This window comes from Nothobranchius furzeri, chromosome 8 (genome assembly GCF_043380555.1).
Source record: "Nothobranchius furzeri strain GRZ-AD chromosome 8, NfurGRZ-RIMD1, whole genome shotgun sequence".
Taxonomy (NCBI): domain Eukaryota; kingdom Metazoa; phylum Chordata; class Actinopteri; order Cyprinodontiformes; family Nothobranchiidae; genus Nothobranchius; species Nothobranchius furzeri.
Genome location: NC_091748.1, coordinates 48,340,150 through 48,462,045, shown reverse-complemented (window position 1 = coordinate 48,462,045; position 121,896 = coordinate 48,340,150). Strand labels below are relative to the sequence as shown.

The 121,896-nt window shown below is 41.6% G+C and overlaps 7 protein-coding genes across 10 annotated transcripts; 5 read left to right on the top strand and 2 right to left on the bottom strand.

Moving 5' to 3' along the window:
* The first annotated feature begins 261 nt into the window (after positions 1–261).
* Positions 262–57,285, top strand: pip5k1ca (phosphatidylinositol-4-phosphate 5-kinase, type I, gamma a). Of its 2 annotated transcripts, XM_015971638.3 has the most exons (18): positions 262–524; positions 28,342–28,373; positions 31,040–31,126; positions 31,229–31,359; positions 31,723–31,840; positions 33,817–33,969; positions 38,019–38,318; positions 38,415–38,623; positions 38,848–38,931; positions 39,131–39,179; positions 43,952–44,036; positions 44,503–44,664; positions 44,783–44,921; positions 45,363–45,395; positions 45,600–45,719; positions 48,902–49,151; positions 54,973–55,062; positions 57,092–57,231. In XM_015971638.3, the coding sequence occupies exons 1-18, from the start codon at positions 398–400 to the stop codon at positions 57,092–57,094; spliced, it is 2,172 nt and encodes a 723-aa protein (XP_015827124.1). In that variant the 5' UTR covers positions 262–397; the 3' UTR covers positions 57,095–57,231. The 2 variants fall into 2 exon arrangements, with proteins under 2 accessions (XP_015827124.1, XP_015827125.1); XM_015971639.3 differs by lacking the exon at positions 54,973–55,062 and having other exon boundaries at positions 57,092–57,285.
* Positions 57,286–64,188: 6,903 nt separating this feature from the next.
* On the top strand, positions 64,189–68,554 carry LOC107393351 (ras-related protein Rab-11B). The gene is made up of 5 exons (XM_015971642.3): positions 64,189–64,347; positions 65,574–65,769; positions 65,998–66,191; positions 67,956–68,036; positions 68,121–68,554. The coding sequence occupies exons 1-5, from the start codon at positions 64,308–64,310 to the stop codon at positions 68,264–68,266; spliced, it is 657 nt and encodes a 218-aa protein (XP_015827128.1). The 5' UTR covers positions 64,189–64,307; the 3' UTR covers positions 68,267–68,554.
* Positions 68,555–70,442: 1,888 nt separating this feature from the next.
* On the top strand, positions 70,443–73,673 carry marchf2 (membrane-associated ring finger (C3HC4) 2). Its single transcript, XM_015971640.3, has 5 exons — positions 70,443–70,659; positions 72,142–72,436; positions 72,525–72,720; positions 72,863–73,072; positions 73,155–73,673. The coding sequence occupies exons 2-5, from the start codon at positions 72,255–72,257 to the stop codon at positions 73,308–73,310; spliced, it is 744 nt and encodes a 247-aa protein (XP_015827126.1). The 5' UTR covers positions 70,443–70,659; positions 72,142–72,254; the 3' UTR covers positions 73,311–73,673.
* A 4,957-nt stretch (positions 73,674–78,630) lies between these two features.
* LOC107393354 (ras-related protein Rab-11B) lies at positions 78,631–86,916 on the bottom strand. Its single transcript, XM_015971646.3, has 5 exons — positions 86,763–86,916; positions 85,366–85,561; positions 85,094–85,287; positions 84,925–85,005; positions 78,631–79,314 (listed from the first exon to the last, which is right to left on the bottom strand). The coding sequence occupies exons 1-5, from the start codon at positions 86,800–86,802 to the stop codon at positions 79,169–79,171; spliced, it is 657 nt and encodes a 218-aa protein (XP_015827132.1). The 5' UTR covers positions 86,803–86,916; the 3' UTR covers positions 78,631–79,168.
* Positions 86,917–89,731: 2,815 nt separating this feature from the next.
* Positions 89,732–94,926, top strand: LOC107393353 (signal-transducing adaptor protein 2). The gene is made up of 11 exons (XM_070553904.1): positions 89,732–89,928; positions 91,666–91,737; positions 91,864–91,983; positions 92,078–92,134; positions 92,234–92,388; positions 92,481–92,612; positions 92,736–92,802; positions 93,263–93,365; positions 93,447–93,533; positions 94,468–94,539; positions 94,658–94,926. The coding sequence occupies exons 1-11, from the start codon at positions 89,842–89,844 to the stop codon at positions 94,735–94,737; spliced, it is 1,032 nt and encodes a 343-aa protein (XP_070410005.1). The 5' UTR covers positions 89,732–89,841; the 3' UTR covers positions 94,738–94,926.
* Positions 94,927–97,296: 2,370 nt separating this feature from the next.
* fsd1 (fibronectin type III and SPRY domain containing 1) lies at positions 97,297–106,673 on the bottom strand. 2 transcript variants are annotated; one of them, XM_015971643.3, is made up of 13 exons: positions 106,485–106,673; positions 105,762–105,857; positions 105,546–105,677; positions 104,856–104,957; positions 104,592–104,614; positions 103,983–104,104; positions 100,137–100,346; positions 99,967–100,065; positions 99,683–99,830; positions 99,504–99,586; positions 97,790–98,041; positions 97,609–97,697; positions 97,297–97,541 (listed from the first exon to the last, which is right to left on the bottom strand). In XM_015971643.3, the coding sequence occupies exons 1-13, from the start codon at positions 106,497–106,499 to the stop codon at positions 97,431–97,433; spliced, it is 1,482 nt and encodes a 493-aa protein (XP_015827129.1). In that variant the 5' UTR covers positions 106,500–106,673; the 3' UTR covers positions 97,297–97,430. The 2 variants fall into 2 exon arrangements, with proteins under 2 accessions (XP_015827129.1, XP_015827130.1); XM_015971644.3 differs by lacking the exon at positions 106,485–106,673 and adding an exon at positions 105,982–106,119.
* A 3,541-nt stretch (positions 106,674–110,214) lies between these two features.
* LOC107393355 (uncharacterized) lies at positions 110,215–116,131 on the top strand. 2 transcript variants are annotated; one of them, XM_015971647.3, is made up of 5 exons: positions 110,215–110,336; positions 110,487–110,846; positions 111,198–111,245; positions 113,486–113,611; positions 115,691–116,131. In XM_015971647.3, the coding sequence occupies exons 1-5, from the start codon at positions 110,294–110,296 to the stop codon at positions 115,852–115,854; spliced, it is 741 nt and encodes a 246-aa protein (XP_015827133.3). In that variant the 5' UTR covers positions 110,215–110,293; the 3' UTR covers positions 115,855–116,131. The 2 variants fall into 2 exon arrangements, with proteins under 2 accessions (XP_015827133.3, XP_015827134.3); XM_015971648.3 differs by lacking the exon at positions 111,198–111,245 and having other exon boundaries at positions 110,216–110,336.
* Positions 116,132–121,896: the final 5,765 nt, after the last annotated feature.

Here is a 121,896-nt window from a genome sequence, read left to right as displayed (position 1 = left end):
TGCAGCGAGCACCACTTGGAGGCCGCTGCTGTTGTCTGCCGCCCCCGCGATTTTCAGCCAATCGTAGTAGAGCCCATCTAGCCAATCAGAGGCAAGAAAGGCGGGATCTTCCTTGGTCACCCTAGAATTCCAAAAAACGCCAGCAGCAGCAGCTCTGTCTGTGTGAATGGCAGCAAGGGCAGGAGGAGCGGAGAGCACAGGAGTGTACTCGCTGCTGCCTTCCTTTCTCGAGGAAACACCGCACTGATGAAGGGAAGGGATCTCAGCTAAGAACTACCACACATTCCTTCATTTGACACGTTCAACAGCATCTCTCTCGTTCCTTCTGCTGGGACTTCACCCTCACGGTGGGTCATTCAATCGGGGGGACTTGCCTGTCTTTCCTCCGGAAAGCTGAATGGAAGCCGAGGGAGCTGTCGGGCTGTCGGAGGCCAGGGAAGGTAGCCCGCTGTCCGGGGCCGCAGCATCCGATGATGCGGAGACGGTTGTGGGGGTTGGCTACGGGATGGACGCAGCGGACATGGGTAATTTCTGACGTATTCTTTTAGTCCTCGTATATATACATATGTCGGTTCAGTTTTTTTCTGTTTTAGTTTTTTTGTACTATGACCAGAAAGTCCCTACTCATCTCTACACGAAGGAACTGGTAAGCTATGCTAGTAGCTAGCTGATCCTGAGCAGTTGAAGTTATGGACATACAGTAATTACAATTGTTGTGTAAATATTTGCAGTTTTATACAAAAATACAGCCCACCATAGAAAGAACAGACCTTTTGTATTAATATTAGCAGGCTGAGATAAAGCCAGGGTTGTAGCAGAGACGTCACATCACCTCCACATAAGAACAGCTATACAGGTAAACATTTTTCTGTTTTGGACACATTTTGCTTCCTCTCGTCAGCAGAAAACACTTGCTTCATTCAGTATTTCTTCAAAAAAAAAAAAGATAATCATTTAATGTTTCTGTGCCAGAAAAATCCAATTTAAAGAAAATCGACAACAACAAAAAAGGAAAATCTAAACCAGTTTGTTGGAGGCAGGTAGACATGCTCCCAAAATGTTTTTATGTTTTATTTTTCCAAGTGTATATTTGTTTAAACGAATAAACATGTATGGGAGATTCATAGTACCAGTACCCTTGGGCAAATACATAGAATTAACGAAGAAAAAGTTTATTATATGTGTCTTTATTTTATTTTAACATACCCAGTGATCTATGTTGGTGGGTGATAGAATGCTGACCAGATATACATCTTCTTACTAAAATAGGTGTTTTGTTTGGTTTATACTTTAATCATTATGTGAATTTGACATCAGATTTTTTTCATTAGGGAATGGGGGACGAGACATTAGTTAGGCTGCTTAGTTGCACCTGTTAACTTTTTAGTTATTGACATCGGTCAGTGGGAGTGTCAGGTAACCTTATGAGAGGTGAAGTGTGATGAGGTCTGTTTGCACTCTTTCTTATCCAACAGTAGCTTTGATGACACTAACTTGTTGTAATGTGAGACGGTCACATTATGGCTGAATGTTGTGTAACATAATGAAGTATTTATTTTAAAGTAAAATGCATCAGTTAATTGTTTATTTTGAGAGGAGCTCAGCACATTTACACTGATCAAACAAACTGTCCAGTGATGGGGATTTTGACAGTGCTAAAAAAGTAAAAATGGACTCCAGACGCCTTTCACTGCATGTGTTTTATTTTATTTTTTGCAATCTTGCTGGACCATATCTCAATCACCTTGTTTAATTTCACAAGTGTGTGCTTGCTCAACCATTTCCTCTTCTCATACGCAATGGGAAACAGGCATTGTGGGGAAGAATGGTGTTAAACATGCATTATTAAACAGAGCTTTATTGAGTCTAGTTTAAATATGGAAACAGGTCTTTTGTTTGAGCTGGCTTGGGTAGATCTCTGATGTAAGTCAAGGAACTAAAATGAGTTTGATGCAGCTTTGCTGCAATTGCAAGTAGATCGGTGTGACTGAGTAACCTAGTCTGTGTCTGTACTTTGTGAAAAAACCCCAACAATTATTGCAAATTAGTAATTAATAATAAAGTTTTATTTATAAAACATTTTTCTCTAAAGGGTTTTTGTCACTTAGACACACCCTTTTAAATGTATATCTTCCCACTTCATCATCTGCAATGCATAAATTTAGTGCTGGTAATGCTATTGTAGAAAAAAATGTTCTAGAACCACTTTAAAGCTGCTATGGTGAATCTACAGAACAAGCTAGGATTTGAACAAAAACGCTCACTCCTCCCCTCAGGTATCTTCCCTGAGATGCTTCTGTGGGAACTAGAGATCCACAATGCCAGAGGAAACGAGATAGTGCCAAACACCAGTCGCTATTTTCTATGTCCAAACATCTTTTGTTGTCCATGACTTCAAATTGTGTTTTTCTTTTTGGGACTCAGGTAATTTGTCCTAAAGTTGAAGTGGTAGCAGTCGGCTGTTTCTCCTCTGATATTATTGAGCCATGAACCTTTCACACCAGTGGTGTTCTGTTGCTTAATACGCCAGTGTGTTATGAGTGGAGGACCCAGGGAGGTGCAGAAGTGTGGTGTTATGGCAAGATGGACAACCAGATGATCCAATAGTAGCTTTCAGTCCAAGACCAACCATTAGTGGAGGTCTTTAGACAAATGCGGGAGAACCACTGCATTATTTTATTTTTGTTACTTTTAATCTCCACAATAGGGCTAGGGCAATATGACCTAAAATCCATATCACGATATATTGAGGAGTTAACTTCAATTACAATGAATAGACAATAACTTCATGTATGCGCTTTAACAAAATTTGCCCACTAGATGGCGCTGTCAAGCGTATAAAGCCTGGGGCACACCGGGGAAGTGAAACGGAAGCTAACATATCAAGCTAACGTTATCTTAAACATTTTATTTACCTACCGGAGCTGCTCTGTTTACAACTCGCTCGCAGCGACCGATGACATAACGCTCTTGTACATGCGCAGCTGTCTAGGCAAGTTCTTGTTGTGAAGGACGGGTACCGAAACGAGGCACCGTTTCAAATGAAGTGAATCGGTGCTTGGTCGGTACTGTGGAATTCGGTCGGTACCTTAAAAGTACCGAATTCGGTACCCATCCCTACCAACCTACACACTTTTCTTCATTTGTTTATTACCAAAGTTATTGACATGCGAAAAATTATCAGAATTTTTGACAACGATACATTTTCTACATATCGCCTAGTGCTACTCCGCAACATATTTATATTTGTACTATGTTAGAACGTTGTTAAGAGGCATGAAAAGAAATTGTTAAGCTAATTGTTTTCAAAATTTGCCATAGCAGCTTTAAATCAAATTGTGGTTAACCTTGGTTAACAATATGTTTGCTTCATTCATTGCTATGTGAGCTGTTATAGCAGCTGTCAAATTCATAAAGAAGATTATCACTGGTGATCACCTTGAATGGAGTTGACCCTAAAAACAATGCCAATGAACATGTAGGAAATACTTTCTGAAAAATTCATTAAATTCCATCTAATTCGTCAGATGTTTTGCTGTCTCACTCAGGCAAAAACATTATCGCATCCACTGATCTGTGGCGAGTGGTAATTTTGTGGTACAACTTATTTTTCTATACACTTGAAATCATTGCTTTAGTAGTGATTACATTCCTTTAAACTAAAACACCAGAATAGTAAAAATGCCAGTAAATGAGACTTACAGAGCAAATTGCAGGTAACATTTTTAAATTTTCATGTAAAATGCTGTCTAAAAAATACTATTTGAAACACTTATTGTGGGTCTTCTGTTTAACAATATATAATGGGCCCTTATTTAGAGTAAAAAGTGGTCTTTTTCACTAAAGCTTCTAAAAATGCTTTTTTTAAAAAGTCTTAGCCTCTGACATAAAGAGAGGGAGTTATTAGCTAGTCCTGCCTGAAGCTCAGTGTGGCCAGTAGGTAGTTTTTGGGAAGAGAGGTCGTGTTCTGGAGTCAGTGTCTGTAATCACTAGTTTTGGATTGCATTCGTTTTTCCTAAAAAGGGTAAACTATTGTGTTTGTGAAGGCTGCACAAACCAGCATGTCTGAACATCGAATCCACGGATTTCTAAATAAGAGAATGAATGGCACTATCTTCCATTCCTGATGCATTCTGGACAGCTGAAAAGACCAGAGAAGAAAAGTTTGTGGTGTACACTTCAGACTAGAGGATTACAATCCCAGTGATATGATGATGATAGTTCAACATGCCTCCCATCCTCGAGAGCCCCATGGCAGAGTTTTGAAAAATACCAGCTAGCTCCCAGAGTCCAGATTAGTGTTGGAACAAGGTCAGGGAGGTCCACGCTGAGCTCAAGAAGAAGATGAGGAACTTTTAAAAATCCCTAGCAGGCCAGAGAAGCTGTTTTCTGGGTCGGACCCAGGTCTGAACCGCCTGCCCTGGAAAGGATGACAGACGTCTCTCCCTCTCTTTAAAGTGCTAAGCTATGTTACATGAATGGATATTAACGAGTATAAAGCAGATGGCAAACACTAATTATAGTTTATTGTCAAGAATCAATATTATATTACCTGACAAATACTAGGGCTGGGGGTAAACGATTATTTTTAAAACGATTATTCTGACGATTATTTTATCGACTAATGATTATTTTTCTATTGCAGAATTAACAAAAACCAGAAAATCTCAAATAAATTCCTCAAAAAAATTGATAAATTCTTACTGTAAGAGAATAAACACTACGGGCCTTCCATTTTGTATAACACTGCTTTTATTGTGTTGCGGTTGGTTATGTTCTGGTGATGTGTAGAACTTGGGAGTGCAGGCTGCTGCCTGAGAGGTGGTAGAAGATGGAGTGTCTCCATGCTGCTTTGTTTTGGTCACTTATGTGCGTGAGGCGAGTGGTCTTACGGGTTAAACCAAACTCAAGGTGATATTTTACACTAAACCGAAAACCCACAACACTCTAAATGTAATAAAAGGGAGATCTACACCACAAAAAAAGATGAACTCTAAACCAAAACGTAACAGCTTATCCAAACGCAAGAAGCTGTTAGCGAAGATCCTAACAGTAGCTTTACCAACGTTAAGTTCAAGTTACCAAGTTTAAATAAACCAAAACCACCCAGCAGTAAACAGACCAGCACGGAGGAGAGACTGCTACCACCAAAATAGCTCTCCTAATGTCTGAAAGAAGCTCCTTTAGGAAGAGAGAAATGCTCCCGGTGATGTTCTACATCTGCGGTAGAGACGAAGCAGCGCATCTGACCCCGGAAGTTGTTGTCCGTTGCCGGGAGACGAAGGCGGGCAAAACAGGAAAATAATCTAGTGGTGGACGGACGTTGTTCCGGGTCTTCGGTATTTGGCGGAGATGTTAGTGAAGGCGGAGAAGAGGGCGAACTAGAGGAAACACAGGCAGATTCCTCCTCTATTTACAAACTCCTGGGGATGCAACAAGTGGGCGCGGTGCGTCGACTTCCGGATCTGACGTCGACAAATTTTTAGAATCGAGCCGTCGACGTCGTCGAGGCTTCGCTACAGCCCTAACAAATACTACTTTTAATTGTCTGGTACATGACAGTATCTGTACAATATTGTGATGTTAGCACACGGGTTTAAGCTAGCTAGCATTATTCATTCACCAAGACAAATGAATCTCACCAAAATGACTCCCAAAGCCTAAATAATTTTTGTAAGTGTACATTTTTATTTTGAACGAGTTCCTGTTACGTTTCTGTAAACATTTGTTCAAAGGAGGCTCTAACCTGCAATATGCTCTTTAAAGCTACTGTAGACCCTCTATGAAAAACATGTCAGACAGATTAATCCTGGCCTCACATGCACAGTTACTGTGTTAGCAACTTTGAATCTGCTAATGATGAAGAGTTGTTTTTATAAATGTTGATGAAACATGCTTGCTGTTTTTATATTACCCCAAATAAGACAACATTTACATTAGACCTAGTTCTTAGACCTGTATTCTGTTAAAACATTGATTGTTGCGGCGTGTGATCTCTCATTTGACAAAGGTTTGTAGGCCAAGCTAGTTTGTGTGATAAGCCCTGCAGCATGGAGGGGTAGGTGTGAATTACAGTGTAATCCTCACACGTCTGTCCCTGAAGCGCTAAAGGGAAAGTCCACTAAAAGGGGGATCGATTTGTAATTTATTTATTGGAATGAATGGGAGAGTCAGCCGCAGTGTCACGACTGGTTCTGGTTTCGTTAACGTCAGATCCTACGCGTGTGGAATTGTGAGTTGTGCTAAATGTGTGACGACAAAGCTGTGTGGGAGTCACAGCTGGCTGTTTAAGAGCTCTATGAAGCTTCTCCGTAAGGCGGTTGTAATATGCCCCACGAGTCTTCTTCCAGCATGACAACATTAATCTCATACATCCCACCCTCCCCTCTCACCTTCAGCCTTGGATACTCTCTCCTTTCTGCCTCCTTCTCAGCCCAGATACAATATCGGCTCAGCCTCTTGTTTCTCACTACTCATCAGTCCTCCTCCCCCTGTCTGTTTTCCTCCCTTCTCCTCTTTAGGCATGGCCTGTTAGAGATGCTGACGGCAGCACAAAGAGCAGGTTGCCTGCCTCCTGTGGAATCTACCATCCATATTTCTGCATTTTCCCTTTAGGACTCCCTCTGCAGGCCCCTTTTTTCTAGGCGGTCCTTTATTTTTTATTTATTTTCTGCCAGCTGTGATGTCATAACATTTGACGTAGGCGATTACGCAGTTGTGTTCACGTGCTGATGCGTTTTGTCTGGGGCGATCTATTTTAGACTGCCAACACAGAGAGGCAGGACCAATGGAGCTGTGTCCTTGTGCTTGCCTGTATTTTATAGATTAGCGATGAGGAGGAAAAGGCAGAAAGAAAATGAGACCTAAACCTCTAACTGTATTTCTTCTGTTATGGTGACTTTGCAGTGATAAAAGTCCCCTGTTGTGGCCTAGGCTCAGTTTCACTTATATAGAAGTCTGCAGTGTCATGATGCCCTGACCACCCTTGAAGGGAAATAAAGCACAGGCCTGCTGTTTTCAATTAGGAGAGTTGCGTGCCCACTCTGCAACTGGTTATTATTTTATAAGCAGCACCTGGGGCATGAGCACAGAAAAAAGCATGAAGCCATTAGTCTTATCTGAACCACCCACATGAAATTAGTAGTGACCATTTTCAACCAAGAAGGAACTGAACAATGCCCCAGTTCCCAAGGATACATAAAACTTCTGAGCTTTTAAACCAGCCCATATTATCTGTATTTTAAATTTGGATTACTCTTTCTTTAAAAGGTTACTAAGGACTGTTTGACTTACTCTATAAAAAGATTATAAAATAAAGTTATTATCTTAGTTTAGAGGTGAAACCAACGGTTTGAAAAACAGCCTCAACTGGGACCATTGCCTGTCTTGATAAGAGATTTCTTTCCCTCAAATCCCAAAAATCGTCTTTTTCCAGATGTTCTAAAACAACTTGTTATAAAACCAACAACAAATTGAATATTTATGGTTTGCCAACCTATGAGCCAAAAATACAAGCTGTTTCAAGACTCTCAAGACACCAAATTGCAGTGATCTCCATGTCATGGATCAAATGAAGTACCAGAAACACCAGAACCATGCTGTCCTAGTTTCACACAACTCTTAAGTTGAATCATGGTAGAGGCTTGCTTACACGACAATACAAAGCAGAAGATAAAGATGCTTCAGGGAACATTCACACGTTGGTAGTGATGAGCTACAATGTAGGCACAGCTGCCCTGGGGTGTGCTGACACAGGTGAGGCTGCCAAGCACATGCGCCACCAGTCCCTCCGATCGCCACCAGCAAGCAATGTGGGTTAAGTGTCTTGCCCAAGGACACAACAGCAGCATTCTCTGCTGGGTGTCAGAATCAGAAGGGTTTTATTCCCATTTTTGCGAGAAATCACAACTTAGGAAATTGCTGTAGTACTTGGTGCAAAATGAAAGATAAAAATAAGAGATAAGCAAATATAGGATGTAGTAATATAAACATGATAAAATAATAATATAAAGTGGCAAAACTTAGAGAAATGGCTACTATACAAGACAGCGTAGGTACTGATCAGAGCAGATCAGTTCTGGTGCAAACGCAAGACTGGGTCATGTGACTGAAACCAAGCAACTGGAGTGGGCAGTCCTAGAATGTTCATTCATGAGTCCAACAGCAGGGGCGAAGAAACTGTTCTTTTGGTGAGAGGTTCTGGTCTTAATGTATATGAGCATCATGCCAGATGGGAGCGAGTCAAAAAGACTGTCCAGGGTGACACAGGTCAGCTGTTTTCTAACCTGCACGCCTCAATGTCGTGGAGGTGTACAGGTCCTGTATGGAGGGGAGTTTGCAGCCAATGACCTTCTCAGCAGAGCGTACAACCCGCTGCATGGGGGTGAGTGGGGATGTGTGCTTCCGAAAGTCCAGAACAATCTCCGCTGTCAGGGTCAATCCTACAGCTTTCAGTTTACTGGACAACCCACTCTGGGCTACTACTGCCCCCAAAGGTTATCCGATGTCATAAGTCTCTGTGCATCCTGAAGCTAGTTTTTGAATCCATTGGTGGGATTTGGCCATAGATGCTCATTGGTCTTGTTACTGAGGCACTTAGCACTTACTTTAGTGGCATTTTACTTATTAAACAGGTGTACTTAAGGGAAAAAGAAAGAAAGCTCAACTCTCAGTGCAGCTTTTGCACTTTATAACATCTATCATAATTCATTGTTATGTTAAAATGGAGGGTTTCCCTCCACTAGCTTCTTTTTTCCACAGAATGCAGAAGCACCCAGTGAGGCATCTAATGAAAACTTTAAATCTGAAATAGGACCCAGAATTTCTTCAAGTTTCACTCATCACTGAATCTCATCCTGAATCTTAAATATCAGAACTGCAAGGGTACTTTTCCTTATTTTGCCTAAAAAGTATGTTCCACCTCTCTCTGGAAGACCTTACATATATAAAGAGATGCCCATGTGTTTGCTTTAGATTGTGACTATTTTCACATAGTTTCGTGTTACATGTTTTCTGATGAGCTGGAGGCTGGTAAAAAATTGTTCTGCAGTCAGATTGCAACACGTTCATCTCCAGGAATACATGGACATGTGATTATTGAATTCAATGAAGTCTGGCAGTGGTTTGAGTTGAGGACTAATTTTCTCTCAGGGTTTGAAGTGAATCCACAGTTGCAGGCAGGGTTATCGTCTGCTTTGTATTTTCCAGCAGGCCGATGCTGCTGCTGGTTAATCACAAGTACCATGCATGCTGCAGTCTCACTATGCATGAATGGAAAGAGCAGCTTTCTGAGTGATATACAAATGGTGCACAACTTGCTGAGGAACCAAAAGCAGCCTCATCTCCATCCTTTTTGTATGAAGATGGCTGCCTTCAGAGGTGGTTTTACATGCATTTTGTTAAAGATAAACACATGAAGATGCAGAAAAATACATGTTTTGTTATCATTACATCGTGTGTCCAGCTCATGAAGCTGTGTTTTGTTTGCTCCACATTGTTTCTGCTGTTGTGTAATCAAATGCATAGGTGTGCGTAGTGGTCGAGCAGAGAAAACATCCCTGCAATATAAAAGACATTTCCTTGGGTGTGTGTGGGTGTTTCTGCAGCTGCGACACACACAGAACGAGTGGTGACCTGAACTGTTGTGTAACTGTTTTGCTTTTGTAGTTAGAGCAGATTATCTTCTACTGAGTCACCCCGACTGGACAAGGCGCTGCCCTCAGCAGTAACAGAAGGAGCGAGGCTGATCAACACCCTCTTCATTCCCATCATGCTCCTCTCCTCTAAAGCCAGCAAAAGGACATAAGCTTTCGCTGTATTTTGAGGATCATCTCGGATCACTAAATGTTCTGATCCGAGATCTCAGTAATGGGAATCATACTTACATTGCATACATTTTTAAGCCCTGTTTTTCTGTGTCATTTTTCCTGTGACTGATTTTAATTTTCCCAGAAACCGCAGAGCCGCACGTCAACTTGACGTGTTTCTCCATCAACAGATGAGACAAAAACAACTATTCTAGTGATTGTAGTTAAATCTCTGCACACAAAGTTGTCCTTAATTTATTTATTTTTTTGCTGGTATTTTTATCGTTTATTTCAGGCCACACATCGACCTTCTCTGCAGACAGGCATCAGGTTCACCAGCACACATATAAATGTCCATCAGTAGCGTTTTGTTGTTCTCGTGTGATGGATCCTGTGATGTGATTGGACCTGCTGTTGTTATCACCAGAATTGGTCAGGCTGCAACGTTCCTCTTACATAAATACCGCTCTTTCTCTCAACATCTCCTAAAATCTCCATTTCAAAGACCCCTGAGCTTTCAGGAAAAATTACACTTTCATACCCACCACTTTCATTAGTTCTATCCACAGTGTGAAATGAATACATAACCCCGTGGGCTTCTTTAGGCCTGCTGTGGTATTTTGTGAGTCATCAGCTTTTGTCACTAAATGCAGAGCCCGTCATTTTAGTCCTATCTTGCTCAATTTGAATGTCAAAGTAATTGGTGTGGCAGGAATGCTCATCGTTTCAACTAGTAGAAGCTAACTTTTAGCATTAGCAACTCCACAACATGGCAAAGTCCTTCAGGCTTGTGTTATTTGTTGAGATAAAACATCAGCCTTGCAGAGAAAACGGAGTCAGTGGAAGAGTTGCATTGCTGTTAGCCAATCAGAGGCGAGATGTACAAATATCAGGAAATAATCTGCCATTGTGTGAATCTACATCTCCACTGGCTGAAATCTCCATGCTGAAACAGGCACACTGGAGCTTTTTTCTCCAGAGCATGACTTGCAAGGCATTTAATGCTACTAGAGACCACTGCAAATGTATTACAATATGAGTGAATGAGTTCTTTCGTGCTTTTTTTCTTTCATTCTGATTAGAATAAATTAGAGATGTAAGAAAATATCACTGAAATATTGCAATACGTTGTGTTATGATACTGAATCATTATTTAAAAGCAGTTTATCGATATCGACAGCAGTTTTCACTGTCTTCATTCTGATGGAACAACAAGATCTCCCAACCTAAGTCACACAAATCTACTTCTGGACCATGGGTCCCCAGAAGAACAAAAAAAAAGAATGCAAGTCAATGGGACTAAAAACAGCTGTAAGTTTATCTCGTCTTCTTCCGCCTATCCGGGTCTCGGGGGCAGCATCTCAACTTGGGAGTTCCAGACCGTCCTCTCCCCGGCCACCTCCACTAGCTCCTCCGGTGAGACCCCAAGGCGTTCCTGGGCCAGTTTGGAGATGTACTTTCTCCAACGTGTCCTGGGATGATCAGGGCGCCTCCTGCCAGCAGGACATGCCTGAAACACCTCCCTGGGGAGGCATCCAGGAGGCGTCCTGACAAAATACCCAAACCATCTCAATTGACTCGTCTCGATATGGAGGAGCAGCAGCTCTACTCCAAGTCTCTCCCTAATGTCCAAGCTCCTCACCCTATCCCTAAGGCTGAGCCCAGCCACCCGACAGAGAAAACTTATTTCGGCCGCTTGTATCTGCGATCTTGTTCTTTCGGTCATTACCCAAAGCTCATAACCATAGGTGAGGACTGGTTGGTAAATCGAGAGCTTTGCTTTCTGGCCCAGTTCCTTCTTCACCACAACAGACCGGTTTAGCGTCCGCATCACTGCAGACACTGCCCCAATCTGCCTGTCGGTCTCCCGCTCCCTTCTTCCCTCACTCGTGAACAAGACCCCAAGATATTTAACTCCTCCACTTGAGGCAGGACCTCTCTCCCGACCCGGAGTTGGCAAGCTGTCCTTTTCCGCTCAAAGCTTTAAGTTCAGCAAACTTGAAATCCTCTCTTCAGGAGGAAAGAACCACCATAAATCTGGCCATGTGGTAGGTAGCAGCTACGCTAGGGGAGAGGAGGTTATGTGGTGGTGATGTCATATATGTGACGTACTGATGTCTGATTTGTAGTCCTGCTAATTACGAACTTTTAAAAGCTGATGAATCTCAAAGTACGTGACTGACATGATCAAAACACACATCATTACTTTTTTATTTAAAATGAAGTACAACATATGTGTGATTCAGGGTGTAAAGCTAAGCAGATTAGAAAATAGCTATTTTAGCCCCGTTGCATTCTTTTTTCCTTCTTCCATGGACCCATGAGTCGACCGGAAAAGGAGGAGACTTATGGCATTTGCACACTAGCATCGGCTCCACTCTGCCTGGACCGGGTTGGGAGTGTTCTCATTTAGGTAACCTTGGATTTTTTCTGCGCGCAGCCAGATGTCTTTTCAGCCCTCTTCCAGAGGCAGTCTGCCTGTAGCCGACCTGGTCCAACCCACCCACTGCTAACTGATTGACTGGCTATAAGTCATGCCTACCATTAGGGAAAATCTCCGATTGGCAGATAGAATCACCCTGCAAGGTTTTCTCGCATGCGCAATTCTGGATACTGCGTAGTTAATGACCCTCTGATTGAAGCTGTTTTTCATTGTCTCTCACTCCTGTGAGGAGCACTCACACACACACACCTTTAATAACAGGCTCCAGACTAGGACTGAAACGATTCCTCGAATACCTCGAATAATTCGAGTACAAAAAATCCTCGAGTCAAATTCTCTGCCTCGAGGCTTCGTTTAATTCATGTTTAATTAATTAATGGCTTTGCATTCACCCGGGGTCATGTTTCACCCGAACCGAAATAAGTGACGCACATACACACACTGCACTGAATGCACACGCAAGTAGCGAATGTAACTTAACTTTCTCTTAAACCATGGCAGACAATGTGGACCCCGGTGGAGTGCGAAAAAGACACAAAATGTCAAAGGTGTGGGACCATTTTTCACATCGTAAGGCAGAAAACGTAGTCCAGTTTAAGAACTGTAAAATGGATTTAGCCTACCACAACACCACATCCTCCAAGCTGCAACCTGACCAGGAAACATCCGCATGTAAATGTCTCTTCTGCAAGCGAACTCGGAGCCTCTACAAGATAATGCATTTTAGCCTGTATTTCTATATATTCTGCGGACACTGTGCAACTTTTTCATTTGTAGCACTCAGTTTCAGCTCACACCATACGTCTGGTAGCAACACGTCAGACTTTAAATGTGCTAAAAATAGCACTTTTTACAACGCGTCTGACTTTTTACTGTGTTGTTATTGATGTCCGTTGTCCCTCGGGATTGCTGCAGGAGGACACAGGTATTTATGAGTGGCGGAGGAAAACGAAAGAAAGTAAATAAATGTTTTGTGATCAGTGTAATTTGACATAACCACGGCAAACATGCTTTCTCGACAATCCTTGTTAGTGTGAGAAAAAAAAGTGTTGAAATTAAAACAGACGTGCGTTAATAGGGAAGTAGCTGGCGAGCCATGTTTGCGTATGCACCGTGAGCGGTTCTGGTGCTGTTTAGGCCGCAGCCGCTCGCATTTGTTTACTGTAAAGTTGAAGTGCTGAAGTTTTGAAAACTAATTTTGAATAAAACTTGAAGAATAACTGGCAATTGTGTGCTCATTTCAAGAGGTCTTTCATATTTTATAACATGCTATTTGATATATTGGTTTACAAACGCAAAAGGGTAATTTATTAGAGTACTCGATTAATCGATAAAATATTCAATAGAGTACTCAATTACAAAAATATTCAATAGTTGCAGCCCTACTCCAGACAAAAGGCTGCTGTGCTGATGGGGCGTGTATCTTTCTTGGTCATCTTTTGTTTACACAATTTACCTCATCAATTTTTACTGGCCCTCCTTTTAAGTTTGCTTGAAACCCAAAATACTCCCAAACTGCAGAAGTCATGTTCTTTTTAGACACCAAGTCAGCTAGTGCGCAAGATGCCATTTTTCTCTTGGCGTGCCGTGTCAGCGCTGTGATCACATTCCTAAACTTTATGGAACGTTTCTAAAATTTGGACAAAACATTTTAAACTATTTAGGTAAAACTGGAAATTCAACCACGCATCCGTTTTATACATGGAATGATCTTTTATTTAGCTTTTTTATTTATTTTTGTTTTTTTAGTCCTCTTACGTGCATTTTTTTCATGACGTATTGGAACTGACACTGTTTCTATTTTTTTGACACTGGCTGTTTATGGTAGTATCGTAATACCGTCCAAACCTAATGTCCGCTCTAAATATTTTGTTTAAATACCTAAAAAAATGATCTTTTTGAGCTGCGTTTTGTAGCTTTCAAGTTGGAGATTTGGATACACCAAACAGAGGTTATATGATAACTTGGTTTGTTACTAGTTGATGTATTTTGAGCTGAGATCAACCAAAGTTTCATCGCAACTTTCCAAGTTTCTTGCAGCTTCTGAACTCGTGTTCTCCGTATGTTTACTTGCAGGAGGATAAATGGTAAAGACCTGCTCCGCCAGAGTGCCGTAATTACAAAGAGCATTTAAAGCCTCTTTCAAAAGCTTAGCATTAGGAAGTTGATGACTCCTTAATTATAAGTGTCACCATCTGAGTAGCTGATTGAGGAGGAAAGGTCACTGTTATGGAATACCTTGTAGCATCATGAATGTCATGTTTTTGACCTAAAGGGCATGATCTGCTGCGTCTGCTCGAGCAGAGACATAAAGTCTCTGACAGGCTAATCTACATGAGATAGTGGCCAAGGTCTTTCATGCACTCATCTGAACTGCTTCACCTCTGTTACAACGAAGGTCGAAGAACTATTTTGATAAATACATAATCAACAACTTTGTTAATTACCAATAATGATGTGAGCCCAGTGTTCAATCAATCTGCGAAATGACAATGTTTATTACTTGATATTATAATCCTGTGATCAGTAGTATTTTACAAGTTATTATAATCTTGGACATTTGCACTAGACACTAATGACACGTAATGCTAAAAGCCACACGACACATTTCCTTTTTTCTGACCCAATCAGAACCTTCGTTTCTGGGGCTGGACGTGTGTTGCAAGCCAATTTGCCAGACTAACTCCACTCTTAGTTAGATCTTTTTAAAATCTCAGGTTTGGCCTGCAGTCAGTGTAGTGGACGTGGCATTAATTGCCAATAAACACCCTTTAACTATGTAGAGAGTTGATTAGCAATCACCAAATTACCCCGGGCTTCTAATTCTGACCAATATACGTTTAAGTAGACACAAGGAAGACTTCAATTACACCAGTACACTCTCTCTCTATTCCTTTGGCTCATGTAAGCCTCAGGTCAAAACAGCTGTTCCTTTATGCTGAGGAAACAGGTAGTTTAACTGTAGCAAAAGGATGGTTTTAATAATAGCATTCAAACCTTTGGGATGGGATACCGGTAATCAGCGCCTCACCTTTCTCGTAGATTACTGACAGAGGAGACCCCCAGAGACCGTGGATTCTTTTTAAGTTCCTCGCAGTGAGAAACGAATTTTATTCCTCACACACATGAAAAAATGAAAATCCCGTCACAGCGGGTCACACAGACAAAAATCAGAAACTCTCTTTCCCCAAGAAGCACAGCTCAACCTTCCCCTCAGTCCATGACTGAGTGACTCTCACTCATCCCATCAAGCTCTCTTCACAAACCCAGTAGCTTCCTTTTATTCACTCTGTCCCCCCTCCCCTCTGCATTCTTCAAGAGGTTGCATCTCCATGGCAACACCACATCCTGCTGCTGGAGCTTAACGTCTGGTCACTTGTTTCCTCTTCTCCTTGCAATTACATCATCTTCTTCGGCAGGCATTGCTGGCTGTCTAGAGTCTGCCCCTCTCGTCTCTCCTTGACCTCTGGTGACCTTAGCCCAACGTTGCCCCTCCTTCTACTCCTCTTCTTCCTCTCTTGGCCTTGGGGAGGAACAGTAAATCTTCTCCTTCATGCTAGTTAGTGGGATTATCGATTTTAAGAGTACATGATCTGTTTTTATAACTATTAGCTGGTGCACCTGGACTTTCTCCAGGATAAGCCTCCTTGCCTCCTCCACTTCTCTGGAGGTCAAAAAATTACCACAGAACCGTGAGACCGAAACAGCTCAGAATATTTATGACCTCAGGGTGAGAAGCACAAGTCTTTGTCAGTAATACACACACACAGTTGTTAAACAAAGGAAGCAGCCAGCATGAATTGGTTTCACAATAACTGAGAATTAATCCAGACCTGATCTTATGTAGTTAGCAAGTCTGGGATCAGTCTCAGTTCATCAGCGTGGTTATCTGTGGTGTTTGTATAAACCCTCTTTTGCATGTCAAATTCTGATTCGCCAGTAAATCAAAATATGACAATTATGAAAACTATCCCACGTCACCTCTTCTTTAGTTCAAGCTTTCTAGAGAAGTCTCGGACCGGCCATCCGGACTTCCTCTTCAGCCATAAAGAACCTGAACAAGCTGGATAAAATCTGTTGCAAGTTACAACTGACCGCAACGGTTCCTTCAGAATAAAAGCTGGATCTCACGACCCCTTCAGGGTCTCGGAGACGCCAGTGATAACCTGTCGTGACCTGGAAGCATTCCAAGACTAGTTTGTCAGCACCGCTGCTTTTCTACCGGCTTCGGTACCAAAGAGGGTCCACGAGGACCTCGGCATTCTGGATCTGATCGGAGGCTTCTCCTGGGTACGTAGACCGACAGATGGCGTTTCATGTGTGTTATAAATCTACTAAAGTTTAGAGCGAAACATTCACTCCCGCTCAGAACTAACAGCTTCTCCGGATCCGCTGGTTCTGAATAACATTCCACACACACACACCATCATCATTCATCACGTCTCACTCCACCTTAGTCCATCAGTACACAGAGTGTTTAAGTTCGTCTTGTTTAAATTGTGTAGAAATAACAGGGTGTCCGCGGGGTTTTAAAAAGTATTAAAAAGTGATAAATAAAAATAGTCAAATTTAAGGCCATTAAAAGTGTTAAATTTGGTCTCAGAGGTATTATTTTTTCCAAGTTAGGTATTATTTTTTTCAGACTATCAGGTGTCGTATTCTGAACATCGACATAGAAATATATTCCGAATGAAATGTTTTGAACGATTATAAAAATAAAACAAGCCGATTATTTGCTCCTCCCACTTGAGCTGCCCTGAGTTACAAATGAAGCGCTCCGTTGCCAACTTAGCGACTTTGACGCTATTTCCAACAGCTTTTCAGACCCCCTTCTTGACTTTTTAAATCTTAAAAGTACCTAGCGAACACCTCAGAAACATCTCTGGTAACCCTTAGCTACTTTCTGGATAACTATCGTCGACATTTCCTGCTGCAGGTTAGCTAAACACTCCGCCTGCGCTCCGGACCGTTCTTCAGGACATTAGGAAAGGGAATGATGTAGTGATGTGTCAGTCGCTAATGAAACGGCTCTCGGAGCCGGCTCCCTGTTGGAGTAACCAGAGTGAGTGACACACACCCCACCTGCGGGCTCCTGAGCCACTAAAAACGGCTAAGTGTGCGCGTGCGGCGCGCTAAACACACATGCAGCTTGCCCCGATTGCTGTGAGACCGGGTTGGGGGGTGGGGGTGCAGCTGTGGTTGGGACAATTATTACATTAACTGATGGACTTGTAAATAAATAGTTTATAAATAAGGTAGAAATAAGTTCCTCACGCTGATAACTAATAACTAATCTCTGAGGACACGGTGCTAGTGCACTCTCCTACAGCACCTTGACATGACTCAATAAATGTTATGCAACATTTTGTGAACATCAATTTATTTGCATTTATTTGTTATGAATGCCACTGTATAATTCTTGCTGTCAGTATTTGCAAGATATTGGTATTTGGGTCTGTACGGGTTAGACTTAAATGAGTTAAACAAAGGTCTACAGCCCTTGGGTCATAAACTATGAGCTATAAGTATATTGGTCTTTTTATACTGGGAATCAGGAGTTCTTTTAGTGATCATCTTGTTTCTTGTTTATTTTTGCCCTGATTGTGCCCTGAGCAGTTTTATGACTGAATAAAAATAAATTAAAAAAATCTACATAAATTGAAAAATCGTCTTAAATAATCGAGATCTCAATTTCAGTCACAATAGTCGTGATTATTGTTTTTGCCATAATTGAGCAGCCCTACTTTAGCATATCCGGTCACATTATGATGACGTCATATTCAGTGGTCGTTCTGCATCATTTCAGGCCCCGTGGTCAACTGTCTGAACCGCTGAAAAGAAGTGCCTGGCATATTTTCTAAGTAAAATAAATATGCGCAATACGTTGTCAACATCAGTGAGTCTCTAAGTCTATGCTTTTTGTATGTTATATATGTTAAAATATGTGTAAATAGGTCGCTGATTAACACTTGCAATTTAGTGTTGTGACGGTTTTAAAAAAATTCTGAAGGTAGTAAAAAAAAGTATTAAAAAGTAGTAAATTTTACTTAAGGATTGCTGTATATACCCTGAATAAATTTCTTAACTATTTTAAACCTGACTCTCTCTCTTTCCTTGGAGTTAATTTGAAGTGTCGCTTAATCCCTGCAATAAAAAGTTCCGATCTTCTGGTTAAAATATTCAAAGATCCATCGGATTGATATTTCATATTTCTATGGAATCTCACATTTTATGGTTCATAAGTAAGATGTAAACAACCCATTCTTTACATCCTCATATATTCAGATGCTAACAAAGATGTTTACACCAGACCTTTAGGGTGTCCACTAATGTTTCAAGTCAGTTATGACTAGGGATGGGTACCGAATTCGGTACTTTTTAAGGTACCGACCGAATTCCATAGTACCGACCGCGCACCGATACACGTCGTTTCAAACGGTGCCTCGTTTCGGTACCCGTCCTTCATAACGAGAACTTGCCAAGACAGCTGCGCATGTGCAAGAGCGTTATGTCGTCGGTCGCTGCGAGCGAGTTGTAAACAGAGCAGCATGGTAGAAAGAACGCACGCTAAAGCTTGGGCCCACTTCACTAAATGTGATGGGGAACTGGGTGATGATGAAACCAGCGACAACGATCTAAGTGAGACATCCTCATCTTAATCTGCTCCGGTAGGTAAATAAAATGTTTAAGATAACGTTAGCTTCATATGTTAGCTTACGTTTCGCTAATGGTGCGTTCGCTTTCTCCTCGGAACTCCGAATTTCCGACTAGAACATGAACGCGCTCTAAAGTTTGGCTTCACTTTACTAACTACTAACTTTAATCACTGCGACGGGTGATTGGGTGAAGATGAAACCAGCGACAAAGATCTAAGTGTGAGGCATCATCGTTTTAATCTGCTCCAGCAGTTAAATAAACTGTTTAAGATAACGTTAGCTTGATATGTTAGCTTCCATTGCCACCATTGTTATCATCTAATGGTGCGTTCGCTTTCTCCTCGGAAATTCTAACTTCCCAGTAGGAAAAATCAAATGAAAAAAGACGGCAAAAAGAATGAAGATGCACAGTAAATTTAGTTCACAGTAAAGATGTTTGCTTCAGTTTAATTATCAGCTTATAAAACTACAAGGACGATGTTAAAATACAAACAGTTGTATGTTATTTATCGTGATATTTATCAAATATTGTTATATATTGAGAAAAATATATATTTAATCATAAAAGAGAATTGAAAATAAACACTCAAAATTATCGAAAATTGGTACCGTTAAGTACCGGTATCGATTCCTAGGTACCCGGAATTAGTACCGGATCGATTCAAATGTCAAAGGTACCCATCCCTAGTAATGACTTTGAATCTCTGAGTATTTGTATAAATTAGTAGATTATGTCATTTCATTTTCTCTTTATTCCTTGGGAAGATCATCTGAAATCGAGTTGTTGAAGTTACTCAATGAATCGTTAAAGTCTCAATCAAATTATAAAAGATGTTAAAAGATTCATAAGACAGGCTTAAATGATAGAATTATAGCAGCCACCACTTTTAACATAATGCTCTGCAGTGTGTGAGCTCAGCTGAGGTGAATCACGAATGAACATACTCTAACAAAAAGAAGCTCTTGGAGATTGGTTTGTCTGTCTGAATTTCTGCAGCATCCCAGGCATGAAATAACAAAGTAAGATCCTCCGAGACATCCTTGTGTTGTTGGGGAAAATGCTTCACTTCTCTGGTTGTTTGCTTGTTAAACTCTTAACAGACTTTCTGGCATCTGTAGGTCAGGCGTGTTTTGACACAATAATGAAATGCTTCTTTGTTATGGTTTGAAAAATTAACCCACTGATCAATAGCTGCAGCTTCTTCCCATAGTCTCTGCCAAGAAAGCAAACAGTCATCTCAGGGGTAACCTCTTACTCGACCCACTTCATATTCAGAGTGTCCGTATTGATTGCATTTGCTTTAGGCAGTGCATTTAGTAATAAGTGTGCAACAAGTTAAAGTATAAAAACAAAGAGAGGATGAAAGTGGATGGGTTTAAAGATGAGATATTCTATTTTTGAGTGCAGAGTTAACAGTTTTTGCATGTAAATGCTGCAAAAGAGGGGTCATAGCAGTATCATTCTAAAAATATACATATGTTGACAAAGAACTGTTTTCCAATTTCTTTTTTAAAAATTTTTCCCCAGATCTTGCTATTTCCAGAATTGAAGCTACATTCTTCCAAAGACTCATGATAGATTTTATGTTTCAAATGGCAAATGGTGACTTCTTTAGTGGCAAGGTGATCAAACTTGGTTGTTTTTGTTATATCTTAAATAAAAGAGTAACTTAATTTAGGATTAGACAAATGACTTGACACTTAAAGCTATTTTACAAGTTTTTATAAATAATACCAGTCTTATTGACTCCTGGATACTCAAACCCCTGGAAACACGAACTTAATGTTTTAGGGCTTAATAGGACAGTTTTTATGTATCATTTCATAAGCTTCAACTCCTCCAGAACTCAGCAGCCCGCATAATCACTCAAAGCCGCTCCTTCCATCTTATCACCCTAGCCCAGGGCTATTCAATTCTGGGCCTCGAGCAGCACATTTTGGTTTTGTCCCTGCTTTGACACACCTGGTTTCAATTAGTAGGTGATTAGCAAGCTTCTGCTGAATCTGAGCTGCTGCACAGGTGATTCAACCACTTAATCTAGTGTGTTGGACCCTCGAGGTCCGGAATTGAATAGCCCTGCCCTAGCCCTTCGAGAACTCCACTGGTTGCCTGTTAAGTTCAGGATAATTTTTTAAATCCTTCTCTTTACATTCAGCTTCATTCACAGCATGCTCCTTTATATTTACGTGACAGCATTGCTTCCTTCTCTCGTTTCCTTTGATCTTCCGCATCGGTGCATCTTGCACTGCCCTTCTGCCACCTCGTCACTATGGGAGGTAGTCGAGCTTTTGCCTGTTATGCCCCTAAACTCTGGAACTCATTGCCACCTGACATTCGAAGCATTAAATCTCTTCCACCTTATAAATCCAGGCTAAAAACACCTGTTCAGGGCAGCTCATTCGTTGTAGACTCACTAATGCTTATCACTTGTTTCTACTTATTGTATTTGCTTATTAAGTTTTAATTGTTTTTTAATATTTTGTTTTATTGAATATTTTAACATAAATCAACCTTGGGTGTCCTGAAAGGCACTTTTAAATAAAATCTATTATTATTATTAGTATTAGTATTAGTATTATGACATGTGTAGTCCAAGTTTTCTTGGACTTGCAGTCTTTCAAACTGTACTTGAAATCTTCTTGTAGTTTTATTCATCAAATCATTTGTTCATGCAGTATTTTGAGCTATGAACTAACAGTTGCTATGGGAATACACGCCTGTGTAAGTTCTACCAAATACTTCTCTGTCCCTGTGCTAATGCCCTGTTTCAGCATCATACCAGGGCATGCATAAGGCTTCATCTGTCTGCTGATTCCAGGCACACGTGCGCTATCACCGAAATACGGGTTGACCTCAATTCAGGGCACCATGGTAACAAGGGGGAGGAAAATGTGCATGTGAGTGAATGTGGACATGGGCAGATATGGGATCCCGGAGTTAGATGTTTCTGAGGTGGATTTCAGTGGCACACATGATAAATGACCTGCACTTATATAGCAACTTTCAGAGTCAGAGGACTCTAAAGCGCTTTATACTACAGTGTGTCGTTCATCCATTCACACACTGATGGTGATGAGCTATGATGTAAGCAAATTTATTTATATAGCACTTATCACAGACACAGAATCACAAAGTGCTTCACGTAGATCAAAACATACAACACAAAACATCACATAGATTCATGTTGCCACAGCTGCCCTGGGGCACACTGATGGAGGCGTCACTCTTCTGATAGAGTCTGAATCTGCACTTTGCAAAGCAAGCTAGGGTGACCTTTGGTTTTATGTGTCTTTTTATATGACTGGAAAAGTGTTAACAGTATTTGTACTGTGCTTAACATCTGAAAGCATTTCACATAGTGCTTCACTGTCACCTCACATCAGTTAGACTGTGTGTCCTTTTTGTGAGTTTTCACTCATGACCTTATTTACATGCATGATTGTGGCTTTTGGACAAAGAAACTATGACACAACCCTACTATGTTGCGTGCATGACTATTTAAGGCCCTGTCCACACGTAGCCGGGGATCTGCCAAAACGTAGATATTTTTCTACGTTTTGGCCTGTCATCCACACGAAAACTGAGTTTTTTCATACGAAAACGGATCTTTTTAAAAACTCCGGCCAAAGTGAAGATCTGCGTTCTCTCCGTTTTGGGTGTTTGCGTGTGGACAGACAAAACCGGAGTTTTAAGGTCCGCAACGTCACTTTTCGCGACAAAAAAATGCTGACATCACGTGTGCGACCTGTGTTTACACTAGCTGACAGCATGGATGCCCTCAGAGCTGCGCTCGCTTTATCAACTGTCCAAGCGCTTTTTGCTTGTTTGTTTTTGCAAGCGGAATTACTGCTCCTTGCGGAAGACCACAGACGAAGGACGAGGTTAAGAATGGGGGAAGTACTGCCGCCTACAGGTCTGGCATGTCCTTAACAACGTATTTATCCGGGTACGTGTGGACAGAGTTTTGTTTTAAAACGAGGTGGTGTGGATGCAAGTTTTTGGAGGGGCGGATATTCGTTTTAAAAAAAAAACCCCGGCTACGTGGTGTGGACTAGGCCTAAATCAACAAGGTCAGTTGTGTATATTATGAGTGGTTTAGTGTGATTTTACATGCTGTGACATCTATATTATGTAAGTTGAGTGAATACAGGTTAAACACACGCTGGCATTCATGAATCACTGAGTTCATGCATGAAAGTAATACAAATATGTTTTTTTGTCCAGTTTTCTTGTCAATTGCCTTACCAGACTGTAATGGACCAATTCCCAAATGGTCAGAAACAACACACAGCCGGTCAGCAAGGCAACAGACTCAACAAGCAGCTATTTATTTTGAAGGGCCTATTTGTTGTTCCATTACCTGAACAACTTTAGAGCTTGCAGCCACATATTGTGAAAGTAGGACCCATTTTCTCTCTCATAGCTCCAATTTACTGCCTCCTAATCACAGGCAAACCTGTTATACATAAATGGATGGGGTGGTAAAAAAAATAAAAAATACATTTCTAACTTATAAATGTAATTCTTTCTTTTCTTGACTTAATATAATTTACCTGGATTTTCTTAGTGCTTCTTGGGGAATTTTATTTTACCAGTACAATAGTTCCATTTGGAGCTTCATCCATGGTTTTGATGATTGCAGTAAGTTATTTATGATCATAATTGGACTTCTCAGCGTGACATACTGTACATGTCAGTTAGTCATTTTAATGGAATTTTGTAGCCTGGCAAGCCAGACTAAATAATAAATGTATTATTTAGTCTGACCACGCTCCATTGACGGCTCTCGGTTGTGGGGCGGGTTCTACCGTTGTCTTTCAAATGATCTCCGCATTCTACTGGACAATGAATGTGACATACTCTTGTTTCACTCTGTTGCATCATCCCACCCACCAGGCATATAGAGTGCTCTGATTGGCCCACAAAGCGGATAAAGCTCTGTGATTTGTTCACTAAGCAGATAGAGCACTATGATTGGCCCACCATTATGGACCAATCACAGCTCTTTATGTGTTTGAAACCCCTCTAGAGAGTTGTGATTGGCTAGCCAGAATCCTGGTAGGAGGTGCGGACGTTCCAATGGAGCATGCCTAGACCAAACTTTGCAAAGCAAGAATTTGGTCTAGTTCACTAGGCTAGGAATTTTGGCCTTTTTCAGAAGATTTTTTGTTTCTTTAAATGTGCATTTAAGGTCAGGTTGGCTGAAAAAAAAACATTATTTAATGTATTTAATTTCATATTTTGTCTTCTGCATTAGCTTCTGAAAGAAAATAGACGTTGAAACACTAGGATCTGAAAATCTTGACTGCTCTACATCACACTTTGAATTGGTCTTACCCATATTGACCCCCAACGGGGAAGGCTGTTGTTGTTTTAGCGTCCAGAACTAGCAGAGAACATCTCAGCCAACAGAAGCTAACTGCTAGTATTAGCAACTCGCTCACACAGCTCCTCCAGGCTTATTTGTGGAGTTAAAGCATCTATTTCCCAGAGCAAACCAAGTCAATGGTAAAGTTGCATTTTTTTTATTCTCTCCTAGACAAAATGTCTAAATTTCAGGAAATAAGACTCCAAATCCTCCCATTTGAAGCACAGCTCTGATGTCACGGACTGGTCCTACTGAGTCAGGGGTTTGTGGGATTTTTTTGTGCCCTGAGTATGATCTGTATGCCATTCATTCTTACTAAAGACCACTGCAAATGTATTGACTAAATGAGTAATCCACGCTTTTAAATAAGGATTTTACAGTCACAATCATGGTGGAAGGAAGGTTGCATTGAATCAGATTTCTCCTCAGTCGGCTGAAAGTTGGGCAAATTGTTAAATGTAAACTTAAATTTAGATGGAATGTTTTAGGGGTCCTTGTGTTGTATCCTCATTTTCGTTGAGCTGGTTCTCAGTGCTGGTCGAACTCTTCCAGGGCAGTTGCCTGTCTGTGATCCAGTTTTTAGTGTTCATGGACCGAGTCTTGTGTAGAGGAGGGTGTCTGGTTTAGGAACCCTAAAGTCTCATCACTGTTTTTTGCAGACTTGGTTCTGTTGGCAACGTCAGGCCGTGACCTTCAGCTGAATATGAACCAGACTGAATGAGTCAGCAGATGAAGCTGAGCTGAAAGGCAAAACTCAATTTACTGCCCCGTCTACATTCCAGTCATCACCATGTGAGATTTGGATTGCGACTGAAACAAGATCCTAGATACAAGCATCTGAAGTGAGCCTCTTCCTTTGGTTGGAGATCTTAAAGATAACGTGAGGTTTCTAAAGGAGTCAGCTGAGGTGGCCTGTAGATTTTCCACCGAGGTGACCACCGAGCAGACTCAACTCGATGGGATCCCTCAGGAGGAGCTGGAGCGTGTTTTTAACATGCACAGACATGTGGAGATGTAGTAGTGGAAGAGTACTAAAAAGGACTAACTGAACTCAGCTGTTCACATGCATATAGAAACAGACCGAAGCAAACAGCAGGGTAAAAGGAAGGAGAACCTCTTCTTTAATTAGCAAGCGTTCTTTCATCTGCATGTTTTACTTATTTCCCTCTCTTTTAAATCTTATTCCCCTGATGTCTTAACTTGTAGGGAACTTCACTGGCATGCTTTGGTTAGCCTAACCCATGGTGAGCAAATATGTGTAGCAGAGGGAGTGAGAGGTAGAGAACCGTTGCTTAGTCACATGAGCATCCATGAGAAGCTGGGAGACGGGCGCTCAGACTAGAGAGGCTCAAAATCAGTTCAGCTGTAAAATAGAGTCCAACTGTGAGGGTGTTATTCCACTTATGATACTAGATAACATCACTTAGCTGGTAAAAAAAATCCAGTTTATTCATTGTGTCTGTAAAGAAATCTCAAAATATACTAAAACAGAGAAACATGTCTGCCATGCTTTTTGAGCCTGATGTTCTGCAGAGTAGAGTTTTGCTAAAAGTAATCAGATTATTAGATTTCTCAATAAATCAAATTTTTTTGTTATTTCCCTTTTTGTCGTAACAGTCTGTACAGTTCTCCCTTTGAAGAAGACATCCATCCATCTTCAGCTGTTTATCTGAGGTCGGGTTGCGGCGGCAGCAGCCTGAGCTGGGAGGCCCAGACTTCCCTCTCCCCAGCCACTTGGGCCAGCTCCTCCGGGAAATCCTAAGGCGTTCCCTGGCCAGCCATGAGACATAGTCTCTCCAGGGTCTTCCTTTATGTCGAAAACCTCACCAGGGAGGCGTCCCGGAGGCATCCTAACTAGATGCCCGAGCCACTTCAACTGGCTCCTCTCGATGTGGAGGAGCAGCGGATCTACTCCGAGCCCCTCCCGGATGGCCGAGCTTCTCACCCTATCTCTAAGGCAGAACCCAGACACCCCGCAGAGAAAACTCATTTCAGCCACTTGTTTCTGTGATCTCAGTCTTTCAGTCACCACACAAAGCTTTTGACCATAGGTGAGGGTAGGAACGTAGATCGACCGGTAAATCCAGAGCTTTGCCTTCCGACTCAGTTCTCTCTTCACCACGACAGATCTGTACAATGGTCGCATCACTGCAGACGCAGCACCAATCCCCCTATCGATCTCACGCTCCAGCTTTCCCTCACTCGTGAACAAGACCCCGAGATCTAACGTGGACAGCATTACATTCTGACCATAAGAAGGCTGAAAACCAAATGATGTCCATGTAGTTCTCTTTCTTAACATTCGTTTCGGTGTCTCACTATGGGATACGCCCCTCCGCGGATTCCTCAGAAGCACTTATCTCAATACGCCAATCCTGATTGGCCAGTGACTGTGATGCATGCGTCACCTGCTACTATAAGTAGCAAGCGTCCCAACGCATGCGTTGTTGAAGATAAACACCTCTTCTCGCTTCGCCCAGCAAGAAGGGATGTCGGTGCGGTGCGGTGCGCTTAGCTACTCTCACGTCGCTGCTGTTCATTACACCAGCCCTCTATGTGACAGCACACCTCCCGTTCGCCCGGGGTGGAGGGTGCGAGCGGGGTTCGGGGGCCACAAAGAGGGGGCCCGCTGGCCGTCTATTGACGACCACTGGTCTAGTGTATTTTTTGATCAGCAGAGGACTGCAGAGTGGTGTCAAATATGAAACTGGTCAAGTTTCTACCTCGGCCATTACTGAGATCAATGTTAAAGCTCTAGCTTCAAGTTAGTAAAATATCTATTGTTGCTTTAAAGTTAAGTTTGATTTTATTGTAAAAGGACAAATATAACCTCATCTCAGTGTGGTTTCTGCTCACTTTGGTTCAGTTCACTTTGGGTGCTGGCGGATCGGGGCCACAAAGAAGGGTCCGGCCCGCAGGCGCCTACTCAGTACCATTGCACTAGGTGCTAGAATTTAGGATTGCATTTGGAAAGCTGCTGCTACTTCAGCTAATGTTTCAGGCAAGTGTTTCTACTAATCTTTTAGACTAGACTCTTATTTGTATTTTTGGCACAACTGCACTGAGTTGATTGAAGACCAGCAGCTCTGGCACCTTGTCAGAGGAAAAGCACTTTATGTGTCAGCGGCAACTCAGGACCTGTTGTGTGTTTACTGATAAAAGAAGTTTTTAAAAATGTCTATCTGGTTACCTGCTGTCTCTAAAACGTCACTCATCCCATCACACCAGGGCTGTACTTAGTAGTCAGACCACGTTGCTACAGCTCCATGTGTGCAGCTAAGTGTAATAGAGGTTATAATGAAAAAAGCAGAAACTGATTAAAACCATCACTGTCTGAAACCCTCTCCATCTCTTCTCCCTGTTCCTTTCCACTCTTCCATTTGCTCATTTTTTGCTCTCCCTTTCCTGCCTTCCTCACCCTTCCCTCCATTATGTGTCCATAATTATGTGTCTATTTCAGGCTTTGGTGGTGAAAACAGTCCTGTGATTGCCTCTCCCTGGTGTCTAACATCTTGTTATTAAACTAGAAGTGATCATAACAGAGCAGATGTAACAGAGCATGGCTGCAACAAACATTATTTTACGCATTTATGGAAAATGAGTTGTCTTGTTGGGATTAACCTGAGTAAACAGGTGGCAGCTTGTAACAGTCAAAATAGATGCATCATGTCTTGTTCAAATCATAAGAATTCATTGTGTGATGACTATAGATGTCCAAAACTACTCGAATATTAATGCTGCACAAAACAGGCTCAACCATCCCTGCAGACAGACGTACATCAGTAAGACCTGTGATATATTGTCAGGATGGCAAAAACAAGAACTCACCCACAATGGAGCTTAAAGGAGAACTTGGTGCCCTTGCCGCTGATGTCTCTGTTTCCCGTAGTTGCTCTGACAGGCCTCTGCCTGTGTTTGACACTGTTATTACATAATGTCAGCCTGCTCTGTCCACCTTTTAGTATTCATCTTTGTCCCTCAGAGCACCGACGAGGCAGAGTGACGGAGCATCTTGTCACAGAGCAGCTAACACAGCCGTCTTCATCTGTCACATTTCTCTCTTTCAGATGCACCTGCTAAGAAAGCCTTTATCTCAGAGGTGAGCAGAAATCTGTCATAGTGATTATTTGTCCCCTTATGCCTCTCTTCTAGCTCGCATTTCTGTTTATTTGTTTGTTGTTGTTGTAGTTTGGGCTTTTAAATCTTTGAGGATTTCATTTCTTTTCCAAGCATTAGATTTGTGTATCTCTGCTTTTCTGCAGAGCTCACAAAATCTGTCTCTCCAATTCATCCGTCTCTCCAGATATTGTAAAATACATAAAACCCCTCCTACAGGACATCACAGTTGGTTTAACTGTAGCTGGCGGAAATTCTAATTCTGTTTTAATGCCACCTCAAACTAAACGCTCAACAGAGTTCACTAAAACAACCCCAGACATATTCAGACCAGATGAGATCTAATACATCCAGTTTAGCTCGTGCTATTAAGTCTGATAAAAGGAGCTGTGCAGTCTTCTTGCTTTGAGCAGTTTAGGTGCTTCAAAAAACATCAAAGATGGAAATTTGTTGTTCCATTTTCACTCCATGAAACATAAAAATATGTTTTTAAGGCGAGTGCTTTGTATTTCTGAGACACCAGGGTGTTTTCTGCAGTAAACAGCAGTCAAGGCACTCTCAGTAAAGTCAAACAGAAAGGATTTGTGATGGACAACCACATTAATAATGCGTGAGCCAACAGAAGAACAAGAATAGGTTTTTGCAGTGCACAATGATTATAAAGCTAATCTAATGAAGTTAATGCATTGTAAAGGTTCAAAATAGCATTTACTTGACAGGGACACATGCAAAACTCACCTTTGGCATCCTTTTGTGCTGCTATGTGAGTCTCTACTGGGGCGACGGTGGCACAGGAGTTGAGGGCTCGCCCCATAATTGGAAGGTTGCAGGTTTGAGCCCCGCTCAGTCTGTCGCTGTCGTTGTGTCCTTGGGCAAGACACTTAACCCACGTTGCCTGCTGGTGGTGGTCGGAGGGACCGGTGGCGCCAGTGCTCGCCAGCCTCGCCTCTGTCAGTGCGCCCCAGGGCAGCTGTGGCTACATCGTAGCTCATCCTCACCAGGGTGTGAATGTGTGTGTGAACGGGTGAATGACTGATTGTGTTGTAAAGCGCCTTGGGGGGTTCCATGACTCTAGAACAGGGGTGTCAATTATGTGGCCCGCGGGCCGGATGCGGCCCGCAAGCGGGTTAAATCCGGCCCGCGAGATGGTTGTGTAAACTTTATTTTCATACTTTACAATGTAGAGTGAACATAAACTTATCTTTGTGAGCAAGTTTCCTCTGTAATGAGTATAAATAAAACAAAGCTTCACTCAAGGCTCACACAAGAACTTGAATCACATCCTGAAGTTGGCTGCGACTCAGGATGTGACTTCTGATATTGATGGGCTAATGAAAGCTAAAAGATGTTAAGTAATATGAGTCAAATATACTTTAAGCGTTGCATGAAACCGATCTAGCCATGTGATATGTAAGCTCTTTGAATCACAAAGGAATGTTTTTTTTATTTGTTGATTTTTTTTATGTTTTTCTAATTTTCAAGTACACTTCAGGTGTTGTACTTGTACTACACTGTCCTCAGGCTCCAGCCTTGTTTTATATTGATTGTATTAAAACAAAGAAAACAATCTGAAGTTTTCTATTTAATTTACCGGTCCGGCCCACTTGGGACTAGATTTCCCTCAGTGTGGCCCCTGAGCTGAAATGAGTTTGACACCCCTGCTCTAGAAGGTGCTATATCAAATACAGGCCATATTTAAAACCATCCAAAGATTTAAAAAAAAAACTGACCAATTGTTTTATTTCAGTGTTAATGTGCTTAAAACAAGATGTTTTCAAAAATCCCCGTTTGTGAAACAGAAAAATAATAGAATAAAATCGCCTCTTAAGTGCAAAAGAAAGCTGCTGGCGCTGGCGGAGCAGCAGCTCTACTCTGAGCCCCTCCCAGATATCAGGGCTTCTCAGCATATAGCAGCCTGAGCAGTGGAGGAGTGGATGTGGCCAGATCCAGCTTGTTTTCTTAAAGTGACAGCTCTAAAACAACTCATTCTGAAGGTACTGAAACTGGATTAAACTGCTGAAATAGCTTTTTGTGAAAGCGATTTTGTGCAAAGAACTTCACAAACAGGTTTTGTATCGACCATAGAACTATTATAACTTTAAAAATGTCATATTATAAATATCCTTTAACAGATAGTGATACTTTTGAGTGGGTAAGTTGTTTGTATTGAAAGATACTTGCCATTTTTGGCAAGATATACATAAAGTGTGTAAAATGGTAAATGGCCTGCATTTGATACAGCGCCTTCTAGAGTCCTGGAACCCCCCCCAGGCGCTTTACAACACAATCAGTCATTCACCCGTTCACACACACATTCACACGCTGGTGGAGATGAGCTACGATGTAGCCACAGCTGCCCTGGGGCGCACTGACAGAGGCGAGGCTGCCGAGCACTGGCGCCACCGGTCCCTCCGACCACCAACAGCAGGCAACGTGGGTTAAGTGTCTTGCCCAAGGACACAACGGCAGCGACAAATTGAGCGGGGCTCGAACCTGCAACCTTCCTATTACGGGGCAAGCTTTTCGCTCCTGTGCCACCATCACCCCGGTGGCACAGCACCCAAATCTCTTTCATTTGTATTTTTCATTTAATTTTATGAGCTTCAGCTAACATCTCCTTAAAATCAAAGTGTCTCTCCCTGTTATCAGTTGCCCTCGTCTTCAAGCCAGATTGGTCAGGGGAAGAAGATCGGACACAGAGGAGTGGACGCATCAGGAGAAACTACTTACAAAAAGGTGCTAAAAGATTTATGGGTTACTGTTGTATCATGCCCTTTCAGTTGCTCTTTCAATCCCCTAATGCTGCTCTTCCACCTACTCCTGCTCTCCCCCCTGAAGACCACATCATCAGCCTTGAAAGGTGCCATCCAGCTGGGAATTGGCTACACAGTGGGCAACCTGAGCTCCAAGCCTGAGAGGGATGTACTGATGCAGGACTTCTATGTGGTGGAAAGCATATTTTTCCCCAGGTCAGCCGGACATTTCTACATCTGATTTATTTCTGGGAGCACGATCAGTTGTTCCTATGGAACACAGGCCACCTTAAGCTCCACCATCCTACCTGTCTAGCATGTTTCCTGATCCAACAAACCTGAGCTAAATGATTTCATCTCCTCATCATGTTCAGTTTTACAGAAGCCCTTTAATAATGACTAATTGATTTAAATCTGGTGCAAAGACAGAGTTAACATTTAGACTTTTAACACTTTAAACTTTTAATAAACATTTAGTTTTATTTACCTGATTTCCATAACATGAGTCAGTGAGTTGTGCAAACATTTTGTTTTTATTGATACATTTTCTCTAATTTGATATTTTTTTCTTAAATCCAGTGAGGGGAGCAACCTCACTCCAGCCCATCATTTCCCAGACTTCCGCTTTAAAACATACGCTCCTGTGGCCTTCCGCTACTTCAGAGAACTGTTCGGCATCAGGCCGGACGACTACCTGGTAAGATTTTGGTTATTTTGTGATTAACACTAATACAATTGAGTGTGAAAGGGGGAGAGCTTAATGGGGAAAAGGAAAACAAGAGAAAACCTCGTAAAAGATCCATGAGGCAGAGGAGAAAAATGCCTGCAGAAAGATGAGGATCCAGTATTTTCCCATCAGCGTGTAAAATCTGGAGGTTGAGTGATTCACCGTGCAGTCCCAAGCCGTCTAGCTGCATGCATACATCCCCTGCTTAGTCAGGGTTTGTTCATTCTCCATGCCCACATATTTTTAACGCATCAGTACTCCATGCACGTGGTGGTACCACATCACGCCTGCTTCTTTTCCTCAGTTGTTGTCAGCCAGCCTGTGAGCGCTCATCACCGTATGTGCACATAAGTCGTCTGCAGACGTGTCATCATTTCGTTACAGCATCATTATTGATATTTTTAACTCGTTGCAGAAAGGTGTGGATACGACTCAATTTACTGAGACACAAATGAAACATTAAGTCCATCTGTTCCATTTAGTCTTTTTCTGTTTTATCCATCGACATTAATATATGGACAATGGGTTTCCATAGGTTCCAATAACAAGTTTTTCTGCTAAAATGGGAGGTGGCCATCACCGCCATTTTGACCGTGTCACAGGTTCCGTCAAGCCCAGACAATTCCATAAAAGGGAAGAGAGGTGGAGCTGAGGGTGGGGCTGTAAGGCTGGGATCAACTGACGACACCCGGTCGAACTAGCTACAAGCTAACCCAAAGCTAATGCGGAGGTGGGAGCTAAGCTAACGGAGGTAGCAACCTAGCTACAACCAGAGTTTACTGTGCACAACACCAGAGCTTCTGAGTCAGAGATACGCCGGGCTGACCGCTGGGTAGAACCGGGTGGAACACAGAGGTCTCAGAGAGACCGGCAAGCCGCACATCTCCTGCTAAAGCGTTGTTTTGTTTTTGTTATCTATGTCACTCAAAGTGCTACTTATGTGTCTTGATTTATAGTTGTGTGTAAAATCTTGCTTCCTTCACTGGTATTTTATTGGATCATCGCTTAATCCATATGTGACGAAGTAAATCAGGACTGGAAACCGTGGCCAATAATTTGGATTGAAGATAATTTGACAATTAATTAATTACAGCTATATGGCTGCAACTTTAAACATGCAGGTCGAGATCTAATTTAGATGAACTGAAATGATCTAGTTGTGTTTGGATTGTTTGAGAAAACGAACTTGTTTAAAGATAACTGAACAGGCAGACATGAAGATGTGTCAAACACACTGCTGCAGACACACATTATTGTCTTTCTAGTCTTTACTGATGAGGCTGGGGGGAAAAAACGCTCATCTGCTGTTTACTGTATTTTTTCTGTTGTGTTGCGATATAAACACAAGAGTGCTTGGTCCCAAATTCCCTTATTTATAGAATATTTTCAATTGAATACATTATATAGCATGACAACTTGGAATGAGGAGTTTTCAAAGGTTTTATATATTTATTTGGGCTACAAACAAAAAACAGTATTAAACTGAAACGTGTGTTTTAAGGTGGGGATATGCAGGGGAATACAGTTCAGGGTGGAAGAGGGGTACATAAATATCTGAGTCCTGATTTAAACCACCCAACACCTTTTACAGCCGTGGCTTTGACACAGAGCTCATGGAAGTAATTCAAGTACTCCAGAGGCCTCTACTGGGAGTCAGAAAACAGATAAATCCTAATATGGAAATGTGCTACTCATATTTTTTTATTTGATTTTAATCAACAAATTATAATTGTTGTAACTTGCTGCCTCTTGGCCAGGACTCCCTTGAAAATGAGGTTTTATTCTCAATGGGACCTTCCTGGTTACAAAAAGAATAAATAAAATAATCTTTAATAAATTCTTAGATCCCTTGATTACAGAAAACTGGCCTGTCAGTGTGTGCTCGTGCTTAATTAAACAGACCGGTAGTCTTTCTGTTTTGTTCACATTTATATTTGATTCTGCAGTACTCCCTCTGTAACGAGCCTCTGATCGAGCTGTCCAACCCTGGAGCGAGCGGTTCCGTCTTCTACCTTACAAAAGATGATGAGTTCATCATCAAGACTGTGATGCACAAGGAGGCTGAGTTCTTACAGAAACTGCTGCCCGGATACTACATGGTAAGCAGATAAACACGTCTGAAGCTCACACTTGTGGGTGGGAATTGCTCTTTGACAGCAAATCAAATGTGAACAATCTGAAGAAATGTTGAACATGTCAGTGGTGGTTAAATCCTGGGAAGGATGAACTCCTGCCACATTTAGTGTCTCTGTTTTAGATTTTTTTGACACATTCAGGGTGTTAAACAGTGAAAAACTGCTGCTAATGCTGGTGAAGGTTCTCAGTCGTCCACGTCATGGTAATCCAAAAGGGTTCAAATGAAGGCAACTGGACTTCTTTGGTTTCTTGAAGACATTTCGCTTCTCATCTGAGGAGCTTTGTTAATTCTGGTGCTGCTAATCTGTGCTAAATTACTGATTATTACGCTGCTTGGTTAATTAAAGCACAGTCTTATCAGTGTGAAAGTCACATACGAAGTTCACAATTTTATTTAAATGGTGATCTCTCCCAATGCTCCAGTTTACACAAGATCCCGGGAATCCCTCCACTCAGCGGGACATCGTTTTCATGCAAAGCAGACATAAACAGCTCTGCTCATCTCTGACTGAAACCCCCGGGCTCGTGGTTTCATAAGAGACTGGCTGGTGTTTGTTTAGAGGCCGGATGTGCTGTACTTAAGCCCAACAGAGTGTGACTTTCACCATAGCGGAGCCCACACTCTCTGCAGTCTGTAGGCTCGTTCTGAACCAAGAGGCAGGCAGCAAAAGCTCCACGTACGTCCACACTGCTCCTCACCGTTTCACAGCCTTTTGTCCTTATGTTTATTCATGTGTCGACAGCTGTAGGCGAAGTGACACCACTATGAGAATTGTTTAAACCTGTCTGTGAGGGATGTCGTGCTTCTCAGCTGCTGCATCAGGAATCTAGTGGAGCCACAGTGTGATTGGGTGAAGTACATGAGATGGGACCAATCTTTGGAGAGGGTTGCATGTAATTTATTAAACAGACTCCAAATACACGGGGAAAGGATGCTCCAGCAGGGTGAAGTTTTGTGATTTCACATGCTGTTCAGGAAATGAGCCATTTAAACATGACCCATAGACCTGAACAAGCGCCTCACAAAGACCACATTTACTGAGACCTCTTCGTGATGTCGCTCTAAAGCACTTTTGCAGGTCAAACTGGTGTAAACAAGTGGTTTAATGAAAGTGCAGACATGGAGAGCCCTGAGGCAAAGCTGCTGTTTACAGATTCACAAAAACAACCAAATAAACATGTCTGAGTGTGACGAGCTCATCTGCGTGTGGTGAAAACATGGCGGCACGTGGGCATTCGCTGGTGGGGCTCCATGTCTCTGCACAGCTGACTGGTTGAGGAGACTGGCTCGGGGCAGGATGCAGATCGCAGTGATGTAACCACATCCCTGCTGTCGCTTCTCTCCCTTCAGTGTAATTGCCCTCCGTTTACCTCCCCCCCTCCATCCTCCCTCCTTAGAAGTCGCTCCACTCATCCTGCTGTAACACAGCATTTTTCCTCACCTTCCATTTTCTCTGCACGTTTTATCGAAATGTTCTTTCTGGCTGAGTTTTCTCCCTCTCCTCCTCTGCACGTGTCGCTGATGCTGTTTCCTAACAGAAGGGTCGCGTCTAGCTGAGGGCAGGAGACGCTCTTCCTCCCTGTGCATCCTCTCTTTATCGTCATCCTGCTGTGTCAACCAGTGAAGGTCACTCAGCGTGTGCTGGACCTCCTTAGCCACACTTCTGTTTTCATCCTCCATCTTTCCTCTCTTCTTCTGAAAGTTGTGCATCACCACTTTATGAACCAGGATTCTCTGGCTTGCTCTCTCTCTCTGCTCCGGTTTCTCTAATGGGACGGAGCTGGCCCAGCTCCCAACGTCGGAGCAGGGCTTTCGCTGAGCACCCCGTTCGACTAACCTCATTCAAGTGGATTGACTTCTGAAATATTCAGCACAGATTGAAGATAAGAGAGGGAAGCTCTGTGGAGAAAAGAGGCCAAATCATGTAAAAAGAGAACAAAATCTCTTCAAAGTTTTCATTTAAAGCTCAATTTGAAACACAAACTTTTGTGTCCATCCTTAAAGGATTTTCTACTATTTTTAAATTGTCAGTATTGAATTAACATTTATTTGGAAAAAAGAATTAAACAAAAACAAGTTAAACGTTACTGTTATTTAAAGATGTAGTTGACTGAAAACCCATTTTGTAAATATTTCTGTTTATAATCGGTCACTGAAGTTTTTGTGCAGGCTGAACATGAAAATTGCCTCCTAAACCTGCCGAATTAGTGAAAATCTAGGATGTTAAAATCCTCACAGATCTATGTCACACTGTGAATTAACATTCATGGACTCGCCCATCTTGACTCACAACGGAGAAGGCTGTTGTTGTGTTGATGTTCAGGAATCCGCAGCGGACATCTTGACTAGTTTAGGCTTACAGTTAGCATTAGCAAACCCACCACACAGCTGGAGGTCTTCCAGGCTTTTGTTACTTTTGGAGATACAGCATCCATGTTGTAGAGCCACAGTGCCGTTATCCACGATGTCCAGATATCAGGAAATAAGAAAGAAGCTCAGCTGTGATGTGGGTAACTTTTAGGTCTGAGAAATGGTGCACTGGTATATTTTTTTAACATATAAGAATTACTACTATATAACACTTTCTACTATAAAACATGTACTACTATATAACTTTTACTAACATATAAGAATTGCTACTATATAAGTATTACTACCAAATAGGACATAGTACTATATGACACTTACTACTATAAAACATGTATTACTATATAACTTTTACTAACATATAAGAATTGCTACTATATAAGTATTACTACCAAATAGGACATAGTACTATATGACACTTACTACTATAAAACATGTATTACTATATAACTTTTACTAACATATAAGAATTGCTACTATATAACACTTACTACTATAAAACATGTATTACTCTATAACTTTTACTAACATATAAGAATTGCTACTATATAACACTTACTACTATAAAACATGTATTACTCTATAACTTTTACTAACAATAAGAATTGCTACTATATAACACTTACTACTATAAAACATGTATTACTCTATAACTTTTACTAACATATAAGAATTGCTACTATATAAGTATTACTACCAAATAGGACATACTACTATATGACACTTACTACTGTAAAACATGTATTACTATATAACTTTTACTAACATATAATAATTACTACTATATAACACTTACTACTATAAAACATGTATTACTCTGTAACTTTTACTAACATATAAGAATTGCTACTATATAAGTATTACTACCAAATAGGACATACTACTATATGACACTTACTACTGTAAAACATGTATTACTATATAACTTTTACTAACATATAATAATTACTACTATATAACACTTACTACAATAAAACATGTATTACTCTATAACTTTTACTAACATATAATAATTACTACTATATAACACTTACTACAATAAAACATGTATTACTCTATAACTTTTACTAACATATAATAATTACTACTATATAACACTTACTACAATAAAACATGTATTACTCTATAACTTTTACTAACATATAATAATTACTACTATATAACACTTACTACAATAAAACATGTATTACTCTATAACTTTTACTAACATATAAGAATTGCTACTATATAAGTATTACTACCAAATAGGACATACTACTATATAACACTTACTACTATATAACACGTACTATCATACAATAATTATGACCATAATAGACTTGCTTACTACCCACAGCCATCTACATCTCTTTGATTAACTTTGACGAATATGAAATAATTTTTATTACTATTACTATTATTTTATTTTTTTATTATTGCTTTTGAACAATATGAGTTACAACATTTAAATTTCAAACAGGAACCAATAAAATGTCTTGATTTGAATTATTAGCTGTTGAGTGTGGGATCTGAACAAAGGGTTTCTAAAAGAACAAGCAAGCCTTCGATGGTGAACTGTGATGCAGTTAGTTTAATCTAACTCAACCCACTTTATGGGCTAAATAATGACTTTATGTTTCCCCTCTCCCGTCCCATTCACTCCAGAACCTGAATCAGAACCCTCGCACGTTGCTACCAAAGTTTTTCGGCCTCTACTGTGTCCAGTCGGGTGGGAAGAACATCCGGGTGGTTGTGATGAACAATGTCCTTCCGCGTGTGGTTCGTATGCACCTCAAATATGACCTGAAGGGTTCCACCTACAAGAGGCGAGCATCCAAGAAGGAGAGGGAGAAAGCCAGGCCTACTTTCAAAGATCTGGACTTCATGCAGGACCTGCAGGATGGACTGATGCTGGACCAGGACACCTACAATGCGATGGTGAAGACCCTACAGAGGGACTGCCTGGTGAGCAGGATGGCTGTGGAGGATTCAGTTCCAACAGGTCATAGCGTTTAGGTGTCCTGTCCGCCAACCGCTAAATGCTTAGATGTGTCTGCTCAGGTGCTGGAAAGCTTTAAGATTATGGACTACAGCCTGCTGCTCGGGGTGCACAACATTGACCAGGCAGAGAGGGAGAGGCAGATGGAGGGCTCGCAGAGTGACAGTGATGAGAAGAGGCCCGTCGCCCAGCAGAAGGCCCTGTACTCCACCGCCATGGAGTCCATCCAGGGGGGCGCCGCCTGCGGAGGATCGATCGACACTGACGACACGTGAGTTACTCTCACAAGGCAAGGAGCCGCTGGCTGTGGATTAGATCATGAGAGGAGAGTGATTTATTAAAATGGAAATGGTTTACATGACAAACATTTGTTCTTGCTGCTTCGTGAGACCAGAGAGTCTGTGTCTGTGCTTCAGGACTTAATAAATAATACATAATAAAATAGACTACTTGGACATGGAGTGACAAATTTTATTCTGGCTTTCCTTCTTCCAGGATGGGTGGCATTCCAGCTCTTAACGGAAGAGGAGAACGACTTCTCCTCTACATCGGAATCATTGATATCTTACAGTCTTACCGGTAATCACCAAAAAATCTACAGGGTGTCATTCATCCATGAGACAGTGTAACAGTGATGGAGGGAGGAGGGTGACGATGTTTTCCTACTCAGACATCATCCTTTTGGACACCTGGTTTACAGTGTGATGCTTGTTCAGTGTCTGCTTCTGCATGCCTTACATGAAGCTTGTTTAATATGAGTTCAACTTTGTTTCTGCAGGTTAATCAAGAAACTAGAGCACACGTGGAAGGCTTTGGTTCACGACGGGGTGAGTAAAGGTTTCTTCACACCCTTCAGGTGCAGAGACGTTATGATCCATAGCTGCAAGGATGATTTCTGATCTTTGATCAGTGATCAGTACAATATTTCATTTAGGGTTTTAATTATTTATTTGGTTATTGTTAACCATATGAATACATTAAGTAGCTGCAGCCCTTTTTTCCTTTCATTTAAAGCCTTTTGAAACGTAAAAATCCAGTTGTGTGTCATTAATGGGGCTTAACGATATAGAAAAGAAACCTTATCGATAAAAAATAATATTGATCGATATCAATAATTATTGAACACTATATGAAAAATGTCAAATATATTTTAAGTGCAACCCTGGCTATCTTAGGCCATTACTTTATGATAAAACAAGTTGGTTGCATTACCAGACTTGTTTTTTTATCGATTATCCATTACAAACCATCATTGTTTGTTTTTTGTCAGACTTTTAAGAATGAAAATATTGCCACACTGGTGAAGTACTGTCACTTCTATTTGGGACAGTTTCTTCCACCTCTCCATGCTGCAACATCTTGTTTAAGTCACATTGTTGTCTGTTTAGGTTTGAGAGGGGAGGCTTGGTAACAGAGCGTGACTGGGCCTGTTATTGATTGGTTGGGTGTAAGTAATGACACTAGTATGAAGCTACCCAATAGGCTATACAGTGATCCCTCGTTTATCGCGGTAGATGCGTTCCAGACCTGGCCGCGATAGGTGAAAATCTGCGAAGTAGGGACACCATATTTACAGTATTTATTTAACAGGTACGTATTCAGTATTCAGACTTTTAAAACCCTCCCTTTACATATAGAAAAAAAATTTTACTTGGTTTTTTTATTGTTTTATTACAAAAAGTGCATTTTATAATAATGCATTGAACTTATATAGCGCTTTTCTAGACACCCAAAGATGCTTTTCACACACTGCTAGTGATGGTAAGCTACTTGTAGCCACAGCCGCCCTGGGGAGGTCTGACAGAGGCGAGGCTGCCATTTGGCGCCGTCGGCCCCTCTGACCACCACTAACACAGGCAAGTTGGGTGAAGTGTCTTGCCCAAGGACACAACAGCAGGATACCCCTGGCGGGAGCTGGAATCGAACCCATGACCCTCCGATCATGAGGCAACCCGCTCTACCACCTGAGCTACTGCTGCCCCATCATTTTATGATGAAATTGATGAAAAAAAAACAGGAATTTCTTGATATTTCGCATAGAAAATTACCGCAAATCGGCGAATTTCCCTTGAATAAGGCTCCAAAGAAAACATCTGCGAAGTCGTGAATCTGCGAAGTAGCGAGGGATCACTGTAATGGAAAAATGAAACATTTAAGTTTTTAATTGATCAATTTTTTTTCTATTGAACCACATGTCTATTGATTAATATATATAGTTATTGACTTATTGTCCATCCCTAGTCATTACGATTATTACAAGCCAGCTTTTAGGAGGAGCTGTGGATTACTCAAATGTTAATTTGAGCCGTGTTATTTAATTTTACTCGTATTTTACTACCTCTTACGTGAGCTGTCTTCAGTGATAGCAAAGTCAATTTCGTTGTACACCTGTGCAATGACAATTAATTATCTTGAATCTAATCATATGTTTTCACTAACAACAATGTTTTAACTCATTCGCTGCCAGCCGTTTCCTGATCGGTAAAGCTCTTCGCTGCCAGCATTTCTCACCGTTTTTACTGGGTTTTTTTAAGAGTCACAGAATGTTGCGCGCTAAGATGACGTAGACGCCAAAACAACCAAAACAAAGCGGAGACTCACCTCTTACATCAGGAAGAATCCGCGCATTTCGAGCGTTATCCGTTCTTTCGTAATCCGTTGTTGAATTGTGATCGGCAGAAGCTTTTCCTTTTCGCGCCTCACTTTTTTTACAGCAGCGGCCCAAAACGATCTCCTAACACATGGAGTTTCTGCTTCCTGATCACGTGACGTATGTGGATGAAGATCGGCTTTAGAGCTGAGATGTTTGTTCTCACGGTGCGGGGGCTCGTTCCGATGCCCACACAGTAAAATAAGGCAAATGACGACTTTAATCAAAATCTTCTTCAAAATAAGAACTCCTGGCTGGCTCGCCAATTGTAAAGAAATAGAGTGATCTAACGATCTAGAGTTGTATTTTAATATACTGTAAGTAGATCACTTGTTATAATCAGAAGAATAGGTTGTTTATATCATCAGGGATGATAAATGAGGACCAACGGAAGTTTCACATCCCAATCTCGGTGGTTAGCTGACACGTACTTTTTTAACATGCTGATAACCGTGCGGTTCACCCTTTCGACTTGTCCAGAAGACTGGGGCCGGTGGCTAATGTGGAACTTAGCCTTGACACCCAACAGTTCCCAAAGATGTTTCATCACCGCAGAGGTGAAATGGGTACCCCTGTCCGAGTCGACCCTTGTGGGCAAACCGAAACGGGCAAAAACGTGATTCAGCAAGAGGATCGCTGTAGTCTTATCCGAGGTCTTCAGACCTGTTATTTCCTGATCTACCTGGGAGGCCCCCACTGGGTACGTACACGGCAAAATAGCAGCTCATGTCATCACTTTATAAGCCTCGTGATATCTAGTCATAACAATCAAAGACTATCAGATTCAATGACGTCAGCCTAAGGAGTCTGAACCAACCACACACACACACACACACACATCGAACATCACATTCATTTCCAAACAACACAGAGTTAGTCCTGATAGATTGTAGAATTTATAATAAAATTCTTAAACGATCCCAACTCTCTCTTTCTTGTCTCGAGGTCAATACAGAGTGTTAAATGAACTCCCTGATGATAAAAACAACCTATTCTTCTGATTATAACAAGTGATCTACTTACAGTATATTAAAATACAACTCTAGATCGTTAGATCACTCTATTTCTTTACAGCAGTGAACGGTTGGATTTAAAATGATGACTTTAGTCATCAATGGCAGTGAATGAGTTAATAAAGGTAACATTTTAAAAGTGTTTGCCATAAAAGTTAATCCTCTCACCTTTAGCCACGTCTCAGCTTCACTCTAAATTAAGTTCTAATCACAGACAGAGGTACCTTATTTTGTTTGGAGTGTTTTAGCCATTATGACCACTGACTGGTGGCACACGTAGCACTGCTCTTTCCGATAAAATACAGTGAAATGTGTCGTTGCATTCACATAGTTATTATTCAGATTTGGTGGCGTGTTTAGGAACCTAACTGAATCCACATCTTGGATTCAGGTGTAAGTTCTGCAGCAGCTCCACCCACATGAAGCCAGTACCTTACTGGGATGAGACGAGCAACATTCAGGAGGGAATTTCCAGAATGTCTCCGAACATTAGTGAATATTCCTCTCACATGACCATGCTGCTTGATTTTGGAACATATTCAAAAGACATTTGAGTGAGGGGGTTTGTGACCAAATCACAAACAAAAGAAATCATGTCTTGTGTGCAACATGACCCAGCTATAAGCCAGTCCTCTTGCAAAATTGTATGAATAAATTCACTATTTCCAGATAAAAATGTACACGTTTGTGTCTCTAGTCACCAGTAGTTACTAACCACTACAGAAGTGTTCAAGTGGCAGAATGAGACCCTTAATAACGATCCTATTGTTGTCTGCTTGTGTTTCCCACATTAAAAGTTTTCTCTGATTGAAAGTTCTCTCTAATTTCCCTGCTGATGACATCCTTTTGTTCCATGTGCTGAAAAGCTGTGGGCCTTGAACATTTAACGTCACACAAACATTTAATTGGCCCAGAGCGGTGGCTGCTTTAAGCTCCTGTGAACAAACAGGACTGGAGCCATGAAGATCGGCAGCTCCTACGCACCCACACACACTCGGTGTGCTGAATGGTCTGGTTTTACTGGGAAATTACTTCAGTTCATCGCTTAATGACTGACAAAACCTGACTCACAGCACCATCCATCTCTCCATCTCGTCAGATGTTCACGCTTTACATCATACCACAATGAATGTGTTTCTAAAGCATGTTAAAAACGCAGCATGAGAGCTGACCGAAGTACTACACAATAAAGCTGGCTTAAGATACAGGAAATAAACAAACGATGGTGAAACTTGTAGCTAAATTAAACAATCACTGACCAAATCATAGAAGTGGGTCTTTAGCAGTGACTTGTAGCAAATGAGAGATGGTGCCTGTCTGACAGAAAGAGGAAGAGCATTCCAAAGTGTGTGGGCCACAAACACAGAGCGATTTGTAGTTTATAATCCCAACGTTGCTCTCGGTGCAACATCTAACCCATCAGTCGCCCTCATTTCTGACTCCCTGCTCTCCCCCAGACTGAAACACTCTCATTCACTAGATGGATGTGGGAGAGCACTGTGGACTCTCTGATTATTACGCATTATCCCAAAGATGTTACTCACATGCAGCAATAGTGATTCTGTAGTAAAAACATAACTGTGATGCTGTCCCATCACTTCTTCCTTCTCCTCCAGCCTCCTTCTGTCCTCCGTTACTCTAAACCAAACACCAGGTGTCTGTCATCTATCAGTCTGTTGGCAGCTTTATCTCTGTCTGCTGCCACATGAATAATGAAGCTGTGCAACTGTTTCCTCGTCTGACTCCCTTTCTGTGCATGTGTGTGTGTGTGTGTGTTGGAGTGAGTGAGCGAGATGCTCAGTCGTGAGGTTTGACTCAGAGAAAAGATTTAGTGAGATGGGACACTAAAGGGGACAAACAGACAGGTTAATCTCCTACGAGCACCTGTTTGATCGTTTAATTCATGCACCATTTGTCTCTTTAATCTGTCCCTCAGGACACCGTGTCCGTCCACCGGCCAGGTTTCTATGCTGATCGGTTCTACAAGTTCATGAGCAGCACGGTTTTCAAGAAGAGCTCCTGTGAGTTCACTCGGCACCCAGACACTGCCTTACATAGTCACACAGATCTGCGTGGGAAGAACCTCACTGAGGCGTAGAAAGTCAAAAGCCATGTTTCTGTCTCCTGAACTGTCGAGCCATCATCGGAAAATCAGACACGAGCTAACAGCCTTATTAGGTGCTGCTTAATGCTACAGAAGGGAAAATGTTGCTTTGATCTCTGCAGACTTGTTTTTGCTTTTAAGTTTTTTTCTCCAAAGGTGTAAAAGTCAAATATTGTGTTGATCATCCCACTTCAAACAAAGTGGCAAATGACTTCAGAGCGGTTGTCCTAAAAATACACAATAAATGATTAAAGGGGTTAGTTTCATATAAAAATTGGACTCCTCTAAAGGGAAAGTTTAATCTTTTCTTTTTCTGCTGAACAGCATATTATTAATCACACACCTGTGATTTCTCTCTCTCTAATTGTGTTTTTGTTCTTCAGCTTTGAAGTCCTCTCCATCGAAGAAGGGTCGAGTCTCTCTGTCGGTGCCTAAATGTTCTGGTCCTGGTGCAGCCTGGTCTGCCAGCCAGCTTCCTTGTGAGAGAGACGAGAACATCTACGACCTGAGAGGGGCCCGCAGCTTCCCCACCCTGGAGGATGAAGGTAAACGTGCAACACACCCAAGCAGACAATCTTTCTCTTTGACGCTGATGCCCTACCGTTCAACTGTCAGTGACGTAAATAAATAAAGTCTCTGTCTCTCTAACCCTGACCCTGTTAGGACGACCAGATCTTCCATGTACTCCTCCATCGTTTGAGGAGGCAACAACAGCATCAATTGCCACCACTCTGTCTTCTACAACCTCTCTGTCCATCCCTGAAAGATCTCCGTCTGACACCGCTGACCACCCGCGCTACAGGTACCAACTCACACTAGTCAAATAAAATGGAGAGACCTGAACCTTTACATATTTCTGCAAAAGGGAGATCTACAATCAGCATTGATTTCTGGGTGAAATGGTTGTCCTGTAGTCGCGAGTATGTAAAGGATTTGCCAACTTTACAACTCCAATCTGTGAAGAAGATGTGGGCTAGTATTGATTTGAAGTTTTTTAATATGCTAAAATTTAAGAGAGTAAAAATAACCACAGACCAACTTTGAGATCTCCTTAAAATCAGTCTGTTCATGTTGGTAGGAACATAGTTTTCTGTGGTTCCATATCCTGTTTACGTTAGCAGGTTGTTGTCATGAGTCCTTACTTCTACGTGGTGTCACTTTGAACACTAAAGTGCTCACACACGTTGTGCCTTCTCCATCTGTACTTTAACAGCCTGTTCTCACAGTGTTTCTCTGTCCTCAGGAGGCACACCCAGTCTCTCAGCCATGACGGGAGGTGAGTTTCAGCTCGACCCCTTTTACAAAGCTCAGACACTTTCCAGCTCCCATGTTTTCACACCATTTCTGGGTGTGGTGGGTGGAGAATGGAGAAAATGGGTAGTTGGTGTGTTTATGAGTAAGCCCCTTCTTCTGAGGTGTGTGTTTGCTTTTGGTGTTTCATTTCCTGTGTTCCTGTGTGTGTGTTTGCTTTTCTCCATAGGACCCAGGAGGAGCTGCGTGTACGTGAGGAGGACCATCAGACCATTACGGTGGAAGTGGAGTTGAAGAGACACGACAGTGAGGCAACCATCTCTGTTCCACAAACCTCCCCTGAAGCCAGGTATTAATACAGGCTTAGTGTTTGTTCTACATTGCTACTTGCAGGTGATCTGATGTATTATCAGTGTCTGAGGCGACGATGTGGACATTTGCTAATAAACGCTACAATAGTCATGAGGATTTCTTTATCCAGTAACTCTGTAGTTGGTCCAAAGGTGAAATCCCTGCTGTGTGTTGTGAGTGAATTTGATCCAAACTAAAATATATCTGTAAAAGTCTGATTTGAATCATGTCACAAACCAACAAATGCAATTTAGATCCATTGTGCATCAAAAATACAGATTTTCCACCCAGACTAAACTCGGCAATGAACATAATGTTGGCATGAGTCATGTAAAGGTTGGTTTATGCTTGACGCGTCCGCGAGGTCCGCACGGCGAAATTGCGTCATTTTAACAACCACGCCCCTCCACCGCGCCTTCGCACGGCCCAAAATTTCCGCAACGCGCACCTCGGAAAATTTCTAACCACGCGGACGGTCGGACGCGGAAAAACATGGCGGACCGGCAAGAACTAGTATGGTAGAGGTTTGTAAATACAGACATTTGTATGATTCAGCTCTCAGAGATCACCGTGATCAACATGTTGTTAATAATTCTTGGAGAGAAATAGCTCGCACTGTCGGAAAAGACGAGGACGCTGTTAAAAAATGCTGAAATGCCATGTTGTAAACAGTAATTTCTACTTCTACTATGGTTTAGTGTTGGATGCATGCCGTAGAGCTCCATGCTGCCCCCTACAGTTTGGGAGAATATTGTCTCACCGCAGAGACGAGACGCACGAACCATAAACGCTGCGAGTTGTGAAGCGCGTTCCATCCGCGAGCCGCATCACCGCACGGAAAGTGAATGCATCAAGCATAAACCAAGCTTAAGGCCAGTAGCACTAGATAATCCCATCAGACTAGTGTGGTTTTATTAGCCTCAGTGGTCAAACACGACCTCTTACTTATTACATAGTAATAACTTAGTAAACATAACCTTTAGATTAGGATCATCTTCATTTGTGAAGTGCTTTATACAACCTTCACATAATTAGGCATAGATATTAGGCAGGCATGGTCTGTGGATGGTTTTAAAGCTAAGCTGAAGACTAGGGATGTGTATTGGGGAAATTCTGGCGATACGATACGTATCACGATACAGGGGAGACGATACTATACATCACAATATATTGCAATAAATGCAGCCAGCCGATATTAGCGATTTTTTTTAGACTGAAATTATTGTAGGAAAATTCAGTAAACAGTCCAAACTGATAGGAAACATGTTTAACATGAGGTATCTGAACCATAACAGAGGTATTTACATTTCAGTGGTGGAAACAAAACCTAATGCACTCTGCTGCTAACCAGCAGTCGGCGTTTGATTTGCACCCAAAGAAAAGAAAATCTTTGCGTGTAAATTCTTCCAAAATTTTGATGCACGGCTTTTGAATATTGATATAATATTGCTCGAAAAATTATCACGATATATTGCCAAATCGATATTTTCTTACATCCCTACTAAAGACTCACTTTATTTACTTTTTACCTCAGCTAACGCATGCGGTATGAACAGGTTTTATTGGTTTTTAGTTGTTTATTTCTTTATAATTCATCAGTTCTTACCTGCACGGCTGTGGTTGTTTCAGTACTCTTTTTATCCCTTCCTGTTCAGAGCCTTATTTGAAAGTGCTTTATTAATAAAGTTATTATTATTATTTTAAGCCTAAGGTGCTGAACACAGACGAAACAAAAACCAAAAGGCAGAATCCCCAAAACATATAAAATGTCAAAACATTCTGAACTAGCAATAAAACTATCATTAAAAGAAAATCAGCAATAACAGAGGAATTCAGACGTGTGTTCCACTTTTCAGGAAGGCGAACGAATAAAAATTAGTCTTCAGGCGACTCTTGAACATCTGGAGATTTGGAGCTTTGTGAGGTTTCATATATTTATCTAAACAAAGGATTTTTACATAAATAATACATCACTTTAACTGTCTCATTCCCTTTTGTTAAACATTAAAAAAAAGACTATAGATGACCAGTTTGAAACCTTACAGTATATTACACGTAAGGTGCTGTCAGTGCATCACCTTGTACCAAAAAGATGTTGGATTAGTTCACTCTCACTCTCTTACACACACACATGCACGCTTAACCCACAGATAAAGGCTGTGGATGCCGTCTGGGGCAGACTTCAACAGTAATTAGGTTAGGAGAGAAGTGCGTACATGCGTGTAATTATTATTTTTTTGTTTGTTTTATGAGGCAGACACTGAGGGCAACCATCCCGTAGAATTGGGGCAGTGGGTCAGGTAGCCTTCAGGCCCGAGGCTGCTCCCATGATGCCAGGAGGACCTGAAGCTTTGAACGTTTCACCAGTTTTTCATTTACATGCAGTTTGACTTGCTGCTAAAGTCTAGATAAGAGTTCAGCTGAATGAAGGGTGTGTGTATTGTTAGATTAAACTGAGACGGATCAAGATGGTTGAGGAAATGTTTTCGTGTCAGGTCAGGAGGGGTTGAAGTGTTGAGTGGAAGCAACTAAATAATTGGGTTTGATGCTGAGGAGGCAGAGGCTAGACGTAAGGCCTGGGGGTGTGGAGGGGCTGATGGGAGCAACAACAGGAAAACGGGTTGGACAGATATGAGAAGACAGATAAAGAGGAAGAAAAGAGGGTGATTGATTGGAAGAGAAAGGTATAAAGTGAATTTAAGTAAAGGAAGTGATGTGGGATGAAGAGAAAACGGCATGGGGGGGTTCAATTGACAAAAGCATAAAGTTGGGTGGCATTAGTTTGGGTTTAGAGAGGCTCTTTGCTTGGCAACAGCCGTCCCATCCCACTCAGTTATTCAGCCAATCAGTTCTGCCTCTCAGGTGCCAAGTTTGCTTTTTCTGCTTCAGCGGCCGGCTGCCAGGCTCTTCCTCTGCTGGAGCTGAGCTGAAAGCTGAGAAAGCAACTGGGAAGCACCTAAATCCATCCTAATAGTTGATGATCTGACCAGAAACAGTAAAGGGTTGTGACAACATGCAGCCAGCCAGCCAGCGAATCTTTGAGTTTAAGCATCTACAACACACACAAACACACACAGCTACTGGGTTTTTAGCCAGGGTGTGTTTGGGTCCAGTTTCCTTCTGCTTTAGCAGATTAACCAAATCATGTATCTTATAGGCGATTTCCATCTGTTTCTACAGTGAGGTTCAGGAAGCAGCTTGTCCAAAGGAAGCAGCACCGTCCGACTCGTTATCAGCTCCTGAGGCGACCTCTTCCTCCTCGTCTGCTCCAGCTGCTCCCGCCTCACCGGGGCCAGCTGAAGAAGGGCCCTCCAGTCCAAAGGTGGCGATGATGGAGGCAGACAGGGCCAGTCAGGTGTCTGGCTCAGGGTGCACCAGCCAGGCTTCAGTGGATGATGAGGATGATGTGCCAATCACAGATGTCTACTTTGTAAGTTCATCTAAAATGTTCCACAGTAAGCAGCATCTTTAGCTGATGTGTTTATGTTAGTTCCGTACTTTTGTGTTGGTGTGCGTCATCTCATATAACACGTGTATGGGCTTGACTGAGCTGTGTGATGCTGTCCAACAGAGGCGATGATGAGGAGAGGAAGATCTAGCTAGTATGGAGATTCGTTTCAGCCTCACAGGCTCAAGGGCACCAGATTCAGATAAGAAATTGTTTTGGGAACAGACAGAGATAATTTCCTCTCTGTCTTAAAGTTCCGTTGGTCCTCAACCCCTCTGAATCCAATAATGTCGTAAATTTATCTATCCCAATCCGTGCTGATTCGTCCACTCGCTCCTTGATCGCATCCATCTTTTGTGCCAATGCATGAATCTCAGCCAAAGTTCCAAGCTTACGACTCATCTCGACAATCATATGAGTCTGTGCATTCACAACGCGGTATAATCCATCCCTGAGCTCCGGGAAAGAGTCAATATTCCTCGACAGCTTGTTAATTTTCCGGTAAGCCAGGTAGCCTCCCAGGCCAAAAAGCAGGAAACCTGACACCAACACCACGAATATCCAGACATCTTCAGAATCCTCTACAGACCGTTGAGATTAGCAAATCAGGTTCCACTGTTTCCAGGAGTCCATGATATACCCAGCTGGATCTGTCCCAGAGGGGCACCCGGGAGCCCCTTCTCCCGTTCTCATCATTGAAAAAATTTTGTCAATCACGTTGAAGATTAAATGCCCTTGATCTACTATTTTTATTCTGGGACTATAAGGGTTATGTCCGTCTTTTCATCTTCCTCTTAGCAAGAAAGCATTTCCTAGAAATCTAGTCTGTCTTTAGGATTTTATTTACTAGCATGCAAAACTTAACTTTCCTGCTCCTTCCTGCAGTGATTCTTGAGAAGGCTGCTGCCTCATGCCTGCTAAATTTGCACCCGATTTAAATGAATGCATGAGGATCAGGTCAGGTCATAGACTGAAAGATTCCCACCTGGCCACGCTTGCTGGGTGTCTCCTTTCGGGAATCAAACACCCCCTAATGTGTCATGAGAAAGCCCGATGAGTAACAGATTAGTCCGTGAACTCCTCAGTTATTTAACAGCGTGCTCGTCTGACTGGATCAGGCTGACACTCAAACTTCAGAAGGAGGAAGAAGAAGAAAATATCATTTCTATAGCACCTCTCAAGATAAAAATCACGAGGCACTTCACAAAAACAAAACAAAAATTTAAAATATAAAAAAGCCTTTAGAAAATGTTTAAAAATATATTTAAAATGAGCAAAAATAGGCAATTGGGATTTAAAAGAAAAAATGTTAAGAAAGAGAGAGAGTGAATAGGAAAGAGGGAAATCAGTGGATCCTGACGAAGGTGGAATAGGTGGGGAGAGCAGAATAAAGAGAGAGTGATGAAGAAGGTCATACAAAAGCCAGCTTGAACAAGTGAGTCTTCAGCTGCTTTTTGAAGGAGACCACTGAGTCCACTGATGTCAGGCTCAGGAGGAGAGAGTTCCAGAGTCTGGGGGCAACAGCAGCAAATGATCTGTCACCTTTGGTCTTTAGCCTGGTGCTGCACAACCAGTAGACTTTGATCACTGGACCTCAGGGACCTGCTGGGGGTGTAGGGACTAAGAAGATCACCAATGTAAGATGGTGCTTGTCCATGTAAGGCCCTATAGACCAGAACTAGGATCTTGAAATGAACCCTGAAGTTGACTGGCAGCCAGTGAAGCTGGAGGAGAGGCGGAGTGATGTGGGGGTGTTTGGAGGACTTGGTCAGAAGCCGAGCACAGGTGTTCTGAACCACCTGTAGATGGTTCAGGGAGGTTCTGCTCAGACACGTGAAAAAAGAGTTACAGTAGTCTAAGCTTGAGGAGATGAAGGTGTGGAGAACTGTCTCAAGTTCAGAGCGGGACAGAATGGGACTCAGCTTAGCAACGTTCCTGAGATGGAAGAAGGAAGAGCGAACAAGAGAACTGACATGAGAATCCAGGGTGAGAGCTGGGTCAAAGGTCATGCCAAGATTCCTGACAGAAGGTTTGGTGTGGGAAGCAAGCTGACCAAGAGAGTCTCTGACTTTGGGAACCAGCTTGTCTGGGGCACAGATGAGGATCTCAGTCTTATCTTCATTCAGCTGAAGAAAGCTCCCAGCCATCCAGGTTTTGATAGAGTCTAAGCATGTGTGTAACAGCTGCAGCTTAGACATCTCATGGGGCTTAAAGGAGATGTACAGTTGGACGTCATCTGCATAAAGATGGTAGGAGATTCCTTTGAAGGAGCTCAGGATGTGCTGAAGAGGAAGCAGATAGAGGAGGAAGAGCAGAGGCCCCAGCACAGAACCTTGTGGGACACCATGGGTAAGAGAGGTGGTGGAGAACCTAAACTTGGAGACGGCCACAGAAAAGGAGCGCTCAGAGAGATTAGAGGAGAACCACTCCAGAGCAGATCCTGATAGGCCTCTCCAGTAGCAGGTGATGGTCAACAGTGTCAAAGGCTGCAGTCAGGTCCAACAGCACCAGAACAGAACAGTCCCCTGCATCACTGTGAGTCAGAAGGTCATTAGAAACCCTAAGAAGAGCTGTTTCAGTAGAATGAGCTCTACGAAAACCTGACTGGAAGCTATAATAGATGTTATAATATAGATATATATAGAGAGATATATAGATGTTATTGATGCTCTCAGTAGCATGGGTTTGAAGCACAGACCCGAAACTCGCCAGCCACGCTTGTCTTAATGTTGATTTTTGTCAGCAAAGGTTTTGGCCCAGGATCTCCGTGACCTTTGATTCATCGCTCAAAAACAAGTACTTTTGTTAGTGGGACAACGAAGGAGCCATTCAAATTCAATTCAGTTCAAAAATACTTTATTAATTCCAGAGGGAAATTAGAGTTTCAGTACACACAATTCTGAGATCAGACATACATGCATACATAGACACATGACATGAATTGGTGACTGTGAACTTTTGCGACCCGAGTCACGCTACCGTTATAGATCAAGAGGGTTTATATGAGGAGTCGGAGGGAGGGGAAAAAAAGGCACTTCAGAGTTACCCTCCACAGAGAGGGCAGCTTTGCTATGGAAAAAAAACACCTCAGACAGATAAGCACACAGACTTCAGACATTACACAACATAAGTGTCCACTAGGTGGGGAGGTAGGTTTGGGACTCTCCTCACTTCAGTGCATGCAGCCGCATGGAGCAGCGCTCATCACCTCCGTTTGGACAGGGGAGGGAGATAATGGGTTAGAGGGCACAGTGACTCCTAGATACAGTTCCACGGCCTTCACCGGTCACAGTCCCGCCCAGGCTGGGATAGGGAGAAAGAGTTTCCATAGCGACGGCAGCATTCCACATTTCTTCTGAGGGGGGAGTTATCACTTCAGCCTCACAGGCTCCAAGGGCACCAGATTCAGATAAAAATTGTTTTGGGAACAGACAGAGATAATTTCCTCTCTGCCTTAGTGTTCTGTTGGTCTTCAACCCCTCTAGATCCAATAATGACGTAATTAATAAATCCCAATTCGTGTTGATCCGTCCACTCGCTCCTTGATGGTATCCACCTTTTGTGCCAGAGCCTGAATCTCAACCAGAGTTCCAAGCTTATGACTCATCTCGACAATTATATGAGTTTATGCATTCACAGCGAGGTGTAATCCATCCCTGAGCTCCGGGATTGAGCCAATATTCCTCGAAAGCTCGTTAATTTTCCGGTATGCCAGATAACCACTCATGCCAAACAGCAGGAATCCCGACACCAAAACGACAAATATCCAAACATCTACAGAATCCTCTACAGACAGTTGAGAGAGGCATATCAGGTTCCACTGTTTCCAGGAGTCCATGATATACCCAGCTGGCTCTGTCCCAGAGGGGCATCCGGGAGCTCCTTCTCCCGTTCTCATAGTTGAAAAAATTTTGTCAATCGCGTTGAGAGACCAACTGGCCAGGTCCATTTTTAATAACCACAGAAATCCAAAGGGACTTTCAGCACATCTTCCTTGTAGTTTGATTACACCGCACTTGACATAGTTTGAGATCTTTCTGCATAAAAACAATGCAAGTCAGTGATTTCTCTCTCTGTGCATCATGATCAATTCTTATTTTTGTCACACTAGAGCCAAAATCTGCTGGCTTTGGTTCAGAAAACAAACTGTTGGAGCATCAGTTTGGTGTCAGAGGGCCGTGTTTGTACCTTTGTGGTAATGATGTTGGTTTCGGGTGATTCGATTTCAGTCTGACAGCTTTAGGTGCATCAGCTGTTTGCATCTCAGATGACAAGAGAATTTACGATTCTAAAGCAATATGGCTGAAAAAGTTCACCTGAACTTTGAGCTGTTTAATTATAAAACCCATGAAAGGTAAATGTGTTGCGATGAAACCTAACTGATATAGTTTATGAAATTAACAGACAGCATGAGTGTTTCTGACAGCAGCGTTGTGTGGGAAGTATTCTCCCATCATCCTCCTCATAACTGTCCACTCTCATCCTCCTCCACTCCATTTAACCCCAGCTTTCAAATCAATTTCCCCTCCCATTTTCTTTGATCTCCATCTGCCCTCCATCACATTGCCTCAGCTATGCAGTTGTCTCCCTGATGAGAGGGGTGAGACAGTGATACTGTACCAAAGCAGTGTATATAAAAAGATGGTGACTGCCAAACTCGTGGATCCATCCGTCATCGCTGACTCACCCAGTGGATCCCTGCAGAGGTTACACCTTCAGTCATTTTCACTTCAGCATGTGTCTTTTTTTCCTCCTCTCTGTCCTCCTATCACCCCTCCTCCATCCTTTCTCTATGTCCATACGCTTTGTCTCTGCATCGCTGCCGGTTTCCAGATGGGAGCACCTAGGTGGTCTCTCCCTTTGGAGTGAGGAGGAAGGGCCAGTCGTGTTGTCCTATAAGTGAGCAGTGGTCTTGGACAGCAGCAGCCGTCCAACCCTGGTCACATGAGGGTTGGACTCAGAAGACACACGAATGCTGTGTTCAGATAAAACAAGGGTTTAGAAAACATAGCCCCTGCCTGTCATTTGTTTTGTTTTTTAGATTATTTTGTTAGTTGCTGGACTGTTTGTGATGATGTTGACAATTAAAACAAAGCCTGTCTCCTCGTGGAGTCGTGTGGGAGGCAGGTAAACAAAAGAAAGAGGGTTTTCTAGTTCTGTCACTTCTTAGTTTATTAGTTTGTTTTTTATCGTCACTCACTGACCGCGTGCCTTATCCCTTTTTGCACCTCGTGTACCTGCCATAGGCTGTTTTTTTTATGGCATCTCCTTAAACGCATGTTGAAGCTGCTAGCTATGACTTCTCAGAAGCCTTTGACAATAAACAACACATTTGCTTGTCAGTAAAGGAGCAACACATCCTGTTTCCCTGCTTTGCTGTGTCTGAGGATGCTCTCTGTGTCTGACTCTCCTGGCATCCTGGCTCTTCCCATCTCTACCTTCTCTCTCCTCGTTCTGCCTGCTCGTTTGATGCAGCAGCATCTCATCCCTGGCTCCGTGCATTTGCACATTAGAAACATCACAAAGCACAAAGACAAGTCATTCAAACACAGATTTACCGTTTCTCTTTAATAGCTCTTGCTGGGATCGACAGATCCTGTTAAAGTATTTTCACTATGTAAAAATTCACACTTTCTGATGTGTCTCAAAACATTTCCTCCTTTATGCATCCCTAATTTTCATTTCCTGTCTTGTCTTTTCTCCTGTGTCTTTCTCTCCTGCCTGCCTCTGCTGCTTGTCTGTCCCTCTGGTCTTTCCTCCTGTCCCTCTGGCCCCCTCTGCTGTGTTGGGTGTGTAAAAACAGCCTCCAGAGGACAGGACCTGGGTGTACTCTCCGCTACACTATGGCTCAGAGTCTAAGGCCCTGCCAGATGGGGAATGGGAAAGAGAGACAGTAAGTGAGAAGCTAAAATACAAAGTACAGGAATCAGATGTTGAGGTGACCACTCATCCGGCAGAAAAAAGATCAGGTCAGAGTCCATTAGAACTAGAAGAGTAGGCTCGGTGTGTGTTCATAAAGCCTTCACCTACATTGCAGCATTCATTATCATTAATAAATGGGTGGAAATGGTTGCTGCATGATCATTTAATCCACAAACAGCCATTCTGTGTGTGTCTCCAGCATGGAAGGCAGCAGTTGTGTGAAGCCTCATCCTACCATGCTGCTGGATGGTCAGGACTTTAGCAATGGCTTTGTTTGATTTCAGCCAACAGGAAGTCATTTGTAAATTATTTTATGCGTTTTAGTTTCTCAAGATCACTCTGCAAGCTCACTTCCAATGTAAAAATCTGAGCATTCAGAGTCGGAATGAAAATAAATTCTCCTTTTTTAATCATTTAAGATATGCAGGTGAAACTCCAAAAATCAGAATATGGTGCAAAAGTTAATTCATGTCAGTTATTTCACCAAGATCTCGCATTGATGGTGGTAGAGCCTGACTTTCTCGATCACATCCCAAAGATTCTCAATGGGGTTAAGGTCTGGACTCTGTGGTGGCCAATCCACGTGTGAAAATGATGTCTCGTGCTCCCTGAACCACTCTTTCACCATCTGAGCCCGATGAATCCTGGCATTGTCATCTTGGAATATGGCCGTGCCATCAGGGAAGATGGAATAACCTGGTCATTCAGTATATTCAGGAAGTCAGCTGACCTCATTCTTGGAGCACATCCTGTTGCTGAACCTAGACCTGACCAACTGCAGCAAGCCCAGATCATAGCACTGCCCCCACAGGCTTGTACAGTAGGCAGTACCAGTTTTAATAATGCGTTGGACAGTTCTTAACCCAGTTTTAGTCGTTTCTAAAATCTCCTTAGATGTTTCCTCTGCTTGATGCATGCCGATGATCTGACCCTTCTCTAACAGACTTAACATCTTTTCCACGACCACCAGATGTGACTTTCCACATGGTTGTTTCAGAAATAGGAAGCAACTAGTGATGTGACATTCACGAAAAAAATCAAATCTTTTGAACGAGTTTTCAAAGTAAACGTTGAGAGCCGAGTCCCTGTAGAGAGTCGTTCATCTTTTCTTCCGGTAACAAACCTCCCCCTAAGTCGGTAAAACCCACCCGCTCAACCCACACCCACCGCTGTGACGGACGTCGAGGGAGCGCTACCCAACCACCGTGCGCCCTCACTGACACCGGAGGAACACGTTGCTCTCAATACTCCCCCTCTCTCGGCTTTGCTGTGTTCAAAGCAGCCAGTCTTTTGAACGGCTCTTTGAGGTAGACGACCGACTAATGAACGGCTCCCATGAAAGAGCCATAAATCCCATCACTAAAAGCAGCTTGTTGCACCAGTTGGGGTTAAATAACTTGTTACCAGCTGAAAGATGATCACCCATGCAATAGTTATCTAATAGGAGAGTCCTACCTGTTTGCTTAGTTAAATCCGGGTGGTGACTTCTCTTTTGGCCGGACGGTGAATGATAGACTCATCAGATACAAAACCAGATATTTCAAGCCTTTGTTGTAATATGGGTTTATGGGTTACAGCTTTTGAAAACCCCAGTATCCAGCGCAATTTAGTTTCAACAGGTGATTAACAGGCTTCTGCAGTGCCTGATGAGCTGCTGCACAGGCGATTCAACCAAGTGTGTTGGAGCAGAGAAACCACTAAAACATGCTGCATTAGATGTTTTCAGTCTAAGCTGAATAACTGAAATAAATGGACTTTTGTACCACGTTCGAATTGTTGGAGTATCACCTGTAATATAGTTTAATACAACTCTAAAGGTTCCGTTTTATTCATTTAAAAGGAAAGAGCGGTTCAGCCTGTGCTCACTGCACCGTCTTTCTGACTCAGTTAAGTTTTATTGATGCACTTTGATTATCTGTCTCAGCTTTTCTTGCACCCAAGGGTAATAAAAGTGTTTACACTCGTCCGCACTCATGAGCTTGTCCTTCTGTTTTCTGCAGTAAACGCTGTTTTGTGGCAGACAGGAGTGCACGTCTCGGCAGAGGAGACTCATCAGGCTGAAGTCCGGACCTCAGTGGCAGCAGCTCGATCTCTTGTGTTTACCGGAGAGGAAAAAGTGACCCGAACACCTGAAACAAACCTATTAGTGATAAAATCACTGGTTTCCAACAGACCCTGGCTACCATCCTCGTCAGATAGAACTTACTGTATCAATATAAGGATTATGTATGTATATGTGACATGTGGTGTGTAAAAGGCAGTATAGTATTACGTGTTTGAGATCCATGAAACACCATGATTGTGTTGTATGTTCTGTTTCACACTAAACAAAACCCTCTGACTGGTTTTCTCACTGAATCTGCCGAGTCGCTCATGTCGCTGTGATGTGAGTGGAGAAGCTGCTTCTGATGAGTCTTTTATTTAAATTCATATTCGCTACATCATCTGGTACTTAACGTATTTAATGGCTGGAGATCTTTTTCTGTCAAAAAGAAAGTCACGTGTAAAAAAAAAGGGTATTTGTGCTCCTTAAAACCTGCATTGTTTACAAGTACCAGAGGTTTGGTATAGCCCCTGCATTTAGAGCAAGATTAGTCATTTGTTGTGATTATAGCACGAGTTCTAGACCCACATCAGGAAGCGCTGTTGGACCTCATGGGTTTATTACACTAATGGCATTAGAAGCCCAATCCAGACTCTGCAGTTAAGTAAGAGATTTAAATTATTTTTTTATTTTTATTGATTATTATCATAATTTTTTTGTTCTTGTGAAGCGCCTCGTGGTTTTTATCTTGAGAGGCACTTTATAAAACATCCTTCTAAGTATTTCAAAGTAATTTATTTTTTTCCTAAATGAATGAGAAAGCAAGTGGCTCTAAAGCAGGAAGTGAATTTCTCTCCTTCATCAAAGATGTAGGGCATTATGGTGAAGTGGAAGTGACTCAAACTAAACTCCACCACACGTGTTTAACTGTTAACTGGAAGTTGCAGTTTCTTTGATCACATTATATAATTAAGTAGACTAGATTTTTTTGTTCACACCTGTGCTAACACTGCCTTAACCGCTACTGAATTAGCTTATATCCACTACATTAGACTGAATGGATGTTTTTAATCAGTGGTGCTTGGAGCATCGTCCCACATCACAGCTCAACAGAAGCTGGTATGTTAACTAACCAGCCAGTTATGTAAAGAATTCAGTGAGAAAACCTGGCGGTGTCTAGACAAACACTAATAAAACCATCACTGAGCCAATAACATCCCACTTCTGCCATTCACTAATGTCCAGCAGGAAAATGTGAGGGAAGGATTTGAAGTTTAGTGTAAAGTTTAAAAATTGGCAAAATAGTTATTATTAAAAGCACATTTTGCCACTTATTTACTTGAGGTATTTTCATCAGCTTTGCTACAAAGACGGGGCTTTTTCTAAAATGTGTGATTTTTAAATCTGAGAAGCTTTTTTGTTGCAACATGTACCCAAAGAATTTCTTATGTTTTGTTCTGATCATATCAGCCTTTTAGGAATGTCCCAGGGTCCTTAAACGTCACACAGTTGTAATAGACATGCAGTGTTATGATGACGCGTTTTACTACACGATGTGCAGAAACAGCTGACTCCTGTCATCTCAACACTGAATGTGCAAACGTTGTTATTACAGGACTGTTTACTCCACTGCAATGTCTTCCAGTGTTGCCCTGGTGTTTGGACAGATTCAAATTTTAAATGAGAAAATAATTGAGGACATTTTGTGTATTTAAATATCAGGTCCTCATTCATGGAGCAGACGGCCCAAACGTTTGTAGTTGTAGACCATCGCTTGTACTTATCCGTCCATATTGTGGCTGTAAATTAGAATCCACACTTTACATTATTATGTTGGTGAAACCCAGCAGTTTGTGGATGGGCTGAATGTGTTTTTTGTTTATTTTTGCACTTAGTTTGGAGAATCTACAGAAGAACTAGTGATAGAGGCCAAATAAACACATGTAACATTAAATGCAGAAGTCATATTTTTCACTTGTTAGATGAAAGTTTCAAGCTCACACATGATGTGATCTAGATGTTTTATTCTACGACTGCGTGGGTGTTTGTCAGACACCGTGTGTGTAGATTTTACGTTTACTGTAGTCTCTCTGTAGTTCACATCTTTAGGACTTTAAAAGTTCCACTTTTTGAAGCTTCAGAGGGACTTTATTCGGTGGGTTGGAACGTTTCTACACGTGTTTTTGAGCGTAAGGAACACAGCAGTGTCTGACATTGTAAAATAGTTTGTTTTCATGATGTGCAGTAGCCAGTTCAGTAATCAGTTTGCTGTTCATCAGATGAAAACCATGGCAGCAATATTTTGTACAGTCTGTTGTCTGATTTGATCACATAGCTGCTTTTTTTATTTAATTTTTTTTTTATTTTCTTTTGCCTCTTTGGAAAATGTTACATGTTGGTCGATTGTTTATATTTCTGTTTTCACCTGTGTCGTATTTATATTTCTCCCTTGTTGTTTTGCTGAGAATATGTACATAAATCTATAAATACATATATAAAGATATACAAATATATTTTCCATTTGAATTGGAGAATATTATTTTTGTTTGGTTTTATTTTTTGCAGCTGGGCGAGAAATGATTGCGTAATGGCGATCTACATGATTTATCATTTTTTGTGTGTCTATTGAGATGCAACTGCTGTATATTTTGTGGTGTACAAACCACGGCTGTTTTTTTTTTTTGTATGATATCCCAAAAACTGAAAGGCTTGTAGGTTTTACTTTACATGCAAATTAATAGGGATTCTTCCAACTGCTGTGCTGTGTTTGTGTTTTCAGATCGCTGTGTGCCCTCAGCCAAGAGGGAGCCAGAAACATAGCATGATTTCAAAATGAATATGCATATCAGAAAAGTGTATTTATGTGCATCTGTGTACATTCATCTATTTATACATGGCACTAAATAGATGGCTGTGTGTGCGTGTGTGTTTGGATTCAGTCGGAATAAAAACAAAAAATAAAGCAGTTCTATGAATTGTTGTTGATGGAGGTTGTGTCTTTGCTGCCCGTTGCAGATTGAAAGCTTTTGGAAACTACTTTTGATGTTTTAATCTGATTAGAGTGTGAAGTTGTCTAAAATATATATTATGGGAATAAAATTAGTATTCAGTTAAAACTATGTTTTGCTCAGACAAGTGAAAAGAGAGTTGCAGTAGTCTAATGGGCCATTCCCATCTGTGCCGGGTAGCCCCAGTCGGCCCCAGCCTGGCCCGGTTGATTCCACACATCCTTGCCTTAAGCCCATGTGGGCTGATTCTACCCACCAATCAGAGGCTTGCTCTAATGGAAGGTGTGAATTTGCTGTCAGCAGTGGGTGTGTTGGCCCTGGTCGGCCTGAAGCAGACCCCTCGAGAAGAGGGCTGAGAATGAGCCTTGGTTGGCCCGGAAAAATACCAGGCCACCCAGATATGTAAACAACCTACGCTACCCGGCCCGGGCCGACCCGGTACAGATGGGAATGGACGGCCCATAAGTAGGCTTTGATCACTGGACCTCAGGGACGTGCTGGGGGTGTAGGGACTAAGAAGATCACCAATGTAAGATGGTGCTTGTCCATGTAAGGCCCTATAGACCAGAACCAGGATCTTGAAATGAACCCTGAAGTTGACTGGCAGCCAGTGAAGCTGGAGGAGAAGCGGGGTGATGTGGGTGTGTTTGGAGGACTTGGTCAGAAGCCGAGCACAGGTATTCTGAACCACCTGTAGACGGTTCAGGGAGGTTCTGCTCAGACACGTGAAAAGAGAGTTACAGTAGTCTAAGCGTGAGGAGATGAAGGTGTGGAGAACTGTCTCAAGTTCAGAGCGGGACAGAATGGGACTCAGCTTAGCAATGTTCCTGAGATGGAAGAAGGAAGAGCAAACAAGAGAACTGACATGAGAATCCAGGGTGAGAGCTGGGTCAAAGGTCACGCCAAGATTCCTGACAGAAGGTTTGGTGTGAGAAGCAAGCTGACCAAGAGAGTCTCTGACTTTGGGAACAAGCTCCCAGCCATCCAGGTTCTGATAGAGTCTAAGCATGTGTGTAACAGCTGCAGCTTAGACATCTCATGGGGCTTAAAGGAGATGTACAGTTGGATGTCATCTGCATAAAGATGGTAGGAGATTCCTTTTAAAAGAGCTCAGGATGTTCTGTGTTTGAAGGCATTCCATGTCCTGAAATCTGAAACTATCAGTAATGATAAACACATTTAAGAGTCTGAACTCTCAATCTTCTTTTAAAACTAAATTCAGTAAAATGACTGCCTATGTGCTGCACAAAGAAGTATGTATGTTTATGCATGTAGTAGTGAAAGTTAAAAATAACCTGCAAAATAGAAATAATGAGTTGAGCCTTAAGAACTCATTGTTTAGCTTTTTATGATTAAAATCTCTCCTTACATTTCGTTCTTTTTGCCTATTTGTGTCCATCCATGTTAGTCAAAGGATGTATGAATTATTACAATAAAAAATTGTTACATTCATTTCAGTTAATCACATACCATCTAGCATTCTGTAGGCCAAGTAGGTAGTTTTAATGTAACTTGTGTATTAGAAGAGCTGTTTTCTTTGTGTCAGCAAATATAGATTCAAAGTTCAAAGTTGTAATGGGTCCTCCAATAGACATGAAATTAAAACTTTCAAATTAAGAGTGGAATTCAACATTACTAAATAATCTGCTTTGATACATTTATAAAAAGCCTACTGAAAAAAAATCCAAACACACCGAGGCTGCAATTTATGTTTTGTAAGTTTGTATTTGTCTCATTTTTATTTCAATTTGAATATTGGAAATTCAAGTAGGATGTCCTTATTTGGTGTGTGTCCCCCCCCACCCCCACCCCACCACCCCACACACACACACACAGACACACACACAGTAGCGGTTTTAGGCACGGGCAGACAGGGCAGTTGCCCGGGGCGGCATTTTTTCATGACACAAAAGGGGCGCACAAGCGCGGAGTAAAAAAAAAAAAAGGAAATCTGCGCCGCACCGAGGTTTTCTATTATCTGTCATATGACAGTGTCTGGATTGGAAACAGCAAGTTGGCGCCCCCTGCAGCTGCAGGCGCTCCTGCTGACTGAGAACGTTCACGTGCACCGTGTGTCTATGAAGAACAGGAAGGGGAGGGGTGCGGCGGGGGAATTCACCTCTGCGTCTTTCCCAAATGAAATGAGCGTGCAGGGGCTGAATCAACTGTATTAACATGGCTAAAGTCAATCACATCTTAACGTTCTTCCATATTTCATTCATAATATCATAAACACAGGCCTATCATTCTTTCAGGTTTCTCTGAATTGTGTGAAATGGCCGAATAAAAAAAGGAAAAACAAAACGATTTTGTGGTCACCCCCCCATCAAGGTCAAATTGTTTAGTCCTGACTAAGGGAAACTTACTGAGTCAGGAGCCAAACAGAAGAGATGAACATAAAAAGGCTAAAACCACCAGGTGCCCCATTCAGGGGGAAAAAAAGAAAAAAGAGCAGAAAGATAAAGGTATGTAGCTCTCATGATGCATGTTTTCAATTTTTTGAACCAGTTAACTGGGATTTTAATGGTTAAATGCGGTCAACTAATTGCTAGCAGAGCTAATAGGGCTGAAATATTTAAACGAATATTCAAATGGTTTGAAAAAAGTCCTTGAATCGTTTTTTACTGATTCAAACTAGGATTTGTTAAATGCTCGCTGCAGCCTGTGGCCTGCCTGAACAACAACAAACATGTTGATCATGTTCACATAATAATAAATGAAACCACTCTACAAGCAGAAGAAAACACCCCAGTCACCACTAACTATCCTGTTTATTTATTGCTGATGGCTGCACTGATTATTTTTTACATGATTTGTTCTGTAAAAGTTGGCATTTTTGGTAGTCTACAGTTTTTTATGTCAGTTTAAATTACAATTTCAGAGGCAATTCTAAAATATTATGGATCATGAGATCTATTGGAGATCTACCCCAACTTTTGGACTGCTCTGCCAGTCACTGTGGCTCAAGCTGAGAGGAGCTTTTCAAAACTTGATCAAGTCATACCTGAGGTCACCTATGTTTCAGGGGCGGCTCACTAACCTGGCTCTGATTAGTATCAATCACTCAGTAGGGGGAGCAGATTTCATGTGATGACATTATTGATGATGTTGCATCAAGGTTAGGTTTTAATTTTAGTTTGTGTTTTCTAAGTGCAATGCTGTAGTGATTATCTTTAGTTTGTTATGTGTGAAATATTTTTGCTATTTAGATTATTTATTATCTATTATGTTCATATATTCTTAATATTTAGTTATTGTTTGTTTTTGTATATTTGATTCTATATATTTTGATACAGTATATAATGTATAGTGCTTTACATTCTGACAACTTCATAGTAATTAATGTAAATATGTGCAACTTAGAAAAATGAATGTTCAATAGTCGTTCTAATAAAACATGCCTGTTTGTAGAAAACATGCATGTGTTCATGCAGGTGGGGTGGTGTGGTGGTGGTGGTGGTGGTGGTGGTGGGGGGGGGGGCGCTCAAAGGGGGCCTCGCCCGGGGAGTAATTCGATGTAGAACCGCCACTGCACACACACACACACTTTTGATAACGATCTGTCTAAATGATAAGAACCACAGATATAATCTGTAGACGCCCCATGAACTGGAGCAACCGTAGTGGCCGGCCACCATTTTTGATGGTTTCCATTCCAGATTTCCACTGAAGAAGGGTCTTACCCAATTAAAAAATAAGTTTAAATCTAAAATCCTTGCAGGTATTCTAGAAAGGTCCCTAGTAATCCCACATGATCTGTGTTTTCAATAGTACGCCCGTTGTTGTAACCGTAGGCTGCACAAAAACGGGCATACTCACTTGCTTGTCCTTCGGAAAGTTAGGAGACCCATCCAATATGGCAGCGGTACTGTTACGCCCTCCAGCACCCAATGAGGCGTCATGTCTATGATAAGAACAAAAGGGTGTAATGGCTCTGCGGGTTCTCCACTCCTCCCGTTGATTGGGTAATTTTCCTTAAAGAATGTCTGCGATTAGTCAATTAACCCACCAGTCAATCCAAAGAGCACTCCCATTGGCCCAAACAAGAAGGTTCTGAAGTCACATGCTTTTGACTCTCCTGGAGGGCGGTGTTAGCTACCCCGGTTGACGAAGGGGTTTGTTGATATTTGAGGAAAAAGTAGTTTGAAAAGGTAGTATTGGAAAATGGGAACTCGAGACGATGAGTACGACTACTTGTTTAAAGGTAATTTCTTCTTTAAAAGTGAATGAACGACAGCGCCGTGGCCATTTTTGTAGTCAACGACAGCAGTGAAATCTAAGGAAGTACAAGATGCTAAAGTTAGCTCTGGCAGAAAGTGGCAGACGACAAGATGGTTGTTTACCACTGTGTCCGTGGGGTTAAACTGCTGGAAGTTTGATGTTCAAGGCAGTCCTTTCGCATCAAATTTGTTAAATATCTTCCCAATTTAGCAGGTTTAGTGTTGGCAATTAGCAAGCTAATGTGTGCTGTGTGTGAGCTATTTTGCTATCATAACAACTACATGTTTTTCTCTTTGAAATCCATTGTTTTAATCGCAACGTTAGCTTGTTTATTATTGACTATTTAGGAAAAGGCTAAAGAAAAAAAAAAGAAAATTATATAATATAGTTAGTTGTCGGAAGTTTGACTAATTATTATGGGTTTTGGCTTTTATCAAAATGTTATCAATAATGTTATAAATGACACGAATATATTTTCTTTTTGTAAATAAATGTTTTGTAAGAAAATACAGTTAACACCTGAGGTAAAAACCTACAACAGGTGAAGTTTTGCTATAAAATGAACAGTATCATGGTCTTGAATCAGATTTAATATCTTTTCATCGTTTTAAGTCAGAGTTGTGAAAGCACCTGATTCAATCAGGACATGAACTGATGTCATGTTTCAATAAATCACAGAACAGGTTTTATGTTTACAGGCAAAGAAAGTTAAATACCCAGGCACAATAGTTTTATAAATTAAATAAGGAGTTCGTGAAAGTAATAACATCAGTATATAAGTAGCATTTAGTTTTGTAATTGCAGGATTTCGGAGTATTTGAACATTAAATAACTGTTAGTTATTTGATGTCGAGAAAGGGGTGGGATTAAATAAGCTGATGCTTCCTCCTACTCCCTTTTGAACATGTGTAAAAAATAAATAAAAAAACGAGATGGAGAAGTTACTTATGTTGTGTGTATTACTGTGTATGTACGCATGTTCAAAATAAAGACAAAGACAAACTCATTTACCAGATACATGCGAGGCAGACTAAAAAGAAAGAAATAAACTAACCAACCTACTGAATGTTAATAAACATTATTCTGGTTTATAAAGATGTGTTGATGATGATGATGATGATGATGATGATAATGTGCAAACCTATCAGCCTCTATTGTTTTGGCTTGTTGGGGTATTGCTCTTCACATTTTGGTGTACTTTGGTTATAGTTGTACTTATTGGCGACTCGGGAGTGGGGAAGAGTAACCTGCTGTCTCGTTTCACAAGAAATGAGTTTAACCTGGAGAGCAAGAGCACCATAGGGGTGGAGTTCGCCACCCGCAGCATCCAGGTGGACGGAAAGACAATAAAAGCACAGATTTGGGACACAGCTGGACAAGAGCGCTACAGAGCAATCACCTCAGCGTGAGTTAAATGTTGCCTCCAGTGTTTATTTACAGCTGATCTTTTGTGGAAATTATTCATGAGCAATGTGATCACTGGCTGAAAAGGCCAGCTGAGAAGCTGCTGACTGAGCAGCTCCAGTTCTCAAATGTCCTAGAAAGTTAGAATCACCCTTTAGGTCGAAGTATGTTAAGTAGAAAACAAAATATGTCATATTTTAAAGCCATGATGTAATGCATTGCTCTTTAGGTATTATCGGGGTGCAGTCGGGGCCCTCCTAGTTTATGACATCGCCAAGCACCTGACGTATGAGAACGTGGAGCGCTGGCTGAAGGAGCTGAGGGACCACGCTGACAACAACATCGTCATCATGCTGGTGGGAAACAAGAGCGACCTCCGCCACCTCAGGGCCGTTCCCACCGACGAGGCTCGAGCCTTCGCAGGTAAATCAAAAGTCCATTTATCTGAGTAATTCAACTTAGACTGAGAGATCATTTATTGGCTCAGGAACCTTCTGCAGCAGCTAATTCTGGATTCATTCGCTGATTAGAGTGTGACTCTTTGAGTCTAGAATATTGAACCTTTTCACAATATAACATAACACTTGGTTTAGAGGTAGATTCACCTGTTCAGAAGCTCATAAGGCTCTGCAGAAGCCTGTAAATCACCTGCTGATTAAATTCAGGTGTGTTAAGGCAGGGAAACAACTAAAACATGCAGGATGCCTGCCCTCCAGAACCAGGATAGACAACCCCTGTATCTAATATTTTGGGTTTCACCTGTAAGTAGCAGTAGCTTAGACTGGGGAGGACTTTTGTGATTATTTTCCATCAGAGTGGACAAACTGAGCCAGGGAATCCAACGGAGTTCAGCAGTATTTTTGTTCTACACACCTTAAGTGCCCTGCAGACGATCTGAGTTTTGAACGATTATAAAAACAAAACAAGCCGAATATTTGCTCCTACCACTTGCGCTGCCCTGAGTTGCAAATGAAGCGCTCCTCCGGTGTTGCCAACTTGGCGACTTTGACGCTATTTCCAACAGCTTTTCAGACCCCCTTCTTGACTTTTTAAATCTTAAAAGTACCTAGCGAACACCTCAGAAACATCTCTGGTAACCCTTAGCTACTTTCTGGATAACTATCGTCGACGTTTCCTGCAGGTTAGCTAAAAACTCCGCCTGCGCTCCGGACCGTTCTTCAGGACATTAGGAAAGGGAATGATGTAGTGATGTGTCAGTCGCTAAAGAAACAGCTCTCGGAGCCGGCTCCCTGTTGGACTGACCAGAGTGAGTGACACACACACCGTACCTTCAGGTTCCTGAGCCGCTAAAACAGCTAAATGTGCACGTGCGGCGCACTAAACACACGTGCATCTTGCCCCTGATTGCTGTGAAACCGGGTTGGGGGTTGGGGGGTGCAGCTGTGGTTGGGACATTTATTACATTAACTGATGGACTTGTGAATACATAGTTTATAAATAAGATAGAAATAACTTCCTCACGCTGATAAATAATAACTAATCTCTCTGAGGACACGGTGCTAGTGCACTCTCCTACAGCACCTTGACACGACTCAATAAATTATGCAACATTTTGTGAACATCAATTTATTTGCATTTATTTGTTATAAATGCCACTGTATAATTCTTGCTGTCAGTATTTGCCAGATAATGGTATTTGGGTCTGTACTGGTTAGACTTAAATGAGTTAAACCAAGGTCTATAGCCCTTGGGTCATAAACGATGAGCTAAAAGCATATAAGTCTTTTTATACTGGGAATCAGGAGTTATTTTAGTGATCATCTTACTTTTTATTTATTTTTGTCCTGATTGCGCCCCGAGCAATTTTATGACAGAATAAAAACAAATAAAATCAACATTAATTGATAAATCGTCTTAAATAATCGAGATCTCAATTTCAGTCCCAATAATCGTGATTATTATTTTTGCCATAATCGAGCAGCCCTACCCTGGAGCAATGTTCTGAACCCCATGTCCTGCATCTCTGCTGTGGTGTGTTTTACTTCCTCTAGCGTGTGCGTGTGTTCTTTTTCTATTTAGTTGTGTTTATTTATTTTTTTTACAACAAATCTGAACAATGCCCTTCTTTGTACTGAACAAAAACAGAACTATTACATCAAGCTATTAGTTCAGTTTCAGGAATGCATGAAAAATATATTGACGCTCTTATTGATCTCTCTTCAACAGAAAAAAACACTCTGTCTTTTATCGAGACCTCGGCTTTGGACTCCACCAATGTAGAAGAAGCGTTCAAGAACATCCTGACGGGTAGGAAAAGTGATGCATCCAATGCTGTGAGCCGGCTAAATAAAATGCTTTCAAACCCTCACTTGTTTTTGTTTTTTCTTTCAGAAATCTATCGGATTGTATCTCAGAGGCAAATATCAGACAGATCTGCATCTAATGATTCACCAGGGGACAACGTGGTGGACATAAGCGTCCCCCCAACGATGGACGGGCAGAGAGGGAACAAGCTCCCCTGCTGCCAAAGCCTGTGACCCTCTCAGTCTTTTCCTGTCTTGACCTCTGCTTTATCTCGTCTGTCACGCTTCTCTTAGTTTCCAATTTCTCCAGAAATGTCAGACATCAGATTCTTAAATTTCGCATTCCTTTTTTCTGTGTTTCCTCTCGTTCTACTCTGATTTGTAAAGAAGCTGTCTAAAATATGTTTGTGCTTCTGGGTAGCAGGGTGGGAGAGGATGAGGCTTTATGCAGGTTGAAGCTGTCGTTAACTACGGTCCCTTTTTAATTCACTCAACGATGATCCTGTTGACCCGCTCCTGGTGAGGGATCAGCAGGCCTGCTCACCGATGTTCCAAGCTGCTTCTGCTTCCCTCCTTTTCCCATCATAGCTGGTGTGATTTTCAGTGAAAATGTTGAATTTCACGTCTGGTTGGTCTGATTTAAGTCTGTCTAGCTAAAGAAGAGGAGCTGATTAGTTTTGGAGTAATGGTGTGTGGCCTGAAGTTTCTGGTTTCTGCTTTAGGCCCTTCTTAGCATGAAATTAGCATGAGCCAGAAACCAGACTGGCTGTGACTGGCTGATTTTATCAGGGCTAATGTGAAACAAATGCTGTTTTATTTTACTTTTTTGTGTGTGTGTGTGTTCGTTGTAGTTCGCAAAGAAACCAAAGGAAAACGGTTGCAATCAAACTAAAAGTTTGTTCCAGCCTGCTAATGTCCAGGTTTTTGCAAAGAAAAATGAAATGCTACATATTACAGAAGGTATTGTTAATTGCTGAGTCTGTCTGATTATCAGTGAGATCAGAAGATCAGCCTCTTGTTTTCAGGTCCTATTTTGAATAGACTCAAAATGAAAAGGTAATTGCACTAATGTCCAACTATTTCAATGAAACGATCTCCCCCTAAGCACGAATGGCTCCGAGTGTTCCCGGAGAAGCATTTTTCTGCTTGTTGCAACATGAAAGCTGTTTTCAGTAGGGAAATATGGCACCATGCGTGGTGTCCTTGTCTTGGGTTGTTGCCGTCTATCTGTAACTAGATGAGTATGAGTAATGTTCAAGGATGTATAAAAACAAAATTCAGAATGTTTCTCATTTGATCTTTGCTGACTAGAAATTTTAGCTATTAGTTGCTTTAGAGAAAGTAACTAAAAAGTAAGAAAGGCGCATTTTATTTGAATGGTTTTCTCTTAATGCACCTGGTTTAAAAGCTTTGATGTATGATTTATTCAGTACTTTATACAATAGTTTACATTTCTTCAAAATATTTGCATGTGAAGTGAACAAACAAACACACCATGCTACTTTTGCATCCGTTGGATAATGTTGAAATAAAGAATGATGTGTGGAAACCACTTGACTCATTAGCAAGAAGTTATTTTAGGATGCACGCTCCTTGTGTTCAATTCTAGCTGGTTTAATAAATAACGAGGGTAATTCTTTTGTGGTGTTTGTTTGGAAATTTCTACAATAATTAGAAATCTGACCTAGAAATGAGGCCAGAAAATGGGTCACGTTTATATCTAGAAAAAGATCAACCCTACCGTAGATCAAAAACACTTTGTATGCCTCTGAGTTCAGCCCAATATTTATGTCTTTGTTTTTCCAACAGTAGAAGAAGAGGAAGATACATCACTGTGTTTATTATAAGCTGTGTCAAAAGGGTAATGCATCATCATCTGCTGTCTTGTTAAAAAGTGGAGACAAAATACAGTTTTGTGGGTGCTGCCATGCTTTTGCTGCAGTTGTTTGTTTTTTAAAGCAGCACAAATAGCTTACATAAACTTATTTGGTAAAATATCTGAATGTACACCAGAACTAACTGAACCGAGCGTCTGGGGAAATGGGAGTTTCATCATTTTGTTTATGGGACATGCAGGGGCTGGCCACCAGGGTGCGCTCGTCGCGTTTCAGCTCTTGTTTCATTGATTTTAGTCAAATCTGTAGCCATTAGCATCCAGGTGTTGTGATTTGTAAACACGTCGTAACCAAATCCAGATAACAGTAAATATTTGTCCTTGATGTAATGCTATTTACTGAGACGTTTACATTGAACAGATGAGCTCCTGTTAGCCCTCTGGTGGTATGAAGCCCCACCCGGTGACACGCTGCCGTCAGCTGTGATGGTTGTGATTGTGTTGTACCATCATCGTGTTGTACTCACACAAGGCTGAGCCACACGGCTGAGGTGGAAGAAGGGGACGGTGAGTCTTCTGGGTGTGTTATTTAAATCCATGGAAAAGCGGAAGCCTGTCCCCGGTTATCAGCTGACACCGAGCTGCTAGCTACAGCATAGCTGCACTTAGCTCAGGAACACCTGTTTTTTTGTTTCTTTGCTGCTTCTAATTTTTACTAAAATACGGAATGAGAAGGCAAAACGAGGCTTTTAAGGTGGTAATGTCCGCTACCTTGGGACGACACTAAAACAAGGTAAGTTAGCTTTTACTTCTGTATACTTACTTCAACGGTCTGTTAGCAACACTTTGCTGACCACTAGCAACACATAGTCACTCTAAAGTAAAATGCTAATGTTGTTTGTGGACAAATTGCAAGTAAAATGTCTTAAATTTTAACCCATCAAAGAGACACGCTGCTATGTTTTGCCTCTGAAGCTTATCTTAACGCTGCTATGGTCCAGACAGTAGTCTGCGCCTAACGCCTGGCCGCAGCTGGAACATTAGCAGCACCATAAAAAGATAAATAATGTGTGACTAAATGTCGGGATGCTTCTCCATTCGGCTGACTGTGAAAATTTGGTTATTAAATGTCCTTCTTTGAAAAAAAAAATCCGTTTTAATCCCCGTATTTACAGACAGCGTGTTTTTAAAAGACACAAAACAATAAGTGATTACCTTTGTTTATCTGGGTCAAGGATTGTGCTTCTTAACCGTGCACCCCCATGCCGCCAGTGTTGATGAATAACACCGACGTTTTTATTTTAATTGTAAAACTGACCCGTTTTTATTTAATTTCGACCCTAATGTTACAGCTGAACCGGTTAAATAATAAATATTTTTATAGTCTCCTAATTTTACTACTGATTTACAGTGACTTTCTAAAATAGTTCATTTTTAATGTTTGCAATTATTCAGAAAGACCAGGTAACTTAGAAATGGTTACTTTTTCATATTTTGTTCATAAACAGCCACGTGAAGGTGTGTGTAATAACGACCTACTGAGCTGGACCTCACATTGGCAATAAAACAGCATCAAGCCGCGATTAAAGGCCACAATGTGTAGCCCACAGAGATTTTAAAGATAAATAGTTATGCTTCAACTCATCGAACGATTAATGTTTTTCATGTGATTTGTTTGTTGTGGATAAAAAAAAATGCTTGCTTCTATTGGATATTTTCCTTTGTAATGTCACGAAATAACACAAATTTCCTAACTTGTGGGATAAAGCGTGCCACAGAACACGAGTCAGTCATTCTGCCTCCTATCTGGACGGAAGGGTTATCTGAGGCGAGGCAGCTGGTTATCAGTCAGCTGCACATGTCTCATATGCCATCACTGACATCACTCTGGCTTTTCTACCGAATTAGCAGCTGCTCTGGACAAACTGGCCCACCTCCAAATGGACGGCCTTCTTGTAAACGATCTAATATGATTCTCAATAATCTCATTCAGGTGGAGATGGCAGGAAATGACGCAAATAGATTGTAAATCTGAAGCAGCGTTGTGAGCAAAGTGACCGAAGGATCACTGTTTTATTTCATTCATCGTGTTTCTACATCAACTATTTGAGTCTTCAACCCAACTGACAACAATAGAGCTGTGTGAAAAGGATATGCTCTCTGTTTCTTTAACGAGAAGAGGTCACCCTGTTTATCGATTGTTATTTGCATGAATCTGATTTTGTACGCTGACGGATTTTGTTTCTAAATGAATGATCAGCGTGTTTATCTGCAGAGTCGTTCCGCTCTGGAGAAGAACAGGAGTTTCCTCCCGCTGCTCCTTCCAGGTGTCCATCACCTCCAGCCCATCGGCTCCGTCTGCACTGCTGGTGTCTGGACTCGGTAACCATGACAACAGGCGGGTGTTGCCACCTGCCTGGTTCTCTGTGCGACTGTGCCAGCAGCACGGGTCTGTGGAAGATTGTGGAGGAAGCTGGTGGTGATGGATGCCAGGCGCTCTACGTCACACAGGTCACAGCCTTAGATGGACGTCTGCTGTCATCTGTGCTCAAACCCATGAGCGTACAAAGGTGTGTACCCCAGACCCAAATACAGATTTTAATCTTCTTTGACATTCCTACTGAGATAAATTTGACGATGTGTATTGTTTTGCGTCAGCGACGGTCCCATTTGTCGCATCTGCCACGAGGGAGGTAGCAGCGAGGAGCTGTTGTCCCCGTGCGACTGCACGGGCACGCTGGGCACGGTGCACAAGAGCTGCCTGGAGAAGTGGCTGTCGTCCTCCAACACCAGCTACTGCGAGCTTTGTCACACGGAGTTCCGCATCGAGAGACGGCCGCGGCCTCTCACAGAGGTACACCACGCTCAATTTCCAGGGAACTTTTGGGTCATTTTCTCTGATTTTAGTGAATGGAGAATGTATTTTTCCCCTCCTTCTAAAACTTCCTGCATTCATTTTTCTGTAATCTTTTTCCTTCGCTGTGATTTTTCCACAGTGGCTGCAGGACCCCGGCCCTCGTAACGAGAAGAGGACACTGTTCTGCGACATGGTGTGCTTCCTCTTCATCACACCTCTAGCGGCGATCTCCGGCTGGCTGTGTCTGAGAGGCGCTCAGGACCACCTGCACCTGGGGAGCTGGCTGCAGGCTGTGGGCCTCATAGCCCTCACCATTGCCCTCTTCACCATCTACGTCCTCTGGACTCTGGTAACATCCAGTTGACACGGAGCTATGTTGGTATGCCCGTCCGTAAATCCTGACGTGAAACATCCCGTTTTCCTGTTTGCAGGTTTCCTTCCGCTACCACTGTCAGCTCTATTCTGAATGGAGGAGAACAAATCAGAAAGTTCGTCTTCTCATTCCTGAAGTGAAGGAATCAAACTCCTCCCAGCATTCCTTGCTCTCTAGCAAACTGAAGAATTCGGCCAATGAGAGCATAGTATGAGAAGCTTTTCCTTTTTTAATTCCTCTTTTATATTTTTCCCTTTTGCTCTCACACACATGTCCTCCAGGGGGACTAAGTGGGACGTGGAGTGGACGGAGACATGTGAGACTTGTTTTTTGTATCATAGTGGAAGTGGTGATATATTTGACTCGGCGTCGTAGATTAGGAGGTTGGTCAAACGAACCAGCTAGGAGGGCTGTGTAACGGTACAGAGACGATAACGTAGACATGCGTTGACCCACATGGACCTTCCCCTTCTCCTCGTCCATCTGAGGAGCTCTTACACACAGCAGCACGATCCCATCAATCTAATGATTTCACGTTCCAGATCTTAATAATCTGAAATTAAAACTTCATCCCAAATTTTTTTCCCCTCATCTTTAAAAATCTCCTCAGAAAACGAGTGGCTGTGAGTTCAGAGAGCGATGGTGCAATAAAACACTGGATGTGGAGGTCAGAATGCACAGTTAGGAATGCAAGCAGTACTGTTAATATTTTAGTTTTTAAATAACGGCTGGATTAGCTGTTTTTGTCTGAAGTAGACTTCCAACAATGTCCTTGTTTAGTTTTTTTTATAAGTAGCACTTGACACCTGTCTTTAAAACTTTTGAAAGGACATTTTGATATTTGTGTTTGTGGACTGAACGTCTTTGATCACCCGTTGAAGGATTTAATCACTTTTGAGTTGCACTTTGCTGTATGCTTTTGTTTTGTCAGAATCAGGGATTCAGGACTCTTTATTAATACTCTAGGCAGGTTATTCTGTGCTCGTGTAACATTCGGACAATCTTCTGAACCAGGATTATTCAGATTATGAGCAACATCACTGGGAGATGTTTACTCCCCCATGATCACACGAACGCACACAGGACAAGGTCAGTGTTTAATACTCTGAGACGAGTTACCGACTTTCTAGTTTAGTTTTTTCTTGACAGCTTTTTACATTTTTCTAATTGGGATTATATTCCAGCTGTGGTTTGTTATGATTATACAACAAATCATGCAGGGTATCCGCGGGTCCTTAAAAAGTCTTAAATTAGCTTTTCCAAATTTAAGGCCTTAAAAATCCTTAAAAATAACAAATAATCCTTAAATACAGTTTCCAAAGGTCTTAAATTTTCAAAGACCCAATAAACAAAATTCTTTTATTTCTATAAAATTTTTGTGAATTTCTAGTTAGTGTTCAGCGTTTTTTGTGTACGTTGTTGGCGTAAGCGGAACTGTACACATTCAGTTGGTTGTGAAAGGGGGCTACTTTTAGATGAGCACATTAGCTGGTTAAGCTAGTGGGAGCGTGCGCCATGGGGAAGTGCAAGTTTAATGGTAACTGGATGGCTAATCCCATGTTCGCGGCGTGGTTAGCACCGGCTCCAGGCAATAGCTGGAAATTATAGCTTAAATTTAATTTTAAAAATAGCTTAAATTTGGTCTAAGTGGCCTTAAAAAAGGTCTTAAAAAGTCTTAAATTTGGCTCCCTTAAACCTGCAGATACCCTGTCATGTGTCTTTATGCATATTAGATTTATTTTCCAAACACACAACATAACTTATGCTGTAAAGAGTCTAGAACCATGATTTAATACTCTACTCTGTTAATATCTCAGTATTTACTTCAGCACAAGCATACTTGAACAGTAATTTATTCACAGAAGGCTCGAATGTCTTTTTAATGGTGCTCCTGTGTCACGTCTAAACAAACGCTTTTTAGGGAGGCAGATTTTTGTTCCTGATGCTGTAAGACTTTTCTGGGCTGACCCGAAGTTCCAGCTCTGAGTTGCGTGTCTGAACGCAGAGCTCTGTAGTGCGGAGCTGGAAATGGGCAACAGAGACGGGAACCTTCAGAATCCAGCAGATCGAAGAGCTCTTATCTCACTCTGCTTTCTTGTTTACACCTTGGCTCCTGTTCATTTAAATGATCTTAGATTTGTTCCTTTGTTTTGTATCTTAAACAAAACTTCACACCAGTTGACTTCCAGTACGTACTGGAATGGCCCGGGCCACACGGGCAAGCAGAGATGCAAGGAGCTAACTTTAGCAGCTTTTATCAAAATGATTTGTTCTGTTATTTAAACAGAAGTGTTCGCTTTGTTACACGTGTAGATGTTACTTGTATTGCTTTACAACACTTTTAGGATGTTTTGATTCTTCTTTCAGGAGCAGAGACTGTCAAAGTGAGTCATTAGTAACTTTTTTAACACTGGTGTTTAAAATGTGCTATGAAATGGTAAAAATGATCCTGGTACCTGCAATCAGCCAAGAATTGTTTGCCAAGCCAATAAAATATATTTTAAAAAATCTGAGTGAAGATTAATCTGTAGATGCTTGTGTTTTTATAGTAAAACATAATCTATAATCTGTTTACTGTTCGTTCTAGGAGGGGTGGCAGAGGGGGTGTTGACTTTTTAACGTTTCTGTTGGAAACCGCTCCATGTGCTCACTAATCCCAGTGAAAAACAAACCGCTAATCTCAAATTTTGTCATCTGTTGACAGCCGTCCCTCAATCCAGTCCCCGGCATAATCATCTTACGCGACAAACACAAGTTTAAAATATTCTCTATGCTGCTGTTGGTGAGGAACAAAACTCTTAAAGCGGCAGTGTGAACCATTAACACGGGTCAAGTCTGAGCTTTTGTAGTTGGCTCAGTGAACAGCCTGTGTTTAGAGAAATTGAGATCAAGTGACCAGGCAGATGAGCTGTTAATCTGAAGGAGACCTTGTGAAACCTGTTTGTCACTTTAGCTCTGTCATAAATGGTAAACGGTCTGTATTTGATCTAGCACCTTCTACAGTCCTAGAACCCCCCCAAGGTGCTCCACAACACGGTCACTTACCCGTTCACACACTGATGGTGATGAGCTACGATGTGGCCACAGCTGCCCTGGGGCGCACTGACGGAGGCGAGGCTGCCGAGCACTGGCGCCGCGGGTCCCTCCGACCACCACCAGCAGGCAAGGGTTAAGTGTCTTGCCCAAGGACACAACGACGGCGACAGACTGAGTGGGACTCGAACCTGCAACCTTCTGATTATGAGGCGAGCGCTTAACTCCTGTGCCACCGTCACCCCAAAACCTCACATAAACCACAGCAATTCAGAGTTTTACGCTGCCATAAGTGTTGTATTATTTATGAAGAATTCTGTGGCGGATTCTGTTCAGTCAGAATTAATCTGTTTCTTCAAACTGAGGCCTTTACCAGTTCAGATTAAATCATAAATTAGAAATCCTCTAAAATTACTTTTTAAAACGACATTCACACCTCAGTGAATAGTTTACAGGTGCTGGCCAGTAAATTAGAATATCATCAAAAGGTTGAAAATATTTCAGTAATTCCATTCAAAACGTGAAACTTGTACATTATATTCATTCAATGCACACAGACCAATGTATTTCCGATGTTTATTACGTTTAATTTTGATATTTATAGGTGACAACCAATGAAAACATCAAATCTGGTATCTCAGAAAATTAGAATATTCTAAAGGCCAATGAAAAAATGTTTGTTTCTCTAATGTTGGCCAACTGAAAAGAATGAACATGAAAAGAATGTGCATGTATAGCACTCAATACTTAGTCGGGGCTCCTTTTGCCTCAATAACTGCAGTAATGCGGCGTGGCATGGACTCGATCAGTCTGTGGCACTGCTCAGGTGTTATGAGAGCCCAGGTTGCTCTGATAGTCGTCTTCAGCTCCTCTGCATTGTTGGGTCTAGCGTATTGCATCCTCCGCTTCACAATACCCCATAGATTTTCTATGGGGTTAAGGTCAGGCGAGTTTGCTGGCCAATCAAGGACAGGGATACCATGGTCCTTGAACCAGGTGCTGGTGGTTTTGGCACTGTGTGCAGGTGCCAAGTCCTGTTGAAAGGTGAAGTCTGCATCCCCATAAAGTTGGTCAGCAGCAGGAAGCATGAAGTGCTCTAAAACTTCCTGGTAGACGGCTGCATTGACCCTGGACCTCAGGAAACAGAGTGGGCCAACACCGGCAGATGACATGGCACCCCACACCATCACTGACGGTGGAAACTTTACACTGGACCTCATGCAACGTGGATTCTGTGCTTCTCCGCTCTTCCTCCAGACTCTGGGTCCTTGATTTCCAAAGGAAATGCAGAACTTGCTTTCATCAGAAAACATAACTTTGGACCACTCAGCATCAGTCCAGTCCTTTTTGTCCTTGGCCCAGGCGAGACGCTTCTTGCGCTGTTTCATGTTCAAGAGTGGCTTGACACACGGAATGCGACACCTGAATCCCATGTCTTTCATGAGTCTCCTCGTGGTGGTTCTTGAAGTGCTGACTCCAGCTGCAGTCCACTCTTTGTGGATCTCCCCCACATTTTTGAATGGGTTTGTCGTCACAATTCTCTGCAGGGTGCGGTTATCCCTAGAGCTTGTACACTTTTTTCTACCACATTTTTTCCGTCCCTGCGCCTGTCTGTTAATGTGCTTGGACACAGAGCTCTGCGAACAGCCAGCTTCTTTAGCAATCACCTTTTGTGTCTTGCCCTCCTTGTGCAAGGTGTCAATGATTGTCTTTTGGACAGCTGTTAAGTCAGAAGTCTTCCCCATGATTGTGGTGCCTTCAAAACAAGACTGAGGGACCTTTTAAAGGCCTTTGCAGGTGTTTTGAGTAAATCAGCTGATTAGAGTGGCAGCAGGTGTCTTCTATATTCAGCCTTTTCAGAATATTCTAATTTTTTGAGATACCAAATTTGGAGTTTTCATTAGTTGTCACTTATGAATATCAAATTTAAATGTAATGAACATTGGAAATACATTGGTCTGTGTGCATTGCATGAATATAATGTACAAGTTTCACGTTTTGAATGGAATTACTGAAATATTTTCAACCTTTTGATGATATTCTAATTTACTGGCCAGCACCTGTATTCAAGTCAATAATTTAAACAGTCAAATTTTAGTAAATTAATTTCTAAGCAATTAAACATCAAAATCTGATCCTTTCAAACTATGAGATAATCCATATTACCTTTTATTAAAAACTATAAAATTAATATCTGCAATTAATGATCTGAAAACCAGAAATGTGATTTTTCTTTCACCAATCCACTTTAACTCCATTCAACATGTTTTCTGGCTTCTTTTAAAATTGCATGTAGATCTAAGATGACTCTTCACTGCTTTTATTCCTGACTGGGATTTTCCCCGGATTTTGCACTAAAGGGAATCAAGTGTTCTTTTTTTTTTTGTAAAACTAACACTTTGGCTGTGCTTTAATTATTTATTTATCATGTGATTATTTACTTAAGTGTGGTGATTTTTATCTTGAGGCATGGCGGAATAAGAACCAAACAAACAAGTCAATAAACTGCAATCATTTTATTGTAAATTTACACTTTTCTTAACCTGAAAGTAAGACTACAAATGAAGCCAAATATTCTTCAACAAATACTTTGTGAGGTGATTTTATTTGGCATGATGAATGCAAGAACTGAAAACGATGCTCCGCCAATTTCAGTCTACACAGCACCATCTAGTGGCAACTATTGAAATGCATTTCTAACCTGCTTTTTACACGACAGCAGCACAACTTCACAAGCTTCATCAGGACAGCCGCAGCTGCCTTGCTCCTGCATCGCAGGGACCTTCGCACTAACTCCACCTGCAACTCAACTGATCCACAGACATGAAGGCTTCTGAGAGGTGTCTCTAAGGGCGGGAGGGAGGAGCACACGTGAGTAACTTAAAAAGTACTTCTAGGAATCAAGAGTGAGAATCAAGGACAAATAAAATAAAAAGAGGATAAAGTAACGGTTGAGTTGGTCGTAGGTGGAGTTACGTGGAAGGAAAAAAGTGCACAGGTGGTGTGACGTGGGAGTGAATGTGGACAAGAGGACGAGCGTCACAGACTCTGACAGCACTGCAGTTTGCTGTCCTTGTGGCTGTCGGTGGTCGGCGGGACGCTGATGTCCACTACGTTGTTACCCGGAGACTCATCGTGTCCGGATCTGTCGGCTATCTGCTTCTGTGACACAATGCGGTAAATTTCTGGAGACAATAAAATAAAACAGATTATTAAAATATTAAATTAGAGATAAAAGTAAAATAATATTTAATATATGATTTAAAGAAGAAAAATGCAAGAAAGAAAAAGTCAGTTACTTTAATGAGCCTCGCCTCGGTCAGTGCGCCCCAGGGCAGCTGTGGCTACACCGTAGCTCATCACCACCAGTGTGTGAATGTGTGTGTGAATGGATGAATGATACACTGTAGTGTAAAGCACTTTGGAGTCCTTACTCTGAAAGGTGCTATACAAGTGCGGGTCATTTATCATTAAATAATTAAAGAAGTGCAGCTGAGAGAGTTTGACTAGCTTCACAATAATGGTTCTTCTGGGTAGAACCGGGGGGCAGCAGATTTGTTTTCTAACACCAAAACTACAAACAGACATGGCCTTTCACCATCTATTATACAGTTTGAGTGATTCTTGTAGTTGGAAGAAATGTTTGCCCACAAATGAAAATATAATTCTAAATAACAGCAGCATTTAAATCCAACTGACTTCTCAAAAGGTTTGTGCAAGTTGCTTTCAGCAAAGCACCCCGTTGAATAATCTAAAACGTAGTATGAAATGAAAACTCATCTTGTGAAATTTAAATGTAAACTTATTTTTAGAGATTCTGGGTAAACAAGAGAGACTTTGTTATCAAACTGCATTTCAGAGGCAGACGAGACTGGAGGACTTGCATCTGTGAGAGCACTTTTATAATACATAGTAGGGCTGCACGATATTAGGAAAACCTGCGATATTCGATAACAGTGCTTAATATTGCGATATCGATATTACTCACGATAAATGAACAAATGCTAAAGTGTGCAGTGTTGATGTCGTCTGGCGTGTGACGTCTGCTCTGGGTTCAAAGCAAACAAAAACTAATGCATGAATTCCATTACAACATAACATTTTTATTGCAAAAACATGCAGCTGCACCTGCTACTGTATTAGCAGCTGCACCTGCTACTGTATTAGCAGCTGCACCTGCTACTGTATTAGCAGCTGCACCTGCTACTGTATTAGCAGCTGCACCTGCTACTGTATTAGCAGCTGCACCTGCTACTGTATTAGCAGCTGCACCTGCTACTGTATTAGCAGCAAAACAACAAACTGCATGCATGCAGCTTCTCAGTGACTTTAAAACATCACCACCACTATAAAACTTTTTCTGATGCTCCAAATACAGAAAAACATCCCTTACCAGGGTTTTTGAATAAATAAAAACAATCAGAAAATCAGTTTAAATGTTAAATAATGGTTAACATCACTTAAATGCAACAGCACATTCTCTCATTGCTACTGAACATTTTCTCCACTTATGTGGTTATGATATAAGGCTGTTGCTGTAATTGGGAAGTGAACTGTGCTGGGCCAAACTAGGAGAAAATTAAGATTTTCTGAGGGAAAGAGAAAAACAATTGTCTACCTTTCAGAAGAGGAACTGGCAAAAAACTACATAAAAAATATGTGAAAACATTTGTTTTTAACTCCAAATTGAACAAGTTTACCTAGATCTTAAAAAGCAGCTCAGATGATGAAACTGCAACTATGATTCTGATAACAAGCTAACAAATTGAACTAGCTCCTCTTAAGATAACTGGCTAGCAGAGCTTCTGACTGACAGTTTATGTGCAGCAGCAAATCAACTATCCTGATTAACAAGGTTATAAAAGCTCATAAATGAAAAATCACTTTGATGTGTGGGGGAACTTTTCCAGGCCATCTTTAGCAGGGTGGGACTGGGAGGAGAGTGCTGTAGCCTTTTAGCTGGAAGCTAACCGGAGCCTGGGGCTAACACTAGCGACACGTGTCGGAGTCAGCCCGGTAAAAATGATTAACGACACCGAGCGGACTCACGTTCACGTTTGAAAGCAGCGCTGATTCCAGAAACCTCAGCACAAAGTGCGTTCGTTGCTCTGAGCCAGCATGACGAACAAGGGAACGGCGCCGCTAACTCTGTTCAAGTGGTGCTCGCTGCAGAACCACAAAGGCGGAGCTGCACCAGAAGGTGGAGCTGCACCAGAGTCAGACCCGCCCATTCCAGAATCAGCCCCGCCCATTCTATCAGAGTCAGTCCAATTCCTTCCAGTTGTCAGGCTTTATAGTATTCTGGAACCAAAGAGGGTGTTATGGCTAAAAAATGCAAGATTGAGGACGGAGTTGAGAAGTGAATTGAACAGTTTTTGTAAAGGTTCCATATAATTAAAAATCTAACTTTTGGAACTTTTAATCATGTTATATTGTCATTTCCTCATAAGAAACACGCCAAAGCCATTTTTGGCCTCATTCATGCATTTTCTTCCCATCTCAGCTTCAATTTGGTCTCCTCCCCCAAAGCGGGTCTGGTTTTGGTTCTCAAATCTGGATATTCTGTGAATTTTCTGACAAATTATTTCTGAAATGACTTCTACTGAGACACCGCCAATAAACCATACATCCCATCTCCAAAGACACACTAAATAGCATAATAAAATGTAACGCCACCTAGTTTTTATCAGATATGGTGGTGTAGTGGTGATGGTGTTAGGTTGACGCGCGGGTTCGCCTCCCAGCAGTGGAAATATCCTATAATCTCTTTTCCTCATTTCTAGCTACACTTGCCAGTACTATGTTTACAACAATTTATTGGTATGCCGTTTAACATATAATGACTAATGTGTTTTTTTTTATTTATTCATTCGTTTATTTAGCCAGTGTGAGTCCATCTGTGAGCAGAGTTTCAACTAAAATGCTGTTTAGGAACGACCAAATTCAAAGAACTTGTAGAGACATAAATATTTTGCTGAAAATGAACATTACAACTAAAATATGAACAAATTCAATGTTTCAGCTGGCTAAATAGATTGTTGCCGACCCCACCGAGAATCGAACCAGCATCAGCTGAGGGGAAAGCAAAACTTAACTCAAACGATCTTGCCACTGGACTAACAGAACCCACACGGTGGTGGTACATGCTGTTGTACAGGAGTTTTATTAGAGCGGCTGTGGGCAGATATTCGCTAAGAGAAACTTTTTTATTTCGGGATATATTCAGACTTTGTCATGTAGCAAGTTATATTTATCTTGTTTAATTGGAGCATAGAACATAGCATTAACGACTGTAAACTAGTAACAGCCGTAATTCATGTGGGTCAGGTCAGTTTGCGATAAAGTTGAAAACAAAAACGGAAGTCAGTGGGCTAGGCTGAGTTTGCGTGAATGGGCGGGGCTGACTCTGGTGCAGCTCCACCTTATGGTGCAGCTCCGCCTTTGTAGTTCTGCAGCGAGCACCCTCTCACTCTGTTCGGGTGTTGCTTTCCAAAAGGGTCTACGTAGGGGGCGGGCGTATTACGTGAACGGACCCATCTGATTGGCCGCATATCAGAAGGACTACATTTGATTGGTCAAATAATACTTCCGCGTAAAAAAACAGAGTTGGTTTACAAAAAGTTGATGTACAGGTGCTGGCCAGTAAATTAGAATATCATCAAAAGGTTGAAAATATTTCAGTAATTCCATTCAAAACGTGAAACTTGTACATTATATTCATGCAATGCACACAGACCAATGTATTTCCGATGTTTATTACGTTTAATTTTGATATTTATAGGTGACAACCAATGAAAACATCAAATCTGGTATCTCAGAAAATTAGAATATTCTAAAGGCCAATGAAAAAATGTTTGTTTCTCTAATGTTGGCCAACTGAAAAGAATGAACATGAAAAGAATGTGCATGTATAGCACTCAATACTTAGTCGGGGCTCCTTTTGCCTCAATAACTGCAGTAATGCGGCGTGGCATGGACTCGATCAGTCTGTGGCACTGCTCAGGTGTTATGAGAGCCCAGGTTGCTCTGATAGTCGTCTTCAGCTCCTCTGCATTGTTGGGTCTAGCGTATTGCATCCTCCGCTTCACAATACCCCATAGATTTTCTATGGGGTTAAGGTCAGGCGAGTTTGCTGGCCAATCAAGGACAGGGATACCATGGTCCTTGAACCAGGTGCTGGTGGTTTTGGCACTGTGTGCAGGTGCCAAGTCCTGTTGAAAGGTGAAGTCTGCATCCCCATAAAGTTGGTCAGCAGCAGGAAGCATGAAGTGCTCTAAAACTTCCTGGTAGACGGCTGCATTGACCCTGGACCTCAGGAAACAGAGTGGGCCAACACCGGCAGATGACATGGCACCCCACACCATCACTGACGGTGGAAACTTTACACTGGACCTCATGCAACGTGGATTCTGTGCTTCTCCGCTCTTCCTCCAGACTCTGGGTCCTTGATTTCCAAAGGAAATGCAGAACTTGCTTTCATCAGAAAACATAACTTTGGACCACTCAGCATCAGTCCAGTCCTTTTTGTCCTTGGCCCAGGCGAGACGCTTCTTGCGCTGTTTCATGTTCAAGAGTGGCTTGACACACGGAATGCGACACCTGAATCCCATGTCTTTCATGAGTCTCCTCGTGGTGGTTCTTGAAGCGCTGACTCCAGCTGCAGTCCACTCTTTGTGGATCTCCCCCACATTTTTGAATGGGTTTGTCGTCACAATTCTCTGCAGGGTGCGGTTATCCCTAGAGCTTGTACACTTTTTTCTACCACATTTTTTCCATCCCTTCGCCTGTCTGTTAATGTGCTTGGACACAGAGCTCTGCGAACAGCCAGCTTCTTTAGCAATCACCTTTTGTGTCTTGCCCTCCTTGTGCAAGGTGTCAATGATTGTCTTTTGGACAGCTGTTAAGTCAGAAGTCTTCCCCATGATTGTGGTGCCTTCAAAACAAGACTGAGGGACCTTTTAAAGGCCTTTGCAGGTGTTTTGAGTAAATCAGCTGATTAGAGTGGCAGCAGGTGTCTTCTATATTCAGCCTTTTCAGAATATTCTAATTTTTTGAGATACCAAATTTGGAGTTTTCATTAGTTGTCACTTATGAATATCAAATTTAAATGTAATGAACATTGGAAATACATTGGTCTGTGTGCATTGCATGAATATAATGTACAAGTTTCACGTTTTGAATGGAATTACTGAAATATTTTCAACCTTTTGATGATATTCTAATTTACTGGCCAGCACCTGTATGACACGGATGGAAATGTTTGAACCAAACATTTATCGCTGTTTTTGCCGTGTTTTGCGATGGGCCTATCGCACGTCCTGTTATCGCGATGACGATAATTTTTCGATATATTGTGCAGCCCTAATACATATGTATGTGTTGTTTTTGTAGATGCATTTGTTCCAAGTTACTGACAATTTAACCTGACATTCATGTTTTTGCATGCACAGGGAAAACATGCCAATTCCACGCAGAAAAGCTGCAGCTTTGAACCTGCAACCTCTAGGCTGGAAAGTAACAGTGCTACCAACTGCACCTCCACGATGCCAAGGAGTAAACAACCTCAACAAGTTTTGGGATAAAAACACTGCATCTATTCTAGGAAAAGGGTGTTTTTCAGTAAGATGATGCTAAACAAAACTCTACAAATAGGTCCAGGTGTTGAAGTGGACCTTTATGGGGCCAAACCCATTTGACAAAATACAGCAATAAAGTCAGCAACCCCTTTAGGTTGTTTTAAATGAATCTTTTCCAAACATGAAACAGCACACTGCACCACATTTTCTTTTTCCTACCTGTTAAAATGTTCTTGAAGGCCTCTTCTACGTTCGTAGAGTCCAGCGCTGATGTTTCAATAAATGACAGGGTGTTCTTTTCTGTTGTGGGAGGAAAAGTTTGGTACATTTTACATGTTTTGTTTGATTTTATAATGCTTTCCTGACCACAAGCTTTAGTGCAAGTTACCTGCGAAGGCTCGAGCCTCGTCGGTGGGAACGGCCCTGAGGTGGCGGAGGTCGCTCTTGTTTCCCACCAGCATGATGACGATGTTGTTGTCAGCGTGGTCCCTCAGCTCCTTCAGCCAGCGCTCCACGTTCTCATACGTCAGGTGCTTGGCGATGTCATAAACTAGGAGGGCCCCGACTGCACCCCGATAATACCTAGTCAGTGGATAGAATTTGTGAACATATCCAGATTTTTCTGGCACTATTTGAGCATGAACATGAGCAAACACTCACGCTGAGGTGATTGCTCTGTAGCGCTCTTGTCCAGCTGTGTCCCAGATCTGAGCTTTTATCATCTTTCCGTCCACCTGGATGCTGCGGGTGGCGAACTCCACCCCTATGGTGCTCTTGCTCTCCAGGTTAAACTCATTTCTTGTGAAACGAGACAGCAGGTTACTCTTCCCCACTCCCGAGTCTCCAATAAGTACAACTAGAAACAAAACAAAAACATTTTCCAACTTGTACCCTAACAAGTCTCCTTGGTTTTAAGGTTTTTCAGAAATTCATCTCTGATAAGATAATGAATTATTAACTTGACTTTCAGTCACTAAACAAAAAATTCCACAGCCACCCAGAGTCAAAGTGAAAATTCTGCCTTTCATTTTTTACAAGCCGAGTAGATGAGCTCTAATCAGACTCTGTCCTGGTGGGAGACGGGCAGGAGGAAGCTGCCAAATGGCCCTTTTTTTCCAGGAAGTCTGACTCAACAGTTTCTCAAGGCTTCTGTGTCATGTTGATGAGCCATCAGAACCCTTGGATCAGTGTCCAACAGCCACACGGGAATCTTTACCTGACAGAGTGAAAATCCCTCTAGTATTCAAATCTCTGCATTGCAAACCTCTAAATCTGTAAAACATCTGATCCAAACCACTTAATACTTGGAAATCAAAGTTCTTCCATCGTAACGGGTCTATCTGTTGAGTCAAGTATGATGGGACAAGAAAGATTTAATCTTTTAAGAGCTGACAGTAAAACTTTTCTTGATAATGACTAACGCTTATGATTTGATATGACAAAAAAAATTCCATTAGGTAGGGTGACATCTGATTTAAGAATGTAGTCAGGTCAGACCTGAAACATATTAAACCATCAAAAAGAGCAATAGATTGGAAAGTACCTTTGATCTGCAGTAATAAACCCCGCAAAAAAGCTACAGTATCTTCCTGCTTCCCTTCGCAGGGAGTGAGTTTTCTCCTCCCTCAGCTAGTTATCCCTAAAAGGGAAGTCCTGTTTATGAAGATTAAATTAGGATTTCGGGTAAATGCATTACTGCTGACGCTGCTAATAGATTAACATGCATTATTTTTTTAAGTAAATACTCAATAACCAAAAGGATAATAAATTTATTATTATTTTATTGTCGCTTCAAGACTCGTTGACCAGACAGCTAGTGTGCTCTAAAATAAGGAATATGCGTAAACAAAAACGCAAACGCCCTCACGCCTAAAACAACCACGACTGGAGGTTATTTAGCTGCAAAAAGTGAGTAAACTAATAAATCAAACCAGCTAGCTGGCTAGCTTAGCTAAAGCCACCGTTAGCTGCAGCTGATGCTGACCACTGACTGCCGTTAACAAGCTAACATGCTAATTTAAGTTTAGCCAACAAATTAAAGTGTTTGTTATGCTTACCTTTAAACAAAAAGTCATATTCGTCGTCTCTGTTTCCCATTGTTTATTTGGACTAGGTCTAAGAGAGCAATGATGGCAAAAAACAATAGTTCCCCCCTGTACAGCCCAGGGTGGTGGTGAGCCAAGATGACAGAGGACGCTGCGCCAATTGCGTAAGAAGAGCGGAAGCGTGTGGTCACGTGGCTTGCCACTACGCAACTTCTTAGTAAGTTTTCAAGGCTGTTTGGAGTTAATTTACACATATTCGGAGAAATTGTACTCTGAATTACACTTTAATTTTTTATTATATTACTGATAAACTTAACATTGAAATGTAATAAAAAGTAATTAGTTGCTCCAACGGCTAATCGAGCTCATAAAATACAACACCATTAAAGGTGCTTTATGTAGAAATGAAGTAAAAATGACATCCTGTGGAAAGATTTGGTTACTGCAACTGTTTTAAACAACTCTGGAGCTTTTTGCTGGCCGTTGTCAAGTTACAATTGTTGGTGCTGCAGAATTTGCTTGCGAGAGACACGACAACCCCACACTCACTAAAGGTAAGCAGCAGTCCTTCCTTTCTATATTTTTTACATTTTTTGCTTTTGTGAAGCGCCACATGATTTTTTTCTTGAGAGGCGCTATAGAAATTATACTTTCTTCTTCTTCTTCTTCTTCTTCTTCTTCTTCTTCTTCTTCTTCTTCTTCTTCTTCTTCTTCTTCTTCTTCCTTTGTTTTGAAAGGAGAAAAACTGGCAATCCATGCAGCCAGCTGGACATGAAATAGGTTTAAGTAAAACCTTTCTTCAAAAATGAAAAAAACTTTCATTTAATCCATTTTAAGTTATTTTTTTTAAACACAGGAAACGTTTTTACCTTGCTGACGGTTTCAATCACTCCTGCGATCTTCATCAGAGCTAGCCGTTAATGGCGGCGTCACTCCCTTCTCCGGGCGACACCGTCCTCCTCTGCTGCCCGCGCTCTCCTCACCGATGACACAGTTCCATGCATGACCTAATGTGTAGACCCCCTCATCTCTGTTCTTGGTTCCATGCCCACGTCTCTGTAGTTCTATGGGTTCCTTAATCCATCTGTTTTATTTCTGTTGTTTGGTGGTGATGATCCTTGTGTTGTCCCAGTCCATTATATGGTTTAACCTTGTGCTGTGTGGTTTGTTACGGCTGATTTCTTTATTGTGCGTTCTGCTTCTTGTCTTGCCTCCATTAAAAACTCACAAAGCGCGGCTGATAACAGGTTACCCATAGCGAAGCCTTCCAGTTGTTTGTATATTGTTCCATCATATGTGAAATATGTTTGCTACAAGTTTTATCAGTTGTGCTATGTCATCTGTTTTAAGGTTTGTTCTTTTGTGTAGAGTTTTGTCCTGTCTGATTCTGTATACTATATGTCGATGTTTTTTTGGGGGGGTTGGTGTTTTTGTGAACAAGGATGTAACATCATGTGAGATTAGTATTAGTAGTAATAAACGGAGAAGGAAGTGATGCCGCCATTAGCAGCTAGCTCTGAGGAAGATCGCAAGAGTGATCGAAACTGTCAGCAAGGTAAAAAAAATATTTCCTGTGTTTAAAAAAAGAACTTAAAAATGCATTCAGAAGAAAAACCCAGAATGAATATACAAAAGAAGTTTGTTTTCATCCTTATTGGCTTTATTTCAACAAACATAACAGTGCACCACGCTTATTAAAATGCCTCATGACCTGTAAACATGCTGCAGAAATAATGTTTGAGTAAACAGGAAGGTTTGACACACCTCACTAAAATAAATACACATAGGTGTGTCCAAAACTTGCACTACTCTTAAGGGAACTGTACTCTAAATATAATCTGCTTGCTTCATTGACTGTTATATTCCTTGACTTGACTTCCTTGACTTGACTTCCTTGACTTGACTTCCTTGGTTATTATGTTCAGATAATTGCCATTACTCGTCAACTCTGGAATTTGAATTTGTGAAGCAAGGCTTGACGTTCACACACAGCAGGATTTCTTCGGGGTTAGCAGGTTCAGCTTGTTTGTCAGAATTAAAAAAACTAATAATTTTAATATTTTGTGTTACTCTACATGAACAGCTATTAGTTTCTCATTAGTTGTGCTTTCATTCAAATTTTCCACCATATTTTGTAATCTTTTAGAACATAAATCAGTTAAATTATTGTTTAAAAATCTTTCAATTATTTTGAAAAGGCACACTATTTTATATGAAGCTTAAAATATTAACTTCGAAATTTAAAAAATAATAGTTTTGGCTATATGTTCAAATATTGAAGTTTTAAACCCATCCATTAATTAATTAATTTATTTATTTATTTATTTATAATGCTTTCAAGAATGCTTTGAAGGACTTTCGATGTTTATTTTTTCCCACTCGTTTTCTGTCCAGTACATGTACATGCTGTGCAGGGTGTTCAAGAAACAAAAAACAGACAAAAGAATGTGTAAGAGCTTGTAGCTGAAGGACATCAGTGACAGAACAGAGCTGTATGTCAAGCTGTCAGCTATAACTTAGTAAATTGCCTTAGGGTCAAAATACTTCATTTCTGCATCAAACTGTGTTCTTTTTAGCAAATGCACATAAAAGAAATAGTAATAAGAGTTATATTGAGAATAATAAAACCTCTTCATTTCAATTAACACGTGACAGGACTTGGTAAACAGGAAGAATAGTCTTCTCCTGCGTCAGAGTTTGCTAAAGTGTAGTCCAGTGAGCTGTCCTCTCAGGCAGGTTTCACAGTTGTCACCAGGTAATTCCTGCTGCTCTTTTATGACCTTTGATCAGACAAACCAGCTACCTGATGCACTAACTGCGCATGCTCCCACGCAGCTGATTTGTGACATATATAAAGCTTGTTTTTCCAGTCTTTTCCAAACTTGACAAAGCCCGTTTCTCTAGGCTTGTCTCACCTGTGAAGATTTTTTTAAGCCTCGCCCCGTTTTCCCTTGACGCTGACCAATCAGCAGCAGCGCGTGCGCCGCAGCTGGAGGATATCAGGGAAGGTTAGATCTCCTCAGAAGAAAACTGCGTAGGAAAAACAAGAAGGAGAGGCAGAAACGAATCGTTTGATTCTGTGTTTTGACTCATGGCAAAGCGAATAGGACGGAAGCGGGCCCAGCTGCCAGACTGCTACTATGAGGGTTACCTGGAGAAGACGTGGGGGAAAGACCTGGTAGGTCGGATATAAGAGGAAACGTTGACTCTAATAAAAGTGTTTTAATTGTAGCATTGAAATAATAAACGTATTTAGGTTTTCATCAGATATTTATCTGATTTAACATCAACATCAGCTACTGATAAATGTTTAATCTACACTTTCTGAGCTAGCACGTTTTCTGAAATGTTTGCAATAATTAGCTAGTTATGTTATTTAAAACGGGCCTAATGAAATGATTATAGGACAGTAGAAATTTAATTTTATTAATAAAGCCAAATTAAACATCTTTTCTTTCACATGAATTGCTTTCTTTTTTAATATTTATAGTTTTTAGGTCTCAAATCCTTTTGTTAGAAACAACTTTTGAAGTGGTCTAAATCAAAAGTTCTTCCTGAAAGACTTTGAACGGTTTTCCTTTGAATTCTCTGGAGAATTGTTCAGGAAGATCTGGCTGCATGGAACAAATATAACATTCTGAGTGGTTTCAAACTCAACATTAACTCTGACGTGCTTGAGAACATGTGATCAACATGTGTTCATTTTAGCTTGTCTGGTGTGTGTTCTTGGCTTAATCTTCAGGACTAAAGAACAAAAAGCCATCAGGGTTGACACTCAAACATGAATTGCAGGCTTTAACAATCATAAATGCTGAGGGTAATCCATTGATCCGGTAAAGTTTTTATCTGTAGGTCTGAGTCAGTGTCCTTTTATCCAACTAGCTGATGTCTTTAACCAGACGGCATAACTTAAAGAGTAAGTCACCCCTAAATTAACTTTTTTCGCTGATAAACAATAGTGATGGGAATTCCGGCTCTTTTTAGAGAGCCGGTTCTTTTGGCTCGGCTCCCAAGTGGCTCCTCAGATTTTCTGTTGCGTAAATTATGTTTATCACCAAAAATAATGCAAAATTATGTGTAAAATGATTTACTAATGTAAAAAAATGCTATATACCAAATATTTATCATTTTATATGGATTTCTTAACTGAACATTTTGAGAAATCTCAACTTTCTGATTGCTGTCGCTCATTTTCTCTCCATCTTCGTCGCACTCTCCTCTCTCTTTCTCGCCTTTTTCCTTCTCCTCATTCCCTCTCGTCTCCCTCCGCCTGCATGTGTGTGTGTGTGTGTGTGTGTGGGGGGGGGGGGGTCGAGCCGGCTCCTGTCCTTCACTTCATAGAGCCGGCTCTTAGAGCCGTTCGCGACCGACGCATCACTAATAAACGATATAAATGAGTGTCTAATCATGCTGTAGACACGTATAGTCAATAATTTGGCACTTTAGGGCATCTTAGTTAATTTCAATACTCTACCTAATGTCAGTGTTGTGCAGGTAACAACTTTGCACTTCATTTGATTAAAAATCTGCCACTGCTATTGGCTAAGAGGTATGCTATGATGTTAGCAGGTACATTATGATGTTATTGTGAGCTTGCTTGTGTGCATTTGTTAGAGGCTCCCACCCTCTCGGTCTGTCAGGCAACAGCGATTTTCAAACGTGAGTGGAGTAAGACTCTGGTAGGGGGCAACTTGCTCTTTAAAACATCCCATGTTTACCTGCTTCCTTGGATTAGATCCAGCTAAAGCTGATTAGTATCGCCTTCCATGGTTTCAGGCTCTTGACTCATCGGATCAAATTTACGAATGTTGACTGGAACTACTTATCTCCTTGTTGTATAACACGTTTGTTTTTCTTGTTCAGTTGTTTCCTTGTTTCTCATCATCTTCATCATCATCTGTCTCTGTTTGTGCAGACCCCTCAGAAATTCTGGGCCTGCCTATGTGGAAACTCCCTGTTTTTCTTCAATGAGAAAAGAGACATTGACGTGAGCTGTTTTCAGAAGTACTGACCATTAAGTTTACACATTTGGCCCGTTTGTCACTAGGTTTTTTGTGTGTGTGTGTGTGTGTGTGTGTGTGTGTGTGTGGTGTGTGTGTGTTTGTTTCTTCAGTACGTAGATAAACTGGTTCTCACTGAACTGATCTCCGTGGCAGATGATGGAACCCCCGTTAGTAACACACATTCAACCAGATTCGTGGTTCACATGAAAAGTGGAAGCTACAGATTCACTGTGAGTCAGTGTGTAGGAAAACTCCGATTTTTATTCAATCTTCTGTAAATTTTCTTTTTTTAAATCTCATAACTTTCGCCTGGTGTTCCTGCAGGCCTCTAATTCAGAAGCTCGAGAGCTTTGGAAGGGGTTCATCCACTCTGTGGCTGAGGTTTGTGTCCCCTTACTCATCTCACTGCTTTAAGGTCATAGAGCATCAATTATAATCTCCCTTTGCATAAACTGTTAAACACAAACCATCTTCCTGCAGCTGTCAGTCCCATCCTCCCTCATCCTGCTGCCAGGTCAGATCCACATGCTGGAATGCACAATCCAGAAGGAGGTGGAAAGGCTGGCCAGCCTCACCTCCACTGATGTGACTGACCACGCCCCATCTCCCACCTCCTCCCAGTCTGACATGCCTGCGTAGGGACCGATCTCACTCGGCACAGATTTATTTTAAACCTGTTTTTGAGGGAAAATATACACTAAAACCGTTTTTCTTCTGTTTTGATCAGTTGCTTTTATGAGGTGCCCCGGCTGGAGGCGGAGCTTCTGCTGGAGAGAGAAGCCAACCGAGGAAATTTGCTGCTCAGGCCCGGCAGAATTGAGAAATCCTTCGCCATCACCACCAGGCTGGATTTAGGAGGGTATGAACATGCAAATATAAAAATAAAAAAATCAGTCTTTAGCATGAAAAATCACATTCAATCATTATTTTCATATAAAACCTGCCCAAAAAAGTTGCATAATCGTGTAAATGTTTCAATCAGATCTGTGTTCAAGCACTACCGTGTGTACAGCAGCCCTGCAGGATTCTACATTGACGTGGACACGCCTGTGAGTATTTATTGGTTTCATCTGTTTTTGCAGCCAAGGAATTTTTTTTCTTCTGCAAATTTAAGAAAAGCTTGTCACTGATTTCTAAAACGGCTCTGGTATTCTTTCGTAATGCAAGGGCAGAAAGTAATTAGACACTGTCTTTTATACGCTGCTTAGTTGAACTTTGTCTACCGTAGGTGTAACAATCTCTATAGCAGGAGGTTTTTATGGCTTTATGCCGGATAGGAAGGAGCCCACACGATCTCCTGGAAAGGCGGACTCTGCTTACCGTAAAAATGTCTTGTGACATTAAATGGGTCACCTGTGACGAGTGGAAAGGTGTAAATTTCTACTTTAGATGTTGTTTTCAAAAGGTTTTCCGACACCTTAGTTTGTGCCCGTCAATTAAAGTGTCAAACAGTAGTAGTTGTCTTTGTTGCAGGATTTTATTTCTGTTTCTAAAGAATTGTTTCTGCAGGTTTATGCAGACACGCTGCAGGAGTTGGTCAACATCTTGGTGGAAAGAACAGAAGGACATCTGACTCCCCTCATAGTCGAGGGGCAATACGACAAAAATATTTGTACGAACAGATTCTTTTTAGCATTGTTTTTCTGTCTAAATGTTTTTTTGTATTTACCAGTATGCGCTCGCCTCTTCACAGCCTTTATTTCATCTGATAATGAAAACGGAGAAAGAACCCAGCAGAGCTTACAAACCTTTGCCCTAACACCTTTGACTCGCAGACAAGGTAGTGTCCTGCCACACAATCTCACACGGATGCTCTTACACCCTTCTGAATTCTGTTTTTGTTGCTGGGAACGGTAAACATGAGGGGATGACTTACAGTTAACGTTATCGAACAACCTCCAGCGGTAAAAACACGCCCAGCAAGTTTTAAAAGGCTATAAATGTTCCAAATGCAAGTCATTTTTAGTAATGTGCATGCGTACAGAAACATTTCTAGCTCTGCTGAAACGTTCTGCAACGACAAACTTCTGCAAATGTGTTTTATCAGGTGCCTTTCTGCAGGGTTTGAGCCAAAGTCGGCGTGTTTCCATGTCTGTCACAAAGATCTTATCAGCTTTAGAACAGATCTGTGATGGAAATGTCAAGTGTCTTATAAAGATTTTATCTCTGCACTAGATCTTGTAAAAATTTGATGCTGGCTCCAGAGATGGTGGATAATCTACCTTAAAATATATAGTAAAGTCAATTTATTTAGTACCTATCACAAAAAAATTCCATCAAAATTAAAACGTGATTAAAAGACAAAAACCAGAAAGTAAAATTAATTAAAAACCATCACAAAACAAAGAAATATAAGTTTATAAAATGCATTTGAAATTAATTCCATGTTTTAATGATTAAGAAGATCTCTATGAAGTTCTGCAATATACTTTTCTACATTTTTTTTATCATATTAAATTTAATTTATCCTCTGGGGAATGTCACATTTTTGTTATGGAAATGATGGGTCGGAGACCCCGCAAAGGATAGCAGCCATTTTACAGCAGCTAAAGGGGAAATTAACAAACATTATCTTTTACTGTACCTCAGGAACAAAAGACCCAAAATATTTTCATGTCTTTTATATAAAAGCTCTAGTTAAATGGACCGATTATGTCATCACACCTTGTATCAACACTGTAATAATCCTATTTGCATGTTTTTGTTGTCTTTAGATGAGAAAACAAGGGCTCTAGAAGCAGAACCAGACCCCGTCAGAGAGGAGCATCCATCATTTGCCGATAAGAGTGAGTAAACCTCGTCCCATGAGACCGTTCTTCTCTGGTTCCTGTCAACAACTCTGCTCTCAAACGAGTAGATCTGCATTCCTTCCATGATTCTTTCTGACTCGCTTTGTTTGTTCAGAGGTGGGGCGAGAGCATGCGATCAGAGATTCTTCAGCTGCTTCACTCTCACGCAAGTTCTTTCATCAGATTAATTTTTAAAATTATTATTTTTTCCATCCAAACAAATTAATCAGATTTCTAGCTCAAATGCTTTTTATTTAACTTGTTTTGTTACACACACGGCAGTGACGGGCCATAAGAAAGCACCATGTCCTGCTCCACGAAGAAGTCTCCCATCGCAGACCCCCACCAACAACCCTGGAAATCCAAGGCGGCCATCCAACGTGGAGGCACAGATGAAATGTAAGTCCACATGCTCTTTCTTTCTTTTACGATGTCACTATTAACTCTCCTCCCTTGGTTGGTTACAGTTCCTCTGCCAGCAATATCGGAGCTGAAACTGAAGCTTGGACAGAAGTTAAAGATCGATCTGACCTGAAGCACTCAGAGGGGCCGGCCGGCAGCAGATGGAGTTACCATCCGAGCCCAGATCACCGGGTTCCTCTTTGATTAGCTGCCTGAAGCTAAACCTCTCTGAAGATTGATGTTTTATCGATTCGCCCGTCTTGAACATTAGCAGATGAACGTTGTTGTAAAAACGAGTGTTGATGTCCCATTACCTCCCGGATCCTCTTGTTTGTTTTGCACATCAGCTATCATCAAATTCTCATTAGATTCTAGCTTTTAGTACCAGTGGTTTCCTTTAACCAGCTTCCAAGTGTAATTTTAGTTTGAACCTGCCTTACAAGTATGTGAAATGTAAATAGTACCATAGTACTGCGTCTGTGTTTAAGGACGGAATGTAAACTCTGTTGAGCTCGTTTTGACCTCGTGAATGGACCATTTAAGTATTTAGGAACCATGAAGCTCTGGATTTTGTCACTTTAAGAGATTCGACAAAGCATCTTCTAGTATGTGCTATGCAGACATATAAGTAGTAAATATTCTTTACTGTATACTTTAATTTTACACTTTATTTATAATTTTTTTTACTTTAGAAATAAGACTCTTAGAATGAAGTATCTTCACTCCTTTTATTACCTCATTTACTGATACATTAAAGTGGAAAAACTTAAACTATTTACAATAAATTGTGACTTTTTGTCAGCTTGTGAAATAAAGTGAATAACTGACAGCTGGGTGCTTGACTAAAGCATGGCGGGCTACTGTGGAAACGTGGCAGAACAATGTTACAGAAAACATGACGGGGACGAGAAGCAGAGGTGAACACTTGAGGATATGTTTTCCTGGCCTGATCACATCTTCCCGGCTGAGATGTGATGCAGTAACATACGGTGTTAGCTGGAGCTACTGGGCTTCTCAGATATAGACTGGCAGCTACTCGTAGTGGGATCTCTGCTGGATATAAATGTAAGCTCCTTCGTTTCCACAACACTGAACCAAAGTGAGGGGTTCCCTTCTAAATGTAAGTTCAGCCAAAAATAAACCTAACACATCCGAGGCGTTGCACAAAGCTGGTTTCATAAACATCCTGTAAAATAACTGAATTTAGGGAAACACTTTACTGCTCCAGAGAGACAAGTGACTCTGACTTCACCATGGTAACCGACTCCAAACTAAACCTGCTCACTGACGGGTATTTTTGGAGGGGATTTCTGACAGACTGGGTGTGTTTGTTTTACATTTCTGAACAAATTCTCACCAACTCTGCATCTTTGTGCCTTTTTTCTGTTGGCTAACACAACTCAACTCTCCTAAAATCCCATTTTAGATATTTAAACAAGGACTTCAATGAGTATAAAATGGAACGTTAAACGTGTGGAGTATAAGTAACATGATTCGATGAGGACCACTCCGTCAAAACAGAAATCTGCGTTTAAAAGCAAACACTAGATTCTTAAAATCAGGTTTCAACTTTCTGAGTTAACTGGGTCCAACTCCACCATGTGCTTTAATTCAGTCTGACATTTTGACCGTTCTGGTACAGCTAAAAGTGAAGATAAATACTGAATTAATGCTACAGCATTTAAATGGATTCAGGCATAATAAGATGCAATCTCATCATAGGTTTTTGGCTAATAACTCATCTCCTACAGCTTCCTATCGTTTTTCAGGATGAATTAATCTGGGCTCTACTGATGGCTTTTAAACTCTGGGTAAAAATACTGAACTGACTGAACTCAATTTGAAACCAAAAACTTCTCATTTCCCTTGTTGGGACTCAAATCTAACTGAACCTTCTCTTTGGAACCCCAGGAAGCAGAGGGAACCTCAGACATCAGCATAAAGACCACAAAGGCTGCAGAGCTTTCTGCTCCGTCTCATTGTCTTGGAGCTGGATATTATTTGGTTTACACTAGTTGATTGAGACATAACCTAACTTAAATGAACACATGGTTTCACACTAAAATAAGGAGGTCGTTTCTTGCCGAGAAAGCATTACAGTAGCATTTATGCGGTGGTTACAGATGAACATGATAAGGAAGGCACAAGAACAGAACAGGAGCCTGAACCTGGAGCTGGAGGCAGGGCAGCTCAGCTGGTGGTTCAAGTGAAGCAGCAGCGGCCGGCGCTAAATCATTGCTATAGCAGCAGGAGGACGGTGCTGAAGGAATGTGCAGCGGGAGGAAAAACAACTATGACTAAACCTAAAGCCTCAAGTCTCACAGCAGCCAGTCACTTGCTCCCATGAATCTGTAATTTTGCTGTCATGCAACACAGAAAACGATCACGCTCCGGTGAGGTCACTCTTCCTGTAGAAGACTTCAATCGCAGTTTGTGCAGAGGATATGATGAAGCGTGACTGAGTCCAGCTGGACGGACGAATGGGTTTAGGTGAGGCTGGCGTTGGAGCTGCTGGTGCCACTGTTCTTCCTCTGGCCGCTCTGCACCACGCTGGGAACCTGCAGGCCGGTCACCACGGAGAAACTCCCGTTCCACACCTGTAGAAGACGAGCATACATGACCAGCTCCCAAACCTAAAGATCCCTGATCCTGATCCTCTCTCACCATGAAAGCTGGAATGACCGGCTGCTGGAACTTTGTTTTGAAGGTGTGCATCAGCTGCTTGGGCTTGGCGTTGTAGAAGGAGAGTGTACCTAAAAGAAGAAAGAATGGAGAAAATATTTGAAATCCTGCTCTGATGAGGTCCTTTTATAAGAATTGCTCCTGATGAACAAACATATCTGACCCTCTTCGTAGTTGACATAGACTCCTATACTGCTGGGGATGGCGCAGTCGAGGGTTCGGGCCTTGTTGTTGTGCTTGGCTGTGAGACTCTGCTGCAGCCAGTTGTTCAGATGGATGCACCACGACGAGCTGCTCTTCCCCAGCTGGTCGAACCGACCCAGACTCCGCAGAGCGACACCTACAGCGAACGCCTTGCTCTCCTTATCAAACTTCACTTCCCAGTAGTGCTGGCCAGCGTCGATCATGGTGTCGGCTGTCGGGAGAGGCCAGCTATGATCAATAAGGCCTGTGGTGTTTGTGTCGTTTCGGTTTTGTTAAATGAAAATGCTCTGAGAGGGCGGAAAGTTCCGCATGGTGATAATCTGGGTTTTAAGTGGGTTTGATAAGTAATCCAGACTTGAATAATAGTGTTTGAGCAGAGTGACTCTCAGGTAAAATGGGTCATGAAAAGCTAAACAGGCATTTTCGTATGACTTTTACACTGATGTATGTACTAATAATGATTGTTGAGATATTTATGATGTTTTCGCTCAGGCACATCCAGAGTGCTGACTACCAATAGCTCACAGAGTTTCATCATCTGTACGTTTGTTATAGTCGCTCCAAAACTAAGACAAAGAGGACAGCAACAGCTCAGCCGGCTGTGCAGTAATCGCAAAGTTGAAGGTTCGATCCCAGCTCCCTCCACAGAATGCTGCCGTTGTGTCCTTGGGCAAGACACTTAACCCGTCTTGTCTGCCGATGGTGGTTGGAGAGACGGGTGGCGCCTGTGTTCATCAGGCCTCGCCTCTGTCAGTGCGCCCCTGGGCAGCTGTGGCTACATCATAGCTCACGTGTGTGAATGGGCGAATGACTGTGTTGTGATGCGCTTTGGGGGGTTGTAGAAGCCCAAGAAGGCGCTGTACAGATACAGACCGTTCACCAAAGGTATTTGGAACTTTTCGTGTAACACAAGAAAACCAAAATCTTTTAGACATGTTTTGTAGCTTAATTCTTAGCAATAAGCAGCTGCAGAAGAAGAGAGGATGTTTATATAGGGCTTCTCTGGATACAAATCACACAAAAACAATCAAACATTTAGTTAAAAATTATTTTAAAAATATGGCTATTTTAAAAATGGAAGAAAAAAATATCAAAAATAAGAATAAAAAAGTTCATACTGAAGCCTAAAAATATAGAAATTACAAATACTAGCATGAAAGTAAGCTAGTGAGTATGCTCATGGCATGCTGTGCCAGTGTCTCTCAGATGCATGGTTAGCGTGGTGACCCTAATGAGCCACTGAGAGCGACTATAACACTTCCTTTATTCTTGGTTCTCTGTACCATTTTTGTACAGTTAATAAGTTGAAATGAAGGCCCTTTATCATAGATGTGATGTTTATAAAACTAGATTTACAGAAGAAACCTTACTTTACCTTTATATTCTCAATATTTCTATATCTGTAACGGATTTGAGAACTTTGCATTTGAACGCCGTCACTTGTTGCTGTCAGTCTTTTACTTTGTTTTTGCGAACAGAGGTGACGTATGAGAATGAATCTGATGACATCAGGTGACGCCTGCAGCAAAACTGAACATGTAGCTCAGAGGGACCATGGAGCCCTCCAGTGCACGCTCAAGGTACAGCAGTTTCTGGTGCATTCCTGCAGCATTTACTATAGTTAGTGCTCTTGATGTATTTTTGACTTATTGTTTAAGTGTTTGTATTCATACCTAGCACTGTGTAGGACTCTGCTGTAAACCTGTCTCTGCCTGGCCGAGCTGTCGGAGCTCTTTTAGGAGACATCAGAGCTGACCTGGAACACACGAAGAAAGTCAAAAAACCCACAAAGACTCCTGGTGCAGAAATGTGTTCCTAATAATGAGACGTTCCTGACTGAAGCTCTACAAACCTGGCTGGGGAGTGCATCGGAGAGTTGGTTCTGTTCTTCTCTTTACGGATTTCCTGCACTTTTCCTCCACTGCTGTCCCACTCCACACTCAGATCCTCCACTTTCAGGTTCTGGTGGGCAGAACCAGAGTCCAGTTTAAAGTTGAAGGCTGGAAATGGGGGGGAAAATACCTTTTCTTATTTATGCACTAAACACAGAGAAATAACACTGAATGCTTTTTCAGTTTCACCAGAAACTAGACATGACGAGTACGACCACCAGAACATTGCTGCGTGTTCTCTCACCGTGGGTTTCTAGGGTAACCGTCTCAGAGAAGTCTCCGGCCACGGCCTTGTTGCACGCTCTCACTCTGAACGTCATGTACCGTGTGTCAAAGCGCAGACCTATCAAACAAAAATAAAAGTCACTTTGGTCAGAAATCACCACGAATATCCAATCTCAGACATCCTGCTACCTGTGAGTGTGCACTCCATCTCTCGGATCCCTTCCACCACCATCCAAGGGTACTCCTCTCTGATGCGCGGTGGACCCTCGTGATTTGTGCGCCGATGTTCCAGGATGTAGTGGTCTATCTTGATGTCAGGCTCTGGTAGGGTCCACACCACAGTCACCGTGTTGTCACACACCTGACACTCCGACACCTGGATCTCTGGAGTGGCAGGAACTGGAAAACGGAGAAGTTTGTTTCAAAAGCCATAAGTGTCCTCTATCTCATAGTCTCATTCTGTACAGCAGCAAGTTTTAAATTGTTTATAAAATAATCAAAAGCTGTTTTTCACTTTTTATCAAATGTGTTTCTGGAGTTTTTTTTATAACTGTATTGACCAACTTTGGCCACTAGGGGGAAAGTTACACCCAAAAAAAATCATTATTCTCAATTTCTTTTGTTTCAAATATATGTGAAACATATTATCTTGCATAATTATGCACAGCTAAGCTATTTTCACCCTTTATAATAATAATAATCTGAGCTGAAACAGCGTTTCCCCGCTGACTGGGCCTACAGCCGGCTGTAAAGCAGCGTCAGCGTTCTACAGGAGTTCGGAGACCTCACACACTTGTAGACGGCACTCTGTGGTTTCCTGCTGAGCGCGACCCTTTTCTCATTTCACTCAGTGTTTTATGACGGTAAGTGGAACAAATCACAGGAAGTCCACATGTCAGGCATGCAGACTTTTTTCCCTTAGCAGCAAACATGAGTTTCTCTGACAGGTTACAAACAAAATCTAAACATTTAATCAAAAAGGACCAAAATCTTGCGTTTAGATTTTAGGGTGGTGTAATAAAACTGTAGGATTAAAAAGAAACAACTGAAACAAACTAAAGTGAAGGGAGAGCAAGATTATCGGTGACGGCGAACTGCAGCAGAACTTAAACGGTCGCAGTAATGGAAGGAAGTTTCTACAACTTTCCATCCAGCGCGAAAAGAAGCCGTGGCTGATGGGAAAAATTTACTATCACATATTTTCAGATAGTTTAAATAACAAGGCTCCGATTTAGAAAAACATTTTGAATCTTTTCCAGGTCATCTAAACTGCTTCATCCTCTCCGGCATCTCGGGGAGCTGACGTCTACCTCCAGCTGCCATCAGGCGAGAGGTCAGGGGACACTCTTAACAGGTCCAGTCCATCACAGGGACACATGGAGACAACCAGTCACACACTCACACATAGGGACAATTTAGAGTCTCCAGTCAGCCTGACCTGCCCATTTTTGGTCTGTGGGAGGAACCTCTGAGAAAACATGTCACACACGACCTCCTCGCTGCACGGCAACAGTTTCAATTCAAATTCCTCATAAAATAACTGTTAAAAAGTAGATTGATATTTCAATCCTGTATTTCCTGGCACTAAAGGAGCAGGAACTGAGAAGCGACGGTGTGGTCAAAAGCAGATGGATAAAGTTTAATAACACATAATAAACCTCTGACTTAATAAAAAGCAGCGACAGATCTGAGTAGAAGGATCCCAACAGAGAACGATAGGTGAGGAGTAAAATCAGCTGTCACCTCTACAGCATCAGCGTCGATTTAGGCTTTAACCAGCAACATCAACATGTCACACTCATTTGTGAAAGCTCTACTGTGTGTGGTTTGACATCTTGAAACCCAAGTTAGAAAAAAAATCCTACTTTTTAATTTTAAAAGCATCACTTTACGCCGTCCAGCTCTCGGGCTTTTTGATCAGTGAGGCTTGTCTTTTTACTGCTAACCTTCTAGTCCTTCTAGTGATGTTCAGACATTATTACAACACACTTTGCCTCACTAGTCCATAAAATCAGCCCTCAACATGCAAAGGCTCTTCTACTAACAGAATATGGTGGAAAACTCTTTTAAACTGATTTCAGTGCAGACATTTTTTGTATCGTATTCAAGGTTAAATGCCAAAGTAGGAAGGACGGATTTCATCCTAATGCCAAAAATCCACATTGTTACACAGAACGTGCTCTGCTATTTTATGATCAGAGCAGTAAAATAGCGGGTCACTAAAGCTTAAAGGTGCATTATGTAGAAATGAAGCAAAAATGACATCCTGTGGTAAAGTTAGTTACTGCAACCACTTTAAACAACTCTGGAGCTTTTTGCCGGACGTTGTCAAATTAAAATACCGCAAATCCTCTAATATTAGCCTGTATTTAATTTTGGCCGGTGTCGGAGTCGGCGGCGGTGAACAATGGCCGGTTTTTTATTGTGGCCGGGTGGAATGTGGTAACAAGCAAGTACGGGGGGCGGTTGTGTCATCCGTCTCACTTTTAATTTGCCAGTGATAGACCGCGAGGGTAACTTTAACCATGCGGAGACGAAAATTTGATATCAAGTTCAAAGAGAACGTGCTGATTATGCTGCAGAACACTCTGGAGAGCAGCAGCAGGGGTTGTATGAACTAGTCACTAGTCGACTTCACCGCTCTATAGTGACTTTTTATGCCTGTCATCGACTAGTCACTGTCACGTGATAATGACCGGCAAGATGCAGCCCACGGAAAAGACAGCAGCCTGCTGTCAGCAGGTGACAAGCTCCTGCGTGTCGGGAGGCAACGCGCTGTGCCAGAGCGTCAGTACTGACACCCGCAGTAAAACGGACATTTAACCAAATTGTGACCTTTACCCTCTTGCAATTTAACCTTCCCCTCACCCCCATCCTAACCTTAACCAGCTTGCGCATGCAAAGCTCTGATTGTTGACGCGCTCCAGACATCTGCATCCTGAGCACGGCCACAGTAACATTATCAAATCAGGTGTCGCCACCTCAAAAACAATTTAACACGCGATCGTTCATGTCGGCTCATTTCCTTTTATGTTTTCTGTCTTTTATCCTTTTATTTGTGCCTGATGCTTTTCGCTGCTGTGGAGCGGGGCGCATCACCCGTTTTGTCCTCCGGTGATGCACCTCACTGATGCAGCCGGCAAGCACTCCACTGTTTTTGCGGTCGGTAGATCTTTTAGAACTGCAGTTCAAAGGTAACTCATAAGGTGAATATGTATGAACCCAGGTAGCAGTTTTTCTTTAGGATTGAGAGGAGATGCAGGAAGATAATAAACAGGCAGGACAGAAAAATAGTCAAATAAAAACAAGTTAGTTTTTGTACCTGGTGGTTGCAACAAACAGACACCATTGAAGGTAATCAGAAGTGAGGAACAGAAAATGAAATAATTATTTTAATGTTTAGAGCAGCAGGAACTCTGAGAGGCTGCAGGCGCATCAGTGAGTTTGCGGTCGCTAGGCAGGGGGAGGGGGGAGAGGGCTGAAGCAGAAACTACCGTTGTTAAAAGAAATGTGTTTAACTTTGAAAATGTGGGCGCAATTTTAATTGTCAAAAACTCCAGCGAACCATTAGTTCATTTTGCTCAAATAGAAATAGAGGCCTGCCTCTAATTCTGGTCCTCCTTCCAATAAAGGCCTGGAGCTTGATGAGCTTGAGTCAAATACAGGCCCGGGCCTGTATTAGACGATTTACGTCAGTGCTGCAGTGTTAGCTCGCAGGAGACACGGCAACCCCACACTCACTGCTGGTTAACAGTAGTTACATCCCTCCTTCCTTTGTTTTGAAAGGAGAAAAACGGACAATCACAGAGCCAGCTGGATATGAAATATGTTTCATCATAACCTTACTTTCACCATGACTGAAACAGACTTTTTGGGATTTTCTCACTGTAAAATTCTCACTATACTCTTACATGCTGCACCTTTATGTAAATTTTTCTTGGAAAACACAAACTAGCATAAATATAAAGCAGCATCAGTGGTGTGAGTCACCACTTCTCCAGTTTCCATTTACTTTGTAATAAAAGGCGAGCCCACCTGGGAGAAACTTGAGCCCCTGCAGCATCTCCCTCTCCTGGCTGAAATCCACCATCAGGTGACTCATGTTGTCACTGGCCTTGGCCTTCAGGGAGAGGCGAAAGGCCGGGGCCATTGTCACGCTGCAGAGACACACACACACGCGCACACACACACACGCGCGCGCACACACACACACACACACACGCACACACACACACACACACGCGCGCACACACACACACACACACACACAAAACATGGGGTGGAAACAAGCATTTTCTATTATTCATTCAAACAAAAACAAAAAAAGGAGAATAAAAACAGGTGATTCTAACGGTGTTTACAAAGAGCTAACTAGATCGGGTTGCTACGACTGAAGTCATCGCCCTGATCGGAGCTCACAAAGCAAAGCTACAGAGGGAGAAGCATTCACTCAGTGGGAGGCTGACACATGATGGTACAGACGTAAGAAGACAGGAGACAAGAAGAAGATTGTCCACAGTGTTTATTGTCTAAACCGATGCGGTGACTACGTGTCTGAAGGCATGCAACGCTACCATAAGAGACGGCTGGCTGGCTACAGGAGGCTGTGACAGAGAGGAAGCAATGGATAGCTGAGTACTATACCTATCCTTAATGTCTTTGGCCGCCTGGAGAGGAGAGGCAGAGAGGGGAGGAAGAAAACAGAGAGACAGAAGAGATACGAAAGCGAAGACAAAACTGAGTTCATCATGTTGTCATGTAACATAAAATGTTGCTGGTAGCTGCGTTAAAGTGTGACAGAAGAACAAATGACAGATTATATATCTGGATATTAAAAAAAGCATCAAATGAACAGTGAGCAGGAGAAAGGGTGCAGCAATGTCACAGCAGAGCAGGTGCGTCAGTCACCTGAGTGAAACCGTCCGTCCCAGAGGAGCAGAGCGTCTGATTGGCCAGCTCCAGCAGCTCCTCTGAACTCTCCAGGGCTTTGGAGCAGGCGCTCAGCTGACTCTGAGGAAAGCACAGACTCGTCATCAAACAGAGTCCATCTGAAAACTCGGAGCAGCGTCAATAAAGACTATTGTGTTTCCTGCTGGGGTTAAGAAGCGGCTGCATCATTTGAGAGTCATGGCTCAGTCCTGAGGCAGCAGAGACCTCAGATCGGTGAAGACGTGTTAATATTCTGACCTGAAAAAAACTGCAGCTACATCAGAAACCACGCTGCAAACATCTGGCTCAAAATATTCAGCTACATATTGTCTCATGAATGAAAAATCCCATCATGAATCAGAAGTTGGAAATTACAAGAACAAACATCTCCAGTCGCTAGTTTTTCTTCATATCTGACAAATCAAAGTTATTGGGTTGTTGTTTTTAACCTGGATTAAACATGAACAAGCATGTGGTCTTACTGGACTTGGCAGCTATTAGTCATTAACATCAGCAGATGTTCATCTCAGATCAGTGGGTCAGATTAAGATGCAAAATGCCTGAAGACACACAGCTGCTGCCATTACTCAACCGCTGGAACAGAGCAGGGACGGTCCAAATGATCGTCCAAAACATTATTCTCACATCCAAAATGAAATCAAACGCTACCTGCAGCTCGTAGGTGCGACTCGCTCTCTCCTGCTTGATCCTCGTCAGCATATTTCCCTTCATCTCGTCCAGAACAGAGTGTAGCGAGGTGAACTCTGACTCCAAGTCCTCCTGCACCCGACTGGCGTTCGTCTGATGTCAGAACAAGAAGAATGTGACCCTAAAGCAGCCTAACGGTGTGAGGCTTCTAGCACAAACCTCAGTGCGTTTGTGTACCTCCAGGTTCTCCAGGTTCTGTTTGAGCGTGCAGATGAAATTTGAAATCTCCTCGTTCTTCATGGCCAGGGTGTGAGTGATCTTACGCAGAGACTCCTGGAAATGGACACATGCAAAGTTAAATGTGCTTTTTATCTTCCGACCAATCAGCTCGCTGGAGATCCCCCTCTGTAGCTGTGCTAATCAGTGCTAAGCTGAAGTGGACAGGCTTTAAGCTTACAGCTGCCTCTCCCAACACGCCGCAATATCAGTCCTTCAGATGGGATCAGAGAGGAAGGGCACTTGAGGGGCGGAAGGATGCGCATCAATAATTTAATAAGGCACCCACACAACCATTCACACAGCCTGCCTTCAAAGGAATGGACTGGTATTGTTATACTAATCAGTCCTGGTGGGTCCACCACTCCCTCCTCTGCTGCTGTCCACCCCACAGAGAAAGAGTCCATTCATTCATCAGAACTGTGTAATGTTTGTCATAGGGAGTAGAGTTGTGCCACTGCCCAGGCCCCGACTCTCCGTCACTCTTACAGCAATAAATCCTCGATAAACCTCGCCTTCAGTCGGACAGTTCACGATTTAAACACACAAGAAGACAGTAGCGCTACAGTCCGCGCCGCAGTCACGGACTCCCTGATTGTCCAGCCTCTCCTTCCCTTTGTACGCTACGCCCTTAAACGGCGGTCCTCCCCATCAGAGACACCTGTTCCTCCCGCCCCAGCCCACCTTCTGGTCTCCCATCCTCCCGTGCTGGTGCCCCGGCGCCGCTAGAGCCGCAAACGCCGCCGGTATGTCCCCTCTGTGCCCCGGTGTGTGGTTTGTTAGCACGGCGGAGCTGGTGCTGATGCTACCGGGGCGTAGCGCATCTTCGGACGGACACCGACGCCTGTGGGCCGTGGAGTCTAACACGCATGCGCGAGAAATGCATTATGGGCAGTGATGCTCTCCTGAAAAGATACACCAAAATACAATTAGGAACAATTAGGAAATTAAAGTAATTATAACTTTAGCAAGTAATGTCACACTCTCTGGATTATGACAAGATCGTGTCTGATTATTTAACAAACCATAAACGCAACAATAAGCATGTTAAACAAGTTTTCTAAAAGATTTTTCTAAGGCTGCACTCATCTGCAGGTCACATTTAGGAAAAGCTACATTTTAAATAAATGTTTCATCTAATAAATCAAAATAAATAATAATAAAGCGTAAAACACACATTAACAACCACGTCACAGAGCTTTATTACAAAAAGAAGGTAAATATTTATTTTAATAACAAAACACTGGAATAATCTATCTAATTAATTTAGAACTAAAATTCTGAATGGAAATTCAATCTCAATTTTCATCTAAACTCATGTAGTTAGTTTATTATATAGTAAATTTAATTTGGAAATATTAAAAACTCAAATATTTTTATGATTTAGCTTAGTTTGGGTGTATTGAACACAGACAGCAGAAAAACAATGTTAAATGTAAGGAAAATGCAAATGTTACGTTAGGTTTTTCTAGACAGAGGCTAGATTGCAAACTTAGTCCTTGACTGGATTTATTTTGACAATCAAACAACATTTATAGCATTCATCACTACACACACACACACACACACACACACACACACACACACACACACACACACACACACACACACACACACACACACACTTCCCTGTATTTCATTAATTTATTTGATGTTTTTCTGCTCATAGTTAAATGTTCAAAAATGCCTGCATTATTTTGAGCATGGCAAGGGTAAACATTTACTTGATTTATGTTGATTTAAAAAGAGTTATACTACAGCAACTAAGTCCTTTGATCTCAAACAGCATTCATCGAGTATTGCCCACACGTTTTAAATGTCTCTAAGAAATGTAAACTTTATTTATTAATAATTCTGTGCAGAAGAACTATAAATTATTTTTTCCCCTGAATGTGTTATTCTGTAGTTTGATACTCGGATCTGTGTGGTTTCATTTCACATCTTCTGCTTGAGTGATTCTTTTATGTGAAGTCATGAACAGCTGCTGCAGCTCTGAGCCGATGGCTCATCTCACACTTTCTGATTACTGACACAAACTTTGTCTCCACTGGTTTCCTGCTGAAAACTTTCAGTTCCCCCTGATTGTTTCATGCAGTTTTATGGAGCTGTTAGAAACTCGTCCCTCTGTGAGAAACTGAGGTCTAGTTGTGACAGGTAAAATGGAAATTTGGGTTGAAAACTCGTTTTAGATAATATGTGTTAATAATGAGGTGCATGCTTTATTTGACTTTTGAAACAATAACGTGAATAAATGTGCATCAGATTGAGAAAACAAACCATAACTGGACACATCAGGAGGATTACAGAAATGTGAAATTGTTTCGACTCATTTGACATTTAGATTATTTTGGTAATCAGTTGTGTTCTGTGTCTAATCCACAGTGACCAGGACTTTACCCTACTGATTTGTGTTCTCACACTGTGGATTATTTTTCATTTTGTCAAGAGCTAATTTCTTTTTAAATTTTAGTTTAGTAGAAGTTCTTTCATATCTTCTTTTTCTCTATCTTAATCCTATTCAAGCAAATGCAAAACTACAAAAACAAACAGAAGAAAGTTCATCTTCCAACAAGCAGACGGGACCTACTTTCAGTCTTGTGCATCAAAAGATCTAAAAGTTGAGGTTTCAGAAGTTAGACACCCCCTGCTAGTTCTTTTGTGTGACCTTCTTTCCTTCCCTGCTCACAAAAACACATTTGTTATCGTGCTACAGTCTTTGTCTCAAACAAACAGTGTTTAAAAATAGCCACAACTTCTTGTTTTTCTCTTTTTCCCTGTTCTCGGATCATAACTAACTCCCCTCAATTAGAAGATATTATGTTTACATCATTATCTGTTATCTCTTGTGTCTGCTTCATTATATTGTGGGAAATTAGGTTGAAAAAGTAAGTAAGTAAGTAAGTAAAAGTTTATTTATATAGTGCCTTTCTCAGATATAAATCACAAAGCGCTGTACAACATGAGTAAAATCAGGGCAAATACCTCAAACCAATAAAAACATCAGAAAAACAATAGCAGTGATAAACGTAGAAAATAAAATCATGAGTATAAACAAAGTGAAGGTGTGAACCCGAACAAAGCCATCATTCTGAAACATTTAGGGAGGGAACGCCTGGATGAAAAGGTGAGTTTTAGATGATTTTTAAAGACCTCTACAGTGTTAGAGAGACGGAGATTTGAAGGCAGACTGTTCCAAAGTCTGGGTGCAATAGTCTGAAAGGCCCTGTCCCCTTTGGTTTTCAGTCTGTTTCGAGGAACAGCCAGGAGGTTTTCAGATGTGGATCTAAGGTTCCGAGAGGTGATGTGTGGGGATAAAAGCTCAGATAGGTAGCTTGGAGCCTGGTTGTTAAGAGCTCTATAGGTCAGCACTAAAACTTTAAACTGTATTCTATATTCTACCGGGAGCCAGTGGAGGGACTGTAAAACTGGGGTGATGTGAGCTCGTCTGCTGGATTAGGTTAGGAGTCTGGCTGCTGCATTTTGGATGGCTTGAAGGCGTGAGAGGGAGGTTTTGCTGAGACCAGTAAAAAGAGCGTTACAGTAGTCTAAGCGTGATGACACAAAGGCATGGATGATTTTTTCCAGATCTGCAGTAGAAACCAGTTTACGGACTTTTGAAATGTTTCTCAGTTGGAAGAAACAAGAGCGGGAGATGGTTTTGACGTGTGAGTCTAAACTTAAGGCTGGATCAAAAATAACTCGTAGTTTTCTAATGTTGGCCTTGGCTGATGGGCAAAAAGAGGCAATTTGCTGCTCGATTTTTGGTTGAAGTTCCGGGGGTGCAGCGATCAGGGTCTCTGTCTTGTTGGCGTTGAGAACAAGAAAGTTGCTGGACAGCCAGTTACTGATCTGGGTCAGGCAGAGTACAAGGGTAGCCAGCCTGTCCAACTGGTGTGGCATAAAGGACATATAGAGCTGAATATCATCAGCGTAGATGTGGTAGGAAAAGAAAAAGGAAGTTAATCTGCTCCACAGAGATGATTGTGTCTTGTCACAGGAAGCCAAATATTCCTTTTTTATCGAGATGCTGCAGTGGCACAAAGAAATGTGTTTTAGCACCCTTGCACCATAACCCACAGGGGTTTCACGTACCCCTCATATCATTCACTGCACGCTTTTACTGCACATGGTAACTCAGCGTGTGAACATCCTCACCAAGGCAAACCACAGAAACATGCAGGGTGTTCACATTCAGAAATGGGAGAGCACAGACAGCTTTGATGTTTCCTCGCAGTTTGGTTAATACTTCCTCCTGATTTTTCTTTTCCTTTTTTTGTTCAGTTTTTTTTTGAAAGCCTGCAAACTTTTCCATCTTTTGTTGTTTGTGTATCTGTTACAGACACCCCCCAGTTACATGACACCTTCTACGTTATCAGAAAGCCACTCCTCCACTCCTTCCGCACCCCCACACATGTCTATCAGCGCAACGTGCAGCGAGACAGGCAGCTGAGACAGGATGAGACTCAGAGGACCACCATCTCTCGCATGAGACAATGGAAATGTGGCTGAAACGAGCGATTCTGTTGTTTCTCACAGGTGAGTTTTAACCGAACAGAATTTTCTCTCATTTAAATCGTGAAACGTTAAAAGAGGAGATTAACCTTCCCTTTAGACTCCCGTTGCAGATGAACTGACGAATCAAAGTTAATCTGAGTTTAACTCACATTCTCTCGTGCATGTGCGCAGTGTCAGGAGCAGCCATGGTGATGCTGAAGGAGATCCACATTAATCTGACTGATGCAGCAAAATCAGAAAACGTCTTGTACGGCTCCACTCTGGTTTTGCACTGCTGCTTGAACACCAGTGGATATGAGAAATGTAGGATCAACTGGCTTTTCCAGCCCTCTGGATCAGATGGAAACCCCTTGAATATCACAAATGTTCATACCTCCTCAGAGAACTTGAAGAGCAGTTCAAATGATTTATGTTTCAGTAGTACATACAGTGTAACTGCTACTGAATTCAACGCTGGATGGTACTCCTGTAATGTCACAAAAGAGATTCCTGTGCTAACACAGACCGCGAGCAACAGAACAGAAATAATTGGTGAGTATGACCCGTAATTATTTATTTTAACATTTACCTCTAACCATAACGTTCAGGATTTATCTCTAACATCACTTTGTATACGTAGGCAGACGCGACGCAATCCTGATGTTTATTAATGTTAATAATACACCTTCAGCTCATTGTTGTCATTTGCTGATTTATTCACTCAGGAACATCGACTTATTGTGCTTACAGCCACAGTAAAGTTTCAGACCTATAATCACAAACTCGCTTAGACTCGCTGAAGTAACACCATGCTGTAAACCGTGCTGTGCTGAAGCTCAACGTGATGAAAGGATCCTAAAATTCTTGCTCGCAATTAATGCTTCTCATACTGCTTTGTTTCAGTGGAGAAGGGAAACACACCGGTCCCATCACTAACAACACAGAGTCCAGGTGTGTGTGTGTGCTTCTGTGCTAATTTATTGTCAGATTTGATAAAATATAGCCTCAGTCTAAGGTGAGGGGACTTTCCACTGTAAGCGTCAGTTTAGCATCTATGAAGAAGACCAGACATCTGACTGATGGGTGAAAACTATTGATCACACTTCTAAATAAACACTGTAACCACATCGGCTCATGTTCTCTCAACTGCCTACAATAATCACACCTTTACAACCTTTAATGTGCATATTAGGGGCATGGGCGTCGCACCCGTGGGGGATTCAACACCCACACTTTTCCAGCCGTTCTGCTCACCTCCACACCAGTCTGGTTTCTTTACGTCGCACTCACTCTGTTTGCCTCATCTCCTTCTTCACCTCCCGCTTCTGACAGCCGATGTCGGGTTTCAAGGAGAGCAGGAGAGGGAGGGACGGAAGAGCTTGACTGAATTCATAATTTTACATCTTGACATTAAATGTACAAAGTCTGAGTTTGATAAAGTGAAGAACAACAATTTGCAGAGGTTTATAACAGGCGCGGTGCCAGGTTTTCATTTTTGGGTGGGCCACAGTAATTCTGGACGGACCTTAATAAGCAGTGACTTAAGTGAAGCAGGCAGGTCGCGCTAGAAAATTTAGTTTAAAAAGACGTCATAAATGTTTTCCCCCGTCATTTTTATTTCTAAAATATGAAGTAAAAACTCACAATTTAATTTTCATTCATTTGTCATTAATATGTAGTCTACACCCGTGCGTTAAGTGGACCATCTTCCAGTAAAAGCAAAGCATCCAGCCCACCTCTCCAAATGCGTAAAATGTGCATCGCAGCCGCTAGTTAGGCGCGCCGCGCGCACCGTCAGCTCCGTCAGCCCAGACAAGAGCAGAGCAACTAGAATAGAGGATAATTTTGTCTGGATGTGGATGGAGATTACATTTTACAGCAGCCTGATCATCATTTAAATACGTAAACCATCACCTGTCTTCTAGTCCACGCTATCAGCATTATTTTAATTTGTGTGTGTGTGTGTGTGTGTGTGTGTGTGTGTGTGTGTGTGTGTGTGTTTTCCACTTCAGACACTGGTCTAACCAACCAGACCAGCGTGTCCAGTAACATATTAATGTTACAATTAAACAGTTTCACTTCATGTAGGCTAGGAACGTTTCACCTGCCGTGGCCCGACCGCTTCTGCTCCACATGAACTTTGTGCGTGACCAAATGTCTCTAGAGGTGCTTTCTGAGCTGAAGAGGCGATTCTGCCTCAGACTGGATGCGTCATGCGTCTCCATATTAGAGATGGGAACAAGCGCTATTCAGCCAAACTTTCATAATTTCATAAAATAACATTTTCCATGTGACACATCCCTCAGAGAGACCGGGTTTCCAGACCGCTTCAGTGGGAGGAAATCAACCAGCATCATTGAGTTCATCCGTCAAAATAAACAGTCAAATGGAAATATCTGTAACCTGCCATTTAACTGTTTTGCCTTCCTGTGAAGATTGTTGCAAAGAGAAACAACTAAACTTGATTAACCTCAGAGCCCTGTGCACTGCGCTGTACTCCGTGACTGTAAATGAGGGGAAAAAACGATTTTATTGGACCCTTTTTTACCTTTTCAACATGGTTTAATGTAAAGTTTCATTCAGTACAGACTTTAGTTACACCAGTCCAACGAGACAGAGTCTGGATTTGTATTCTGAACAGTTTAAACATGTTTAAACGGAGACATGCGTGACGCGTCTAAAATTCGCACCTGCTCCGCTATTATAGAAATTTAACTAACAAGATGAATAACATGAAATTATTTTAGGCACAGACAACATCCCCCCCACTTTTGAAAAGCTTGCAACGCGCCTGATTAGGGGGCTGTTTTCACATATTCAGTGGTTCCCAAAGTTGCGGTCGAGACCCCGTTGTGGGTCACCGAGAGCTACACGGGGGTGTCCCTCAATCACAATAAAATACAAATGACTGAAGCTATAATTCAAGCATAATAATCACAAGAACTCAAACTAATTGCCTTAAATGCATATAAATGTTGGTTTCCTTTATGACCTGAATTATTTAGCATTTGTGGTCAAATCAGAGATATATGGCATCCTGTGTCTTCACAATTTATATTTTGTGGGTAAGAAACTGAAAAGTTTGAGAAATAGCTGGATCAGATAATTATCATGCTGATGATGTGTGTTTCATGACTTGTAATAAACTGTGCAAATGCAAAATTACAAAGCATATTGCCCTTTTTCCTCAGTGATTCCCAATGATGATCATAAAAATATGAGTCTGTGGATCGTGATAGGAGCGTCTTCTCTAGTTCTCCTCCTCCTCATCCTGCTGGTCATCTGTGCTGTGCACAGAAGATGCTGCCGACGCAGAGGTACGCGGTTTCCTTTTTAGGTTTGAAAGCTCCAATAATTATCAAACTGTACAAACATGTGATGAGTGAGAGATAACTGAGAATGAAAAATGAGGCCATGAAATAAAAAGGCCAATAAAGTCACACGGGATGAAGTCATTTCACTTCAGCAGAAGTTGTGGACGATTCATTTCACAGCCAAGGATTTGCATTTTAAAGAACAGAAGAAAGGAGAATAGATTTTCTGTTTTTTGTACAAAGAAGATGAAACAACTACTGCGTAAAGCCAAGTTGATCAGTGGCTTGACTGTGAGTGTGGTTTAACAGTGAGACTTAGTAAAATGTAGCTCTGTGGCTCCTCAGTGGTTTGAATAAAGATGCACAAGTTCAAAAAGACATCTGGATCCATTGTGGCCACAGTCACCGACCACAGCCCTCTGCACAAAAGGCAGAAGTAGGACACAAATATTTGTGCCACCTACACGCAGGAAACTTTTTGTCATTTTTTCCACAAAAAAGTCAACATAAGAAACATCTAGTCTGAGCTGAGGTCAGATTTTGCTTTTAGAACCATCAGAAATAAAACCAGTAAGTTTTACACACTGGGTCAGTGTTTGGGTACAATCAGTGGCATTAGAATAGAATAGAATAGAATAGACTTTATTGATACCACAATGGGGAAATTCACTTGTTACAGCAGCAGCTGCACCTAAGAGAATAATTAAATAATAACAAGGTACAAATATAAACACATAGGCAGTAGTATTTTAACCTTCGGCTGCTAAAAACCTCAAATAAAAAAGAAAAAACTTGGATTAATACAATTTTATTAATAATTTACTTAAATGTTTGTACATGAGTCAACAAATTTTTTGCAATGACATCTTATTTTTGAGAATAAGTTATGCTCCATTTAACAGCCTATTCATGATGAAAGATTTAATCGTCATTATGATTCTTTTCTTGTATCTTTTCCTGTCAGCTCCAACAATTCTTTTCTTTTTTCTTTTGGGTGTGAAAGTTTCTTTCGTCTGTAGTTTTTTTTTTATTAGTTGGACTTCACAGACATGAAAAATACAATGAAAATATTTAGTAGTTTAAAAAGTTCTTAACATAAATCGCTCACTCAAGTTCATATAAAAACTCCAGTCTCACTAGATAATAGAATTATTAAATACTCAACCTGTTACCTTCACTTTGCATGTATTTGCTTTCAGTCATGTGAGCGAGCGTGCGTGTTTGTGTGCACATTAATATCTTACACTGTTCAGTTTTAACTTGTAATATGATTGATGCAGTTTTCTGTGAGAATGCATTGATGACTGTTAAAAAGGTCATTCGTGTCTTCCAGTTGTGAGAAAGATTTCCAGACACCGAGCAAAAGTATCAGAGAAAAGTTAAAGGAGACCGATGAGCAGAATCTGTTTGAATGAAATCCCTCAAATAAAGATAACTATTTCACAGAAGCTCTGTTAGGGTTTACAGGTTACGAGAAACAAAATATTTTCTATGATTAAAACATAAAATTTACAAATCCTGATACACTTCTATCTGAAATATTAATAATTTAATTTTTCGTCTGTGTGTTTATTAATAAATTGTACCCTGATAAATAAATATACATTGTACATAAATAAAAAATATACAACTATAATATTTCAATAAAATCTCTTCGAGTTAATCCCGACAGATTTTACTCTGGGGTGAACTATGTAAAACTTTAGCCACGTGTAAAGTGAGAGAACACATTAGGCTCAGACAGACTTGCACCAGGTGTTTTAATTAAACTTAGGAGAAAAAATATATAAACGATATGTAAAACTGACCTGCAGATTGTTGGTCATTATATTTGCCACTATAGTCAGTTTTATTTTTTGAGTCATTTTGCAATTATTTAATAAATAATTAGATAAAGCGTGTATTATACACGTCTGTTATTTACGGATGTTAAAAATGTATTTCAACTACAATCTCAATTAAATCACAGAAATCTTGATCAACCATACATTTTCGCACATAATTTTCTCCCATAAGGACCTTACAGGTTCTTCTTGCAGCCTGTTTGTGCTGACCCAGATTTTTGTTTGTACCCTCACACAGAACAACCCATCTACATCAACACTCGCGCTGCTGTGAAAAAGCAGCCGTCTCCGAGGCCGGGGCTGCAGGTGGCCAGCCTGAAGAACAAACCATCCTCTGAAGACCTGAGGACCCCCAGTCCCTCCAGGAGGTACGAGCAAGGAACCCGGAGATGTAAACACTGATGACGTCACGGACCACCTACCACGAGGGGAACTTTTACAAACGTTTTTATATAAAGTTCAGGCTTTGTGGAGTACCTGTGATGAACCACTAGGGGACGCACGGGGACTCAACCACTGAGGTATTTTCTATTAGTTTGTACTGATGATTTGTGAATCAGCTTTTTATGATAAATAATAACATTTTAGTTTCATATAATAATAAATGTATTATAGCATTTTCATGAAATGTATGCCTGTACTTGAAACTGATGAAATAAAAACTGATTCAATATGTTAACTTTGGCTGGAGTGTGTTTGTGATAACAGGTCTAGTATGTAACCCTCCCAATGTCTTTATGGGTGACCCCGCGAGGAAAGTTGACCATTGAGCAGGGTTGATGGTTTATCCCTTGAGGTCCATGTGGCAGGGGGGTGAGGAGTGGACACCATATCACCCTGGATAGGGATGGGTACCTTTGACATTTGAATCGATCTGGAACTAATTACCGGTACCTACGAATCGATACCGGTACTTAACGGTACCAATTTTCGATACTTTTGAGTGTTTATTATTTTAATTATCTTGTATAATTAAATATATATTTTTTCTCAATATATAACAATATTTGATAAATATCACGATAAATAACATACAACTGTTTGTATTTTAACATTGTCCTTGTAGTTTTATAAGCTGATAATTAAACTGAAGCAAACATCTTTACTGTGAACTAAATTTACTGTGTATCTTCATTCCTTTTGCCATCTTTTTTCATTTGATTTTTCCTACTGGGAAGTGAGAATTTCCGAGGAGAAAGCAAACGCACCATTAGATGATAACAATGGTAGCAATGGAAGCTAACATATCAAGCTAACGATATCTTAAACAGTTTATTTAGCTGCTGGAGCAGATTAAAACGATGCCTCACACTTAGATCGTCACTGGTTTCGTCTTTACCCGTCACATTTAGTAAAGTGAAGCCAAACTTTAGAGCGCGTTCATGTTGTTCTAGTTGAAACTTCGGAGTTACGAGGAGAAAGCGAACGCACCATTAGCGAAACGGAAGCTAACATATCAAGCTAATTATATTTACCTGCCGGAGCAGATTAAGATGAGGATGTCTCACTTAGATAGTTGTCGCTGGTTTCATCATCCAGTTACCCATCACATTTAGTGAAGTGGACCCAAGCTTTAGCGTGCGTTCTCTCTACCATGCTGCTCTGTTTACAACTGGTTCACAGCAAGCGACGACAAAACGCTCTTGCGCATGCGCAGCTGTCTTGGCAAGTTCTCGTTATGATGGACGGGTACCGAAACGAGGCACCGTTTCAAATGACGTGAATCGGTGCTCGGTCGGAACTATGGAATTCGGTCGGTACCTTAAAAAGTACCGAATTCGGTACCCTTCACCCACACCACATCCTGGTCAACTTTCCTCGTGGGGTCACACCCATTAGGACAGTGGGAGGGTTAATAAAGTGTTGAATCATTCACATTTAATCAAAACAAACCACTCTGAAGTAAAAATTAGGTAGTATATTCTACTGATCTGATTGGCTGGGAAGCGGAGTGGATTTTTTTTAAATAAGGAAAGGTAGCGAGTCACGTGACCAGCAGGCGCTGACTGGCTGCTCCCTGCTGGATTACTGAGGTGTGTGTTGCGCTGAGCTGGGCTCAGCGTTACAGGTGGAGCGGAGGAAAAGCTTCCAAAAACACGGAGCTCCGCGTCGCTCGGTCTGAATATCGGAGGGAATACCGACAACTCCCGGTAAGTTAGAGACTTTACCGACTTGTGTAGGTTTAGGTGGTCCCACGGGGCTGCTGTTGGGGTTTTCTGTTTGTTTTCCACGAAGGACGCAGTTGCTGTGGGAATTAGATAAAGGAGCAGAGGCAACGCACTCCAAATAATTCCATGAGGTAGAGATTATGGGATATGCTAATCTAATAATAGCAGAGGGGAGCTGGACATAGTAGGATATTCATAACCGTTACTACATGGTACAGATTGGTTTTCACTGGGAGAAACGTCTTGGAGGATTGCCAGATCACTAGCTCTTGGGGCGAACTGCAGACTCTTTTAATTTTGTTAAATTAAGTCAGGAAGTTAAAATGTCCAAATCAACCTCTGGACCAAATTTAGAATTTTTACAGTTTTTCCTCAAATTTGCGTTTTGGTTACAAAATATTTTAAAAGGGAATTTCACATTTCTCTCAACACTATTTATTTTCCTCACCAGGAAGAAAAACGTCAACACACTTGTATTTTGCATGTTTTCATCCATCTTTATCCATAAATGACATAATGTCAGATAGTGATATTATTGTAGTAAAATCGAGAACCTCGTACTAATATGATTTATGTATTTTTGTTCAGTGCTTCAATAAGACAAAATAACTACAACGTGCAAATGCTCGAATTGTCTGAGCTCCTTTATATTCTGAACAGGACAGGGTAAAGTCAGACATGTTGGCTGTGGATGGGTTAAATAGCAAAACGTTTAGTTGATGAACTTTCCCAGGGGGGTTCACTTGTCTCAGTAGTCCCAGACAGCACTGTGCTGTTCTGTGGTCTGAGCTGGAGCCGATGCATGCTCGGCAGGGTGAGCTCTTCTTACACACACACCTATAAAAGGGGGTTGCTTCACACACCACAGCATCGGAGAGACTTCTAAGAAGTCTTGATCAAACTGTGTTAGAAGTTGTGTTTTCTTCTTCACTGATTTCATCAGCTAGAGTCGCTGAGAGGTCTGACAGGGGTCAGCTTCACAGAGCTCTGAGAGCTGACAGCCCCTTGTGTGTGTGTGTGTGTGTGTGTGTGTGTGTGTGTGTGTGTGTGTGTGTGGCCCGGAGGACAGAGGACAGGAGAACGTGCAGCTAATTAATTAAATAATTTGGTTCTGTACCTTTCTCTTCAGCACAGCCGACGAAGGTTTATGATGGGTCGGTCAGTCCTCCTGCATGCTCAGATCATTCCCTTCCCTTGCTTGAAAAATTGTTCCAAAATGAAAGTTGAACCCACATCTTTTTTATCTCTGAATTCAATGCCGTTCGGCGAGTCTCAAATAAAAATGTGGGCATCTTACTGTAAAGAAATATACCATTAATGTAAAAAAGAAACTCTAAATAAACTATGTTCACATCCAGAATCAAACCCAGGTCTTCTACACGAGAGTCCAACGTCTAAACTAGATGAGCTAAACCACCACTGATGATTTTGGTATCTGTAACATTTATATCCTTGATGACAGCTAAAACAACATTCAAAGAACGGTTCGGAGCGAAAATGGCTATTTTGTTGCTAATTTGCAGGAAATATCTAGAAGAAAGTTCTTCAGAAAGTAGCTAAGGGTCCTCAGAAATGTAGCTAGCTTTGTCACTAGGCGTTAGGAACAGCGACAAAGTGGCACTGCCTCTTTCTCTGCTGCTAAAGCTACGGATAGCAAATGCTACGGGCTATGGCTGAACGTGAACGCGCATGAAGCAGCCTGCTCGACCCGAGCATCTCTCTATTTTCTGTGATTTTACAGAAAAACAGGCAATCACAGTAAAAATGCCAGGGCTCATTCTACAGGACCAGGGCATTGCAGGAGAATGTATGAAGAAGACATTTATCATTTCTATACATGTTTTGGCTGTCAGACTTCCATAATGCCCCTTTAAGCTCTGATATGGTACCAGGTCTGCTGCTGTCAGAACAGGAGAACAGAGGTGTTCCCTAACACAATCAGAACATATAACTGTCAAATCTAGATTTTTTTAAGCTTTGTAATTGTGCAGATGGACATTTAGTCCATATTTGTATTTAATCTCTGGGAATGTCTATCAAAATGTTGTTTGAAAATGAATAAAATGATGTCTAGTTGTTGGAAAATATTGGAGGCCTTGTAACATAACCATAACACACTGGTCTAAAGTACGTAGGGTGCGGGTCTATCGCCTTTGGGGGACACCATATTAGACGGCATGTTTACTTGTAACCGGCTCATGGTCCTGCGCCCTCTGATGACGTCACACTAGATAATGGCTGGATATACGACTTTACAACGTTACCATGTTCAAAAACATTTAGGCAGTAAGAAACATGAATTTAATAACAAAACTGCTAATCTCTTTCCAAAACCTATGTGAAAGAACAGAAAAAGAGATGCAATGTATTTTGGCCCAGTGGTATTGCCGTATAATGATGACGTCACTGGCGGGTGCAGGACTCTAGCAGATCTGTAAACTACAGTGACAGAAAACTAGCGTCAGCATTGCTTTCTTTCTATGGAATTAACTGAAGGACCATCAAAGTCTGAGGAGTCACGCTGAGGTTGCATGCCTTCTGCTCCACAGGGAACGACATTTACCGTAATGTTTCTTTTTAACTAGCGGCGATTTGGTGTAAAACTACCCTGAGATGTATGTACTGCCCCCTAGCGCTAGAATACTACACACTGCCACTTTATTGTAAATTATCCTAAGAGGCCATGACCCTTCTAATTAATCCTAAAATTACACATAAAATATGTCTTGGGTTTAAATCTGAGCTGATTCTCATTTGTCACATAACCCCACCCCCCCCACCCCCCCGCCGCCACAAGTCCTGCTGAGACCTGCCAGGGTGTTTTTTGATCTTTCTTTTCCTGCAAATACACATTTACACCTAAGCAGACTTGACTCGTGGATGATGAGGGATGGTGGGGAGGATCTTATTGAAATGGTTGTTTTGTTTTGCCTTTAATGACTGTTAGTCATCTGAGGGCTTCGTGCTAATGAGAAGTGTCGCAGCAGGTTTCAACGTTTTACACACAGCATGTTTTTCAAGTGTTGCCTTCAGCTGAACACAGCTCTCCTGCATATCAAAATAAGAGGACAACCTGCTGTCACTGTTGTTATTTTTAAATGAAATATGAGTTTGCAAAAACACAACCCAACACTGAACTGGGCAGTGTTTTCCAGTGAATGTTACACAACAGCGTCTGTGGCAGTGTCAGAGGTGAGCCCCCCCCCACCCCCGTTTTCCTGTTTAGGCCCGTGCATTTACCAGCCGTTCCACCGTTGAAGAGCAACAGGCGAAAAACGGGCAAGGAGCCAATAACTACTGTCAAACCTGTTAAGCAGTTAGTCAACCGTGCATGTAAATCAGTTACAGCCTCGCCCCTTTGTCACGGAACGGTGTAGCAATCCTGCAAGAAAACACCTGGCTCTTTGTGGAAGTGGTTTACTCCAGCTGTTTCACTACTTGTAGTTATTTTCCAAGTGTTATGATTCACATAGTTGACACAAAAAACACTTTGCATGTCTGTGCTCGTTTCTGCTTTGTTGAGTTTTGTTTTTTCGCTGACATTCTGCCATAGTGGTTTTTTGATAACGTGCAGAAAGGACTGGGCTATATATATTACCTCTACTTATGACCAATAAGCTGTGATATTCTATATAAATATAGAATATCAACCTGCTTGGTCTTTGGATGTTTAATCAGAAGATTCTAGGATTCTTTGTTAATTCAGGGATTGTAGAACACTTCGTCTTGATTCAAGGGAAGAGTCAGGTTTGTAAAAGTAAGAATTTATTTTCTCATTACAGCTATAAATATCCTCACGATTCTAGAGGTTGGAGTGTATGGCGATACCGCTGCAGGGCTTTCTCAGCCATGGACGTAAAGTCAAGTTTTGACCCCTGCACTTTTTACCATCCAAAAACAATATTACGCTATATTAAATTGACACTGGTTGAGCTCTAGGACCAAACACCTCAGCTATGGGTTCACATGCAGTTTGATGAACAAAAACCCACCAGCACACATGCTGACGTTCACATCCAGGAGAATCAGGATGTTTATGTTTATTTATTTAGCAGACGCTTTTATCCAACGCGACTTACAATTTATAACCTATAGGGCATGTTGTGATCTGTGGGGGAAACCGGAGTACCCGGAGGAAACCCACGCATGCATGGGGAGAACACGCAACTCCACGCAGAAAGGCCACAGCCGAGTTTCGAACCTGCGACCTTTGTGCTGCGAGGCAACAGTGCTAACCACTGCGCCACCATGCAGAATGCGAAGGAACCATTTTTTG

Coding starts and splice junctions, on each gene's coding strand:
- LOC107393353 (XM_070553904.1), top strand. CDS start 89,842: ATGGCAAAGCGAATAGGACGGAAGCGGGCCCAGCTGCCAGACTGCTAC. Junction 92,389..92,480: donor TCCCAGTCTGACATGCCTGC/GTAGGGACCGAT, acceptor TGTTTTGATCAG/TTGCTTTTATGAGGTGCCCC. Junction 92,803..93,262: donor ACATTGACGTGGACACGCCT/GTGAGTATTTAT, acceptor TTGTTTCTGCAG/GTTTATGCAGACACGCTGCA.
- LOC107393355 (XM_015971647.3), top strand. CDS start 110,294: ATGGAAATGTGGCTGAAACGAGCGATTCTGTTGTTTCTCACAG. Junction 110,847..111,197: donor CAACAGAACAGAAATAATTG/GTGAGTATGACC, acceptor GCTTTGTTTCAG/TGGAGAAGGGAAACACACCG. Junction 113,612..115,690: donor AAGATGCTGCCGACGCAGAG/GTACGCGGTTTC, acceptor ACCCTCACACAG/AACAACCCATCTACATCAAC.
- LOC107393354 (XM_015971646.3), bottom strand. CDS start 86,802: ATGGGAAACAGAGACGACGAATATGACTTTTTGTTTAAAG. Junction 85,288..85,365: donor TACAGAGCAATCACCTCAGC/GTGAGTGTTTGC, acceptor TCCACTGACTAG/GTATTATCGGGGTGCAGTCG. Junction 85,006..85,093: donor CGAGGCTCGAGCCTTCGCAG/GTAACTTGCACT, acceptor CTCCCACAACAG/AAAAGAACACCCTGTCATTT.
- marchf2 (XM_015971640.3), top strand. CDS start 72,255: ATGACAACAGGCGGGTGTTGCCACCTGCCTGGTTCTCTGTGCGACTGT. Junction 72,721..72,862: donor GGCCGCGGCCTCTCACAGAG/GTACACCACGCT, acceptor ATTTTTCCACAG/TGGCTGCAGGACCCCGGCCC. Junction 73,073..73,154: donor TCTACGTCCTCTGGACTCTG/GTAACATCCAGT, acceptor TCCTGTTTGCAG/GTTTCCTTCCGCTACCACTG.
- LOC107393351 (XM_015971642.3), top strand. CDS start 64,308: ATGGGAACTCGAGACGATGAGTACGACTACTTGTTTAAAG. Junction 64,348..65,573: donor GTACGACTACTTGTTTAAAG/GTAATTTCTTCT, acceptor CTTTGGTTATAG/TTGTACTTATTGGCGACTCG. Junction 68,037..68,120: donor GTTCAAGAACATCCTGACGG/GTAGGAAAAGTG, acceptor TTTTTCTTTCAG/AAATCTATCGGATTGTATCT.
- pip5k1ca (XM_015971638.3), top strand. CDS start 398: ATGGAAGCCGAGGGAGCTGTCGGGCTGTCGGAGGCCAGGGAAGGTAGC. Junction 38,932..39,130: donor GATATCTTACAGTCTTACCG/GTAATCACCAAA, acceptor TTGTTTCTGCAG/GTTAATCAAGAAACTAGAGC. Junction 44,665..44,782: donor CCCCACCCTGGAGGATGAAG/GTAAACGTGCAA, acceptor TGACCCTGTTAG/GACGACCAGATCTTCCATGT.
- fsd1 (XM_015971643.3), bottom strand. Junction 105,678..105,761: donor AGAACCTGGAGAACCTGGAG/GTACACAAACGC, acceptor TTCTGACATCAG/ACGAACGCCAGTCGGGTGCA. Junction 99,831..99,966: donor GGTTACCCTAGAAACCCACG/GTGAGAGAACAC, acceptor CCCCATTTCCAG/CCTTCAACTTTAAACTGGAC.